We start from the raw sequence: 124,120 nt of genomic DNA on the forward strand, positions 1-124,120 counted from the left end.
TTGCTCTAGATCTCACCAGGACCGCTCGGGGAACATTAAACTTTAAATATATCCAAGACCTAGCTAAATTAATAGATAATATCACCGAGATGTATGATGACACTTTCAGGTATACTGGAAGGGAGCTACAAGCGTACAAGAAGGAGTTGGTGCAACATAGACTGGTACTAAATTATCTCACCTCTATTACTGGTGGGTACTGTGTGACACTGGCCACCCAGTTCGGTGTCAAATGTTGCACGTACATTACAAATAATACGGAAGACCCTAAAGAGGTTATAGACCGGAAGATGGATGAAATTTTGCAGCTGAAATGGGAATTTCGAAAGAGCCATAATTCTTCGTTATATGAGGTCGGGGAAAAGGTGGCGGGTTGGTTCTCATGGTTGAACCCAGCAAAATGGTTCTCCGGTCTGGGGGAGTGGGTACAGGAAATGATTGCGAGTGTAGGTAAGCTCCTTCTCCTTATACTGGGTGTCATCTTAGCAATTGGTTTAGTTGTCAAATGTGTTCCTACTGTGTTGAAGTGTGGAAAACGGTCTCATAAGAGTAACACTGAGAAAGAGACTGAAAGGGTGGTACCAGATACCGAGATCATGGTCTGTGGAGAAGTATTGTACAATCCTGAACTTGAAACGGTGATTGGGTGATAGTTTATTACACTATCAAAGGGTGGAACTGTCGAAGTCAGTAAATTGGATAAAGTCATTTCAATTAAAGTCTAGCAAACTTGATTGTCTTTGTTTGAAAAGATGCGTACGGTACGCATCGACGTACAAGGGCACGCTACGGCGTGAAAGGGCGTACGCATCCACTACACGTGGCAGCAACAGTAATTGGTCTTTTACCATACATTCGCACAAACACGCATACTTATAAAATAGTACACATTAATGGTAGTTGCAACACATAGTCAGTTATGTCGAAATATAGTAGTATTTATATGTTATATCAGAGTTACATGCATATTAGTGAAATACACGGAACGGCTTAAAGGAATAACCTCATGAGTGGTATCATAATGAACCTTGTTACATATCCTACTGTTTGGTTCACTCTGCGAGGGAATCGCAGAGTGCATACGCAAGTTATGAATGATAGGGAATTATGAACTACTTAAGACTAAGGAATCCTGGCGGGAAGAGCAGAGCATACCCCCTGCAGAGATGACCCCCTCCTTTGGATTCCTTAGGATGAACCAGCCAATGATTGACGACCCCTTGGACATTCCTGAGACCCGGACCAATAGATGCAAGCCATACCATCTTCATTGTATTACTGTATTTGATTGTGTATATAAGCAGCAGCTTGTGATCCAGAGTGCAGACATCTTGTCCCCAGACTTCAGGATTGAATGACTGCACTGGATCCAGAGCGCCTGCGATAAGTAACGGCTGTATTTACTATTACTTCGCTTGAGCATATTATTCCACTTATTGCGAATAAATCTTTGTGCTTTGGAAACACAAATCGAGGTTCGACAATCGTTATTGGTTAGCGACGATACGCACATTAACATTAGATACTACATTTCGTCACAAGCGGGTAACCATAATTCCAAAATATTTGAGTAATAGACCAAATAAGTGGATATTGTACAGGCATTTATTGATTGGGAGTGTATAAGGGATTTATCTCAATATAAATCTATAATATGTACTGAGGCATTTGAATAATTAAAGACATGGTGGGGGAGTTAATCTGCCAGCAAATACTCTAATAATACAGCATCTTAACTCCCATCAGGAAAAGCCCTATTTCACCATGACTTGCCCCAAATAGCTCTATTGAAATGATTTAAATGAATTTGCAGCATGTAATGAAAGGACAATATCTGTACCTATACAATCATGGGGAAACTGTAAATGTTATATTTTGATAAAAATAGATTTACCAGGCATAAAGCTGGTCTTGTGTCACGCACCGGACTCCCGCTGCCTCCTCGGGAGCCGGCGGGTGTACCCGCTAACTACAGAGGCCATCCCCACCAAGTCCCGCTATTTCTTTTTACTTACCTGGTCCACGCTGCTGCAACTCTCCAGCGCTGTCTCTCCCCTTCTTCCGTTCTGCGCTCAGTGGTTCTGCGCATGCGCAGAACCGTCTAACTGCTTTATGTGTTCTCACTGCCCTCTATTGGCTGGTCAATTGGAACTGCACTATATATACTTCCTCTGACCAGAACTCAATGCTGGTTCTTTCAGTCAATCCCTGACTTTAAGATTGGAAACAGCTCCTGTGTCTTTGCTATTCCCTCAAGCTTCCAAGCTACGTCTCTCCGGGGAACTCACCTCCAGCTGTCCACGCTGCTGCATTCCGGTAAAGCACTTCCAAGTGGCGACACTATCTTTTCCTGCTAACCAGCTCCCTAGTGACTACTCCGCTGAACGTCTCAGTTATATTCTCTCTCTCGAGTAACCACGCTGCCAACCTCCCGCCTAAACACCGCTATCAAGTGACAGCACAGCCTCTACCTGATTCTACGCTCCGTCTGCTGTGTTCGCTGAGAACTTCTCCAGGGGACCGCGACCTGCAAGTGGAAGCCGCAAAAGCCCATATTCCCTTGCGGGAATCTCTGGTGAACACCTTTCACTTGTTAGACTCCGCGCCCCTCGCTGAAGTAACGTCAATCTCAGCTGAACTATCAGGATCCAGTTGAAGTCTCTCTGGTAACGTGACACTAAGAACCAGCCATGTCAGATCCTGATAGAGAACCTTCCGCCAAGGACATGCTTCAACACCTGGTTGGAAGAGTGGAGCGTCAGGATGCAGTTCAGATGCAACTTCTGCAAGGTTTGCAAACTCTTGCATCCCGTTTAGACGCCTTACAGGAGACCCCGCCTCAGCCGGCTGCTCAACCACAAGCAGTCGAAGTCCCTGCTGCAGCCGCTTCCTCTCTGCGTTTGCCTACACCCTCCAAATTTGATGGTGATCCTACCTCTTGCCGAGGCTTTTTAAATCAGTGCTCCATTCAATTTGAGTTATTACCTCAGAATTTTCCTACTCCCAGGTCAAAAGTCGCTTATATGGTCTCCCTCCTATCCGGGAAAGCCCTGGCATGGGCCTCGCCTCTTTGGGAACGTAACGACAATCTTCTCAATGATGTTTCCGCCTTCACTTCGGCATTCAGGAGGATTTTTGATGAGCCGGGACGAGTGACGTCCGCTGCTACTAGCATCCTAAGACTACGTCAAAATTCCCGTTCTGTGGCTCAATACGTTATTGAGTTTCAGACCCTAGCTTCCGAGCTCCAGTGGAACGATGAGGCTCTTGTTGCTGCCTTCTGGCAAGGGCTGTCAGATAAAATCAAGGATGCCCTCTCTTCTCAAGAATTGCCACCCACCTTGGATGCCCTAATTTCTCTCTGCAACCGGGTAGATCTTCGGCTTCGGGAAAGATCGTCCGAGAAAGACCTTCCTAGACGGTCTACCTTTCGTCTAGCTCCTCGTTTTCAACCACCTACGTCTACGGATGAGCCTATGCAATTGGGGCGCTCCCGTTTATCTCCGGATGAAAGAGAGAGAAGAATGAAGAATAAACTATGCCTATATTGTGGAGATCCTGGTCACCTCCTGGCTTCATGTACCCGGCGTTCGGGAAACGACAAACCCTAGCCTGCACTGGAGAGGTCAGTCTAGGGACTCTTACTTCCTCTCCAACTTCTTTTCCAGACCTAACGTGTTCTTTCCCTGTCACCTTACATTTGCTTTCAGGGCCCCAGTCGTCCAAGGCCTTGTTGGATTCTGGAGCAGCCGGGAACTTTATGTCACAATCTCTGGTTACTAGGCTAGCGCTGCCCACTGTTCCGCTGAAAAAGCCCTTGGCTACTACGGGCATTGACGGTTCCCGTCTCCCTAATGGAAGTATTCTTAAACGAACTAGACCCATCTCCATGCAAGTTGGGGCTCTCCACTGGGAAAAGATTTCCTTTCTCGTTCTTCCACTAACCATCAGCCCAATCATCCTAGGTCTACCTTGGCTTCATCTACATTCACCCCATCTGGATTGGCCTTCATCACAAATCATTGCGTGGGGTCCTGCCTGCCCTCGCCAATGCCTAACACCAGTCAAACCTCTCGGCTTCACACAGATTCCTTCAGAACCCACCACAGTTATGTTACCGCACCAGTATTCTTCCTTTTCGGATGTCTTCTCTAAAGCCTCCTCTGAGCGTCTACCACCCCATCGAGCTTGGGATTGCCCCATCGATCTCATTCCAGGGAAAACTCCTCCACGAGGTCGAGTCTATCCGCTCTCACTGCCCGAGACAGAGGCTACTACACTCTACATCAAGGAAAATCTGCAACGGGGTTTCATCAGACCTTCCTCCTCACCCGCCGGGGCCGGGTTTTTCTTTGTGAAAAAAAAAGATGGAGCTCTCCGTCCGTGTATCGACTACAGAGGCCTGAACTCCATCACTATTAAAAACCGCTATCCCATTCCATTAATCACCGAACTCTTCGATCGCATTAAAGGTGCGAGAATCTTCACTAAACTCGATCTACGCGGAGCTTACAACCTGATCCGGATTCGCTCTGGGGATGAGTGGAAGACGGCTTTTAACACACGGGACGGCCATTACGAATATCTAGTGATGCCGTTTGGCTTATGTAACGCCCCAGCCGTCTTCCAGGGGTTTGTGAATGAAATCTTTCGCGATCTGCTATATTCCAATGTCGTAGTATATCTGGATGACATCTTAATCTTCTCCAAAGATCTTCCCAATCATCGTTTACATGTGGCTGAAGTTCTTTCCAGATTACGTACCAACCATTTGTTCTGCAAATTGGAGAAATGCATATTTGAGGTTCCTAAGTTGCCTTTCTTGGGCTATTTGGTTTCTGGCTCCGGTCTACAAATGGACCCGGGGAAAGTTCATGCTATAATCAACTGGCCCCAACCAACTACACTCAAATCCATTCAACGTTTTTTGGGTTTCTCCAATTATTACAGGCGCTTTATTGCTGGTTACTCATCTGTGGTGGCACCTCTGACAGCTCTCACCCGAAAAGGGGCAAACCCGCAAAATTGGACCGCAGAAGCATTGGAAGCGTTCCAATTTCTCAAAAGAGCTTTTTCATCGGCACCTATCCTCCAGCAACCCGATGTCTCTCTTCCTTTTTTCCTAGAGGTGGATGCATCTTCCACCGGTGTAGGAGCAGTTCTTTCGCAAAAAAATATTCAAGGCAAGTTCCATCCCTGCGCTTTCTTCTCCCGCAAGTTCCTGCCAGCAGAGAGTAATTACGCCATTGGGGATAAGGAACTCCTGGCCATGAAGTTGGCTCTAACTGAGTGGCGTTATCTTCTAGAGGGGGCTCGTCACCCAGTTACGATCTTCACGGATCATAAGAATCTACTCTATCTCCAGTCAGCCCAATGCCTGAATCCACGTCAGGCCCGCTGGTCCCTCTTTTTTACCCGCTTTGATCTGCGGGTCACCTTCAAACCCGGTATCAAAAATAGGAAAGCGGATGCATTATCCCGGGCTTTCCCAGAAAATTCGGGATCAGACACCTTGCTGGAACGTCCCATCCTGGACTCCAAATGCATTAAATTGTTCTCAACTTCCTCAAACCCCATTCCCCCCCAGGGAAAAACATTTGTTCCTCCTCATCTACGGAAGAGCCTTCTTCACTGGTGTCATTCTTCACGATTTTCAGGTCATCTTGGCTCTCGTAAAACATTCGAACTACTCTCTCGACAGTACTGGTGGCCCAAATTCCACTCCGAGGTTAAAGATTTCGTGGCTGCTTGCCCTATCTGTGCCCAAAACAAAATTCCTCGCCAGGTTCCACAAGGGTTACTTCAACCTCTTCCACTACCTACCAAGCCCTGGACCCATCTTAGCATGGACTTCATCACTGACCTACCTCCAGCTAATAAATTTAATACCATCTGGGTTATTGTGGACCGTTTCTCGAAAATGGCACACTTCGTTCCACTCATCGGCCTTCCATCCTCAGCATGTCTAGCTCAACATTTCATTAAGGAAATCTTCCGACTACATGGCTGCCCTGCTGAAATTGTCTCGGATCGTGGGGTACAATTTGTCTCAAAATTCTGGAGATCCCTTTGTCATCTTCTGGGTATCCGTTTGAAATTCTCCTCCGCATATCATCCCCAGACCAACGGCCAGACAGAAAGGGTCAATCAGGATCTGGAGACGTTTCTCAGGATATTTTCTTCAGCCAACCAGAGTAATTGGGTGGATTTGCTACCCTGGGCAGAGTTCGTACATAACAATTCCTTTCACGAATCCACATCAACCACTCCGTTCTCCGTGGTATTTGGAGGCCATCCGCGTATGCCAGAGTTTTCTGCCCTCCCTCCCACCCAAGTTCCAGCAGTTAACACTCTTCGACAGGATTTTCTATCCATCTGGTCTCGAGTTCGAAAGGCCCTTCAGAAATCCTCTACTCGCTACAAGCTGGCAGCAGATAAAAAACGCAGAGCTATTCCTCTTTTGAAGGTTGGCGACAAGGTGTGGTTATCTACAAAGAACATCCGTCTTAAAGTGCCCTGCATGAAACTTGCTCCTCGCTACATTGGTCCTTACAGGATCATTCAAGTAATCAGTCCCGTGTGTTTTAAGCTACGGCTACCACCCACTCTACGTATTGCCAATGCCTTTCATATCTCCTTATTGAGACCACTCATCATTAATCGGTTCTCGGTTCCTGTCACATCTACCACTCCCCTTTCTCTCCAACAAACTGATGAATTCGAGATCAGCCATATTCTGGATTCCAAAAATTCTAGAGGAACAATCAAGTATTTAGTGGATTGGAAGGGGTACGGTCCCGAAGAACGCTCCTGGGTACGGGCTGCAGACATCCATGCTCCTCTTCTGCTGAAAAAATTTCATTCCAAATTTCCGAAGAAACCAGGTCCTAGGTGTTCGGTGCCCACCTCTAAAGGGGGAGGTACTGTCACGCACCGGACTCCCGCTGCCTCCTCGGGAGCCGGCGGGTGTACCCGCTAACTACAGAGGCCATCCCCACCAAGTCCCGCTATTTCTTTTTACTTACCTGGTCCACGCTGCTGCAACTCTCCAGCGCTGTCTCTCCCCTTCTTCCGTTCTGCGCTCAGTGGTTCTGCGCATGCGCAGAACCGTCTAACTGCTTTATGTGTTCTCACTGCCCTCTATTGGCTGGTCAATTGGAACTGCACTATATATACTTCCTCTGACCAGAACTCAATGCTGGTTCTTTCAGTCAATCCCTGACTTTAAGATTGGAAACAGCTCCTGTGTCTTTGCTATTCCCTCAAGCTTCCAAGCTACGTCTCTCCGGGGAACTCACCTCCAGCTGTCCACGCTGCTGCATTCCGGTAAAGCACTTCCAAGTGGCGACACTATCTTTTCCTGCTAACCAGCTCCCTAGTGACTACTCCGCTGAACGTCTCAGTTATATTCTCTCTCTCGAGTAACCACGCTGCCAACCTCCCGCCTAAACACCGCTATCAAGTGACAGCGCAGCCTCTACCTGATTCTACGCTCCGTCTGCTGTGTTCGCTGAGAACTTCTCCAGGGGACCGCGACCTGCAAGTGGAAGCCGCAAAAGCCCATATTCCCTTGCGGGAATCTCTGGTGAACACCTTTCACTTGTTAGACTCCGCGCCCCTCGCTGAAGTAACGTCAATCTCAGCTGAACTATCAGGATCCAGTTGAAGTCTCTCTGGTAACGTGACATCTTGTTTATCTGCAATATAGTATTATGACATAATTCAATCTAGTAGGTAATATTTTGGCAACTATTTTCAATTGGAGACAAATGCATGTCATACGCGGGTACTTCAGTCTTACTAAACTGAGTCCCGGCTCACTTACCTGACCGCCAGCGTCCCCTCACTGCTCCGGCCGGGCGCCATCTTCATTGCAGGTCCAGTGCGTAGTCAGACATTTGCCAGTTTGGTATACAAGAGGGCAGTCAGACGTATGCCAGGTCGGTACACAAGCAGGTAGTCACGGATACAAGGAAGTGTAGCAGAAGCTGAGCAAGCACAATACTCAAGCACATGTCTGACCCAGGAAGTGCCTATGATAGGTCCAAACAGGAAGCAGGATCCAAGATGGTCGGAGGTGCAAATATCAGAGTAATTCCTTACAATATTCCCCCCCTTTCAATAACATCCTATGGACAGTGCTTTGCTAAGTTTCTCTGGGTATCTTTGATGAAATTCACGCAACAATTGAGGTGCATGGACATTCCCTTCTGATTCCCATTAATTGTGTTCTGGACCATATCCTTGCCATTGTATCAAATATTGAAGTTTATTTCTAAATATTTGTGAATCTAATATTTTCTCTACAAGAAATTGTTCATGTTCATCAAATTGAACAGGATTCAGAGGAGGCGAGGTGTGACTTGGAAAAGGTTTTTAAATGGTACTGGGGGGCAATGAATACGCAGGGTGCCCAGCTGCCATAATCGGCCAGGTTGCTGCAAAATCAATGATCCAATCAGCCATGGAAGGCTGAGCCTATATAGCCCTGCGCGCGTGCGCCCGGCTGTTTGACAGCTGGCCGGGTGTGGCAGCAGGCGGCACTAAGCGTCCGGTTGTTGCCTAGGCAACCGGGACAAGGAAGCCGGAAGGGACGATAAAGACTCGTGACAGTCCTTGAGTTAATGACTGGAATGCTCTTATCAGTTTGAATTTCCATAGTTTTCTCTCCCTGTCATTCTTAAAAAGACCTTTTCGTATTAACTTAAGACTTTTACATCTGTCATACTGTGTCCTGGCCTAGAGAAGTGTTTACCTATGGGGGTGTCCAGAAACTTCCTTATTGTGTGTCTGTGTAGATTCATCCTGGATTGCAGTTTCTGCTTGGTCTCTCCAGTGTACACTCCCTTAGGGCACCTTGTACACTGTATCATGTGGAGGATGTACATGAGAATGTGTTAGTTACTTTATAGTCCCTTTGTGTGTTGGGTATATGGACTGCGTTTGTTGGTAGGATTTGGGTGCACGTTTTGCATTTTTTGTTTTTGCAAGGGAGGGTGCCAGTCTCTGATGGTGATGAGAGAGCACTTCTAATGAGATTTCTTAAATTTGGAGGCTCTTTGTATGAGGTAAATCTGGGAATATTTCCTTCAGTCTATTGTCTTTCTGAAATATGGGTTGAAGGTCAGCAGCAATTTTCCCCAAGATGTTTATGTGGGGATTGTAAGTGACCACTAGGGGCACCCTGTTGTTAACCTCCTTCTGTTTGTAATACAGGAGGCTACTCCTTGGGATCCTTGTGGCTCTGTGGGCCTATTCATCTATAAGTAGTGCAGGCGCGGGCTGGGATGCTGCAGGCAGGGGGGCACACAGGCGGCCGCATCTCATTACAGGGGATGACATCAGATGCGGCCGCAGAAAAAAATCAGAAGAAATTGCATCGGGGGGCGGCCGGCCTACCCCCCCGGCCCTAAAAGCGCAAAATCTGAGTGGCCCGGGGGGCCGATGCCCCCCGGCCCAGCCCGCCCCTGAAGTAGTGGATTGTATCCTTGTTGTAGGAATGGCTGTAAATGATGGACTTCTTTATGTGTCCTGAGTTAAAGCTGTTCCATCTCAGATATGCTGGGTGGCCTGTAGGTTTATGTTAGACTGATGTTTGTATAGTATTATTTTTATGCTATAGGGTTATGTCCAGGCAATGTATTTGAGATCGTAATTAAGAGTGAGTCTAATGGTTGGGTGAAATTTGTTAACGTTTATATGGAAAGTCAGCAGCTCATCTTCAGAGCCTGTTGAGATTAGTAGCAAATCATCAATATAACAGAAGTATGCTAGAGGTTTCATTGTGCAAGTTGATAAGAATTCTTCCTCTAGTTTAGCCATGAAAAGGTTGGCATACTGAGGTGACATCTCACTAGCCATGGCACTTCCCATACGCTGCAGGTATATGTCTTTCCCAAAAGGAAAGTAATTATAAGTACGAACCTGATCAGCTGCAGGGACGACTCTGTTGCTAGACTGTTTCTTTGAAGGTAGTGTTGGCATGCGGCTATGCCATCCTTGTGGGGTATGTTAGAGTGCAGAGACTCCACATCCATAGTTACCATTATTGAGCCTTCTGGTAGTGGATCCAGGGCTGAAAGATGAGGAGAATGTCTGTGGTATCCTGGATATAGCTGGGTGTTCGTCTCACCAAGGGTTAGAACATTCTCTATCCAGCCAGAAAATATTTTCGGTTTAGGTCCCAATACCAGAAATTATTGGTCTCCCTGGATTGCCTTCTTTATGTATTTTAGGTAACCTGTAGAAGGTACCCATTTTGGGATTGTGCGGTATAAGTTTCAGTAGAGAGGATGATCCAGGGTTGAAACCATTTATGATCTTTATAAGTTCTTCTGTGTATTGTTTTGAGGGGTCTTCTATAATCAGAGTGTAGTATTTTTTTTATCCTAGAGCTGTCTGTATGCTTCCTGAATGTAATCTGATGTGTTCATAATTACTACAGCTCCTCCTTTATCTGCTGGTTTAATGATGATATTGTTAGATTTTAATGATTTTATAGCATTCCTCTCCTCCACATTGAGAATGTCTGTCACTTTGTGGTTTTTGTCCAAATTCTCAGATTTTACTTTTTTTCTGAAACAGTCTATATAGTTATCCATAGTTTGGTTGTGTCCCGGCTGTGGGGTCCAGTTTGACCTCTTTTTTTCTTTTTAGGATGTTCTTGCAGCATATCAGTTTGTGATGTGATATCTGTTTTGTCATAAAAGAATTCCTTTAGCCGCAATCTTTGGAAGAATTCTTCCACATCACTGCAAAACTGAGCCGTGTCGAGTGGTTTTGTGGGACAGAATGTAAGTCCTCTGGATAAAACACTATTTTCCACTGTGCTTGACTCGTATTGTGAGAGGTTTACAACAGATGACGATGTGTCCAAATTGTTATGTGCATTTTTCTTTTTGTCTGGCACATTGAGACCAGCTTTCATCCTTAGTCTGTTGAGTTTCTTTTCCTTATTGGTGATTAGGTGATGTTGTAGTTTATAAAAGAAATCACATAGTACTTTCCTGGTTGGATATGACATAGGTCATATGGTATTATGGTCTTTAGGGAATTAATCTTATCTTGCATAGTTCTCCTCTTGTTATAGAAAAGTCCAATAAGGTGATTTTGCAGAAGTTCAGATGATCTGTAGCAAAGTTTTTGTGAGAAGTGAGTATTGTAGGTGTGTTGAGTTGGATTCCTGATGAAAGCGCCGGAGGTTCTTACTTCAAACTGATGCTTCTGGTGTTGGCTTAGGTGCAGTCTTGTCACAGGAGAAGGATGGAGTAGAAAATCCAGTCCTGTACCTAACGATAAGACGGCCATTTTAGAGAAGGGAAAGAAGGTAATACCCTTCTAAGATAACATCAATCAATCAGACAATTTGTGCTTTTTGATATTGACAACAGTAAAAATATCATAATATAATTCTTCAAAATAATACTATATAATAATATATTACTAGCATGTTCAAATGGCCGTCTTACCGTTTGAATACTGTTTGTGCCCATTTTGCCCTTAAACAAGATGGCTGACAGACTATCTCCGAGATTATTATTATGTTGATCTACAGTGCTCTGGTGCCTATAACTTATTTATGCCTCCATTTACTGATATAGTGAAAGTATTGTGTAGCTACTATTCTCATTAACTCGCACGATCGCGAGATGGCCGCGCATGCGCAGCAGGTGCTGCACATCGCGCTTGCGCAAGATGGCCGCCGCACATTATATAAACCTCTCAATAGTATAGACATGTTTTGCTATCCTCCTGAAGAATTCCTATGGGTGAAACGCGTTGAGGCAGAGGGACATCCAGTACCTTATTACACTTGGTATCTGACCCTTGTGGTATTCTGTCTTCCTCTTATATGTATACAAGACTGGCGTAAATAAAAGTACATAGTGTTTGAAAACTACCCAGAAACTTGGAATATTATACAATTTGTAATAATTGGTATACCCACAAAGTTCGGACTATTTACTCTAAAAAAATACTACATCATTGTGCGCCTACTTCTTCTGTTGTATCTATCCTATGTTACTGTTACCTCGGACTTACCAACCGGATTTTCTGAAGGAAGGCTGCCTCTTTACGTGGAAGAGATGTAATAGCGGGATCGGATGGTTATTATTTATACAATACTGCTCTGAGTGCCATTGTTTATAGCTTTATAATTATATATATATATATATATATATATATATATAGCATCACCAATTCCGCAGTGCTGTACTGAAAATATTTGTCTTTCACATCAGTCAAGGAGATTCGAGAGCGAATTAAAGCTATACAAGGTGAATTGAAAACAGAATTATACACGCCTTTTCAAAGTGTGAAAATGAAGTAAGCCACACCCACAGGTTGTGGGCAACTTTGCATTAAAAAAATTCTCCATTGGCAAAAATAGGCACCTGGTAAAACAATCAGGTGGTTTTACTGGTTTACTCTAGGGTTCTGCTGGATTTTGCCTGGTTACATGTTAGGAGCGATGTATTCAATCAAGTTTACATTAGATCTAGCAATAGCGGAGACCTATTGGAATCTAATGATACTGTTCAAAGTACCTTCTGGTTAATAATAAATACAGTATTAGATGAAAAAGAAAGTAAGAGAACATTTTTTAAAAAAAAAAAACATTTCCTCTCCAATATGCTGCACTGACAGTACTGGGTTTGCAGAACTTTAGATTTTAACTTTGGATTTATTTGCAAATTTGCACTAAGGGAGGGGAAAAGTACAACGTGTCCTATTTTCCTCCTTTTTCTGTTTTGGCATCTGGACAGTTACGTGGCTGAGTGTATTGTCAGTCCATTCAGGGATTAGTGATCTCAGACTTAGCCGCCTCTCCTTCATTCTTTGTTTATTAACCAGAATGAGGGGGAGATGGATATAAAACAACCTTGTACATGAGTGGGCTAATGAAGAGTTGGCTATAAAATGATAACTTGAAATAAAATGAAATAAATGGGTATTTTCGCCCATATGCAGAGCCATAAACATCTCTAGATGAGTCTGCCTCCTCAGCAGAAGCCAGGAGTGGATCTAGAGAATACTGCTACCCGGGGCGATGTAGGGGAAGGCGATTTAGGCCCCGCCCCCTTTTTGACATCTGAGGCTGCCGGCGGCTGCATACTATGTGCAGGCCCGTTCAGCAGTGACAGTGTGCTGCCCGGATGCTCTGATTGAGTTTAAAACACAATCAGAGCGGCCGGGCAGCACGCTGGCCCTGCCTGTCACTGCTGAATGGACCTGCACATAATGTGCAGCCGCCGGCAGCAAGCCCCGATCGCCCCCCACCCTGGATCCGCCACTGGCAGAAGCACATGCGCCTGGTTTATGAAAAGTCATCATCATCAGAGTGTATTTGCACATGCGCTACAGCAGGTGCAATATATACGCCTCTTAACAGGTGTATATGCCTGTTTTGCAGGTCGGCATGAGACACATTTGCATAAACACACATTCAACGTCTTTGGCCCACGTTAGATCACCCCTTCCCTACTCTGTCCCGCCTCTTCAGGCATGCAAGTCGGCATAGGTGCAAATGTGTGTGCCCACTTTTTGGGCGTGCGCAAAACGAGTTCTCACACAATACTCTACGCAGACTGGCCTAAGTCCCACTTTGCTTTGGCCCCAAGGACTTTATCTGACTAGAGAAAGTTAAACAGTGCAAGCAAATGTCTGTACTATAGTTTACTGCACATTTACAAATACATGTAATATTAGGAAATAACCCCATCCCTTGACCGCTTTGCACTAATGCTGCATATTGATCAACAAGCCTTGTACTTTATCACAATTAACGAGTATAACACTTGAGTTATGTTTTATATTTTGAGCTCTCAGTATATACAGCAAAGCGCTGGCTTACATTCAGACATGACACTCATGGCATATACCACCCAGCAAAAGATGAAAATGTAGAAATGGTAAATATAGTTGTAAATCCATTATATGTGTATGGCTATAATATATTGTTTTTCTAAATGGACTGAGAATATAAAGGTATCATGCCTGATTAATATATCTACTGAACAGATGAGCTAATATGTAGGTTGCATATTATTTTTGTAACTGCTTTAATTGACAGTTCAGCATCATAAATTACTTAAATGTAACAGAATAAAATGATAGGTAGGTCGATAGACTCATCCACAACTTATCGTGTTAATAGACCTCAGTATTAGAATCCAACGAAGATAATTAATAGACCTATACAATCAGTACATTGAGCTACACCACAGCTTGCCAGGTGCTGCCACACACAGTATTATATAGATAATGATAACACGTATACGGAGAATGAATGCACATTGTTGTTATCTGCAGCTAAGTGATTTCTGCCCTGCAGTTTATACCACGATATTTCCACACTCGTTCAAAGGCTTCACATTCCGCAACACGCATGTCCGGATATGAGGCGTACAGAGGTAAGGTGCAAGATCGGCCATGTTTGATGTGGGCAGATGATATATTGATTAATGCAGTGTACTACAGGCAGCAGCACTGCTGATAGGTGATCTGGTTTACTGGATGCATCTAAATACTAAGCATCTGTAATCACCGATGTATTGTGGGTGTGCAGAGATTGCAAGGGCCGAGAAAACAGGTGATATCTAGTGATACTGCAGGACAGGAGGAACAGAACCCCATGGTCTATCTCAGCCAGTGTTCTGCACCCACACAGTAAGTGGACAAATATTCGCTATAAATATTTACATGCCTTCATCTTTTAAGTCACCACTCAATACCAGTGTAGTCAGGTGGGAGTGCAGGGAAGGAGTATTGGTGACAGTGCTGGGAGACCAAACAGAGGGGAGTCAGGTGAGAGTGCAGGGAAGGAGTAGTGGTGACAGTGCTGGGAGACCAGACAGAGGGGAGTCAGGTGAGGGTGCAGGGAAGGAGTAGTGGAGACAGTGCTGGGATACCAGGCAGAGGGGAGTCAGGTGAGAGTGCAGGGAAGGAGTAGTGGTGACAGTGCTGGGAGACCAGGCAGGGGGGAGTCAGGTGAGAGTGCAGGGAAGGAGTAGTGGAGACAGTGCTGGGAGACCAGGCAGAGGGGAGTCAGGTGAGGGTGCAGGGAAGGAGTAGTGGAGACAGTGCTGGGAGACCAGGTAGAGGGGAGTCAGGTGAGAGTGCAAGGAAGGAGTAGTGGTGACAGTGCTGGGAGACCAGGCAGAGGGGAGTCAGGTGAGAGTGCAGGGAAGGCGTAGTGGTGACAGTGCTGGGAGACCAGGCAGAGGGGAGTCAGGTGAGAGTGCAGGGAAGTAGTGGTGACAGTGCTGGGAGACCAGGCAGAGGGGAGTCAGGTGAGAGTGCAGGGAAGGAGTAGTGGTGACAGTGGAGGGAGACCAGGCAGAGGGGAGTCAGGTGAGGGTGCAGGGAAGTTGTACTATAACACACTGTACTTGTACACTGCAAAAGTCCAATCGTGTAATGTAGCTTAGTTTTGTAAGTCTTCATCTATAGACTAATATTACACTGATTTACAAAATTTGACTTTTCAAATGTTAAGTTGAGCTGATAGGGTGTTTCTTAAAGTATTTTTATGCTGATTTCAAATATGTTTGTCAAATGTACGTGGAGAGCTGGGTTTTTGAGTAACATGCTTTTAAAAATAATTTAAATTTGAATTTTCCTTTAATATTCACAATATAATAAATATGCTGTATTTAGCTTTAGGAACATCCCTTTTTAGTGTCCATCGGTCATCTGCAAGCAAATTTGCATTCCATTCTCCTTGGTAGCGAGTTTCCATCGTTGATATATCCTAGTGAATCATTCACCGTGTTCGTCACTTACATCTCAAAGAGTTTCTGGGAAAAGTTCAAATGCGAATCCAAAAAATATATCTTCATAGACATATTATATCCCAGGACTCTGTAGTTTTTAAGACGTTTACTAACCAGTAGTTCTCAGTCTTCTTGTTTCCTAGGAAGTTTTTCACAACTCTTTGGAATGATCCCCATGCAGCTGCCTCAGACTCGTTCAAGATTCTCTCAAAATCTTCATCCTTCATGAGCTCTCGTATTTGTGGTCCAACAAATATCCCCTCTTTGATTTTTGCTTCACTTATTCTAGGAATCTTGCTCTTTAGGAAATCTGCATCACCAACATCTTCTGAATCTAAGCTTCATGCTTCTGGTGACACTGGAGTTGGTAGCTCTGCACTGTGAGGAACAGGCCTGATGGCTGAAGGAATATCAGGATATTTAATTCTTAAACTTGCTTGTGATTCCCCTGATTTTTTGATGCAAAATAACAGTCTGTAGAATGGTCCTTTTGGTTCTCTCCATACCATGATAGGGGCAAATGCAGGATTTGTAGAGGGGGTTTTCACACCACCCCGCCAGTGGGCGTGACCAGCATACATGGGGGCGTGGCTATAATTTTAGAGAGTGCTTGGCTGCTCTCCAACTCTCCCTATCCCCATAATATACATGTGTGCACTACTGTTAGGTGCACGCAGTTCTCTCTTTTCCAGCAGAACCGTGTGAAGCGGGGGCAGGGTTCAGTCACCTCAATTATGCAGTCCCCCAGGCTTGGATGGGGGTTTCCAGGCACTAGGAACCCCCCCCCCCCCCTCGGTTTGCCTATGCATGAGAACTGCAAATGGCATGTGACGAGATTTACCATTCAGCCAACTATAAGGCAAAGTCACTCACAGTCATAACAGATATGAGGGGCCCAAGATTTCTCCTGATCTCCAGTATTACACCCAAAGTAGAACTACGATTTACTTGCCAAAGTAGTAATCTTTCTTCTTTGAGACCTGAAAGTTAATTCACCACACACGTAACAAAAATTGTTTTGATGATTTATATAACTACAGGGCATTTTATGGAAGTCTGCACACTGTATACTTATAAATTGAAATTGGAGGAGGGACTCATACAGTTTCATCAGATACGCAGCAGATTCATCTACTTTAATTTCTGCTTATACATAAATATATGGTTCATAAGGAATAGATAATGCGAATTAACATGATTGTTTGTTCATTATGAAAGTCATGAATCAAAAATTAATCATTTTAAAAGAAAAAAAATACCTGTACACCAGGTTGTTTTGAGCAAAATGTGTAATTTTAAGAACCAAATATGTTGGTTTAAAAAAAAAATTTGAACCCTTAGGAGAAATTCTGTCCATGAATATCAGTCAATATTATCCATTTAACAAAACCATTGTTGACCAGTGTTATCAGTGCATAAATTTAGACAGATGCTATCAGATGACATTTATATAGTAATATTAGCAGTACCTGGTTATAGACTACTGTTCCAGTTTGTTCAAAAGTTCTGTATTCTGAAGGTGCTCTGCTATGTGAATGTGATGGTATTTTCCTTTGAACCAACATGTATGGACTGTAGCGTGAGCTGATGGAATGATCTGCACATTCATACTGATGTTACTTTGTGGGTTGATTATATTGATGAGAAATGGATTTAATAGCCCTATAGTTTCTTCTATCTCAATACAGAATTCCATCCCACCAGGATATTTTAAACAAAGAGATGATATCTGTTTCTACCTACAGAGCTCACTGTCAAGGTCTGCCCATTCCCAGAGTCTTCATGATGGACAAGGACAGGAGTCACATGACTGAGAGGATATTTAATCTCACCCTGGAGATCATCTCTCTGCTGACTAGAGAGGTGAGGGGATCTGGGAATGTCACACTGAAATCTCTATTATCTCTTGAAATCTTCAGAGAATTAATATTGAGTATTTGTCTGGGGTAGATGATGTGGAGCTAACAAAGAAAGTAATAGCACCAGATGTACTGTTATTATTTATTATTATTATTATTATTTAGTTATATGGCGCCACAGATTCTGTAGCTCCAGACCATTGTACCATTATAGATAGCACTGAGAGCTTACATTCTAGAAGGAGCGGAGGTGAGAGACAGTAGGAGCAACTGGAATAAATTGGAGATTTTGGGCAAAGGAAGACCAGGTGGTGGACAACATGGTCAAGTGTGGGTTGGATAAGTGAGCATGAAGAGGTGAGTTTTAAAGCAGTGTTTAAAGGATTGTAGGTTAGGAGAGGTAAAGTGTTACACTGGTGGGGAGCAGTACTGGAGAAGTCTTGGAGGCGGGAGTGTGAGGAGAGGCATAGGTCCGGGGAGTGAAGTGGAGTGGAGTGGAATCAAAGCAAGGTCACAGATGTATGGGGAGATGTATTGGTGAGGGCTTTGTAAATGTGGGTGAGGAGCTGGAATTGAATTCTGGAATGGATAGGGAGCCGGTGAAGGGATTTACAGTGAGGAGCAGTGTAAGAGGAGCGGTTGGAGATGAAGATGAGCCTAGCAGCAGCATTCTGGGTGGATGGAAGGAGGGGGCGAAGGTGACAGTCATGAGGGCCAGTGAGACAGGGTTGCAGTACTCAAGACAAGATATGATGACTTAATGGATTAGGATTTGGTTACTTCCTGAGAGAGGAAAGGGCAGATTTTAGTAATGTTACGGATGAGGAGGTGGCAGGACTTGGTGAGGGACTGGATTTGAGGAGTTAAGCTGAGGGCAGGGTCTAGATTGACTCCAAGGCAGCGAAGTTTGACGTGAGAGGTGATGTAGAGACAGAAGAGCTCAGCCTTGAGGGACACCAATAGAGTGACAAGGGGAGGAAGAGTCAGAAGCAGAGACATTAAAAGGAGTGGCCAGAGAGGTAGGAAACAAACCAGGAGAGGGCAGTTTCACAAACACCACAGAAACCTAGGGAGTAGGTAATTTGTCATTTTAGCAAAGGACAGTTTCAGTTGCATGGGGATGGAAACCAAACTGGAAAGAGTCAAAGTGAGAATGGGAAGTGTGGGGTCAGAATTTAGAAGCAAAGGGGAGGAGAAAAATAGGGCGGTAGTTTGAGAGAGAGGTTTGGTCAATGAAGGGTTTATTGAAAATAGGGGCGATGAGAGCATATTTTAAGATGGAGGGGAAGACACCAGTGGTGAGAGAAAGGTTAAAGAGGTGAGCAAGGTGAAGACAGGCATTGGAGGAGAGGGAGCGGAGAAGTTTGGAAAGAACAAAGTCAAGGGGTCTACACCTACATACATGTTTCCTATAAATCATTTCTAGAAATACCCAGATCAAGGTGTCATATAAGTCTTCTACCAGTTTTGGACTTTCACTGAACATCAAGTATAGTGATACTTACTACTGTCTCTCTCACACAGGATTACATAGTAGTGAGGAAGGAGTCCAATAATCATGTGTCATCCAGCATCAGCTCCCATGTGTCAGGAGGATTGAGCAGGACCCAGAGCCCCATCATGGAACCTCCACCTCACTCGCTGATACATGAGAGAAACAATGACCAGAGGATTCTAGAACTCACCAACAAGATCATTCAGCTGCTGACTGGAGAGGTGACTGCTGGGAATGGGACATTATACAGTAACACCAGGGGATGTGTCTGGGTGATGACTGTATCATTGTGTGTGTCAGGTTCCTATAAGGTGTCAGGATGTCACTGTCTATTTCTCCATGGAGGAGTGGGAGTATTTAGAGGGACACAAGGATCTGTACAAGGACGTCATGATGGAGAATCACTGGCCCCTCACATCACTGGGTAAGAGACCTAACTAGATATACACATCCTCTGATATATCCTATATAAATCATGTGGTCAGTCACTGTGTGTTCATCTCCTACAGATGGATCCGATAATGGAAATGTATCAGAGAGATGTCCAAGTCCTCTTTATAGAGTGGAAGAGGGAAATATCCCACATGAATTTCAGGTACATATAATTTGCAGTTCTAATAATAAAACTGATGTCAGGTTCTTATGTTTATTTTGTTTTTGCATTTTATGTGTGTGCGAAAAAATGAGCAATGTATTTACATCATAACAACCATAACATTAGACACAGGTGACACTAATACAAACTTTCACACGTTAGTACATAGTACTATAGATCTATCAAAGGAAATTCAGGATTCTCTGACAACCAGAGTAAGTGTAAATAGAGGGAGAGAATAAACCAGTTTATGGGAGTTGAAGACATGGCTCCGATATAAGAAGAAATGGGCCGTCCTGACTCTGTCTAAATGGAACAAGTTTACTTGAGATTAATAAGATGCTGTATTGGTGTCACCCAGTCACATAAACTGTGTATGAGCCATTTCTCTCCAGCCCACTCCATCTGTTAGTGACTTTATATTGCTGGGGGACATCCATGTCACAGTGGTCATCAGTATCAGGCTTGTCTCTTGGATTTCCCAGTTTGCCCTAAATTTTATTACACATCATTAATTTTGTTTTCACATTAATTATCATTCTATATTTTAATATGTCACCATATCTTAGATGAAATTACACCCAAATAAAGTTTTTAATAAGAATAAATAAAATAATAAGTTTTAAATGTATGTGATCAATCACCATGACAATCCTTCATTATTTTAGAGGAGGGGGAGATGAGAGATACATTTTAATGTTATGTTTGTAAACCTATGCGGAAGGAACAAGACAATATTTACATAAATATAACCATGACATTGGCATATAAAGTCAGGGTACTGTTCTCCTTAGGGACATAAGTTCCAATCTATAAAGGAGTGAACAATGGGGCAGTCAGAAATGATATAATCCACAGCTGGTGAGAAGTATAAGGTAAACACAGCCCAAATGTTTCACTTTAGGAACATGGAAGTCCTATTGTTTAGATATAATGAGCTGAACAGGCAGATAACACAACTAGCTCACCGATCTGCTGTGCGGGTGTAACCCTCCGATCTCCAAGATGATCTTGTTCCTTAAATTATCACACTGCAAATGGTGAATGCTAAAGTGATCAGATATCCTAATGTCCTGAGTGTCTGTATAGGAGATGTAGCGGCGTCCTAATCAAAGAGTGTTTACCTGACGCGTTTCTTCACAATAGGTATTTCATCAGATATGAGTGTCCCCTAGTATTATTTATAGTCAGATATTATTATAATGTGATTTTATTGTGTGTGCTATTTAGGATGAAAACCTGATACATGTTAAGGATGAAGATAGAGAGGAGGGAGAGGGAATTCATGTAACCCACATTGATGGTGGAGAAAAGACGTATGTGAGGGGTGATGAGCTGGGTACAGAGGACATTCCTACAGGTACCAGCACAGGTGAGTAATAACTATTATATACAGAACAGACTCAGTTCTTCTCCATGTTCTGTCCATACAACAATCTCTTATTCTGCGCCCTCCTCTGTCACTACATACTAATTAGGACAAAGTATCTGCCCAGTGTGTGAGCTCCTTCATTCAGCTCCTCCACCTCATGTACTGTGATGTAGGTAGTAGGTCACCCAGCAGAGAGCTTAGATCAGTATGTGGACTGACTGTCATGTAGTCAGAGCAGTTACATACAGCATATGGCGTTTCTCTATGCTCTCTCCTGGGGAGCGAAACCCATAAAATATAGATTTTCCCCACACATAATGCAGAAGTCACAGTTGCACACTGTGCCCAGCACCAGCTCTCACAACAGTTGTTTACTAGGATGACACTGGTGGGCAGTCCATCCAGTTGTTCCATTTCAATGAAATTCGATTCCGTCCCCCAATCAACTTAAAATTTTAGCTTAAAACATTCCAAATAAAGGCTAAATTAATTTGAGAATTGTTAATGACTAAACTATTTCACAATTAATCTCTTAATTTATTCACTGTCAACTACCTCTATTGCCTCTGGGGTGGAGTTCTTCAGAGACATGGTGGAAGGGCCAGGCCTGGCTTCCTGGGCTAGCTGCTGGCACAGGAAGCACCTCCAATGATCAGAATGGTTGCTGGTCCTTATGGGGGGACCGTAGATGCTCTCCACCTTGGTCGATTGGCAACATATTTCAGCCAACCAAGCGACTTGCTGTAGGGTATTGGTGATCTGCTATCTACACTCATATCTCTGGGGCCAAATTCAGCAGGAATTGTTCTAGGATAATGAGGTCCTGGATACTTTCATCATGAAGGGTTCATTCTTTCCAGCCACAGGAAACAGGACTGCCTTGGCTGATTGGCATACTGAATGTGGGTATTTCTCCCAATCTTCACCAGGGTCCAAAACTTCACCCAATACGTCTCCATGGTTGTTATTATTTATTTTTATTTATAGGGCGCCAAGGGAGCGTACAATCTAAGGGGAGAGGTAGACAGAGAGAGAGACACAGGTGAGAGGGAGAGAAGGGGGAACAGAGGCAGAATCAGGGAAGTGGGAAGAAGGGGAGAGAGGCAGAAGATAAGGTAGGAAGTTAAGTGGGAGACTGGAAGGCTTTTAGAAAAAGGTGGGTTTTTAAAGCCCGTTTGAAACTGGACAGATTAGGGGATGTTCTCTTGGAGGGAGGGAGCTTGTTCCATTGGAGGGGGGCAGCGTGGAAGAAGTCTTGGATACATGCGTGGGAGGAGGTAATCAGAGGGGAAGAGAGGCAACGGTCGTTGCAGATCTGAGAGGTCGGAATGGAGCATGAATAGAGATGAGGTTGAAGATGTAGGGAGCAGTGGAGTTGGCGAGGGCCTTGTATGTGAGTGTGAGGAACTTGAACAGAATTCTGTAGGGGAAGGGGAACCAATGAAGTGCTTGGTAGAGAGGGGAGACAGAAGAGGAGCGACTAGAAAGGGAGATAAGCCTAGCGGCTGCATTAAGTACAGATCAAAGGGGAGCGAGATGACTGTGGGGGAGGCCAGTAAGGAGAAGGTTGCAGTAGTCCAAGCGGTAGATGATCAGAGAGTGAATAAGACATTTGGTGGCATCTTGGGAGAGGAAGATGTTACGCAGCTGAAAGCGGCAGGATTTAGCAAGCGAGAATGTGGGGGCCAAAGGAGAGAGAGGAGTCGAGGGTGACACCAAGGCAGCGAAGTTGGGGGACAGGGGAGATAGAGGTGTTGTCGACAGTGATAGAGAGATCAGAAGTGGAGCGGGTATGGGGGGGACGAAAGACAGACAATGAGTTCAGTTTTAGCAAGGTTGAGTTTAAGAAATCTAGAGGACATCCAGGATCCAGGAGGAGATGGCAGAGAGGCAGTCGAAAACCCTAGAGAGGAGGGAGGGAGAGAGATCAGGAGAGGAGAGGTAGAGTTGAGTGTCATCAGCATAAAGGTGGTACTTGAGGCCGTAGGAGCTGATGAGTTCACCCAGGGAAGAGAGAGGAGTAAGGGTCCAAGAACTGAGCCCTGAGGGACCCTGACTGGAAGGGTGGAAGGGGGGAAGAGAGACTCAGAGGTGGTAACAGAGAAAGATCAGTCTGCAAGGTAAGAGGTGAACCAGGACAGGACTGGGGTGGAGAGGCGAGAGGACTGGAGTGTGTGGAGCAGGAGGGGGTGGTCAAAGGTGTCAGACTGCTGAGAGATAAAGTAGGATGAGAAGGGAGAAGTGGCCCCTGGCTTTAGCAGAGAGGAGGACATTGGTAACTTTAGCCAGGGCAGTTTCAGTGGAGTGGAGGGGGCCGAAACCAGACTGGAGAGGATCAAGGAGGGAGTGTTCAGAAAGGTAGGAGGTGAGATGGTTGCAGATATGCCTCTCAAGTATTTTGGAGGCAAAGGGGAGAAGAGATATGGGGCGATAGTTAGAGAGAGAAGTGGGGTCAAGATTAGGTTTCTTTACAATGGGAGATACGAGAGCATGTTTAAAAGAAGAGGGGAAGATGCCGGTGGAGAGGGACAGATTAAAGAGGTGGGCGAGGTGGGAGCAGGTTGTGGGGGAAAGGGTGGGAAGAAGGTGGGAAGGGATAGGATCCAGGGGACAGGTAGAAGGGGGAGGGGATGAAATGAGAGAGTGGACTTCTTCACCTGTGGTGGGGCGGAAGGAGTGAAGGGGTAGGTGGCTAGGAGGAGAGGACGGAAGAGTGTGGGGGGGGGGTGGACGAGAGAGTGGAGGAGGAGATTTCAAAATGGTGACTGTAAACCTTGCCAGCTATTCCTTTCTGATGTCTCCACAGATTCTGTTGGCTGCCATGCTCAAGGCATGATACGCCCCGAGAGCTCAAGTACATGTCACATGTGCCACAGAGGTGTAACCTTTACGTGGCAAGAATCAAGTCTTACACTTTCTTTGAAGTAAGATGAAGCCATTATTCAGAACACTTGTCGGTATGGACCTATCTTCTGATAGAGAAGTGATTACAGTTAGATTTTCACACATACTGTATTTATAGACATTTTCTTTTCACATACAAATAGCTGATTCAGTTAGTCACAAGATTCAGGTCTTTTCATACATAGAATGTTCTTTCTTTGTGCAAACTAAAAGTTACAAATGTTACAGATAGTAAAACTTAGTACATTTCCTGGATGTGACCAAGCAGGAAACATTAGTCCAAGGGCTTTTATAAGATTAAACAAAATTATATTAAATAGCTTGGTTAGGACATAAGATGGTGGATATATTACAAAACAGAGACAGAGGCTTAATACTGATAACGACCAGGGTGACCTTTTCCTCATCCCCAGTATTGACCTCTCATGACATTGGGATAAATAAATAGTTATGATGTTAGAAGCCAGTGTCAAACCTCCCTGTCTACACATGGAAATTCTACCCTCTTAGGAGAATTGTCCAACAGCACTATGCAAGAAGTGGACACCACAATACATTCCTCACTGTAAACAAGTTGGATGTATGAAATGCTTTTCATGTAGAGGCAGGAGTTGGGGTTGGCTGTGGGTGAATGCTGAGTGCCAACCTCAAGGGTATGTAAGATCTGCTGACAGGAAGGCCATGCTTGTTACCACGTATACAGCACCATATATAGGAGGTTTGCTGCTATGGTCAGTAAGTAACTGTTGGACATAGGTACTGTGCAGAGGAGATATGAATACTACTTACAGAGCCTTGTGGACTAGCTTTAATTTCTAACATATAACAGTTGAGTGAAGGTTCTAATGCTCTAACTGGATACAAAAAAACCACAGTTGTCAGAGCCTGTCCTTACCAGTGTGACTCTGTATATAAAAAGAGCAATATATATATCAGGTGTCCATCCATATTTTGGCCAAAACATTGTCACAACCCAATATTCATGGTCTTCATGTTTTGCAAGTTACCACAATCCCATCTATGAGAGAGGGAGGTTAAAATGTAACAAAAAGGTATATTTTCTTCTAATTTTTCATACACTGAAAATGACTGTTTACAGGTTGACTATATAACAGATAATACAATATTAAGCAATACTTGTAAGCAAAGAGGACAACAGATAAGCTGGCACTTGGCCTCAACTGTATTGTTCAGCTTTACAGCTGCCTGGCACTATAGATGAGGCTGGTGTCACAGTCAACGAGTATCTGTAGGTTTCTGGAGCCAGCTAGGTTCAGCGCCACCTACTGGGAGGCGCGTAGTCTAACGGGACAGAAGGTTTTTGCCCCGCAGGTCGTGGCCCTCCAGGTAGGTTCTCAGCGAGGCCCAGTGGTGAGTTTTGAAAGGAAGGTCTGCGGGGGGTGTACAGGGAGGTCCAGGTAGCAGCAAGCGGGAGACTGGATCAGATGGGTAGATAATCTGCAGCAGGTAGACAGCAGAGTCCAGCTAGCAACAGTAGGAGACTGGATCAGAGGGTGTGATGTACTGTGAACAGGTAGCCACTAGGATAGCAGAGCAAAATGTACTGGTTATATGGCTGAATAACTCAGAGTCACAAATGGGAACACAGCTTGTAGAGGCAGAACAGTTAAGCTGGACAGCAGGCCTAACTCAGAGGCTGGAGGAGCAGAGAGGCCCGGCTTAGTCAGGAGGCAAGAGGTACAGGATAAACATAATAAGCAGGGCTCAAGATCTTGCCAAGAGGCACTAGGCACAAGATACAGCATAAACCACGATAAGCAGAGCTTGAGGTCTTGCCAGGAGGCGCTGGATCGACTCGTGAGAGGCAGAATAAAGGACAAGCTAAGGGGTCAAAGCCAGAAGAGCCACGGAGGTATTGGGGAGTTAGCTGGAGAGTAGTCAAGAATGATGCCAGAATCTGGGTCAGAAGATAAGCAGCGAAGCCAAGAAACAAGCTGAGGTCAGTACCAGGAAGTCAGACACAGGATACTCAGAAGAGTCAGCAGCAACAGCAAGACAACAAGGAATTGCCACAGATTACTGGGAGAGGCAGACTATAAAGGCACCGAACCGGTGTGGGTGATTGGGGAACTTCTGGCAGTGAGGTGGTGTGTGTGGTGGTGAGACAGCAGCACCTCTGGTGGTAGAGGGGTACTGCAGGCCAGATACACACAAAGGCAAAGTTCAAACACAGTTCTAAACAGATAGGAGCTGCAGGAGGCAAGCAGTATCTCAATGGAAGATGGAGGCAGATCGTGACAGCTGGGTGCTGACATATATCTTCCCCACGTTTAATGCTCTAACTTACTGCAGGCAGGTACTAACTAAAGTTATTTTACACACAGACATTCATGTGGAAGCTCACACCCCAAGAAACACACTTAGAAAACTTGTATATGACACCATTCATTGTATGTTTTACTTCCAACAGATGGACACAACAGCAGGAATACCTCAGCCGGACATCCCATTTTATCTCTAGACTGTGAAATGGAAGATGAGATTATACAAAATTCTCGAACAGCAAATACCATTACCCTACCAGTAACTGACAGTGCAGATATATCATCTGAACCTTCTGACTATGGAAGATGTTTTCCTGATAATTCAGATACTATTATACATAATGCAATACAAAGAGTTAATGAAAAGTTAGGTTGGAAATCTTTTACACAGACAGAAGCTCTCTTTTCTCATCAAAAGACTTGCGCAGGTGAAAAGCCATTTCCTTGTTCGGAGTGTGGCAAATGCTTTAAATATCAATCAGTTCTTGCGAGACATCATAACATTCACACAGGTCAGTTTTCATGTTCTGAATGTGGAAAATCGTTTTCAGATAAATCAGTTCTCATCAATCATCAGAAAATGCACACGGATCCAAAGACATTGCCATGTCCTGATTGTGAGAAATGTTTTACACAGAAACAATCTCTTGTTAATCATCGAAGGATTCACACTGGTGAAAAGCCATTTTCATGTCCTGAATGTGAAAAATGTTTTACACTGAAACACCATCTTGTTAATCATCAAAGGATTCACACTGGTGAAAAGCCATTTCCATGTCCTGAATGTGGGAAATGTTTTTCAAATAAATCTGTTCTCAACAATCATCAGAAAATGCACATCGATCCCCATCTATTTCTATGTCCTGATTGTGGTAAACATTTTACACAGAAACAACATCTTGTTCATCATCAAAGGATTCACACTGGTGAGAAGCCATTTCCATGTCCTGAATGTGGAAAATGTTTTACACAGAAACAACCTCTTGTTCATCATCAAAGGATTCACACTGGTGAAAAGCCATTTTCATGTCCTGAGTGTGAAAAATGTTTTACACTGAAACACCATCTTGTTCATCATCAGCGGATTCACAGTGATGAAAAGCCATTTTCATGTCCTGAATGTGGAAAATGTTTTTCAACTAAATCATTTCTCAAAAATCATCAGAAAATGCACACCGATCAAAAGCTATTTCCATGTCCCGAATGTGAAAAATGTTTTACACAGAAACAATCTCTTGTTAATCATCAAAGGATTCACACTGGTGAAAAGCCATTTTCATGTTCTGAGTGTGGGAAATTATTTAAAGATAAATCCGCTCTAATTAGACACTGTAAACTTCACACAGGTGAAAAGTCATTTACTTGTTCTGAATGTGGGAAATGTTTTAAACAGAAACAACTTCTTGTTCAACATCACAGCACTCACAGGTGAGAAACCATTTTCGTGTTCTGAATGGGGAAAATGTTTTTCATATAAATCATATCTCAACGATCATCAGAACATGCACACCGATCAAAAGCCATTTCCATGTTCTGTGTGTGGAAATGGTTTTACACGGAAACAAATAATTGTTTCACAACACAGAACTCACATAGGTGAAAAGTCATTTTTGTATTCTGAATGTGGGATACATTTTGCAGCAAAATCACATCTTGTTCAATATTACAGACGTCACACAGGTGAGAAACAATTTTCCTGTTCTGAAATTGGAAAATGTTTTTCAGATAAATCAGTTCTCAACAGCCATCAGAAAGTGCACCCTTATCAAAACCATTTTCACGTCCTGATTGTGGGAAATGTTGTACACAGAAACATGCTCTTGATAATCATCAAAGGATTCACACAGGTGAAATGACATTTCCATGCTGTTTATGTGGGAAATATTTTGCATAAAAATCAACGCTTGTTATGCACCATAAAACTTGCGCTGTTGAAAAGCAATTTTCATGTTCTGAATATGGGAAATATTTTGCATAAGAATCATAGCGAGTTGAACATCAGAGGATTCACAGAGTTGGGAACCCATTTTCATATTCTGATTGTGGGATTTGTTTTTCATATAAATCTGCATCTTAAACTTCATACCATGCACACCTATTCACAGAGTTAATAACTAGTTTTATTTTTAAGTACAAAGTTTTGTGTCCAACAATGGAATGTATTTCTCATTAAAGTATTTCTCCACCCATGAGGCAAGCATGGTATCAGTTTCTTTACATTAAAAATTAACTTTTCATAACCTGTTTATTATACAATACATGAAGCTTATGGTGCAGTTTTCTTTGAACATTTTTCAATTTGTGTTGCACATTTTGCTGGATTGCCAGCCATTCACCAACAGAAATGTAAATATATTCAGCAGCAGCTAAGAAGGCATGCTCTAAGCTTATATAGATTGTTTCTTAGAATGGCCCCATTCAATGCAGTAACCTGGGTACCTGTTCTTTCACTACTGGATGCAGAACAACATGAGCAAATTCAACTTGTAACCTCAATTGGAGTATAGAGACCCTTAGTCTAATTGTCCTTTGTAGGGAGTACAGGCTTTTTTTCTATATGTATGAGACAACATTGTTTGATATAGAGATATATATATATATATATATATATATATATATATATATTTATATTTATATGTTATATGTGGGAGAAGTTTTTCTCACTTCAGGCCACTGTCCGCAAAATTATACATGAGGTTTACAATGATTATTCAGTTTATTATAGATAGCTTTAGAATGCGGTGATCACCACAATGGAATTAATTACACTAGAAGGCAGTATCGTTCTCAGGTCAAGTTTCATTGTCTAAGAAAGGACAAGACTAGTTAAATATACTGGATTCAATTTGTATTAAAAGTCTACATATAGAGAAAAAAAGAGGATTTCTCAGATTAGAATGTTTGTGTAATAAACATATTAGAGAAAATAGACCAACAAAAGGAATGTCACTTCTGCAGAAAGAGTCTGTGATTCCGTGAACAACAAATGCTAGTGTCACAACTTGGGGAGCTCACCTTCAAGTAGTGCAAGGCAAATGGTCACGAAATGAGACAAGTCTTTGTGTAAACATTTTGGAAATGAGAGCAGCATAGAGATTGGTTCAACACTTCATCCTCATCTGAAAGGGAAGTATCTCAGATCTTTCGCACATAACAGAACATGGCAGCCTTCATAAATCAGGAAAGTGGTGTATAGTATTGGTTAAATCTGATGTTTCTGCCTGTGTGGCAATAGTTGCACAAAATGTTGTTAGCATCAATGCACACATAGTACTGGTGTCATTCAGTATAAACTATACACGTGCTGTTTATGTTCACAATGTATATCCAATGATCTTTTGTATTTGTATCACTACCATACTTTGTAGTATTGTCCTGGGAGCTTTGTCTCAGTAGTATAAGTAAGGGGGTGTCAGGATTTATAGTATGAACAACATGGAGAGTTGTGGTAGTGAAACAGAATGACTTTATTATGAACACAGAACACATAGATAATAAACAGATAGAAGCAGTCAATGGATAACAGTATGCATAATCCATAGAAACAGCAGGTACCAAGTATAGTTTGGAAACTGCAATGGGAAAGACTGGTGTCCAGGTGTACAGATGAAGTGCAGACACAAGGAGACTGAATACCAGGTTAGTCAGGAGGCACAATGCACTGGGTGGTTGAAATTCACGTGACAGGAGGAGACATTGGATATCAGGCACAAATGTTGCAGTGCAGATACAGGTTACCATGTTTAGCTGATGACAGGAGGCACCAGATGATCCACGGGAGAATCAGGCAAAGGTAAACCAGGGGGCAGAAGTCGGCAGATCCACAATAATACCAGGGAGTAAACAGGAGCAAGGTCAAACAAAACCCAGGTCTGGGTATAAAGAGGAGGTGCAAAACGTAGGTTGAAAGCAGGAGTCACATATCAGAGAGAAGTCAGGATCCAAACAGGGAGACCAGCAGCAGCAAAGACAATTGATGAACTGGCTCAGATTGCTGGGAAACACAGTCTCATAGGCCAGACACAGGTGATTAGGCTCCATGAGTAATGATTAAAATGTATCCCCTTGCAGGCAGTCCAGCCTCTAGAGAGGAGACTGGACTGGAGCCAGAGGCAGGGGGGTTGAGTTATTGGAGGCAGCCTCTTGACAAGACCAAAATCTGCAGTGGTGCCTGAAAATTCTCCCTACTGAATTATCCTGGCGTACTGACAACGGGGCTCCCAGGATAAACAATCTACCTTGACTACCACACAAAGTTAAGTATAATTGCATATTCAACTAATTACTGCAGTGGAAAGTCTTGTCGTGTCTTCCTTTCCTAGTTATCTCTTCCTCTCCTGTTCATGACCCCCCCCCCCGCACATATCAGCTCCATCTCCACTCCTCCCCCAGCTGTTGCTCCCCCCCATCCCCTTCATACGGACAGGTCCCCACCTTGTTCTCTATCTCATTAAATTCCGACCCTCCATCCCTTTCATGCCCCTCACTCAATATTACACACACACCCTTGCAGTCCAGCAACCTCAACAACCTTGTCCACATCTCTTCTCTCTCTTCCTTTATCCTGTGGTCTCTGGAATGCCAGGTCAGTCTATAACAAATTGACATCTATCCATGTTCTCTTTATCTCTAGATCTTTCAACCCACATGCCATCACTGACCAGGGGACGGGCAAGTGGTGTTGGCATACTTTTCCTCTGCTGCAATTTCTGGGTTCTTCCCCCTGCACCTTCCCTCTCTTTCTCCTCCTTTGAGGTACACTCTATCCACCTCTTCCTCTCAGCCCACCTCCGTGTTGCCGTTATCTACCATCATCCTGGTCTCTTCTCTCAATTCCTTGACTACTTCGCCACCTGGCAATATTCCGTGGTTGGAAGTGACAGGATTAGGCAAGAGATTGAATGTGGGGGGCAAAAGAGAGGGAGGAGTCGAGGACGACACCCAGGCAGCGGAGATGGTGGTGTTATTAACGGTGATGGATAGATCATGGGGAGGTGAAGATTTAGAAGGAGGGAAAACAATAAGTTCAGTTTTAGCAATGTTGATTTTGAGAAAACGTGAAGACATCCAGGAGGAGATGGCAGAAAGGCAGTCGGAAACACGAGAGGAGGGAGAGGAAAAGGAATGTAGAGTTGAATGTGATCGGCGTAAAGGTGGTACTGGAGACCAAAAGAAGAAATGAGATTGCCCAGAGAGGTAGGGTAGAGTGAGAAGACAAGAGGGCCAAGAACAGATCCCTGAGGGACTCCGATAGGGAGGGCAGAGGGGGGCGAGTATGAGTTGGGAGTGGAAACAGAGGAGTGGTTGGCAAGGTAAGAAGTGAACCAAGTGAGGACAGTTAAAGAAGTGGAAGTTGCTCAATCAATTTATAGGCTATAGCAGGTGCTTGAAAGGGTGGGGTTATCCTGAAAAGAACAAACAAATAGAAAGATCCACCAGCACACTGCTATAGCCAGCAACAGATCTACCATGATAAAAATTCAAAAGTCTTAGTTGCACACATTTGCAAATGTATGTTAAAGCCACCCGCCACTCCATAGCGCTTTTGCTAATAGGGTGGTCCTATTAGCACCCTATTAGCAAAAGCGCCGTGGAGTGGCGGGTGGCTTTAACATACATTTGCAAATGTGTGCAACTAAGACTTTTGCATTTTCATCTACAGTAGAAATGGAAAATCTGTTGCTGGCTATAGCAGTGTGCAAGTGAGGACAGTGCCAGAGAGACTGAGAGAAAGAAGGGCCTGCAGAAGGAGGGGGTGGTCCACAGTGTCGTAGGCCGCTGAGAGGTCCAAGAGAATGAACAAGGGAGAAGTCACCCTTGGAATTGGCAGAGAGGAGGTCATTAGTGACTTTGGCAGGGCCATTTCAGTGGAGTGGGTGGAAGCCAGATTGGAGGGGTCGAGGAGGGAGTTAGCAGAGAGGTGACTGGAGAGGCGGTTGAAGACAATCCGCTGAAGAAGTTTGGAGGCAAAGGAGAGAAGTGATATGGGGCGATAGTTAGCTAGAGAGGTGGGGTCAAGGTTGGGTTTCTTCAGAATAGGGGAGATAAGGGCATGTTTGAAGGAGGAGGGGACAATGTCAGGGGAGAGTGACATATTGAAAAGGTGTGCAAGGTGGGAGCAGCCAGTGGGGGAGAGGGGATCAGATTCACTTGATAGGTAGATGGGGGAGAGGAAAGAATGAGAGAGTGGACTTCGTCACCTGCTGGGTGGTGGAAGGAACACCAGAGTTGGTTATTGGAGGAGGTTGGAACGATGATGGTGGCTGGATTGTGAGACGAGGAGGAGATGTCTAGTCTGATAGCCACAATTTTAGAGGTGAAAAACGAGTCAAAGTCTTTGGCAGAGACAGAAAGCTGGATTGGGGGGGCGGGTAGAGAAATAGAGATAGCAAAGAGGCGGCGGGTATTGGATGACTGAGAGGAAATGAGGGATTCAAAGAAGGATTGTTTGGCAAGGGAGATGGCGGAACTGTAGGTGGAGAGAATAAACTTAAAGTAAAAGAAATCAGCCAGGGAGCGAGATTTCCTCCAGAGGCGTTCAGCAGTGCTCGTGCACTTCTGAAGAAACGGGTAAATTTAGAGTGCCATGGTTGGGATAGCAGATGGCGACGGTAGACAGAAGAAATGGGGGCAAAAGCATCCAGGGTAGTGGTGAGGGAGAGGTTGTAGAGAGAGGTCACCTAGTCAGGGAAGACCAGAGGAGAAAGAGGGAACAGAAGAGAGTCAAGTGAAAAGGAGAAAGAGATATGGTCCAGAGTGTCAAGGTTGCACCTAGCAAGGGTGGATTTAGGCGAGAGGGTCAGTGGAAGATAGACTAAAGTAGAGGAGATGGTGGTCAGAAAGAGGGAAAGGGAAATTGGAGTAGCCAGAGAGGGCACATTGATGAGAAAAAACAAGGTCGAGAGAGTGACCAAGACAGTGAGTGGGGGATGAGGTCCATTGAGTGAGGCTGAAGGAGGAGGTAAGGGCAAGAAGTTTGATGAAGGCGGGGTCAATGGGGTTGTCAATAGTGATGTTAAAGTTGCCAAGTATGATGGAGGGGAGGTAAGAGGAGACCTCCCTTCCCCACTAGGCCTATTCCCACACTCATGGGCAGTGGGTGTGGGCCAATAGGTAAAATGAAATATATAGGTTATCACTTTTCCTTTGTGCACTACCCAAGCATGCCCTGGCCACCGTAGACTGTATAGCTATGCTGGACTGTGTGGTACTGTAAGTGCCAGCTTACCCATGGTGGGCAGGGTATGCGATCACTTGTAGAACTTCAAGAGCCAGCATGCCCTGGCACCAAGGGCCCGCTGGGACCTGTAGTGCACTTTAAAAAAATGTTTAAAAAAAAACCAAAACACTGTACAAAAAAAATACATTAAACTAAAGACCTTCCCTCATATCCATCATTAACCACTTTCTTTCCTTCCTCACCTACATACAGGGATCAAGGCTGGAAACACTGGAATCTTCTGATGGTAATCCAGTTCAGACAAAATAAAACCCATCATTGAAAGTCACAATATTTGCTCACACTGGAGCCCTGGCACAAGTGACCTGCAGTCAATAAAAAAGACTCCGGTCACATTGCCTCTGAAGAAATTATCCGAGTGGTAAAGAAATGCGTTAGCCCTATATCTACAAATGTTTTGATAGATCCCAGTGAAATTAATCAAGAACACCATGTGTAACTAAAAAACTGAATCTATTTTGATTACACCACGCGTGACTACGGGCCTACGCAAACTATCCCAATGGTTGAACACAGACTGGAGGTTCTTCTGGTCAATTAGTGGAATCCGAGACGGATTACAGATTATGCGCGCAAAGATTCTTTTACTGCCAGTTCACAGACCTGCACATAGTGGGCCTGAGTCATTAAAGAGCGCAAAGCAAACCATGTTACAGTGCAAGGGTTGCAAATTAGTTTATTATTTTGCACATAAGGAAAGTACTGGCTACTTTTTCATGTAGCACACAAATACTTGATAGTTTTATTTTTACATTGAAATTTAAAGTTGATCTATCTAGGACATGCCCTATCCCAACTATAAATCTGCCCCAACATTTTAAATTTACCTCCCCCTCCAATGCACCATTGTTTTGCCAACATACAAATGTACTCCTTTTTTATGCTTTGCTTTCCTTAATGACTAAGATCAATGTGCGCCACAGGCAGCATGCCCCTACTATGGAGGGGGAGGGGGATTTCCACAAGGTGAAAGGATTAATTCCCTATACCGTAACACAGTACAAGGCATTTACAACCTTACTGGGAGGGGTGAGATGCCAGGAAGGCTTAATCTTTCTAGTCAATATGCCTAGCACTCTGCTCTTGCCACATGTATCAATAAAATTATTATTTTATATAAATTACCAGTTAAAAAAAGAATAAAGTAGGTAACACTGGAGAACGTTTGATAAGTAATACAGAAAACTTCCAATAGAACATATGACCTGTGTAATGAATAATAAAATACATATTCCACTTACACCCAGTGGCAGATGCAGCAGCCACTGACATATTTTGGATACATGAGTGTATCTGGGTTATCCCGTCCACGGGCTCCTTTGCTCCATGTTTTCCTCTCCCTGCAATCTCTGGCAGCGGAGTGCACAGACCCTGGTAAAACCAGCAGAGATACAACATCTGTGACTACTGCATTCTCCTCATTCCCATCATATAACCAGCTCTCTTCCAGATGAAGGGACTTCTCCTTACTATACATGGCCGCACAATGCACCAGTGATAACACAGACTAGAGATTAGGAGACTTTATTTATTGTAGGAATGTGCTAATGTTTACTGTACACACGTGCTGGTCTTCACAAACATGTCTGCCGCCATAGTGCAGTCTTATTACATTGTAATATCACTTACAGTTCTACATCTAGTGTTATCCTGGGGTAAGAGGTGAAGAGGAAACTAGAAAACGACATTACCCAGATCCCTCTGCACCTCCTGGTACCTGGTATTATCGTCATAATTCAGTTGTTGTTTAACACCAGGAGAGGTATGTTATGTCCATGTAGTGACTCAGTATATAGCTGTACTAATGTACTGAGGGAGTAGTGGTGACAGTGCTGGGAGACCAGGCAGAGGGGAGTCAGGTGAGAGTGCAGGGAAGGAGTAGTGGTGACAGTGCTGGGAGACCAGGCAGAGGGGAGTCAGGTGAGGGTGCAGGGAAGGAGTAGTGGTGACAGTGCTGGGAGACCAGGCAGAGGGGAGTCAGGTGAGAGTGCAGGGAAGGAGTAGTGGAGACAGTGCTGGGAGACCAGGCAGAGGGGAGTCAGGTGAGAGTGCAGGGAAGGAGTAGTGGTGACAGTGCTGGGAGACCAGGCAGAGGGGAGTCAGGTGAGGGTGCAGGGAAGGAGTAGTGGTGACAGTGCTGGGAGACCAGACAGAAGGGAGTCAGGTGAGAGTGCAGGGAAGGAGTAGTGGAGACAGTGCTGGAAGACCAGGCAGAGGGGAGTCAGGTGAGGATGCAGGGAAGGAGTAGTGGTGACAGTGCTGGGAGACCAGGCAGAGGGGAGTCAGGTGAGAGTGCAGGGAAGGAGTAGTGGAGATAGTGCTGGGAGACCAGGCAGAGGGGAGTCAGGGGAGAGTGCAGGGAAGGAGTAATTGTGACAGTGCTGGGAGACCAGGCAGAGGGGAGTCAGGTGGGAGTGCAGGGAAGGAGTAGTGGAGACAGTGCTGGGAGACCAGGCAGAGGGGAGTCAGGTGAGAGTGCAGGGAAGGAGTAGTGGAGACAGTACTGGGAGACCGGGCAGAGGGGAGTCAGGTGAGAGTGCAGGGAAGGAGTAGTGGAGACAGTGCTGGGAGACCAGGCAGAGGGGAGTCAGGTGAGGGTGCAGGGAAGGAGTAGTGGTGACAGTGCTGGGAGACCAGACAGAAGGGAGTCAGGTGAGAGTGCAGGGAAGGAGTAGTGGAGACAGTGCTGGAAGACCAGGCAGAGGGGAGTCAGGTGAGGATGCAGGGAAGGAGTAGTGGTGACAGTGCTGGGAGACCAGGCAGAGGGGAGTCAGGTGAGAGTGCAGGGAAGGAGTAGTGGAGACAGTGCTGGGAGACCAGGCAGAGGGGAGTCAGGAGACAGTGCTGGGAGACCAGGCAGAGGGGAGTCAGGTGAGAGTGCAGGGAAGGAGTAGTGGTGACAGTGCTGGGAGACCAGGCAGAGGGGAGTCAGGTGAGAGTGCAGGGAAGGAGTAGTGGTGACAGTGCTAGGAGACCAGGAAGAGGGGAGTCAGGTGAGAGTGCAGGGAAGGAGTAGTGGAGACAGTGCTGGGAGACCAGGCAGAGGGGAGTCAGGAGACAGTGCTGGGAGACCAGGCAGAGGAGAGTCAGGTGAGAGTGCAGGGAAGAAGTAGTGGTGACAGTGCTGGGAGACCAGGCAGAGAGGAGTCAGGTGAGAGTGCAGGGAAGGAGTAGTGGAGACAGTGCTGGGAGACCAGGCAGAGGGGAGTCAGGTGAGAGTGCAGGGAAGGAGTAGTGGAGACAGTGCTGGGAGACCAGGCAGAGGGGAGTCAGGTGAGAGTGCAGGGAAAGAGTAGTGGTGACAGTGCTGGGAGACCAGGCAGAGGGGAGTCAGGTGAGAGTGCAGGGAAGGAGTAGTGGAGACAGTGCTGGGAGACCTGGCAGAGGGGAGTCAGGTGAGAGAGCAGGGAAGGAGTAGTGGTGACAGTGTTGGGAGACCAGGCAGAGGGGAGTCAGGTGAGAGTGCAGGGAAGGAGTAGTGGAGACAGTGCTGGAAGACCAGGCAGAGGGGAGTCAGGTGAGGGTGCAGGGAAAGAGTAGTGGTGACAGTGCTGGGAGACCAGGCAGAGGGGGGAGTCAGGTGAGAGTGCAGGGAAGGAGTAGTGGAGACAGTGCTGGGAGACCAGGCAGAGGGGAGTCAGGTGAGAGTGCAGGGAAGGAGTAGTGGAGACAGTGCTGGGAGACCAGGCAGAGGGGAGTCAGGTGAGGGTGCAGGGAAGGAGTAGTGGAGACAGTGCTGGGAGACCAGGCAGAGGGGAGTCAGGTGAGGGTGCAGGGAAGGAGTAGTGGTGACAGTGCTGGGAGACCAGACAGAGGGGAGTCAGGTGAGAGTGCAGGGAAGGAGTAGTGGAGACAGTGCTGGGAGACCAGGCAGAGGGGAGTCAGGTGAGGGTACAGGAAAGGAGTAGTGGTAACAGTGCTGGGAGACCTGGCAGAGGGGAGTCAGGTGAGGGTGCAGGGAAGGAGTAGTGGTGACAGTGCTGGGAGACCAGGCTGAGGGGAGTCAGGTGAGGGTACAGGGAAGGAGTACTATAACACACTGTACATTGTACACTGCAGAAGTCTTATCATGTGTACTGTAGCTTAGTGTTGTCAGTCTTCATGTAATGACTACTGTTATCAGTGCACACATTTAGACAAATGCTATCAGATCACAGGTATATAGTAATATTATCAGTCCCTGGTTATAGACTAGTTTTACAGTTTTCGAAATCCCATTTATTTCCAATTGTTCAATACTTCTGTATTCTGCAGGTGCTCTGCTATGTGAATGTGATGATATTTTCCTTTGAACCGAAATGTATAAACTGCAGCGTGAGCTGATGGAATGATCTGAACATTCATTCTGATGTTACTTTGTGGGTTGATTATATTGATGGGAAATGGATTTAATAGCCCTAAAGTTTCTACTATCTCACTACAGAATTCCATCCCACCAGGATATTTAAAACAAAGAAATGATATCAGTTTCTACCTACAGAGCTCACTGCCAAGGTCTGCCCATTCCCAGAGTCTTCATGATGGACAAGGACAGGAGTCACATGACTGAGAGGATATTTAATCTCACCCTGGAGATCATCTCTCTGCTGACTGGAGAGGTGAGGGGATCTGGGAATGTCACACTGATATCTCTATTGTCTCTTGAACTCCTCAGAGAATTAATATTGAGTATTGTCCGGGGTAGATGATGTGGAGCTAACAAAGAAAGTGATAGAACCATATTTTTTATTATTATTATTATTATTATTATTATTTAGTTATATGGTGTCACAGATTCTGTAGCTCCAGACAATTCTACCAATATAGATAACACATAACTACAGTGAGCAGGATCACAGATACATGGAGACAGTTACACCAAAGGAGCATCAGTGAGTGCGAGTATAAAACTGTAGGGACAGTAAAAGACATGACAAGGACATATGAGGAAGATGGACAGTAGACAGACATGATACAATAGGGAGAGAGGATCCTCCCCATAAGAGCTTACATTCTAGAAAGAGCGGAGGTGAGAGACAGTAAGAGTAACTGGAATAAATTGGAGAGGGTGGGCAAAGGAAGACCAGGTGGTGGGCAAGATGGTCAAGTGGGGGTTGATAGGTGAGCATGAGTTTGGAAGGAGCGTTTAAAGGATTGTAGGTTCTGGGAGGAAAAGAGTTACAATGGTGGGGAGCAGCACAGGAGAAGTCTTTGAGGCAGGAGTGTGAGGAGAGGCATAGGACCGAGGCTGAGTTAAGTGTCCAGGTGGCGGTGTACCTGAAGACGAGGTCACAGATGTATGGGGAGATGTATTGGTGAGGGCTTTGTAAGTGTGGGTGAGAAGCTTGAATTAAATTCTGGAATGGATAGGGAGCCAGGTGAGAGGTAGGTATTTACAGAGAGGAGCAGTGTAAGAGTAGCGGTTGGAGATGAAGATGAGCCTAGCTGAAGGATTCTGGGTGGATTGAAGGGGGGGGGCGAAGGTGAGAGTCATGAAAGTCAGTGAGAAGGAGGTTGCAGTACTGAAGACAAGATATGATGAGATAATGGATTAGAATTTGGTTACTTACTGAGAGAGGAAAGGGCGGATTTTAGTAATGTTACGGATGAGGAGGCGGGAGGACTTGGTGAGGGACTGGATATGAGGAGTTAAGCTGAGATCAGGGTCAAGATTGTCTCCAAGGCAGCGAAGTTTGCCGAGAGAGGTGATGTAGAGAGAGAAGAACAGAGTCAAGGGATCAGGTTGAGGAAGAGAGTAGAGTGAGGATTTCAGACCGTTTCTATCAAACAAGTAATTTTATGATATTTTCTTTACTGGATATGATTTTCTTCACCTACATACATGTCTCCTATAAATCATTTCTAGAAATACCCAGATTAAGGTGTCATATAGGTCTTCTACCAGTTTCGGACTTTCACTGAAGTATAGTGATACTTACTACTGTCTCTCACATTACACAGGATTACACAGTAGTGAGGAAGGAGTCCAGTAATCATGTGTCATCCAGCATCAGCTCCCATGTGTCAGGAGGATGGAGCAGGACCCAAAGCCCCATCATGGAACCTCCACCTCACTCACTGATACTTGAGAGAAATAATGACCAGAGGATTCTAGAACTCACCAACAAGATCATTCAGCTGCTGACTGGAGAGGTGACTGCTGGGAATGGGACATTATACAGTAACACCAGGGGATGTGTCTGGGTGATGACTGTATCATTGTGTGTGTCAGGTTCCTATAAGGTGTCAGGATGTCACTGTCTATTTCTCCATGGAGGAGTGGGAGTATTTAGAGGGACACAAGGATCTGTACAAGGACGTCATGATGGAGAATCACCGGCCCCACACCTCAGTGGGTAAGAGACCTAACTAGATATACACATCCTCTGATATATCCTATATAAACCATGTGGTCAGTCCCTGTGTGTTCGTCTCCTACAGATGGATCCGATAATGGAAATGTATCAGAGAGCTGTCCAAGTCCTCTTTATAGAGCGGAAGAGGGAAATATCCCACATGAATTTCAGGTACATATAATTAGCAGTTATAATAATAATGAAATATAAGAAAAAGGAATTTTGTCGCACCAGTGAAAGAGAGTGATACCTCATTTATTACCTTGAAAAATAGTATATTATTTATATTGGTAAAGAGGGTGCACCAACCATCAATAGATAATGTAGACCGAAAAACAAAAAGAAATGGATCAGGTGCACAATACTCTCTGATTTTACAATTGGTTGAGACTGGAGAGAGATAGACATAAAACTTAACTTTTATTAATTCAAACAAAAAAGCGAAATGATTCCGACTATACTAATTTAAAAACAAGTGTGTGTGTGTTAAAATCCACCGATTGAGTGGTTAAACCTCTTGATAAATATAAGGGATTGTTGCTAGGTAGTGATCTTATACTATTATAATGCCATCATTTTGCATGGGAAATAATAAGTCTATACACTGTAGTAAATTATTGGTATAATAACCGCTTCCCATCTAGTAGTGTACAGCTAGAGGTAGGTTATATATGCAAGCTCAGCTGCAATAGATGCCTACTTATTGAATATAGTTTCTTGCTAACTACCTAGCTATTGCTCCTTCTGGCTTTGGATCTAATGGAGCGATGTAAGGAAAATTCCTATCAAATTGGCTGACTACCTAGTGCTTGCTCCTTCTTAACTAGAATCTATTGGAGCAATATGAAGGATCCCATTAATAACAGGAGGTAAGGCACTCAATCAGCGGAACGCCAACGCGCGTTTCGCTATGTGTGCCACGACTAAAACCTATTATTTTATTTATTTGTATTCAACACTTTATTTTCATTTAAAATATTTTGAAATATTAAAATATAGAATAAGAATTAATGTCAAAGGAAAATGAAAGGAATGTAACAATTCACAATCACTCATTATGACAAGGACTGTAGGGATGTGGGATGATTCAGACACTTTAAAGGATCAAGTTCTAATGAGAAATTTATTACAATATCCTAAAGTATTGATTAAAAAACTAGGAGTACAGAAGTTAATGTATATATGATCTGAATCAAATCAGGACATCCATATTATAATGAATAGGAAACAGAATACACTAGTTTGGAAATCTTTTGCAGAATTAAGTCAGGATTTACAACTTGGATAAATATCAGTGTAAGAGATACATACATATAACAAGGGACACTAACAAATTTATATATTATTATTTAAAAAAATATAATTGGAAAGAAACATCTGTACAATAGGATAAGAACAATATTTAATGTTGTATACTGTGATGAACTGTGGAAAGGAGACTGATACAATATGAGTTTATTCTACATTATTCACAGTATATTCTGTATTCACAGGAAATTAGGTGATACAATTAAATATCCATTTATAAAGTATTGAAGATAAAAACTATATCTGAGATCAGTGAATTGATCTGTTTATATGATTGTCGTATAGATTGATAGATATTGTTCTCTTTAATATGCTAAAAACCCTCTATATACAGATATCTGAAACTTCTCAGGAGAATTACTTACCACATTCTTGAAAGATACTATGGTGTTTTGATGTGGTTAAAAATATTTGTACATGATTTAAGACTCGATGAATTAGAGAAAGATTGTCACTCTAAAATGTAATATATTCATTTTCCTTTCACATTAATTCTCATTCTGTATTTTAATATTTTACCATATTTTAGATGAAATTACAACAAAATAATAAGTTTTAATTGTATGTGATCAGTGCACCATGTAATGGCAATCCTTCATTTTTGGGTGATTTTAAACGAATTACCTGCTAGTGGTAGCGCCCTGTAAATGTGATGGTATAAATATATTTGCCAGGACAAGATCTGTAAATTGAATGGCGTTTTGGTCAAATTAGAGGTGGGGGAGATGAGAGATACATTTTAATGTTATGTTTGTAAACCTATGCGGAAGGAACAAGACAATATTTACATAAATATAACCATGACATTGGCATATAAAGTCAGGGTACTGTTCTCCTTGGGGACATCAGTCCCAATTTATAAAGGAGTGAACAATGGGGCAGTCAGAAATGATATAATCCACAGCTGGTGAGAAGTATAAGGTAAACACAGCCAAAATGTTTCACTTTAGGAACATGGAAGTCCTATTGTTTAACCGGAGATATAATGAGCTGAACAGGCAGATAACACAACTAGCTCACCGATCCGCTGTGCGGGTGTAACCCTCCGATCTCCAAGATGATCTTGTTGTTCCTTAAAGCACCACACTGCAAATGGTGAATGCTAAAGTGATCAGATATCCTAATGTCCTGAGTGTCTGTATAGGAGATGTAGCGGGGTCCTAATCAAAGAGTGTTTAATCTGACGCGTTTCTTCACAATAGCTATTTCTTCAGATATGAGTGTTCCCTAGTATTATTTATATTATATTATAGTCAGATATTATAATGTGATTTTATTGTGTGTGCTATTTAGGATGAAAACCTGATACATGTTAAAGATGAAGATAGAGAGGAGGGAGAGGGGATTCATGTAACCCACATTGATGGTGGAGAAAAGACGTATGTGAGGGGTGATGAGCTGGGTACGGAGGAGGACATTCCTACAGATACCAGCACAGGTGAGTAATAACCATTATATACAGAACAGACTCCGTTCTTCTCCATGTTCTGTCCATACAACAATCTCTTATTCTGCGCCCTCCTCTGTCACTACATACTAATTAGGACAAAGTATCTGCCCAGTGTGTGAGCTCCTTCATTCAGCTCCTCCACCTCATGTACTGTGATGTAGGTAGTAGGTCACCCAGCAGAGAGCTTAGATCAGTATGTGGACTGACTGTCATGTAGTCAGAGCAGTTACATACAGCATATGGCGTTTCTCTATGCTCTCTCCTGGGGAGCGAAACCCATAAAATATAGATTTTCCCCACACATAGTGCAGAAGTCACAGTTGCACACTGTGCCCAGCACCAGCTCTCACAACAGTTGTTTACTAGGATGACACTGGTGGGCAGTCCATCCAGTTGTTCCATTTCCATGAACTTCGGTCCTGTCCCCCAATCAAGATTAACCTGAGCCATAGGAATGTCTTTAAGTTGAGCCCCAGACATGACGACTCTCACCAGTCAGTTTCTCAGCACTTAACTTAACACTTTAGCTTAAAACATTCCAAATAAAGGCTCAAATAATTTGAGATATTTTAATGATAAAACTATTTCATAAATAATCTTTTTTATTTATTTACCTTCAACTACCTCCATTGCCGCTGGGGTGGAGTTCTTCAGAAACAAATTGTCAGTCTTCATGGCAGCAAGCCATGGTGGAAGGACCAGGCCTGGCTCCCTGGGCTAGCTGCTGGCACGGGAAGCACCTCCAATGATCAGAATGGTTGCTGGTCCTTATGCCGGAGGGGGGACCGTAGATGCCCCCCACCTTGGTCGATTGGTAACATACTTGTCAGCCAACTAGGCAGCCAGCTCTTTGTAGCAGTCTCCATGCTGCTGCACGAGTGTGAGAAGCACAGATTTAGTGCACAGTGCAGCACTATAATCTATAACTACTGTAGGAGGGAAAATAGCCGCTTCCGGAAGAAAAGCCAGACAAATGTCACCGTGTCTACTTACAGTTTTGCGTTCTCACCTCTGCAATGCCCCCAGTCAGAGCAATGACCACTAGCGACGTTCTCTCCTCAGAGGAGACCTGTCGCACGGTGTTCCCTTCTGCCGAGCCACATCTTCATAAGAAGGAACTGCTCGTTGCAAGGGAGATGTCGCTCAGCTCACACCGTTGCACTGTTAACCAGAGCTGTACTCTCCATAGCGGAGAACTGCTGAGGCTGCGACCCCCAGCTGAGTCGTACTCTGCAGGGCAGAACTGCTCATTGGTAAAGGGGGTGGCACAGCTGTGACCTGCGTCCGCTGCTCACCATTCAGTGCTGTGACTGACATACTGTCGGAGGCATCTTCTGAGTGTGAGAAGGGAGAGGGCTGCAGCGCTGGCAGAGGTGAGTGAAGCCAGCAGGCTGCTCACCTCGGCTCAGGGACCCAGAGTGGAGGAAGTCCGCAGGCTATCCACTCCTTGGGAGACATCCGTGAGCAATGCCAACAAGGAAAATATTATTGAAAATAAAATGAAACTAACAATAAAAATCCAGGGCACAGAGCCCTAAAGAAAAGCAGCCTTCTCCATGAGGCACTTTGCTAAAACTGAAAGTATCTCCCTTGGGAGGGGCATAGTAGGGGCGGAGCTGTCCTTCAATTTAAGATTTAAAGTGCCCTTGTTCCAATTCCACCTAATATACCCCAATGTATCGCAGTGTCCCCCAATGGACGCAGAGAAACATATTTTACTGCGAGTTAAAAATCCTCTTTATCTGTCTGTTTTTTGCATACACTGAAATTTCTGTTTACAGGTTGACTACACACCAGATAATTCAATATTAAGCAATACTTGTAAGCAAAAAGGACAACAGATAAGCTGGCACTTGGCCTCAACTGTATTGTTCAGCTGTACAGCTGCCTGGCACTATAGATGATGCTGGGTGCTGACATATATCTTCCCCACATTTAATGCTCTAACTTACTGCAGGCAGGTACTAAACTTCAAGTTATTTTACACACAGACATTGATATGGAAGCTCACACCCCAAGAAACACACTTAGAAAACTTGTTTATGACAACATTCATTGTATGTTTTACTTCCAACAGATGGACACAACAGCAGGAATACCTCAGCCGCACATCCCATTTTATCTCTAGACTGTGAAATGGAAAATGAGGTTATACAAAATTCTAGAAGAGCAAATACCATTACCCTACCAGTAACTGACAGTGCAGATAAATCATCTGAACCTTCTGAAATGAATGAAAGATGTTTTCCTGGTAATGCAGATACTATTATACATAATGCACAGACAGAAGCTCTCTTATCTCATGAAAAGATTTGTGCAGGTGAAAAGCCATTTCCTTGTTCTGAGTGTGGCAAATGCTTTAAATATAAATCAGTTCTTGTGAGACATCATAACATTCACACAGGTCAGTTTTCATGTTCTGAATGTGGAAAATCTTTTTCAAATAAATCATTTCTCATCAATCATCAGAAAATGCACACCGATCCAAAGACATTTCCATGTTCTGAGTGTGGAAAATGTTTTACGCAGAAACAATCGCTTGTTACTCATCAAAGGATTCACACAGGTGAAAAGCCATTTCCATGTCCTGATTGTAGGAAATGTTTTACGCAGAAACAATCGCTTGTTAATCATCAAAGGACTCACACAGGTGAAAAGCCATTTTCATGTCCTGAGTGTGGGAAATGTTTTTCAAAGAAATGTGTTCTCATCGATCATCAGAAAACGCACACCGATCAAAATCCATTTTCATGTTCTGAATGTGGAAAATGTTTTACACAGAAACAAACCCTTGTTTGTCATCAAAGGATTCACACAGGTGAAAAACCTTATTCATGCCCTGATTGTGGGAAATGTTTTACATACAAACAACCTCTTGTTATTCATCGAAGGATTCACACAGGTGAAAAGCCGTTTTCATGTTCTGAGTGTGGGAAATTCTTTAAATATAGATCGGTTCTAATTAGACACCAAAAAAATCACACTGGTGAAAAGGCATTTATGTGTTCTGAATGTGGAAAACATTTTGCAGAAAAATCACAGCTTGTTCAACATCACAGACGTCATACAGGTGAGAAACCATTTTCATGTTCTGAATGTGGGAAATGTTTTTCAGTTAAATCAGGTCTCAGCAGGCACCAGAAAATGCAGAACGATCAAAAGAGATTCACATAAATGAAAAGCCATTTACATGTCCTGATTGTGGGAAATGTTGTACACAGAAACAGGTTCTTGATAATCATCAAAGAGTTTACACAGGTGAAAAGACATTCCATGTTGTTAATGTGGGAAAATCTTTGCATAAAAATCAGCTATTGCTATGCACAATAAATCTAAAAGACAGGTAATTTTCATGTTCTGAATATGGTAAATATTTTACACCAAAATTATATCCCGTTGAACATCAGAGAATTTACACAGATGGGAGCCCATTTTCATATTCTGATTGTGGGAATGTTTTTCATAGAAAACTGCATCTTAAATTTCATACAATTCACACCTATTCACAGAGTTATTAAGTTGTTTTATTTTTAAGTACAAATTTTTGTGTCCAACAATGAAATGTAATTCTAATTAAAGTATTTCTCCACCCATCAGGCAAGCATTGTATCAGTTTCTTTACATTAATAATTCACTTTTCATAACATGTTTATTATACAATACATGAACCTTGTGGTGCAATTTTTTTGGACATGTGTCAGTTTGTGTTGTACATTCACCAACCAGAGATTAAAATATATTCAGCAGCAGCTATGAAAGCACGCTCTTAGCCTAATGACATTGGCTGTATGTTTAAGGTCTTTGTCCTGCTGCAGAATAAATTTGTAGCCAAGCAGACACCTCCCTGATGGTTTTGCATGATGGATAAGTACCTGTCTGTATTTTTATTGAGGACACCATTAATCCTGACCAAATCACCAACTCCCATTTGCTGAAATGCAGCCCCAAACTTGCAAGGAACCTCCACCATGCTTCACTATTGCCTGCAGACACTCATTATTATACTGCTTTCCAGCCTTTCGGCGAACAACCTGCCTTCTGTTACAGACAGATATTTCAAATTTTGACTCATCAGTTAGACCTAGCCCCAGAGGTCCTCTGGGATTAGGTCTAACTGCTTGCCGCAAGATAGAAGGTCTAAATACTCTTCTTCATCAGTACTTCAGGAATGTGAGGAGTTATAATCCAGGGAGACAATATGGCAGACAGAATATGTTTGCCTGTTCGAAGCAAACCTTTTGTGTTTCAAAAATAAAGAAGTGAGGTCAAATCAGAGAACACGTGAACTCACTCCATCACAGGTCGGGGGGTTGAACATTGTATAAAATGGGTACGACATAGAGTCTCATCAATACCCCAATGCAGAGCTTTTTGTTCAGTCCAGATTTCCATCTGCCAAGGTGGAATTAGTAGATCTAAAAAACAGTCTGCAAACTCATGCAATCTCGTTTGTTCTGTCAGATGAAGAAGGCACAGTTTTTTTTACTGCATACTCTTTCGTTTTTTTTTATTTAACAATATTTTTATTAGAAGCAATTTGTACATACAAACATCATGGTAACAATCTTGTGATTTACAATGGTGTAAAGGTATGAAAAATATCAATTTAAGCACAGGCAATTATTAACATAGTTAATTCAATCCATCATGGAACATTGAAAATTAATGACACAATTGAGTCCAACATTCATGGAAAATTAAGTCCAGTAAACAACTTATCACAGATTTCAATGTGATTTGCAGACTCTTTATGTCAGAAAGGCATCAGGGACCTGTCACACAATCCTGGATTTGATAAGACTCAACAAGTTTGTATATATATACTAGACATTCCACATGGAGTCTGTGAATTCCATCCTCATGTCCGTAGGTGAAGGGGACTTTCTCACATCCATAGATCTTCAGGATGCCTGTTTTCATATCCCTGTGGTTGTTCATCACAGGAAGTTTCTCAGATTTTGTGTACTGTGCCAACACTTTCAGTTCACTTGTCTGCCCTTCAGACTGGCGACATCTCCAATTACATTCACCAAAGTGTTAGTCACACTTATAGAATTCTTGCCTACTCTCCTAGAATTCCCGGGAGGCTCCCAAATTTCAGGGAGTCCTCACGGACTCCCAAAAGAGTAGGCAAAGCTCCCGTATTTGCCGAAATTCAAGGCATGATTAAGCTCTGTTCCCTCCATTCAATGCCCTGAATTTCGGCTTTTTATAGTGGGGGCTATGGTGACTGGTGACGCGATAATGTCACCACGCCCCATCTTAAAAGTGGCATGTATGACTTCTAGCAGAACTGAGAAAGCGAAGGATTAAACAATGGCCTTCTCTGGAAGACATTCAGAACACAGTGTTATTTACATGACTGCTCAAGTAATACAGTTTCTGGATAAGTGTTGTTGGATTGTAAAGAAGGTGAGAAGTCATCTTATCCCATCACAACTGATTCAGTTATTGGGGGTCTAGATAGACACCATACAGAGTTTTTGTTATCACAGGAAAGGTGTATCTAGATCCAGTGCCCAGTACATCACCTGCAGACTCAGAGACAAGTCATAATAAAGGAAGATTTGAGATTGGTGGGGATTTTCTCATTCACCATATTGGTAATCTTGTTGGATAGATGGAAATACTGAGATCTCCAGTTGGAACTTATAAGGAAATGTCAAAAAAAATACACCAGACAATCACTCAGCTAAGCCCAACAAAAGGAACGTCACTGCTAGAGAAAGAGTCTGTGGTTCATGAACAACAAATGCTAGTGTCACAGGTTGGGGAGCTCACCTTCAAGGGCAAGTAGTGCAAGGCAAATGGTCACGAAATGAGACAAGTCTCCATGTAAACATTTTGGATATGAGAGCAGTATGGAAAACGGTTCATCACTTCATCCTCATCTGAAATGGAAGTATCTTAGATTTTTCTCACACAACAGAACAGTGGTAGCCTTCATAAATCAGGAAGGTGTATAGTATCCAGTGTTCTCCCCAGCACCTATTTCCCAGGTGCTCCACACAGGTATTTATACTTGTCACCTGGCTGTTGAAGTCTACAGAGTCCTATTATAATAGAATAAATCATTGTTTCTCCTATAAGAACAGACACTATTTGAGCACTACAGCCAACAGCGTGTGTTAGACCACTGACCCTCAGTTCTGGCAGGTGTGGGCAATAACCTCCAACTGGTTTCAATATTGTTGCAAACTATTACAGCTCCCCCACCCGGCTCCTTCTTAATGCCACCTGGCTGGCAAAATTTTCTGGAGAGAACACTGAATATTGGTCTCTCAATGCCTATGTGGAAATAGTTGCACAAAGTGTTAGCATCAGTGTGTGCATACCATAGTATGGATGTTGTTCAGTATAAACTATACATGTGCTACGTATTGTCCTGGGAGCTTTGTCTTAGTAGTATTAGTAAGGGGGGGGGGGGGGGGGAGTCAGGATTCATAGTATGAATACCATGGAGAGTTGTGGTAGTGAAACAGAGTGATTTTATTATGAACACAGATAATAAAGAGATGCAGTCAATGGCTAACAGTATGCATAGTCCATAGAAACAAAAGGTACCAGGTATAGCTTGGAAACTGCAACAGAAGAGACTGGTATCCAGGTATACAGAAGAAGTGCAGACACAAGGAGCCTGAATACCAGGTTAAGCAGGAGGCACTGAATGGAGGAACAAGGCACTGGATGGTTGAAATGCAAATACAGCATACTTGCCAACATTTGTATTTCTTTTTCCGGGAGATGCCGGCTGGGACGTGGGCGTGCAGGGGGCGTGGCGCTGAAATCGCGTCATTTTGGCCCCGCCCCCGTGACAGAATGACGCAAATCGCGTCATTTTACAGTGGGGGCGGGGCTAAACGCCGCGATTCCGGGTGAATCGCGGCGTTTAAACTGAATTCTGCCCACTTCCTATCAGGGAGATTGCCACACTCGTCCGGGAGACTCTCGCAAAATGCGGGAGTCTCCCGGACAGTCCGGGAGAGTTGGCAAGTATGAAATACAGGTGTCAGGATAACCAGATTTAGCTGGGAAGCCGGGGCAGGAAAGACTGGTGTCCAGGTATACTGACGAAGTGCAGACATAAATGATAAAGTAGAGAATCAGGCTACCAGGTTTAGCAGATAACAGGAGGCATCGGATGATCCACGGAAGAATCCGGCAAAGGAGGGTCAGGCAAGCCAGGGATCAGATGCCGAAAGATCCACAATAATACCAGGGAGTAAACAGGAGCAAGGTCAAACGAAGCAGGGGTCTGGGTCAAAACGGGAGTGAATACCAGGGAGAAGTCAGGATCCAAGCAGGAGTTTCAAAGGGAGCCCAGCAGCAGCAAAGACAATTGATGAACTGGCTCCAGGAGTAATGATGAAAACGGGTCATTCCACATCAAACAAACAGGGTTTCAAACTGACCGTTTCAGATTCTAATGAAATTCTAATGAAATTTGGTATATTAAATGCTGTCATGCGTGTAAAGAAATCTCCCAAATCTTAGACTGATATGTACACTGGTTTTGAAGTTCTGTGGCTTTAAAGTTGCACTTTTTTAATGAATAATTAGCATTTTTTTACATTGCATTTGTAGCTCATCTGATTGCGCTAAAGAGTTGGGCAAGGTCTCATTTTTATACCTCTTTTTTCTGGGTTTCCATATGATATATAGCAGTACGTTTCAATAAAAATGAAAAATATTGAATTTTCAAAATCAATCACTGATCCAGAATGAAGATGTATCTGTTTCTGAACAAGCAAATGTACCAGGTAGATGTGTCAATAATGAATCTTTCAAATAAATTGTTATTAAATAAATTGTTTTTGTATAAAAAATGTTAAGAAACTATTTTGCTACCATAAGCTGGTTTATATAACAATAGGAAAGGAACAAAGTAAACGCACCCGGATCCCAATTTTTAGAACGCAAAGGAAGTTGGAAGAGGAAGTTCAGTGACAGATATAATGACAAGACCTGATGATCTATTAATAAAAGTGACATTGGCACACAATCCTACACACCTTTTTCGCTTAGAAGGGACGTTTAAGTTGTAAAGGTTAAATGAACTGAAAAATAACTAAAAAAATAAAAAGAATAAACCTTTAGGCCAGAGCTTAGCGCTCCTCCAGAGCAGGCAGCACCCGGAACAGTCTTGGTGGGTCAGGGTCTCTCAGGACGGCTACAGTTTAAGCGACACATTACCTTGTACATAGAATCACAGTAGACATAATGATATATATATACAACATTTTTTCCCCCAGCACACTGCAATAACCAGCAACAGATCTTTATTGCAGTGTGCTGGGGGAAAAAATGTTGTGTGTAGTTTCCTTGCAGGATAACCCCACCCTTTCAAGCACCTGTTATGGCCTATAAATTGATTTGAGCAGCTTCCACTTTTGTATAATGATATATATACATACGGGAAAAACGTATTCGGCTACAGAGAGGTGAGGGGGTCTTACTGGGCTTAACCTTTATATGAAAATACCTGGTACCAGGGCCATCTTAACAACATTATGGTCCATATATATATATGTGTGTGTGTGTGTAAAAAAAAAAAAAAAGTGGTTATATATATATATATATATATATATATAGATATATGTAAAAAAAAAGTGATTATATATAAAATCACTTTTTTTTACACACATTATATATATATATATATATATATATATATATATATAGGGGGCCCCCTTAACTTACCTTTCAATCACCTTGTTCTCCGAGTTTCGATCCCCTTCTCTTCTTTTTTCTGAGTCCTCGCTGTATCTCCGTTCTGCGCTCCTCCGTGCTGTGCTTGCAGTGAATGTCGGTCGTGATGATGTCATCATGCCCGACATTCATTACGAGCATAGGACGGAGGAGGGAACCAGGGAGGGAGCCGGATTGCCACTTGACCTGATCTGAACGCACCCTGGCACAGTATGTTTAATATGGGAAAGGAGTTGCAGCAATGGTAAGGTAATTCTAAACCCTCATTCACCACAATGATGTCTGTCTGGTGGTTCTATTGCTGGTCCTGATTCAACACAGCTCTCCGCATCTATAGAGGTGTTGTCATCTGTACTGTAAGTGACTATGGCAGTGGTTCCCAAACTTTTGCAGTTTGCGGCACCCTTAGAGTCTCCAAATTTTTTCAAGGCACCCCTCCAAAATAATTATTGAGCAGTCCTGTTTTAGAAGTAGTTGGGTCAAAAAATTGTAATAAGTATTTAGGTCAGGACAGAAATACTTATTTAGTTGTATGCAAAAATGTCCCTCTACATCCAGACACACTGCCCCCGCTGCATCCAGACACACTGCCCTCAGGCACTCTGCCCCCTCTGCATCCAGACACACTGCCCTCAGGCACTCTGCCCCCTCTGCATCCAGACACTCTGCCCCCTCTGCATCCAGACACTCTGCCCTCTCTCACACTGCCCCCTCTGCCCTCTGTCACGCTGTCCCCCCTCCTCTGCTCTGTCATGCTGTCCCCCCTCCTCTGCCCTCTCTCACAATGTCCCCCTCCTCTGCCCTCTCACACGCTGTCCCCTCCTCTGCCCTCTCACACGCTGTGTCCCCCTCCACTGCCCCTCTCACGCTGTGTCCCCCTCCGCTGCCCCTCTCACGCTGTGTCCCCCTCCTCTGCCCCGCTGTGTCCCCCTCTTCTGCCCCTCTTCTGCTCTCTGTCCCCATCCTCTGCTCTCTGTCCCCATCCTCTGCTCTCTGTCCCCATCCTCTGCTCTCTGTCCCCATCCTCTGCTCTCTGTCCCCATCCTCTGCTCTTTCTCCCCATCCTCTGCCCCACTGTGCCCCTCCTCTGCTCTCTGTCCTCCTCCTCTGCTCTCTGTCCCCATCCTCTGCTCTCTGTCCCCATCCTCTGCCTTGCTGTCACCCTCCTCTGCCCCGCTGTCACCCTCCTCTGCCCCGCTGTCACTCTCCTCTGCTCTCTGTCCCCATCCTCTGCTCTCTGTCCCCATCCTCTGCCTTGCTGTCACCCTCCTCTGCCCCACTGTCACCCTCCTCTGCCCCGCTGTCACTCTCCTCTGCTCTCTGTCCCCATCCTCTGCTCTCTGTCCCCATCCTCTGCTCTTTCTCCCCATCCTCTGCCCCACTGTGCCCCTCCTCTGCTCTCTGTCCTCCTCCTCTGCTCTCTGTCCCCATCCTCTGCTCTCTGTCCCCATCCTCTGCTCTCTGTCCCCATCCTCTGCTCTCTGTCCCCATCCTCTGCTCTTTCTCCCCATCCTCTGCCCCACTGTGCCCCTCCTCTGCTCTCTGTCCTCCTCCTCTGCTCTCTGTCCCCATCCTCTGCTCTCTGTCCCCATCCTCTGCCTTGCTGTCACCCTCCTCTGCCCCGCTGTCACCCTCCTCTGCCCCGCTGTCACTCTCCTCTGCTCTCTGTCCCCATCCTCTGCTCTCTGTCCCCCTCCTCTGCTCTGTCACCATCCTCTGCTATCTGTCCCCATCCTTTGCTCTCTGTCACCATCCTCTGCCCCGCTGTCACCAGCCTCTGCTCTCTGTCCCCCTCCTCTACCCCGCTGTCACCATCCTCTGCCCCGCTGTCACCATCCTCTGCTCTCTGTCCCCCTCCTCTGCCCCGCTGTCACCATCCTCTGCCATCTGTCCCCCTCCTCTGCCCCGCTGTCACCATCATCTGCCATCTGTCCCCCTCCTCTGCCCCGCTGGCACCATCCTCTGCTCTCTGTCCCCCTCCTCTGCCCCGCTGTCGTGATCCCTCTCACTGTGCCCCGCGCCAGGCACTAGCCATAAAAAAAAAAAAGAACACAGAAACTTACCAATCCGTCGGGCGCCGGGACCCAGCAGCCTCTTCTCTCCCGCAGCTTGTTACTGACGTCGATATTCAGTGACAGCTGCGTGAGAGAGGAGGCTGCTGGGTCCCGGCGCCCGACGGATTGGTAAGTTTCTGTGTTCTTTTTTTTTATGGCTGGCCCGCGGCACCCCAGTGACAGCGTCGCGGCACCCCTGGGAGCCGCGGCCCACACTTTGGGAACTGCCGGACTACGGTGTTTCCTTCCATGTCCTGCATTAGCATTACACATCTCTTCCCATGCTAAGTTTTGGCATTTCAGACCTTGCCAATGATATCATCCTTGTGATATGGGAGACAGTGGTGGAGTAGCTGCATGTCATTTATATGTATAATATACCACCTCAGGAAATTGCATGTTTGATTCTACTACTTTTAGGGAAACAAACATGAAAACATTTTTGTTAACAAAGAATTTGGCTGAGTTGCTTGAAACTTGTTCTCCCTTTACTTCCCTGTAAACTGTGCATTTGATAGAGCCTCCTAAACCACCAAGAGCCCCATTTCCCATGTCCAGAAGCACAAAGTTCCAATCTATAGCTACACTGTGGTCCTGCTGCACAAAAAGTGGGATATTGTAAACTTACTTTGACCCTGGACTGTGCAGTTGTCAGAAAAGACAACTACACGGTCTAACACAGGTACTTTTTGTTTTCCTTCTTTAAAAATATATTTGAGAAAACCCAGAATATTTGGAATATTATAGAAACAAATATGATTTTAGCCCCACATGTAGAGTTGGACGTAAGTCCAACTTATAAGCGCAAATGTACTTTTCTTTTGAGTAAAACGGCTTATATCTATGTCTGTATTCAGATGTATCTGCCTGTTGTACCTCTCTACACTTAGAGAGCGGAACAGGGAAGGAAAGGAGCGGGCTTGTATAGCCTGAGTACAGTAAGGGCATTACATGTATCTTATGTGGTATGTAGAAGTGGAAGGAGGCGCATCTGTTGTGTCTGCTTCCCCCTGGTGCAAGATCCGTGCTGATGATGAGCACATACCTTGGGGTATATTCAGTGGTGGGATTCAGCCGGTTCGCACCGGTTCTATAGAACCGATTCCTAAACTAGTAAATAGAGATTTACTCACCTGATCTCAGCGCCGGCGTCCCTCCTTCCTCTGCTCTGTTAATGCTGAATGACAGGCGTGACGTCATCAAGTCACGCCTGTCATTCAGTGAGGAGCAGCGCGGAGAGGAAGCAAGAAGAGAGAAGACAGAAGAGAGGAGAAGAAAAGAAAAGCTAATAGAAAGGTAAGTGAAAAAAGGGAATTAAGCAGAAAGGCGAACTATGAGGAAAAAGGAGATGAGAGAGGCACAGTAAGGAATAAGGGGTGGAGAGAGGCACATTAAGGAATAATGGGAGAGAGGCACAGTAAGGAAAAAGGAGGTGAGAGAGGCACAGTAAGGACTAAGGGGTGGAGAGAGGCACATTAAGGAATAATGGGAGAGAGGCACAAGTAAGGAATAAGGGGAGCGGCACAGTAAGGAATACGGGGAGGAGAGAGGCACAGTAAGGTAAAAGGGGGGGATGGGAGAGGCACAGCATGAGAAAAAAGGGGGGAGATGCACAGATTGAGGGAAAAATGGGGAGACAGGCACAGTATGAGAAAAAAGTGCGGGGGAGAGGCACAGTATAAGGAAAAAGGTGGGGAGAGAGTCACAATAGTAGGGACTATTAATTTAAGATGGGGTGGTTTGGGGGTGAGTTTGGGGAGAATGAGGTCTTTATTAAATGTGCCTATGAATTATTTAATGGCAGTGACAGGTTCGGGAAATAGGTATATTTCTGAAATGCAAATACTATTCATTTATTGCTGGACCTGTTTGTAGGGAGGGAAATAGGTTTATTTATTAAATATGAATACTATTATTTTAATGTTGGGGCTGGAGGAAGGCCTAATTATTAATCATGGGTGGTATTGATTTAACCTCGGGGCTGGCTGTAATTTTCTAAATGTACCCATTTTTTTTCCAAATAGGTCCTCCAACATTCCAGGATCCAGACAAGCCGCAACTAAAAAAACCTGCAGCACAGGTGGTGAAAGTAAGAAGAACAGGTAGGAGAGAGCAGCAGAGTCTGTGAAACGTTGTGATTCTAGTGGGACAATCCTAATTTTTGGTGACCGTTCAATGGTGTACACAACAATGCAGGTTTTTTGGTCTGTAGAAGGGTGCATCAACACACCCATTAGCAATTTTGAATAAATATTGAATAAAATTTTAGTACATTTTATATATATATATATATATATATATATATATTATTTTTTATGTTAGTTATAATGTGCGGTATCATTGCTAGTTTTAATGTGCATTATCAATGGTATTTTTAATATGCGGTATCATTGCTAGTTTTAATGTGTGGTGTCAATACCAATTTTAATGTGGTGTTTTGATGATTGTTTTAATGTACAGTATTTTAGTTTGTGGAAACAATGATATTTCTTATGCAGACAACCTAGGCGAGCCCTCTGGGAGAGCTGTAAGTGTCATACTGTGGGCTGTAGGTGATGTAATGCAGCATCTGTCACTATTCCCTTAATTTTAGATTTTAGGGGCCCCCCTGTCTTAAGTGCCTCGGGCCCCCCAAAGCCTTAATCCAGCTCTGTGTGTGGCTGCTTTAAATTTTTACACCTTGTGCACTGCAGCTTGCCCTGCTGGCCTGGACAACGATCCCAAATCAGTTTAATAGCTCACACCGGCCTGGCTCTGCTGTTCTAAGCTGTGCAGGGCTGTTCAGGCTGTCAGTCATCATGTAAGCCCCACCCTGCCTCCCTTGTTCTTTGCAACGATTGGCTCCCCCTACACGTGTCCTGAACGCACAACAGACTGTGCAGAGGAGAGATGCGAGAAGAAGATCCAGCCCAGGGCGGAGGCCGCGGAGCCACCATCAGCCATCACGCGGCAGCGCAGAAGAGCAGAGCAGACAGGCAGCCCGGGCCGGGAGTACGGACATTACTGGGTCACTCACCGTCGCCGACCGTCAGCATCTGGGGTGAGTAACCGTGATGATGCTGATGTGCTGAGCCTGTCACTGCAGGTCTTACCGGCCTACCGCTGAAGGAATGGAATCCTACTCCTACAGTGCAAAGATGGTTAAGGGTAAATCACACAGCTGATGATGCTCGGATAAAAGCAAAGAAAATTGCAAGTGAGGACGCCAATCAAACAGCAATATGGAAATATCTTCACTAACTGTTTGTGAGGTATTTAATATTAAAAATCTTCCGTTACACATAATCTAGTTGTCTTTACCTCTTGTACTGTTCTTATTGCAGTATTTAATGCGTGAATTGTTAGACTACCTTTCGGTATATCTTTTGGTATAGTTAAAATGGTCATTAGGACATAGAACCTGTTGTTAATTTTTTTGAATCCCACCACTGGGTATATTTACTAAACTGCGGGTTTGCAAAAGTGGAGATGTTGCCTATAGCAACCAATCAGATTCTAGTTATAATTTATTTAGTACATTCTACAAAATGACAGCTTGAATCTGATTGGATGTTATCGGCAACATCTCCACTTTTTCAAACCCGCAGTTTAGTAAATATATCTCCTTGTCTAGCAGTCCAAGGCCATTGAGCACGGGGCTAAATCCCATAGGTGGATCGGGTGTACCCCCGTCCCTAGGACATACCAGCCCCATGCTGAAAGCAGTAAAGGTATTCCCACACTCATGGGCAGTGGGTGTGGATTAATGAGCAAAATTGAAGATTTATGTTATCATTTTTTCATTGTGCACTACTGATCCCAGCATGCCCTGGCCACCTTAGAGTGTATGGGTATATTGGAGTGTGTAGTACTATAAGTGCCAGCTTACCCATGGTCGGCAGTGTATACTGGCATTTGTAGAGCTACCCAGGGCCCGCTTTTTGTTTATTGTTGGCTGGACTCAGATCGATTACATTGCCTCTGTAGAAACTACCTGAGTGGTAAAGATAAGCGTCAAAAATATATCTACAAATGTTCTAAAGGTTCCCAGTGAAATTAATCAAGAACACCATGTGTAACTAAAAACTGAAGCTATTTTGATTACACCACAGTACAAGACATTTACAACCATACTGGACGAGAGGGGAGATCACATGAATCAATACAATTATTATTTTTTATAAAGTACCAGTTATAAAATAACTCAGTAGGTAACATTGGAGTGTGCAGGATAAGTAAGACAGAAGACTTCCAATAGAACAAGTGACCTGTGTAATGAATAATAAAATACATATTCCACTTACACCCAGTGGCAGATGCAGCAGCCACTGATATATATTGGATACATGAGTGTATCTGGGTTATCCCGTCCACGGGCTCCTTTGCTCCATGTTTTCCTCTCCCTGCAATCTCTGGCAGCGGAGTGCACAGACCCTGGTAAAACCAGCAGAGATACAACATCTGTGACTGCTGCATTCTCCTCATTCCCATCATATAACCAGCTCTCTTCCAGATGAAGGGACTTCTCCTTACTATACATGGCCGCACAATGCACCAGTGATAACACAGACTAGAGATTAGGAGACTTTATTTATTGTAGGAATGTGCTAATGTTTACTGTACACACGTGCTGGTCTTCACAAACATGTCTGCCGCCATAGTGCAGTCTTATTACATCGTAATATCACTTATAGTTCTACATCTAGTGTTATCCTGGGGTAAGAGGTGAGGAGGAAACTAGAAAACTACATTACCCAGATCCCTCTGCACCTCCTGGTACCTGGTATTATCGTCATAATTCAGTTGTTGTTTAACACCAGGAGAGGTATGTTATGTCCATGTAGTGACTCAGTATATAGCTGTACTAATGTACTAAGGGAGTAGTGGTGACAGTGCTGGGAGACCAGGCAGAGGGGAGTCAGTTGAGGGTGCAGGGAAGGAGTAGTGGTGACAGTGCTGGTAGACCAGGCAGAGGGGAGTCATGTGGGAGTGCAAGGAAGGAGTAGTGGTGACAGTGCTGGTAGACCAGGCAGAGGGGAGTCAGGTGAGAGTGCAGGGAAGGAGTAGTGGTGACTGTGCTGGGAGAGCAGGCAGAGGGGAGTCAGGTGAGAGTGCAGGGAAGGAGTAGTGGAGACAGTGCTGGGAGTCCAGGCAGAGGGGAGTCAGGTGAGGGTGCAGGGAAGGAGTAGTGGAGACAGTGCTGGGAGACCAGGCAGAGGGGAGTCATGTGGGAGTGCAAGGAAGGAGTAGTGGTGACAGTGCTGGGAGACCAGGCAGAGGGGAGTCAGGTGAGAGTGCAGGGAAGGAGCAGTGGTGACAGTGCTGGTAGACCAGGCAGAGGGGAGTCAGGTGAGAGTGCAGGGAAGGAGTAGTGGTGACTGTGCTGGGAGAGCAGGCAGAGGGGAGTCAGGTGAGAGTGCAGGGAAGGAGTAGTGGAGACAGTGCTGGGAGTCCAGGCAGAGGGGAGTCAGGTGAGGGTGCAGGGAAGGAGTAGTGGAGACAGTGCTGGGAGACCAGACAGAGGGGAGTCAGGTGAGAGTGCAGGGAAGGAGTAGTGGTGACAGTGCTAGGAGACCAGGCAGAGGGGAGTCAGGTGAGAGTGCAGGGAAGGAGTAGTGGTGACTGTGCTGGGAGAGCAGGCAGAGGGGAGTCAGGTGAGAGTGCAGGGAAGGAGTAGTGGAGACAGTGCTGGGAGTCCAGGCAGAGGGGAGTCAGGTGAGGGTGCAGGGAAGGAGTAGTGGAGACAGTGCTGGGAGACCAGGCAGAGGGGAGTCATGTGGGAGTGCAAGGAAGGAGTAGTGGTGACAGTGCTGGGAGACCAGGCAGAGGGGAGTCAGGTGAGAGTGCAGGGAAGGAGCAGTGGTGACAGTGCTGGTAGACCAGGCAGAGGGGAGTCAGGTGAGAGTGCAGGGAAGGAGTACTGGTGACTGTGCTGGGAGAGCAGGCAGAGGGGAGTCAGGTGAGAGTGCAGGGAAGGAGTAGTGGAGACAGTGCTGGGAGTCCAGGCAGAGGGGAGTCAGGTGAGGGTGCAGGGAAGGAGTAGTGGAGACAGTGCTGGGAGACCAGACAGAGGGGAGTCAGGTGAGAGTGCAGGGAAGGAGTAGTGGTGACAGTGCTAGGAGACCAGGCAGAGGGGAGTCAGGTGAGAGTGCAGGGAAGGAGTAGTGGAGACAGTGCTGGGAGACCAGACAGAGGGGAGTCAGGTGAGAGTGCAGGGAAGGAGTAGTGGTGACAGTGCTGGGAGACCAGGCAGAGGGGAGTCAGGTGAGGGTACAGGGAAGGAGTAGTGGTGACAGTGCTAGGAGACCAGGCAGAGGGGAGTCAGGTGAGAGTGCAGGGAAGGAGTAGTGGTGACAGTGCTGGGAGACCAGGCAGAGGGGAGTCAGGTGAGAGTGCAGGGAAGGAGTAGTGGTGACTGTGCTGGGAGAGCAGGCAGAGGGGAGTCAGGTGAGAGTGCAGGGAAGGAGTAGTGGAGACAGTGCTGGGACACCAGACAGAGGGGAGTCAGGTGAGGGTGCAGGGAAGGAGTACTGGTGACAGTGCTGGGAGACCAGGCAGAGGGGAGTCAGGTGAGAGTGCAGGGAAGGAATAGTGGTGACAGTGCTGGGAGACCAGGCAGAGGGGAGTCAGGTGAGAGTGCAGGGAAGGAGTAGTGGTGACAGTGCTGGGAGACCAGACAGAGGGGAGTCAGGTGAGAGTACAGGGAAGGAGTAGTGGTGACAGTGCTGGGAGACCAGGCAGAGGGGAGTCAGGTGAGGGTACAGGGAAGGAGTAGTGGTGACAGTGCTAGGAGACCAGGCAGAGGGGAGTCAGGTGAGAGTGCAGGGAAGGAGTAGTGGTGACAGTGCTGGGAGACCAGGCAGAGGGGAGTCAGGTGAGAGTGCAGGGAAGGAGTAGTGGTGACTGTGCTGGGAGAGCAGGCAGAGGGGAGTCAGGTGAGAGTGCAGGGAAGGAGTAGTGGAGACAGTGCTGGGACACCAGACAGAGGGGAGTCAGGTGAGGGTGCAGGGAAGGAGTACTGGTGACAGTGCTGGGAGACCAGGCAGAGGGGAGTCAGGTGAGAGTGCAGGGAAGGAGTAGTGGTGACAGTGCTGGGAGACCAGGCAGAGGGGAGTCAGGTGAGAGTGCAGGGAAGGAGTAGTGGTGACAGTGCTGGGAGACCAGACAGAGGGGAGTCAGGTGAGAGTACAGGGAAGGAGTAGTGGTGACAGTGCTGGGAGACCAGGCAGAGGGGACTCAGGTGAGTATGGAGGGAAGGAGTAGTGTAGACAGTGCAGGGAGACCAGGCAGAGGGGACTCAGGTGAGTGTGCAGGGAAGGAGTACTATAACACACTGTACATTTTACACTGCATTGCCAGTACCTGGTTATAGACTAGTTTTTCAGTTTTTTAAATCCCATTGATTTCCAATTGTTCAAAAGTTCTGTATTCTGCAGGTGCTCTGCTATGTGAATGTGATGGTATTTTCCTTTTAACAAAAATGTATGAACTGTAGCGTGAGCTGAAGGAATGATCTGAACATTCATGCTGATGTTACTTTGTGGGTTGATTATATTGATGGAAAATGGATTTAATAGCCCTATAGTTTCAACTATCTCAATACAGAATTCCATCCCACCAGGATATTTAAAACAAATAAATGATATCAGTTTCTACCTACAGAGCTCACTGCCAAGGTCTGCCCATTCCCAGAGTCTTCATGATGGACAAGGACAGGAGTCACATGACTGAGAGGATATTTAATCTCACCCTGGAGATCATCTCTCTGCTGACTGGAGAGGTGAGGTGATCTAGAAATGTCACACTGAAATCGCTATTATCTCTTGAAATCCTCAGAGAATTAATATTGAGTATTGTCCAGGGTTAGATTATTATTATTAACATTTTTTATATAGTGCCACTCACTCACATCAGTCCCTGCCCCATTGGAGCTTACAGCCTTAACACAGACAGACACAGACTAGGGTCAATTTGTTAGCAGCCAATTAACCTACCGATATGTTTTTGGAACGTGGGAGGAAACCGGAGCACCAGGAGGAAACCCACGCACGGGGAGAACATACAAACTCCTCACAGATAAGGCCATGGTCGGGAATTGAACTCATGACCCCAGTGCTGTGAGGCAGAAGTGCTAACCACTGAGCTTCCGTGCTGCCCTGTTGATGATGTGGAGCTAACAAAGAAAGTGATAGTACCAGATGTACTGTTATTTATCAATAATAATTATTATTATTATTATTATTTAGTTATAGGGTGCCACAGGTTCTGTAGCTCCAGACAATTGTACCAATATAGATAACACATAACTACAGTGAGCAGGATCACAGATACATGGAGACAGTTAAACCTAAGGAGCATCAGTGAGTGCAAGTATAAAACTGTGGGGACAGTAAAAGACATGACAAGGACATATGAGGAAGATGGACAGTAGACAGACATGAGACAATAGGGAGAGAGGATCCTGCCCCTCAGAGTTTACATTCTAGAAGGAGTGGAGGTTAGAGAGAGTAGGAGCAACTGGAATAAATTGGAGATAGTGGGCAAAGGAAGACCAGGTGGTGGACAAGATGGTGAAGTGGGGGTTGGATAGGTGAGCAGGAAGAGGTGAGTTTTGAAGGACCATTTAAAGGATTGTAGGTTCAGGGAGGTAAAGAGTAACAATGGTGGGGAGCAGCACAGGAGAAGTCTTGGAGGTGAGGAGAGGCATAGGTCCCAGGCAGAGCGGAGTGAACAGGTGACGGGAGTGGAGTCAAAATTTAGAAGCAAAGGGGAGCAAAGAAATGGGGAGGTAGTTTGAGAGAGGGGATTGGTATATGAAAGATTTTTTGAGAATAGGGGTGATGAGAACATGTTTGAAGGTGGAGGAGAAGACACCAGTGGGGAGAGAAAGGTTTAAGAGGTGAGCAAGGTGAAGACAATCATTGGAGGAGAGGGAGCAGAGAAGTTTGGAGAGAACAGAGTCAAGGGGTCAGGTTGAGGAAAAAGAGGAAGAGAGTAGAGTGAGGATTTCAGACAGTTTCAGTCAGACAAGTAATTTTATGGTATTTTCTTTACTGGATATTATTTTCTTCACCTACATACATGTCTCCTATGAATCATTTCTAGAAATACCCAGATCAAGGTGTCATATAGGTCTTCTACCAGTTTCGGAATTTCACTGAACCTCAAGTATAGCGATACTTACTACTGTCTCTCATTATACAGGATTACACAGTAGTGAGGAAGGAGTCCAGTAATCATGTATCATCCAGCATCAGCTCCCAGGTGTCAGGAGGATGGAGCAGGACCCAGAGCCCCATCATGGAACCTCCACCTCACTCACTGATACATGAGAGAAACAATGACCAGAGGATTCTAGAACTCACCAACAAGATCATTCAGCTGCTGACTGGAGAGGTGACTGCTGGGAATGGGACATTATACAGTAACACCAGGGGATGTGTCTGGGTGATGACTGTATCATTGTGTGTGTCAGGTTCCTATAAGGTGTCAGGATGTCACTGTCTATTTCTCCATGGAGGAGTGGGAGTATTTAGATGGACACAAGGATCTGTACACGGACCTCATGATGGAGAATCACCGGCCCCTCACATCACTGGGTAAGAGACCTAACTAGATATACACATCCTCTGATATATCCTATATAAATCATGTGGTCAGTCCCTGTGTGTGTTCATCTCCTACAGATGGATCCGATAATGGAAATGTATCAGAGAGATGTCCAAGTCCTATTTATAGAGCGGAAGAGGGAAATATCCCACATGAATTTCAGGTACATATAATTAGCAGTTCTAATAATAAAACTGATGTCAGGTTCTTATGTTTATTTTGATTTTGCATTTTATGTGTGCGAAAAAATGAGCAATGTATTTACACCATAACAACCATAACATTAGACACAGATGACACTAATACAAACTTTCACACATGTTAGTACATAGTACTATAGGTCTATCAAAGGGAATTCATTATTCTCTGACAACCAGAGTAAGTGTAAATAGAGGGAGAGAATAAACAAGTTTATGGGCGTTCAAGACATGGCTCCGATATAAGAAGAAATGGGCCGTCCTGACTCTGTCTAAATGGAACAAGTTTACTTGAGATTAATAGGACGCTGTATTGGTGTCACCCAGTCACATAAATTGTGTATGAGCCATTTCTCTCCAGCCCACTCCATCTGTTAGTGACTTTATATTGGTGGGGGACATCCATGTCACAGTGGTCATCAGTCATCTCTAAGAGACATATTTGTGGGATTCATGAATATGGAAACTGTAATATATTTCTGTAATGTAAAACAATATGATGACCGCTCAGTGTCATGTCAGACATTTTACTGGAGTCTGACTGACACTTCCAACAAAGATCTGTGGATAAGTGACCAAAGCAGATATATTATATGAGAGGAATAGTTACCCTGTACAGGTACAGTGTCCAAGTGGTATCATTGCTTTATTATATAACATTTTATTAATAAGTATTCAGAGAAGAATAACATTTGTAATTAACTATATTCACAGAAGTGGTTTAATGCAAATCATATCCAGACTTTTTCCTATGTGTCATATATCGTATATTTCATAAGTCTTGTATGTTTCTCATATACTCTACTTAGTTTATGATTCTCTCTACTTTGTTTCTCTTTAATATGTCACAGTAACGGTAAGTAAAGCATTAATGATTCATGTATTTGGTCTTTTAATGCAAAACCGCTGGGAATTTAACCATCATAAAAAAGAATGGCTGATATTTCATGGTGCACTGAAGAAATGATTGCACACATTTAAAACCTATTATTTTATTTATTCGTATTCAACACTTTATTTTCATTTAAAATATTTTAAAATATTAAAATATAGAATGAGAATTAATGTCAAAGGAAAATGAAAGGAATGTAACAATTCACAATCACTCATTATGACAATTACTGTAGGGATGTAGGATGATTCAGACACATTAAAGGATCAAGTTCTAATGAGAAATTTATTACAATATCCTAAAGTATTGATTAAAAAACTAGGAGTACAGAAGTTAATGTATATATGATGTGAATCAAATCGTGACATCCATATTATAATGAATAGGAAACAGAATACACTAGTTTGGAAATCTTTTGCAGAATTAAGTCAGGATTTACAACTTGGATAAATATCAGTGTAAGAGATATATACATATTATAACAAGGGACACTAACAAATTTATATATTATTATTTGAAAAAATAGAACTGGAAGGAAACATCTGTACAATAGGATAAGAACAATATTTCATGTTGTATACTGTGATGAACTGTGGAGACTGATACAATATGAGTTTATTCTACATTATTCACAGTATATTCTGTATTCACAGGAAATTAGGTGATACAATTAAATATCCATTTATAAAGTATTGAAGATAAAAATTATATCTGAGATCAGTGAATTGATCTGTTTATATAATTGTCGAATAGATCGATAGATATTGTTCTCTTTAATATGCTAAAAACCCTCTATATACAGAAATCTGAAACTTCTCAGGAGAATTACTTACCACATTCTTGAAAGATACTATGGTGTTTTGACATGGTTAAAAACATTTGTACATGATTTAAGACTCAATGAATTAGAGAAAGATTGTCACTCTAAAATGTAATACATTCATTTTCCTTTCACATTAATTCTCATTCTGTATTTTAATATTTTACCATATTTTAGATGAAATTACAACAAAATAATATGTTTTAATTGTATGTGATCAGTGCACCATGTAATGGCAATCCTTCATTTTTGGGTGATTTTAAACTAATTACCTGCTAGTGGAAGCGCCCTGTAAATGTGATGGTATAAATATATTTGCCAGGACAAGATCTGTAAATTGAATGGCGTTTTGGTCAAATTAGAGGTGGGGAAGATGAGAGATACATTTTAATGTTATGTTTGTAAACCTATGCGGAAGGAACAAGACATTATTTACATAAATATAACCATGACATTGGCATATAACATCAGGGTACTGTTCTCCTTGGGAACATCAGTCCCAATCTATAAAGGAGTGAACAATGGGGCAGTCAGAAATGATATAATCCACAGCTGGTGAGAAGTATAAGGTAAACACAGCCAAAATGTTTCACTTTAGGAACATGGAAGTCCTATTGCTTAACCGGAGATATAATGAGCTGAACAGGCAGATAACACAACTAGCTCACCGATCCGCTGTGCGGGTGTAACCCTCCGATCTCCAAGATGATCTTGTTGTTCCTTAAAGCACCACACTGCAAATGGTGAATGCTAAAGTGATCAGATATCCTAATGTCCTGAGTGTCTGTATAGGAGATGTAGCGGGGTCCTAATCAAAGAGTGTTTATCCTGACGCGTTTCTTCACAATAGCTATTTCATCAGATATGAGTGTTCCCTAGTATCATTTATATTATATTATAGTCCGATATTATAATGTGATTTTATTGTGTGTGCTATTTAGGATGAAAACCTGATACATGTTAAGGATGAAGATAGAGAGGAGGGAGAGGGGATTCATGTAACCCACATTGATGGTGGAGAAAAGACGTATGTGAGGGGTGATGAGCTGGGTACGGAGGACATTCCTACAGATACCAGCACAGGTGAGTAATAACCATTATATACAGAACAGACTCAGTTCTTCTCCATGTTCTGTCCATACAACAATCTCTTATTCTGCGCCCTCCTCTGTCACTACATACTAATTAGGACAAAGTATCTGCCCAGTGTGTGAGCTCCTTCATTCAGCTCCTCCACCTCATGTACTGTGATGTAGGTAGTAGGTCACCCAGCAGAGAGCTTAGATCAGTATGTGGACTGACTGTCATGTAGTCAGAGCAGTTACATACAGCATATGGCGTTTCTCTATGCTCTCTCCTGGGGAGCGAAACCAATAAAATATAGATTTTCCCCACACATAGTGCAGAAGTCACAGTTGCACACTGTGCCCAGCACCAGCTCTCACAGCAGTTGTTTACTAGGATGACACTGGTGGGCAGTGCATCCAGTTGTTCCATTTCCATGAACTTCGGTCCTGTCCCCCAATCAAGATTAACCTGAGCCATAGGAATGTCTTTAAGTTGAGCCCCAGCCATGACGACTCTCACCAGTCAGTTTCTCAGCACTTAACTTAAAACTTTAGCTTAAAACATTCCAAATAAAGGCTCAAATAATTTGAGAATTTTTAATGATAAAACTATTTCATAAATTATCTTTTTTATTTATTTACCTTCAACTACCTCCATTGCCTCTGGGGTGGAGTTCTTCAGAAACAAATTGTCAGTCTTCATGGCAGCAAGCCATGGTGGAAGGACCAGGCCTGGCTCCCTGGGCTAGCTGCTGGCACGGGAAGCACCTCCAATGATCAGAATGGTTGCTGGTCCTTATGCCGGAGGGGGGACCGTAGATGCCCCCCACTTTGGTCGATTGGTAACATACTCGTCAACCAACTAGGCGGCCAGCTCTTTGTAGCAGTCTCCATGCTGCTGCACGAATGTGAGAAGCACAGTTTTATTGCAGAGTGCAGCACTATAATCTATAACTACTGTAGGAGGGAAAATAGCCGCTTCCGGAAGAAAAGCCAGACAAATGTCACCGTGTCTACTTACAGTTTTGCGTTCTCACCTCTACAATGCCCCCAGTCAGAGCAATGACCGCTAGCGACGTTCTCTCCTCAGAGGAGACCTGTTGCACGGTGTTCCCTTCTGCCGAGCCACATCTTCATAAGAAGGAACTGCTTGTCGCTCAGCTCACACCGTCGCACTGTTAACCAGAGCTGTACTCTCCATAGCGGAGAACTGCTGAGGCTGCCGACCCCCAGCTGAGTCGTACTCTGCAGGGCAGAACTGCTCATTGGTAAAGGGGGTGGCACAGCTGTGACCTGCGTCCGCTGCTCACCATTCAGTGCTGTGACTGACATACTGTAGGAGGCATCTTCTGAGTGTGAGAAGGGAGAGGGCTGCAGCGCTGGCAGAGGTGAGTGAAGCCAGCAGGCTGCTCACCTCGGCTCAGGGACCCAGAGTGGAGGAAGTCCGCAGGCTATCCACTCCTTGGGAGACATCCGTGAGCAATGCCAACAAGGAAAATATTAATTGAAAATAAAATGAAACAGTAACAATAAAAATCCAGGGAACAGAGCCCTAAAGAAAAGCAGCCTTCTCCATGAGGCACTTTGCTAAAACTGAAAGTAGCTCCCTTGGGAGGGGCATAGTAGTGGCGGAGCTGTCCTTCAATTTAAGATTTAAAGTGCCCTTGTTCCAATTCCACCTAATATACCCCAATGTATCGCAGTGTCCCCCAATGGACGCAGAGAAACATAATTTACTGCGAGTTAAAAATCCTCTCTATCTTTCAGTTTTTTGCATACACTGAAATTTCTGTTTACAGGTTGACTACACACCAGATAATTCAATATTAAGCAATACTTGTAAGCAAAAAGGACAACAGATAAGCTGGCACTTGGCCTCAACTGTATTGTTCAGCTGTACAGCTGCCTGGCACTATAGATGATGCTGGGTGCTGACATATATCTTCCCCACGTTTAATGCTCTAACTTACTGCAAACAGGTACTAAACTTCAAGTTATTTTACACACAGACATTCATATGGAAGCTCACACCCCAAGATACACACTTGGAAAACTTGTTTATGACACCATTCATTGTATGTTTTACTTCCAACAGATGGACCCAACAGCAGGAATACCTCAGCCGGACATCCCATTTTATCTCTAGACTGTGAAATGGAAAATGAGGTTATACAAAATTCTAGAAGAGCAAATACCATTACCCTACCAGCAACTGACAGTGCAGATAAATCATCTGAACCTTCTGACTATGGAAGATGTTTTCCTGAAAATTCAGATACTGTTATAGATAATGCAATACAAAGAGTTAATGAAAAGTCAGGTTGGAAATGTTTTACACAGACAGAATCTCTCTTTTCTCATCAAAAGATTTGTGCAGGTGAAAAGCCATGTCCTTGCTCTGATTGTGGCAAATGCTTTAAATATAATTCAGTTCTTGTGAGACATCATAACATTCACACAGGTCAGTTTTCATGTTCTGAATGTGGAAAATCTTTTTCAAATAAATCATTTCTCATCAATCATCAGAAAGCGCACACAGATCAAAAGCTATTTCCATGTCCTGAGTGTGGAAAATGTTTTACGCAGAAACATCATATTGTTAGTCATCAAAGGATTCACACAGGTGAAAAGCCATTTTCATGTTCTGAGTGTGGGAAATGTTTTACGCAGAAACAACATCTTGTTAGTCATCAAAGGATTCACACAGGTGAAAAGACATTTTCATGTTCTGAGTGTGGAAAATGTTTTACGCAGAAACAACATCTTGTTAGTCATCGAAGGAGTCACACCGGTGAAAAGCCATTTTCATGTTCTGAGTGTGGGAAATGTTTTTCAAGGAAATGTGTTCTCATTGATCATCAGAAAATGCACACCGATCAAAATCCATTTTCATGTTCTGAATGTGGAAAATGTTTTGCAAAGAAACAAAACCTTGTTTCTCATCAAAGGATTCACACAGGTGAAAAACCTTATTCATGTCCTGATTGTGGGAAATGTTTTACACAGAAACAACCTCTTGTTAATCATCGAAGGATTCACACAGGTGAAAAGCTATTTCCTTGTTCTGAGTGTGGAAAATGTTTTACGCAGAAACAACATCTTGTTTATCATCAAAGGAGTCACACAGGTGAAAAGCCGTTTTCATGTTCTGAGTGTGGGAAATTCTTTAAATATAAATCAGCTCTAATTAGACACCATAAAACTCACACTGGTGAAAAGGCATTTTTGTGTTCTGAATGTGGAAAACATTTTGCAGAAAAAGCACAGCTTGTTCTACATCACAGACGTCACACAGGTGAGAAACCATTTTCATGTTCTGAATGTGGGAAATGTTTTTCAGTTAAATCAAATCTCAGCAAGCATCAGAAAATGCACAACGATCAAAGTGATTCAGATAAATGAAAAGCCATTTCCATGTCCTGATTGTGGGAAATGTTGTACACAGAAACATGTTCTTGATAATCATCAAAGGATTCACGCAGGTGAAAAGACATTTCCATGTTGTTGATGTGGGAAATGCTTTGCATAAAAATCAGCTATTGCTATGCACCATAAATCTAAAAGAAAGATCATTTTCATGTTCTGAATATGGGAAATATTTTGCACCAAAATTATATCTCATTTAACATTAGATAATTTACACATTTGGGAGCCCATTTTCATATTCTGATTGTGAGAATTGTTTTTCATAGAAATCTGCATCTTCAATATCATCCAATTCACACCTATTCACAGAGTTAATAAGTTGTTATTTTTTAGTAGAAATTTGTGTTCAACAATGTAATGTAATTCTAATTAAAGTATTTATCCACCCATGAGGCAAGCATTGTATCACTTTCTTTACATTAATAAATTAACTTTTCATAAGATGTTTATTATACTATACACGAAGCGTCTGGTGCAATTTTCTTTTTACATATGTCAATTTGTGTTGCACATTCACCAACCAAAAATTAAAATATATTCAGCAGCAGCTAAGAAGGCACGCTCTAAGCTTATATAGTTTTTCCGCCCCTTTAATGCAGTAACCTGGGTGTTAGTTCTTTCACAACCGGATGCAGAGCAACATGAGCAAATTCAACGTGACTCCTCATCCGGAGTATAAGAGACCCTTCGTTTAATTGTACTGTGTAGGGAGTAAAATATTTTTGTGCTCTTTCCTGTATGCGTGAGACAACATTGTTTGAAAAAAAAAAAAAATTATATATATATATATATATATATATATATATATATATATATTATATAATCTCACACACAGTACTGTGCAAACGTTTTAGGCAGGTGTGGAAAAATGCTGCAAAGTAAGAATGCTTTCAAAAATAGAAGTGTTAATAGTCTATTTTTATCAATTAACAAAATGCAAAGTGAATGAACAGAAGAGAAATCTAAATGAAAGCAATATTTGGTGTGACCACCCTTTGCCTTCAAAACAGTTTTAGTTCCAGGTACACTTGCACACAGTTTTTCAAGAAACTCAGCAAGGAGGTTGTTCCAAACATTTTGGAGAGCTAACCACAGATCTTCTGTGGATGTAGGCTTGCTCAAATCCTTCTGTCTCTTCATGTAATCTCAGACAGACTCGATGATGTTGAGATCAGGGCTCTGTGGGGACCATGGGCCTGATTCATTAAGGATCTTGACTTGAGAAACTTCTTATTTCAGTCTCCTGGACAAAACCATGTTACAATGCAAGGGGTGCAAATTAGTATTCTGTTTTGCACATAAGTTAAATACTGACTGTGTTTTCATGTAACACACAAATACTTGATAGATTATTTGTACACTGAAATTTAAAGTTGATATTTGTGTGCTACATCGCGTGTCATGTGATGCGGCCACCTGTGCGCCCCCCGGGCTGATACCTCCCGCGCCTGCCTGTGGTTGTTCATCACAGGAAGTTTCTCAGATTCTGTGTACTGTGCCAACACTTTCAGTTCACTTGTCTGCCCTTCAGGATGGTGACATCTCCGAGGACATTTACCAAAGTGTTAGTTACACTTAGAGCACAACTGAGAAAGCAAAGGGTTAAGGAATGGCCTTATCTGGAAGACATTCTAGTGGTGGGGAATTCAGAACGCAGTGTTATTTACAAGACTGCTCAACTAATACAGTTTCTGGATCAGTGTTGTTTGTAAACAAGGTGAAAAGTCATCTTATCCCATCACTATATATTCTGTTATTGGGGGTCCAGATAGACACCATACAACTGAGTTTTTGTTATCACAGGAAAGGTGTATCTAGATCCAGTCCCCAGCACATCACCTGCAGACTCAGAGAGAAGTCATAATAAAGGAAGGTTTGTGATTGGTGGGGATTTCTCATCCACCATATTGGTAATCTTGTTAGCAAGATGGAAATACTGAGATCTCCAGTCGGAACGTATAAGGAAATGTCTAAACAAAACACCGGTCACTCAGCTAAGCCCAACAAAAGGAACGTCACTGCTAGAGGCAGGGTCTGTGGTTCCATGAACAACAAATGCTAGTGTCACAGGTTGGGGAGCTCACCTTCAAGGGCAAGTAGTGCAAGGCAAATGGTCACGAAATGAGACAAGTCTCCATGTAAACATCTTGGATATGAGAACAGTATGGAAAACGGTTCATCACTTCATCCTCATCTGAAATGCAAGTATCTTAGATTTTTCTCACACAACAGAACAGTGGTAGCCTTCATAAATCAGGAAGGAGGTGTATAGTATCCAGTGTTCTCCCCAGTTCCTATTTCCCGGGTGCTACACCTGGGTGTTTGTACTTGTCACCTGGCTGTTGGAGTCTACAGAGTCCTATTATAATCGAATAAACCATTGTTTCTCCTATAAGAACAGACACTATTTGAGCACTACAGCCAACAGCGTGTGTTAGACCACTGACCCTCAGTTCTGGCAGGTGTGGGCAATAACCTCCAACTGGTTTCAATATTATTGCAAACTATTACAACTGCCCCCCATCCGGCTCCTTCTTAATGCCACCTGGCTGGCAAAATTTTCTGGATAGAACACGTAGTATTGGTTTCTTAATGCCTAATGTGGAAATAGTTGCACAACATGTGGTTAGCATCAGTGTGTACATACCATAGTATGGGTGTTGATCAGTATAAACTATGCACATGCCGCATATCATCCTGGGAGCTTTGCCTCGGCTGTATATGCAACAGGGGTCAGGATTCCTAGTATGAACACCATGAAGAGTGTTATGACTGCCTATGTTTTCTATCTGGCAGCAGTACCTATAATCCACCAGAGGTACTGCTGTTCCGCTCCTGGGCACTGCAACATGCCTGAAGGAGTTAATCTACTTGTCTGATGCTAATTTGAACTGCACCTGTCGCACTGCTTCAAATATCTGCCTCAAGCTGTGCTCTGTGCAGTTCATCCGTGTATACCTGGCTGCTGCTTGTGTTCCCCCTGTTCCAGTTGGTTCTGCTGATATTTGATCTCCCGTTGTGACCTTGGCCTGTTTACCGTTTATGCTTGTCTGCTCGTGACCCCGAACCTTGCCTGAATACTGGATACTGCTTGACCTCTCGTTACCCTAGACCTCGGCCTGATTACCGGACTATGCTAGTTTGCTTGTGACATTTACTTTGCCTGGACTCTGTTTGCTTCCTGGACAGACTTTTGCATCCTGGAATTGGGTAACTCACCATTCATATCCCTGCATTCAAACTATATTAGCATTCTGTGGAACCTGTTATTTCTGAGTACCTTCCTGCCACACCATGTTTATGTTGGGAGTTATACCGGTTTATGAAAACCTGCATGTTCCTGGAACTGAATACTTGCTTATATATTTTGCTGGAATAAAGCAACAAACTCCTCTAATGAAAGCATGCAGACCGCAGAGAATCCTCCCAGAACTTTTTCTGACATTGGAGCTGCATCCATGGTAATGCCAGCGGTCCCTACCATTAGGGATTCTAAACGACCAAGCTACCTGCGTCCCCATCTCACTGAGGAGGAACGATGGCGCAGAAGGATTGGTAAACTATGCCTCTACTGCGCCAGTGGCGAACATTTCTTACAAGGCTGTCCGCTCTGCAGACCACAACATCCTATGGAGCAGCCTTCAGTGTGCTCCTCTCCAGACCCTGGATTGTTTTGCACATCACCTCCTGTTGCTGTACTTCAACCTAATTCATTCCCTGGGATGGAGCCTAATCTGCCAGTTCCAGTTGCCGCCTGTCCTGCAGTGCCAGTTCCAGTTGCCGCCTGTCCTGCGGTGCCAGTCCCAGCTACCGCCAGCACTGAGTCTCCTGCCATTGCCTCCTGTTCCTAGGTGCCAGCCTCTGTCTCCTGTTCCGAGTTGCCAGCCTCTGTCTCCTGTTCCGAGGTGCCAGCCTCTGCCTTGAGCTCAGAGTCTCCAGCCGCTGTGTCCGATCCTGAGTCTCCAGGTTGTGTCCGGTCCTGAGTCTCCAGCCGCTGTCTCACCGTGGGGGCACTACATTCTGAAGCCTTGTCCTTTTACCTTATTAATTGTTCTTCCGTGTCGGTGATCCTGGGACACCCCTGGCTGCATCTCCACAGTCCAGTCATCGATTGGAACAAGGGAGACTTCATTCCCTGGAATTCTTCTTGTTCTTCATCCTGCCTATCTGTGCCTGTTCGTCTGCTCCAGGTCTCTCTGGATCAGCTGCTGCCTTTCCTACCATGAGTTTCGTGATGTATTCTCTAAACAGGCAGCAGACACGCTACCTCCTCATCGTGACTACGATTGTGCTATTGACCTAGTTCCTGGCTCTAAACTCCCTAAAGGGAGACTATACTCCCTCCCGATACCCGAAAAGCAGGCCATGGATGAGTATATTAAGGAGAATCTAAAAATAGGCTTTATTAGTCCGTCTAAATCCCCAGTTGGAGTTTGTCTCTAAAAAGGACGTTTCTCTTCGACCCTGTATTGATTTCCGTGGGTTAAATAAAATCGCCGTTTAAAACACCTACCCACTTCCGCTCATATTGGTTCTCTTCGATCAACTCAGAAGTGCTTCAGTGTTCACCAAAATGGATCTATGAGGAGCATTGTTCCTAACCGTGGGTCTCAGTTCATCGCTCAGTTTTGGAGGTCTTTCTGCACCCACCTTGGCATTAACAACAGTCTGTCATCTGCCTATCATCCTCAGTCAAACGGACAGACAGAAAGAGTCAATCAGTCATTGGAACAATTCCTCTGAGTATATATTTCCAAATTTCATAACAATTGGTCTTCTTTACTTCCGTGGGTCGAATTTGCCTATAATAACTTCTGCCATTTTTCCTCCCGCACATCGCCTTTCTTTTGCAACTGTGGCCTTCATCCCAGGTCTAATTCTATTTCCTCAATCAATCCTTCTGGTTCTCCTGAGATACGCCAAACAACTGCCTGTTTCAGACTTATTTGGAAGAAGGTCCATTCTGCCTTGCTTCAGGCTTCCTTTCGATCAAAATTTTTTGCAGATCGTCAGCGTAAGAACTGTTTTCTTAAAGTAGGAGAAATTGGGACTTAGGTTTATTGGACCTTTTTCTTTTGTTAAAAGAGTTAACCCTGTTGCCTTCGGGCTGAAGATTCCACCTTCTTTTAGAATTCCTAATACGTTTCACTGTTCCCTTTTGAAACCTGTTGTCTCATCCTCCAAGTTTGAGACTCCGGAACAATCCAAACCTCGACCAGTCAACTTGCATTAATGAATTTATTATAGAGAAGATTCTCGACTCCAAGGAGGTTCAGGAACAAACCCATTGGTGCATTGGAAGGGCTACGGCCCAGAAGAACGCTCGTGGGTCCCTTGGAGACGCCTGCACGCTGACAAACTCATCAAGGAATTCTTTAAACAGTTCCCTGGAAAACCTGGATGTCGGGGTTCCTTGACCCCTCCTCACCTGTGTCCCTGTCGTCCATATGACGGGTCTCGTCCCAGCCTAGGCAACGGTCAGGGCGCTGTATAGCTAGCGCCGCATCCTGGCATTAGGTGCAGCTGGGCGCCTGCGCAATTGGAGTAATTAAGCAACCCTGTGGCTATTACCTGGCTGCTTTTCCCTACTGTCATTGGGCAGTGCCTGTATATAAGGCAGGGAGAGCCTAGCCTCCCTGCCGGTTAGAGCTCCTGTTCTCAGTGCTGTGTACTTGCCTGCTCCTGTACCTTGAATCTATTTCTATTTTGGATTTCCTGTGTATGAGCTTTGGATTAGTTTATTGGATTGTTTGCCTGTTGCCCTGACCTTTTGCTTCGTTACTGGATTCTCCTTGTCTTCTGCCAGCCCTGACATCTCGCCTGACCCTGACCACGTTACCTGCTTCGGACCCAGACCACGGCTTGTTTCCTGATCACGCCAAACGCTTTTATTCTGCTACTCTGCGCTACGGTACGTTCATACACCTGTTGATAAAGTTCTGTATCGGAACGAAATGCGTTGAGGAATGTTTGCAGATTCAATGCATATTGATGTTCGAAGCTATTGGAGTACTTATGTGCTTTTTTATTTGCTCAATAAAGTTTTCAAATACTAATCACTTCCCTTGGCCTCATTTTGGGACAGCCCTGCTGACCGGAGGGATACCATCGGGGAACGGCTCTCTGATTGATATTGAACATCGGGCGGTAGAATTTACTTTTCCGGAAACCAGCTCAGCAATACAGCGCCACTTTGGGCGAACGTTATCTTAACAGGTTCAGAGAAACGAACTTTGTGATTGAGATTGAACATCGGGCGGTAACTGTATTCCTCCCGAGAACCAGTTTAGTAACACAGCGCTACATTTGGGTGAACAATATTGCAACAGGTAACAGCATATAACATCTCTTCTCATCTTGAGGAATACCTATTAAAGTCTATTTCATCCTTACTGTGAGTGCCTCCATTTGACACATGGGAATGGCAGTTTACCATTCATGATGCTCTGATTTGATATCTTGTAGCCATCAATATATATACAAATATAAATTGAGATTAAGCTTATCATCACTCACACCTTTCTAGACTGCGTGTGAATTGTTTATATTCAAGTGGATTGATCAGTTGACATTTGGCATGTTTTATATTTATTTTTATTTTTTTTCCTTGTCTTTATCCATTTTTATTTTACATAATTTTTTTTTTCTTATTTATTTATTTTCTTATTTATAATTACTTTTAGATGGTTATTTCTTTGTCTTATTTATGTCCTGATACTGAGCGCTGCAGGATTGGATAATATATATACAACATTGAGCTTTTGCGAGAATCTCCCTACATGCTGTTCGTCTCAGGTTGAGTGTGTTAAAGTGGATTGGAGCACTTATCTTTTATCTGTATACCTGTATTACCTTGAGTATAAGACCTGGGGGCATCCGAGTACCTGTGAGCATAACGAGCTCTATGGGAAAGGCGGCTGCTAAAGGTGAAGACCTCTCCGTCTGGTTTTACGGGTTTATGATTAGACCCTTAGCTGTAACAAAATGGTGCCGTTCATATTCATTTTCTAACTATTAGTTTTTTATATATCATCTTGCTTCAATCTACTGCTTTGGATGTAATATAATATGTTCTCCATTGTCTGCCGCATTCTCCTACTGGTCTCGCTTGGCACCTGCTCGGACAACAGCTGCAGGGCACAAGCTGCAGTTTGCAGATCCCAATTTGTGAAACGCAAAGGAAGTTGCAAGAGGAATATGAGTGACAGATATAATAACAAGACTTTATTATTTATGATTTATTAATAAAAGTGACATTGGCACACAATCCTACACACCTTTTTCACTTAGAAGGGACGCTTAATGTGGAAAAGTTAAATTAACTGAAAAAAATTGTTAAAAAAAATAAACCGTTACAGGCGCAAACGCAGGATTCTTAAGGGGGGGTTTCCAAACATAAATATATATATATATATATATATATATATATATATATATATATATATATATATATATATATATATATATATGTATATATATAGACAAGAAAACAGGGATACTATACAATGTGGGCAACCCCCTCTTGCACCCCAGTCTGTACATGGTGAGTGCAGAGGACCTATGTCTGTTTTTGTTTATATATATATATATATATATATACACACACACACACACACACACACACACACACACACACACACCAGGACATCTGCAATGGAGGTTCTCATAATATCCATGATCAGTAATACACTAAGTGCTGATGATGTGATATATCTGCAAACCAGTAAGGACAGTGCTGCTATTTACTTGACTATCTCTTATATATAATATCTAATGTGAGGTATGTGTCCTTTACATACTTCTTCATATGTATTATATGTATTATGTATTTAAGACTGTACAGAATACATATTGTACTATGGATATTTGTTTTGTGGCATTTGTAAAAACAACGATTCACAAGTAATAAATCCACCAATAAATTCCACAGGAGTGGAAGACAAACACGGCTGAGGTGCACAAGAGAGACATTTGAGCGTATTTAAGTACCTCGGACAGTGGAACCTTTAGAGACTTGCAGATGTATATTGTGGTCGAGTGGCTTCAAGGATTAAACCTCCATTTCAGCGATGCTGAATTGTACAGCAGCCGCGGCGCTGTCAAAGAAGCGTCCGCGGCAGTGCTGTATTGTACAATACAGCACCTCTGCGGACGCTTCCTTAACAGCGGCTGCTGTACAGTACAGTGCTGTGTAGGGGCAATGTTAAGCGCCCGTTCCTTCGTGGAGGGGGGGAGGGGTTCTGGTTCTTCCCCTGCGTTAGCAAATGAGATGAAATTTTAAATACATGTCACACTGGCCAATGGGCAGAGCCAGAGCTTAATGCTCCTTCGGAGCAGGCAGCACCTGGAACAGTCTCGGTGGGTCAAGGTCCCTCAGGACGGCTACAATTTAAGCGACACAGTAGACATAATGATATATACATACGTTTTGGGCTACAGAGAGGTGAGGGCTTCTTAGTGGGCTTAACCTTTATTTGAATATACCTGGTACCCACCTATCCTTAACCAGGAGAACGTAAAGGGGTAAAAAGTACCCTGGCCACAGTCTGTTTAATGTGGGAAATGAGGTGCAGCAATGGTAAGTTAATTCTAAACCCTCATTCACCACAAAGATGTCTGGTGGTACTCTTGCTAGCTCTGATTTAACAAACTTATCAGCATCTGAAAAGGTGTTGTCATCTGTACTGTAAGAGTTACAATCTTGAGGAAACCTGTGTCAATCCCAACGAGTTCCCTGATTTTCACCAAGAACCACGCAAGGCTGGTTGGGCTTCGCTGCCGAGAACTCGCAGGTCACGTTCCCCTGGACTGCCTTGGGATGTAACAACAGGGAAAATATAAGAGAGAAGTACCTTGCAGGTGCATCGTAAACAGGAACAAGCCAGGACTGTTTCACAGGAGGTCAGGCGGAGGATCGTCAGACAGGCTAGTTCGGTATACAGAAGGTCAGGCAGCTCTTGATCAGACAGTCATGGTTCGGTACACAGGAGATCAGGCAGCTCAGGGTCAGTGTGAGCCTTAAGTAGAGAGGCAAGTTTGAAAAACCCGCCTCTGGAAATGAGTCATGTGACCCGTCTCCTGGAAGTGCCGTGCGCGGCACAGAAAAGTCGGAGGTGGAGCGAGGAGAGATAAGTTCCTTTACTGTACCCCCTGCCATAAGGGTGGACTCCGAACACCCTAATAGGGTTTGTTAGGATACTTCTTGTGAAACTGCTTGAGTAAATGTGGTGCATGAATGTCAGAAGTTGTAACCCAGGAGCGCTTCTCAGGACCATAGCCATTTAAATCTACAAGAAACTGTACAGAACCTCTGGATCTGCGGGAGTCCAGTAATTGTTTAATCTCATACTCTGATCTTGAGAAGAAACCGGAAGTGGAGACCTCCTAAAAGTACAGAACTGATTCTGTACTACTGGCTTCAAAAGAGATATATGAATAAATTGGGAATTCGAAGAGAAGAAGCAAGTTACCGGATTGATGATGCCTGGAAATTGAAAACGGTCCATTGAATTTGGGTGCTAGTTTCATACTAGGAACTGTTAGACAGATATTCTTGGTTGACAACCATACTGTATCTCCTGGAACAAATTTAGGAACAGGACACCTTTTTTGGTCAAAGATTCCCTTGGATCGGGTAGAGAAGTTATTCAGGTTGGTCTTGGTCTGTGCCCAAATCTGAAAAAAAATTGGGTATAAGAGAATCAATCGCTGGAACTGAACATATCGGAGTTTGGGAAATGGTTGATGGTCCCAGATGACAACCGTACATTACAGAAAAGGGAGAATTTGCAATTGCCTCATGAAAATGATTATTATGGGTGAATTCTGCCCAAGGAAGAAGTTCAGCCCAATTCATCTAATGAGCAGACACATACATCCAAAGAAATTTTTCGAGTTCTCGGTTGGTCCGTTCAGTAAGTACATTGGACTAGGGATGATACGCTGAAGAAAAGTCAAGTTTAATACCTAATTTGGTGCAGAAGGCCCTCCAGAACTTAGAAATGAACCGTGAGCCACGGTCAGAGACAATGTGGAGTGGACAGCCAAGAAGACAAAACACCTCTTTGATAAAAAAAGATCTGCCAGAAGTGAGGAGGATGGAAGTTCCTTGAGTGGTACAAAGTGAGCCGCTCTTGAAAAGCAATCTGTAATGACCCATATGGCAGTGTACGACTTGAAGGGGGACAAATCGGTAATAAAATCAATGGAAAGCTGAGACCAAGGAATGGGTAAGAAATGAGTGGGCCGAAAGGATTGGCCCAAGGAACCTTATGCTGGGCACATATAGAACAAGCTGCCACAAAACTCTTAACCTCCTTTAACAAAAATGACCACCAGTAATAATGGGTGAAAAGTTCTCCGGTCTTTTTGACTCCAGCATGACCCGCAAAATGAGAGACATGATCCCAACGCAGTAATTTAAGACAAAGATGTGGTAATATGTAGGTTCTGCCAGGAGGGAAACTGAGACTTTCCAGAGGAGTGGAAAGCTAAAATACAGTTGGGGTCCAGAATAGGCTTGATCTCTTCAGGGGAGTCCTGATCATCCGAATTGAAAGATATGTAAAACGCATCAGTCTTCTTGTTCTTAGACCCAGGCCGAAAGATTAGAATAATATCGAATCTCAAAAAGAACAATGACCATCTGGCTTGATGAGGGTCCAGACACCGGGCAGAACACAGATAAAGAAGATTTTTGTGATCTGTATATATAGTCACAAGAAACAAAGCCCATTCTAAAAGATGACGCCATTCAGAAAGTGCTAACTTGATGCTAACTACTCTTGATCTCCAATACCATAATTTCTTTCCGTGGGAAGAAATTTGTGAGAGAAGAAACCACAAGGGTCCAATCTTCCTGAAGGGACTCGCTGAGATAAAACTGCACCAGTACCGTATGAAGTGGCATCCACCTTCAGGAAAAAAAAGAAGCTGGGAATCCGGTTGGCGAAGAATAGCCGACGAAAATGCTGTTTTTAGTAGATCAAAATCGTTGAGAGCCTCAGGGGACCAAACCTTAGGGTTAGCCGTTTTCTTAGCAAGAGCAGTAATTGGGGGAATGATGGTGGAATAGCTCTTGATGAATTGCCTATAGTAATTCGAAAATATAAGGAAACATTGAACGGCCTTTAAACCAATGGGAGGAGGCCAATCTACGATAGCTTTCAGTTTGACAGGGTTCATCTGTAGGCTAGTTCCTGAAAGAATATAACCAAAAAGGGTAATTGTTTTTGCTCAAAGAGACATTTCTGTAATTTACAAAAAAGATGGTGTTTCCTAAGAAGAGTAAGGACTACTTATATATATCTTTTCTTGGGATCTCTTCTCCCCTAGAAGATGAGGATATCGTCCAGATATATGATGACAAACTGATAAAGAAGATCTTGAAAAATTTAATTCATAACATTTTGGAACACAGCTGGAGCATTACATAGCCCAAAGGGCATTACCTAATATTTGAAATGGCCATCATGGTTATTAAATGTCATCTTCCACTTGTCCCCTTCTTTGATGCAGATAAGGTTGTAAGCTCCTCGTAAATCTAATTTGGAAAAGATGGTAGCCCCTTTCATACGGTTGAAAAATTCAGATATCAATGGTAGAGGATATCTGTTCTTAATAGTTATGGTGTTTAAGCCATGAAAATCAATGCAGGAATGAAGACTGCCATCTTTTTTCTTTACGAAAAAGAATCCGGCATCGGCAGGTGAGGTGGCTTTCCTGAAAAAGCCCCTCTTAACATTTTCTTGAATGTATTCGGACATGACCTGGGTGTCTGGAATAGAGAGAGGGTAGATGCGTCCACAGGGAATTGGTCTCTCAGGGAGATGCTAAATACCACAATCCCAGACTCGATGAGGTGGAAGTTTGGTTGCCTTCTGTTCACAAAAGACGTCCGAGAATTCCTAGTACTGAGGTGGTAAGAACAAGGACGAAGAAACTGAAGCTAGGCGGAGCGGAACTACCATCTTTAGACAACGAGAGTGGCACTGCGGTCCCCAGGAGAGAATTTGGGCAGATTACCAGTCCAACATAGGAGAGTGGAGATAAAGCCATGGAAGGACCCAGACCTGGGAGTTGATAGCCTTGGGAATTAAAAATAAAGAAATCTCCTCCTTATGAAGAAATCCAATTTGTAACATAAGAGGAACCGTCCGGAACTGAATTAGACCCCCAGATATCTTACGGTCATCGATGGCCGTGAGACGTACAGGATGTTTCAGGGGGGGTTGTGGGGATACTAAATTCCAAAACCACAGAAGAAGAAATAAAGTTACCTTCTGCTCCAGTGTCTAAAAGGGCAAACAAAGGGAAAGAACGTTTCCCGCAACAGAGGAAAACAGTAAAAAGAAGATTCTCTTTCTGAAAAGGGTTGAGGAGAGAGAGATCATCATCATCATCATCATTTATTTCTATAGCGCCACTAATTCCGCAGCGCTGTACAGAGAACTCACTCACATCAGTCCCTGCCCCATTGGGGCTTACAGTCTAAATTCCCTAACACACAGACAGACACACAGACTAGGGTCAATTTGTTAGTAGCCAATTAACCTACCAGTATGTTTTTGGAGTGTGGGAGAAAACCGGAGCACCCGGAGGAAGCCCACACAAACATAGGGAGAACATACAAACTCCTCACAGATAAGGCCATGGTCTCCCCATCATTTGCCTAGCTCCTCAGTTTCAAGCTCCTCCCGTACGCCCTGAGGAGCCAATGCAGCTAGTTGGGGCTCTTCTTTCTCCTGAAGAAAGGGAGAGAAGATTTAAAAACAAACTGTGTCTTTATTGTGGAGGAAATGGTCACCTTATTGGTTCTTGTCCTATCCATTTCGGAAACAACAGGGCCTAGCAGGGCAAGGGGGGTGTCTCATTGGGTTCACATGATCACTCATGTGGGGGAGCACGGTGGCTAAGTGGTTAGCACTTCTGCCTTACAGCACTGGGGTCATGAGCTCAATTCCCGACCATGGCCTTATCTGTGTGGAGTTTGTATGTTCTCCCCATGTTTGTGTGGGTTTCCTCCGGGTGCTCCGGTTTCCTCCCACACTCCAAAAACATACTGGTAGGTTAATTGGCTGCTATCAAAATTGACCCTAGTCTCTCTCTCTCTCTCTCTGTCTGTGTGTATGTTAGGGAATTTAGACTGTAAGCTCCAATGGGGCAGGGACTGATGTGAATGAGTTCTCTGTAAAGCACTGCGGAATCAGTGGCGCTATATAAATAAATGTTGATGGTGATGATACATATATATATATATACATACATATATACATTTATACTTAAATATACATATATATATATATATATATATATATATATATATATACATATATACATGTATATGTAAGTATAAATGTCTGGCAACCTGCTGCTCACGCCACATGTATTAATACAATTACCATTTTTTATAAAGTACCAGTTCTAAAACAATTCAGTAGCTAAAAAGTAGCTAAGACAGAAGACTTCCAATAGAACAAGTGACCTGTGTAATGACTAATAAAATACATATTCCACTTACACCCAGTGGCAGATGCAGCAGCCACTGACATATATTTGATACATGAGTGTATCTGGGTTATCCCGTCCACGGGCTCCTTTGCTCAATGTTTTCCTCTCCCTGCAATCTCTGGCAGCGGAGTGCACAGACCCTGGTAAAACCAGCAGAGATACAACATCTGTGACTGCTGCATTCTCCTCATTCCCATCATATAAGCAGCTCTCTTCCAGATGAAGGGACTTCTCCTTACTATACATGGCCGCACAATGCACCAGTGATAACACAGACTAGAGATTAGGAGACTTTATTTATTGTAGGAATGTGCTGTTTACTGTACACACGTGCTGGTCTTCACAAACATGTCTGCCGCCATAGTGCAGTCTTTTATTACATGTAATATCACTTACAGTTCTACATCTAGTGTTATCCTGGGGTAAGAGGTGAGGAGGAAACCAGAAAACTACATTACCCAGATCCCTCTGCACCTCCTGGTACCTGGTATTATCGTCATAATTCAGTTGTTGTTTAACGGTTGCGACTAAATCCCCTTCACCGTAGGTACGTTACCTACACTGCATGGGAAATAGCACACTCAGTGTGAGACAGCTAAATCCCCTTCACTGAAGGTACCTTTTGGCCCCCTGCTGGCCGGGTCATGAATTGGAAGGGGATTTAGCCTGCTCAGTGTGAGACAGCTAAATCCCCTTCACCGAAGGTACCTGGTACATATGTGGTGGCCGAGTACTGATGGAAATCCTTCCCTTACCTTGTCCTCCAGACACGAGTCAGGTTCTTTTTTTTGTTCGGACATCCGGTGGTCAGGAGATAAATACCTCAATGAAAGGGACAAGAATTGGTCAAATAACTTGGGTTATTAATAATGGGGTATAGATAATTTTGGCCACCGCGCCACTGACCCCTTCAACTCAATGGTAATGACAAAATATTAATTTGATCAACATAGAGCACAATAGCATCTAACATATAACATACACCTGGTGAGTATAAGGCACAATAGCGATAACATCTTCAATAACAATAAATCAATTTTTAGGTAAATCACTTAACATTAACATTCAACTAAAACATTTGGTACCAATATTATCCCTGGTAACGTTACCATATCTTACACTCAGTCCTGGGCTGACCTGTGCACAGGAAGTTTGTAGTACAGTAAATCTGTCAGCATGGAGGAAAGGAAGTGGAGGAATCTGTGACAAAGGGGATTTACAGACCTACTGTACTTTCAACTAGAGTTCCTTCATATGATGGACTTGCAGCAGTAATACCTCTTATCTCTCTCAGCCTGTTCCTGAGGTAGTGAGCAGCTACATGGGAAGATTCAACTCAGATTTCTTATCTCTCGGTCTGTCTTCTTGTCACTCATAAACCTCATCTCTCTCCCTCAGAAGTACAGAACTTTCCTCTCCCCACTGCCTTCTGGGAGTTCACAGTTATTACCAAACTCAGTGGACTTGTTGCTATGACACAAAACTCCTCCTTCCTGCACATCATCCTGGGTACGACCTTTTCAGTTCAACTGTCAACTGTTATTCCCACTGTGTCTCTCTCAGCCTCTATTAACCCCTTGTAGCCCTGCATTTCAAAAGCGTTTATGTACTTCCTCTGTGCTGTCCAATAGGGCTTTGGGGCACCACATTTACACTGCATGGGAAATAGCACACTCAGTGTGAGCCAGCTAAATCCCCTTCATTGTAGGTACCTGGTACATACACTGCATGGGAAATAGCACACTCAGTGTGAGCCAGCTAAATCCCCTTCACTGAAGGTACCTTTTGGCCCCCTGCTGGCCGGGTCATGAATTGGAAGGGGATTTAGCCTGTTTAGAGTGAGCCAGCTAAATCCCCTTCAGTGTAGGTACCTGGTACATTGACTGTATGGGAAATAGGATTTAGCCAGCTCTTAGCCAGACTTGTACTGTCTTATATTACTGAGGTTGTTTTGGTGATGGTAGTATCAGTACTAAATAACATGAAAATGGATAGTATAATATGGGAATTTTGTCTTGAATTTGTTTCCAGGTCACCTAAAAAAATAATATTTATTTAGCCATTTATTTTTTAAAGATAAAATGTACTTATCGGGACAACCTTTTAAGAGTTAATTTCTCTTGTGGTTACTCTTAAATGATCCATATGGATCTGTAGAGATCTAAAAACAAGATCATTTTAGAGTGAGAAATAGAGAAGCTGAAGATACAGGGTCATAAATTGGAATTAACAGCAAGAAATGCAAACTGAAAGGTCAACTCAAAGTAAAGGATAATGTGTAGATATCAGCCCATGAGAAAAGTTATTTGCCGTTATTATTTTATGCTTGAACCTTAATGCACATCACCATGCATTAGAGATATATGAAGAGCCCCCTCTCCCTCTCTATTCACAGAACTTGTTTTCACCAGCAGACAATTATAGTTGCCAACTGTATGGTGTTACTTAGTACTCTCTGGGGCATATTCAATTCAGTCTGGAGCATATAGATTTGCTTACAGAAGTTGACTATTATACTTGTATGCTTTGTAGTGGATAATTTAGGTTATATTTTAATCATACTTGCCAACTCTCCCGGAATGTCCGGGAGACTCCCGCATTTTGTGAGAGTCTCCCGGACTCCCGGGCGAGTGTGGCAATCTCCCGAATTCTGCCCACTTCACTAGGAAGTGCCCCACTTCCTAGTGAAGTGGGCAGAATTAGATCCCAAACGCCGCGATTCCCGGTGAATCGCGGCGTTTGGCCCCGCCCCCGCTGTCAAATGACGCAATTTGCGTCATGACGTCACAGGGGGCGGGGCCGAAATGACGCGATTTCGGCCACCCCGCCCCTTCACGCCCCCCTCCACTGGCTGGCTCCCGGAAGGGAGCTGAAGAAAGTAGGTAAGTATGATTTTAATCATACTTGCCCACTCCCCCGGATTGTCTGGGAGACTCCCTAATTCTGCACAGATCTCCCGCAGTACCTTGTTGGTTTTCTCGCATCCTTCCACATCTCAGTGAAGTGGTCAGGATGGGGTACTCCATGACGTGAGTCACAGCAAACCGCGTAATGTAGGCTTTGCCACCTGGGTCATATTAACACTGCTGCATAAATGTATAATTAAGGGTGGTACCAAAATGACACAATCCCCTGCCTCCCCCTCCAAGATATGTTCAGATTTTAGTGTTAACATTTTTAGTTAAAAAGTACTTGGATATACCCATGGTGTATAATTTACTCAAAGGGTACTTATGTGGCATTATTAACCACAATGGGTCTGGTGACTCCCCAGTCATTGGCTCCAGTCCATGTACTAGGATACCTCTTCCCTATCCTAATCCTACTGGAACCATACTCAAGAAGGGCACTGGGAGTAGGTAGGGCAATTATAACAAGAGCGCAGAATGGTGAACAATGTAAGTAAGGCAGACAAGAGGAGGAATGATTCTGAGAATGCCCTATCACAGTAAAATCTTTATATATATATATATATATATATATATATATATATATAAATCATTGGGCTGCTTGTCTGTCCAGTTATGCATTCAGACACCCCTGCACCGATTGGAATGAATCCAATGCGAGATGGTCCAGATGAATCCTGTCCAGGTTTTAGGGAGGTTAGGGTCCCAGTAGAACCTCCCGTTGGTGTACGCTGGGCAGAACTTTGACCTGGCGAGCCTGTCCTGGTCCTTCCACTAGATGGATTTCAATGACATTTAATATAAAAACAAAAACGACACTGGGCAGCCACCTAATGGGTGTGTTGGAAGACCTGCTAAGCTTCTAATTATTTTGAAAAGGTTGACAGTTACATCCAACTCATTGATAACTTAATAGCTTGAAGATTTAAACCCAGGCAACGGCAGGTACTTCAGCTAGTAATTAATAAAACAGAATGTTTATTCTTAAGATTATTCGCATAATTGTTTTTCTTTCAATGCCACAGCTTTTGTCTCTCAGCACTTATTGTGGAGGGCACAGCGTGCAATGAAAATTAGAGTGCACCACATTTGTGCACGGCAAATTTAGAATCAGACACACTTAACTTAAAATTAACTGGAGTGAATAAAGATGTAGTTAGTGGCACACTGTCCAATTAAACACCTGTGGGATTACGATGGATCAGTTGCAAATTGCATTACAAGTTACTTCTTGCTGATATAGGTGGAAAATTAAGTTTATTACGCGGGGATCCTTCTTATAATCAGATGTGGTGTAATAGACTTCGTGCTAGATGCATCTTTTTCCAAAAGTTGGACATATTTTAATCATAACAAGTGTGAATATGTAATGATTGGCAGGCTAAAAGTAATGTAGGCATTCAATAAAAAATTCTAATATGTGGCCGATGGTTCTCATAATATATTGGTAAATTATGTCATTACTTTTTTTCCAAAAGATAAGAGAATAGATAGAAGTATATTATTTGTTTTACAATCCTTGGTTCAGCAGGTATACTTTATGCATTTATCTAATATTTGGCATGCTTGTAGGACACAAGAGGAAAGTGTGAAGATCTCTTCCACACGGGTCACAAATAGACATGTAACAAATATCTAACATACAGGGAGAGGAGGGGTTGGGTTAAAATTTATCTTCCAGATCTGGTGGTTTGTAAACAAAAGAAAATGTGCTACATAAAAAGCAGTGTGTATGTCCAAGTTGTGGGTAGTGGTCCTACGTGTAACTTACTGTACATTGTGAATTATTGTGCACCATTTTCACAGAGAGGCTTATGGTGTGGTATCAGCACTAAATATGTTATTGAAATAATTAGATCACACACAGTGCAAGACAATGGGGTATATTTACTAAACTGCAGGTTTGAAAAGTGGAGGTGTTACCTATAGCAAACAATGATTTTGTAGCTGTCATTTTGTAGAATGCACTAAATAAATGATAACTAGAATCTGATTGGTTGCTATAGACAACATCTCCACTCTTACAAAGCCACAGTTTAATAAATATACCCCCATGAGTGTGCTGGTCCGGCCGGCTGCCTGGATCAGTCACCCCCTCCTGGGTCCCCCATTGCTGGGGGGAGAACCTTGGTCGGCATAGCAATTACAGGTAAAGTACAGACTTGATATACTAAACATTAAGATGTTTTTGAGAAAGTTTAGCAAGCAAAGAAAATAAAGATGTAGTCATTTTAATGGTGAAATAAATAACTAGTTTATTACAAATATACAAAAAAGCTGCTTTCAGTAGGTTTTGTTTACATCACATTATGTATTTCTTACAAAGTATTCAAATATACAGTATATTACAACGTTCAGCTGTCTGTAATATGTAACAGTGCACACAAATGTCTGATAACGTCCATTTACAATATTAGATAATATATTCCACTTGCTGGTCCTCATCATAACAAGCTACAACATAACTATCACTCTTCGCGGTAATTTCATCAGGCATTGGCAGGTGGATAATAACATGAAGTTCGAGAGTAGAAATAAAATAATAAACTGTCTCTATTGGGTTTCTTGCTTTCTCCTTCGTTAATATCGGTTGATGAACGGACACTTTAAAAAAGAAAACACATAACAGTCCGCTCCAGACCGTGTCCTTTTACCCTCTGGAGCGCAGCTCTGGGAGAAGTAAGTCACAAGCACTATTTGAACTCTTCCTTAAACCGGTGAGTTTTCAGCATGATTCTGCAGTTAGAGACGATTCTAGACAGACAGAGATTCTGTTGAAGATTTCCAGGGGCAGCATTCAAGAAGGGTCGTAGTCCTGAGAGCGGAGGTAACCTGGAAGAAGCAAATAAAAAAAAGCGTCAGCGTGAGCAGAGGGTTGGTATGTACATAGACTGTGATAATAGATGTAACAAGTGGAAATGGATATGACGGCACTAAATACTTTTGTAGTGAAAATATAACTAAAATGGAAGACAGGATGATTTCAGTAGGACGACAGTAATTAATGATGGAAAGTAGAGAGGTTATTCCTGCAGCAACCATTTGATTGCTGCAGGAATTAGTGGCGCTATATAAATAAATGATGATGATGATGATTGTAGGGGATCAAGATATCATTACAGCAACATGGAGGTTGCAGCAGTCTGGGGAGTATATAACAAACATTGCTTTGTAGTACCAGGAAAAATGTTTTATTTTTGCAATAGTAATCAGGGAAATAAAACATAGAAGAAATGATAGGATTTTTATACATAGTCCACTGGGAAACATTGGGATATAGTGTAGGGACCAGTCATACGGACACTATTTAAGCACCTCCCTCCAGAAATGCATTGGTAGCTGTTCAAAAGGATACACCCTCCACCAGTCCAGTGCCTAGTGGGGCTTACATATACCCAGTATCCCCCACCTGACCCAGACCCCTTAAGGAAACATGAAGCCTGCCCCAACATTAAGAGGTATCCATTCCTGTGGCCTACATCATCTTGCTAAACCTATCTTCCAGCACTGTGGTGGGAAAGGTTAACACTCACAGTCTTGCCGTCCTACAGAGCACTGTGAAGCAGTGACTGCCATTCCTGCAATCACTGCCTAGGAACCCCTGTAGCGACTATGGCCATGTCCTGCAGAGGAATCCAGCACTATGAGTGGGGGCATTAGCGTAAACACCACGTCGTTACCTCCGTTCTTCCGCTCAGAGCATTAAACAATCATCCGCGCTGTGACACTGAAGTCGCTGACTTTGGAGACCACCCCAATAATAAAAAATATGCCCTGCCACGCTGGGCAATTAATGCAAACTGAGGGCCTAACAGTAGAGGGGTATAGAGCAGGAGCACTGTCAGTGAACTTGTCTTATATTGCCCTTTCGCCTGGTCCCTACACTATTCTGCAATGGTTCCTGGTGTCCCACAATGAATGCCTGAAAAATAGCAAAATTTAAAAGTTTTGGATAAGTGAGAAGGCAGAAGTATGACACCTAATAAAGTGCTTAGAAAACTGGATGTATTGTTATTTATGTGAGATAATTGATAAGTCTTTTATGTACGGTGTTGTGAGAAAATCAATTATACTCATGGCCTGTAATGATATCATCTGAGCAAAATGTGACTAAATACAGTATTTTTTAAAAAACAAAACCACAACATCTATGGCAATAACGGTCTCTGTATTATTATCATTGCTGGTAAGGCTGTACTCCTCTTTCAAATAAAAGATGCCTCTTCTCATTTTGAAGTAAGAGAGGTGTCAGGATTGAGGCAGCGGGGCCTGTGAGGGAAAAGCTGGTGGGCGACAGTGAGACACGATTGTGGGCACAGGGCCTGTGAGGGAAAAGATAATGAGCACCATGGGGAATATCAGAGAAAAGATGGTGAGTGTTGTCATGTGTAACGTCACACATGTACCCATCTCTGCCCTGCAGCGTCACACATGTACCCATCTCTGCCCTGCAGCGTCACACATGTACCCATCTCTGCCCTGCAGCGTCACACATGTACCCATCTCTGCCCTACAGCGTCACACGTCACCTCTCTGCCCTGCAGCGTCACACGTCACCTCTCTGCCCTGCAGCGTCACACATGCCTCCCCCCTGTGCCAGAGCTGCTTCCATCACACATCCCCCCGTGCCAGCGCAGCTTCCATCACACATGCCCCCCTGTTCCAGCGCTACAACCATCACACATGCCCCCCTGTGCCAGCGCTACAACCATCACACATGCCCCCCTGTGCCAGCGCTACAACCATCACACATGTCCCCCTGTGCCAGCGCTACAACCATCACACATGTCCCCTGTGCCAGCGCTACAACCATCACACATGCCCCCCTGTGCCAGGGCTACAACCATCACACATGTCCCCTGTGCCAGCGCTACAACCACCACACATGTCCCCTGTGCCAGCGCTACAACCATCACACATGTCCCCTGTGCCAGCGTTACAACCATCACACATGCCCCCCTGTGCCAGCGCTACAACCATCACACATGTCCCCTGTGCCAGCGCTACAACCATCACACATGTCTCCTGTGCCAGCGCTACAACCATCACACATGTCCCCTGTGCCAGCGCTACAACCATCACACATGTCCCCTGTGCCAGCGCTACAACCATCACACATGTCCCCTGTGCCAGCGCTACAACCATCACACATGCCCCCCTGTGCCAGCGCTACAACCATCACACATGTCCCCTGTGCCAGCGCTACAACCACCACACATGTCCCCTGTGCCAGCGCTACAACCATCACACATGTCCCCTGTGCCAGCGTTACAACCATCACACATGCCCCCCTGTGCCAGCGCTACAACCATCACACATGTCCCCTGTGCCAGCGCTACAACCATCACACATGTCTCCTGTGCCAGCGCTACAACCATCACACATGTCCCCTGTGCCAGCGCTACAACCATCACACATGTCCCCTGTGCCAGCGCTACAACCACCACACACGTCCCCTGTGCCAGCGCTACAACCATCACACATGCCCCCCTGTGCCAGCGCTACAACCATCACACATGTCTCCTGTGCCAGCGCTACAACCATCACACATGTCCCCTGTGCCAGCGCTACAACCATCACACATGTCCCCTGTGCCAGCGCTACAACCATCACACATGTCCCCTGTGCCAGCGCTACAACCATCACACATGTCCCCTGTGCCAGCGCTACAACCATCACACATGCCCCCCTGTGCCAGCGCTACAACCATCACACATGTCTCCTGTGCCAGCGCTACAACCATCACACATGTCCCCTGTGCCAGCGCTACAACCATCACACATGTCCCCTGTGCCAGCGCTACAACCACCACACACGTCCCCTGTGCCAGCGCTACAACCATCACACATGCCCCCCTGTGCCAGCGCTACAACCATCACACATGTCTCCTGTGCCAGCGCTACAACCATCACACATGTCCCCTGTGCCAGCGCTACAACCATCACACATGTCCCCTGTGCCAGCGCTACAACCATCACACATGTCCCCTGTGCCAGCGCTACAACCATCACACATGTCCCCTGTGCCAGCGCTACAACCATCACACATGCCCCCCTGTGCCAGCGCTACAACCATCACACATGTCCCCTGTGCCAGCGCTACAACCACCACACATGTCCCCTGTGCCAGCGCTACAACCATCACACATGTCCCCTGTGCCAGCGTTACAACCATCACACATGCCCCCCTGTGCCAGCGCTACAACCATCACACATGTCCCCTGTGCCAGCGCTACAACCATCACACATGTCTCCTGTGCCAGCGCTACAACCATCACACATGTCCCCTGTGCCAGCGCTACAACCATCACACATGTCCCCTGTGCCAGCGTTACAACCATCACACATGCCCCCCTGTGCCAGCGCTACAACCATCACACATGTCCCCTGTGCCAGCGCTACAACCATCACACATGTCTCCTGTGCCAGCGCTACAACCATCACACATGTCCCCTGTGCCAGCGCTACAACCATCACACATCTCCCCTGTGCCAGCGCTACAACCATCACACATGTCCCCTGTGCCAGCGCTACAACCATCACACACTCACACACACACTTGCTCCCCTTCTTCCTCTTACCTTTTTCTACACGAATGCAGCCAGGAACTGAAAGAAATGATGGAGCTCCTGCACCGAGTACCATAGACTTTCAGCAGCCGCCTACACTGTGTACCATGTGACCGCTGCGATCACATGACCCTGTGACGTCATAATGACGTGCCGGGGTACCTACACTGAAGGGGATTTAGCCGCTACCGTTGTTTAACTCCGGGAGAGGTATGTTATGTCCATGTAGTGACTCAGCATATAGCTGTACTAATGTACTGAGGGAGTAGTGGTGACAGTGCTGGGAGACCAGGCAGAGGGGAGTCAGGTGGGAGTGCAGGGAAGGAGTAGTGGTGACAGTGCTGGGAGACCAGGCAGAGGGGAGTCAGGTGAGAGTGCAGGGAAGGAGTAGTGGTGACAGTGCTGGGAGACCAGGCAGAGGGGAGTCAGGTGAGAGTGCAGGGAAGGAGTAGTGGTGACAGTGCTGGGAGATCAGGCAGAGGGGAGTCAGGTGAGAGTGCAGGGAAGGAGTAGTGGTGCCAGTGCTGGGAGACCAGGCAGGGGGGAGTCAGTTGAGAGTGCAGGGAAGGAGTAGTGGTGACAGTGCTGGGAGACCAGGCAGAGGGGAGTCAGGTGAGGGTGCAGGGAAGGAGTAGTGGTGACAGTGCTGGGAGACCAGGCAGAGGGGAGTCAGGTGAGAGTGCAGGGAAGGAGTAGTGGTGACAGTGCTGGGAGACCAGGCAGAGGGGAGTCAGGTGAGAGTGCAGGGAAGGAGTAGTGGTGCCAGTGCTGGGAGACCAGGCAGAGGGGAGTCAGATGAGAGTGCAGGGAAGGAGTAGTGGTGCCAGTGCTGGGAGACCAGGCAGAGGGGAGTCAGGTGAGAGTGCAGGGAAGGAGTAGTGGTGACAGTGCTGGGAGATCAGGCAGAGGGGAGTCAGGTGAGGGTGCAGGGAAGGAGTAGTGGAGACAGTGCTGGGAGACCAGGCAGAGGGGAGTCAGGTGAGAGTGCAGGGAAGGAGTAGTGGTGACAGTGCTGGGAGACCAGGCAGAGGGGAGTCAGGTGAGGGTGCAGGGAAGGAGTAGTGGTGACAGTGCTGGGAGACCAGGGAGAGGGGAGTCAGGTGAGAGTGCAGGGAAGGAGTAGTGGTGCCAGTGCTGGGAGACCAGGCAGAGGGGAGTCAGGTGAGGGTGCAGGGAAGGAGTAGTGGAGCCAGTGCTGGGAGACCAGGCAGAGGGGAGTCAGGTGAGAGTGCAGGGAAGGAGTAGTGGTGCCAGTGCTGGGAGACCAGGCAGAGGGGAGTCAGGTGAGGGTGCAGGGAAGGAGTAGTGGAGACAGTGCTGGGAGACCAGGCAGAGGGGAGTCAGGTGAGAGTGCAGGGAAGGAGTAGTGGAGACAGTGCTGGGAGACCAGGCAGAGGGGAGTCAGGTGAGAGTGCAGGGAAGGAGTAGTGGAGACAGTGCTGGGAGACCAGGCAGAGGGGAGTCAGGTGGGAGCGCAGGGAAGGAGTAGTGGTGACAGTGCTGGGAGACCAGGCAGAGGGGAGTCAGGTGAGAGTGCAGGGAAGGAGTAGTGGTGCCAGTGCTGGGAGACCAGGCAGAGGGGAGTCAGGTGAGGGTGCAGGGAAGGAGTAGTGGAGACAGTGCTGGGAGACCAGGCAGAGGGGAGTCAGGTGAGGGTGCAGGGAAGGAGTAGTGGAGACAGTGCTGGGAGGCCAGGCAGAGGGGAGTCAGGTGAGGGTGCAGGGAAGGAGTAGTGGTGACAGTGCTGGGAGACCAGGCTGAGGGGAGTCAGGTGAGGGTACAGGGAAGGAGTACTATAACACACTGTACATTGTACACTGCAGAAGTCTTATCATGTGTACTGTAGCTTAGTGTTGTCACTGTTCATGTAATGACTACTGTTATCAGTGCACACATTTAGACATGCCATCAGATCACAGGTATATAGTAATATTACCAGTACCTGGTTATAGACTACTTTTACAGTTTTCTAAATCCCATTTATTTCCAATTGTTCAATACTTCTGTATTCTGCAGGTCCTCTGCTATGTGAATGTGATGGTATTTTCCTTTGAACCGAAATGTATAAACTGTAGCGTGATCTGATGGAGTGATCTGAACATTCATTCTGATGTTACTTTGTGGGTTGATTATATTGATGAGAAATGGATTTAATAGCCCTATAGTTTCTACTATCTCAATACAGAATTCCATCCCACCAGGATGTTTTAAACAAAGAATTGATATCTGTTTCTACCTACAGAGCTCATTGCCAAGGTCTACCCATTCCCAGTGTCTTCATGATGGACAAGGACAGGAGTCACATGACTGAGAGGATATTTAATCTCACCCTGGAGATCATCTCTCTGCTGACTGGAGAGGTGAGGGGATCTGGGAATGTCACACTGAAATCGCTATTATCTCTTGAAATCCTCAGAGAATTAATATTAAGTATTGTCCAGGGTTAGATTATTATTATTATTATTATTATTACCATTTAATTATGTAGCGCCACTCACTCACATCACTCCCTGCCTCATTGGGGCTTACAGTCTAAATTCCCTAACACAGACACACACAGACTAAGGTTAATTTGATAGCAGCCAATTAACCTACCAGTATGAATTTGGAATGTGGGTGGAAACTGGAGCACCCGGAGGAAACCAACGCAAACAAGGGGAGAACATACAAACTCCTCACAGATGAGCTGAATTGGTCGGGAATTGAACTCATGACCCCAGTGCTGTGAGGCAGAAGTGCTAACCACTGAGCCACCGTGCTGCCCTGTAGATGATGTGGTGCTAACAAAGAAAATGATAGCACCAGATGTACTGTTATGTATCTTTAATTCTTCTTATTATTATTTAGTTATATGTGCCACAGATTCCGTAGCTTCAGACAATTGTACCAATATAGATAACACATAACTACAGTGAGCAGGATCACAAATACATGGAGACAGTTACACCAAAGGAGCATCAGTGAGTGCGAGTATAAAACTGTAGGGACAGTAAAAGACATGACAGGGACATATGAGGAAGATGGACAGTAGACAGACATGAGACAATAGGAAGAGAGGATCCTGCTTACATTCTAGAAGGAGCGGAGATGAGAGAGTAGGAGCAACTGGAATAAATTGGAGATGGTGGGCAAAGGAAGATCAGGTGGTGGACAAGATGGTCGAGTGGGGGTTGAATAGCTGAGCATTAAAAGGTGAGTTTTGAAGGGTCGTTTAAAGGATTGTAGGTTCTGGGAGGTAAAGAGTTACAGTGGTGGGGAGCAGCACAGGAGAAGTCTTGGAGGTGAGTGTGTGAGGAGGTGAGCAAAGGCATAGGTCCGAGGCAGAGTGGAGTGGCCAGGTGGCAGGAGTGGGGTCAAAATTTAGAAGCAAAGGGGAGCAAAGAAATGGGGAGGTAGTTTGAGAGAGGGGATTGGTTAATGAAAGATTTATTGAGAATAGGGGTGATGAGAACATGTTTGATGGTGGAGGGGAAGACACCTGTGGGGAGAGAAAGGTTTAAGAGGTGAGCAAGGTGAAGACATTGGAGGAGAGGGAGCGGATTAGTTTGGAGGGAACAGAGTCAAGGGATCAGGTTGAGGAAGAGCGTAGAGAGTAGAGTGAGGATTTCAGACAGTTTCTATCAGACAAGTAATTTTATGGTATTTTCTTTACTGGATATTATTTTCTTCACCTACATAAATGTCTCCTATAAATCATTTCTAGAAATACCCAGATCAAGGTGTCATATAGGTCTTCTGCCAGTTTCAGACTTTCACTGAACCTCAAGTATAGTGATACTTACTACTGTCTCACATTACACAGGATTATACAGTAGTGCGGAAGGAGTCCAGTAATCATGTGTCATCCAGCATCAGCTCCCAGGTGTCAGGAGGATGGAGCAGGACTCGGAGCCCCATCATGAAACTTCCACCTCACTCACTGATATATAAGAGAAACAATGACCAGAGGATTCTAGAACTCACCAACAAGATCATTCAGCTGCTGACTGGAGAGGTGACTGCTGGGAATGGTACATTATACAGTAACACCAGGGGATGTGTCTGGGTGATGACTGTATCATTGTGTGTGTCAGGTTCCTATAAGGTGTCAGGATGTCACTGTCTATTTCTCCATGGAGGAGTGGGAGTATTTAGAGGGACACAAGGATCTGTACACGGACGTCATGATGGAGAATCACCGGCCCCTCACACCACTGGGTAAGAGACCTAACTAGATATACACATCCTCTGATATATCCTATATAAACCATGTGGTCACTCCCTGTGTGTTCGTCTTCTACAGATGGATCCGATAATGGAAATGTATCAGAGAGATGTCCAAGTCCTATTTATAGAGCGGAAGAGAGAAATATCCCACATGAATTTCAGGTACATATAATTAGCAGTTCTAATAATAAAACTGATGTCAGGTTCTTTTGTTTATTTTGTTTTTGCATTTTATGTGTGCGAAAAAATGAGCAATGTATTTACACCATAACAACTATAACATTAGACACAGATGACACTAATACAAACTCTCACACATGTTAGTACATAGTACTATAGGTCTATCAAAGGGAATTCATGATTCTCTGACAACCAGAGTAAGTGTAAATAGAGGGAGAGAATAAACCAGTTTATGGGCGTTCAAGACATGGCTCCGATATAAGAAGAAATGGGCCGTCCTGACTGTGTCTAAATGGAACAAGTTTACTTGAGATTAATAGGACGCTGTATTGGTGTCACCCAGTCACATAAATTGTGTATGAGCCATTTCTCTCCAACCCACTCCATCTGTTAGTGACTTTATATTGGTGGGGGACATCCATGTCACAGTGGTCATCAGTCATCTCTAAGAGACATATTTGTGGGATTCATGAATATGGAAACTAATATATCTCTGTAATGTAAAACAATATGATGACCGCTCAGTGTCTTGTGAGACATTTTACTGGAGTCTGACTGACACTTCCAACAAAGATCTGTGGATAAGTGACCAAAGCAGATATATTATATGAGAGGAATAGTTACCCTGTACAGGTACAGTGTCCAAGTGGTATTATTGATTTATTATATAACATTTAATTAATCAGTATTTAGAGAAGAATAACATTTGTAATTAAATATAGTAACAGAAGTGGTTTAATGCAAATCATATCCAGACTTTCTCCTATGTGTCATATATCGTATATTTCATAGGTCTTGTATGTTTCTCGTATACTCTACTTAATTTATGATTCTCCCTACTTGGCTCTTCTGTTTCTGTTTTATGTGTCACAGTCTCTCTGTATAAGTAATGGTGTTATATACCCATGTCCTCTGTCCACCGTCTCTTCAGCTGCAGGGCAGATAACTTGTATATACAGCGTCTGCTACTCAAATACACACAGATTACTCACTCAATAATATTCTCATTTTGAAACCTTACAAGAAATGAGTCAAATGTTGTAATCTCACAATTTACTGACAGCACCAATAATTTAGATTTCTTTTTCTTTAAAGTAATTAATGCATTAATAATTCATGTATTTGGTCTCTCAGTGCAAAACCTCTGGGAATATAACCCTCACGAAATAGAAGGGTTGATATTTCATGGTGCGCTGAAGAAATGATCGCACACATCTAAAACTTATTATTTTATTTATTCGTATTAAACACTTTTTATTTTCATCTAAAATATTTTGAAATATTAAAATATAAAATGAATGTTTATGAAAATGAAAGTAATGTAACCATTCACAATCACTCATTATGACAAGGACTGTAGGGATGAAAGATGATTCAGACACATTAAAGTGTCACGAGCCGCAGTTGTAGTCGTGACGACCCGGCTGGATCTGTCTGTGGCCGTGTCCCAGCTATTCCTGGGCGTCTCGTCCTGCTGCAGCGTCCGGACCATGGCCAGGACGACCAGGACGTTCTGATCACTGCTGCATCCCTGTTAGGAGTTTGACAGCCAGGAAACGTGCGCAATAGCTGGTGTTTAATTATCAGCCTGTTGTGGCTGATTTGGTGGGCTGGTGCTGTGCATTGTGATTGGCTCCTTACTGTATTTAAGGCAGGAAGGGATTAGTCAGTTATAGTGTCTGTGTCACACATTAGCCGACCTGCTCCTGTTTCCCTGCGGATACTCTGCCCTAATTCTGATTGATTGTGAGTGCGACTAACTACGCGATAGGCGGCTGCTATAGGTGAAGACCTCTTACCATCTGTTCTAAAAGTTGTCAATAGCCATTAGCAGTAATATAAAGGATAGACAAATTCAAATGAGAAATTTATTACAATATCCTAAAGTATTGATTAAAAAAACTAGAAGTAGAAAAGTTAATGTATATATGTCTGAATCAAATCCATATTATAATAAATAAGAAACAGAATACACTAAATTGGAAATCATTTGCAGAATTAAGGCAGGATTTACCATAACAATCAATGTAAGAGATATATACATATTATAACGAGGAACACAAACAAATGAATATATTCTTATTGAAAAATATATAACTGAAAGGAAACATCTGTACAATAGGATAAGAACAATGGGCCTGATTCATTAAGGATCTTAACTTAAGAAACTTCTTATTTAAGTCTCCTGCACAATACCATGTTACAATGCAAGGGGTGCAAACTAGTATTCTGTTTTGCACATAAGTTAAATACTGACTGTTTTTTCATGTAGCACACAAATACTTGATAGCTTATTTGTACACTGAAATTTAAAGTTGATATTTGTGTGTTACATGAAAAAACAGTCAGTATTTAACTTATGTGCAAAACAGAATACTAATTTGCACCCCTTGCATTGTAAAAAGAGTGTTTAACCTGACGCGTTTCTTCACAATAGGTATTTCATCAGACATAACTGTCCCCTAGTATTATTTATAGTCAGATATTATTATAATGTGATTTTATTGTGTGTGCTATTTAGGATGAAAACCTGATACATGTTAAGGATGAAGATAGAGAGGAGGGAGAGGGAATTCATGTAACCCACATTGATGGTGGAGAAAAGACGTATGTGAGGGGTGATCAGCTGGGTACGGAGGAGGACATTCCTACAGATACCAGCACAGGTGAGTAATAACCATTATATACAGAACAGACTCAATTCTTCTCCATGTTCTGTCCATACAACAATCTCTTATTCTGCGCCCTCCTCTGTCACTACATACTAATTAGGACAAAGTATCTGCCCAGTGTGTGAGCTCCTTCATTCAGCTCCTCCACCTCATGTACTGTGATGTAGGTAGTAGGTCACCCAGCAGAGAGCTTAGATCAGTATGTGGACTGACTGTCATGTAGTCAGAGCAGTTACATACAGCATATGGCGTTTCTCTATGCTCTCTCCTGGGGAGCGAAACCCATAAAATATAGATTTTCCCCACACATAGTGCAGAAGTCACAGTTGCACACTGTGCCCAGCACCAGCTCTCACAACAGTTGTTTACTAGGATGACACTGGTGGGCAGTCCATCCAGTTGTTTCATTTCCATGAACTACGGTCCTGTCCCCAATCAACTTAAAACATTTCAAATAAAGGCTCAATTAATTTGAGAATCGTTAATGACTAAACTGTTTTACAATTAATCTCTTAGGTCTCCAGTCTATAGGGACCCAAAACAGATCCGCTAAGGGATAATCTAAGTTGTAAGCTTTCTCCACATCCACCCAGGGCTTCTGACCCGACAAGAGACCAGTCACACATCTGAGACAATAATCATGGATCGTGGTATTTCAACATATCGGGCAAATTAAACCCCCCCTGCAATCTCCCTAAAGTCATACACACAGGGTAATTTCTTCTTCCACACATAGGTGTTCATGACAGCTGTAAATTTAGTCTGTAGCTTAGCTGCAAATCGCAACGGGAGCATATGAAACAAATACAGCAGTTTTGGGAGGAGCAAACATCCATGAAACAGTCAGAGCTGAGAGCTGTAGCAGGAGCAATGAAAAGTTTTTGTCAATAATGATATCCAAGTGTGAAGTTATTTGAATACCTCAGTGTTGGCTAAACTGTGACACTCCAGGTGTTGTGAAACTACAAGTCCCAGCATGCTTTGCCAATATATGGCAGCTTATTGGTGGAAGGTTATGCTGGGACTTGTAGTTTTACAACACCTGGAGTTTCACAAGTCCGCCAACGCTGGAATACTTAAATAGGGGAGATCTGTGGATTTCCACATTTAGGCAAACTTACCTTTAAGGCTCTGCAAGCTCTCCAAGGGTTTGTTATTTGGAAGAGCCTGTGTCTTGGATGTGTTAAACTTATAGAGAGAGGCTAAACTGAGATAAAATACTGTGGACGGCCGGCAACAAGGTCTCCGGGTCAGTGACAAACAACAGGATGTCATCGGTAAACAAACATAGTTTATGTGATATTCCTCCCATAACTATACACCCACATTCTTGGGAGAGCCTCACTCTAACAGTGAGTGGTTTGATCGCCAAAAGATATATAAGAGGGGACAGAGGGCATCCTTGAGGGGTTTATTTGAGATAGGGAAATTAGCATAGAGAAAGCCATCACTGATCACCCGGGCAGAGGGCCCCGTGTATGGTGCCAAAATATACTGACGAATCGCCCCACTAAACCCAAACCGTTCAATAATCCTCATCATGTAAGACCAGTGGAGTCTGTCGAACGCCTTTTCAGCATCTAATGAGAGAAGCAGCATTACACCGTTTGTGTTATGGATATGTTCTATCAGATTGAAAATGTGTCTTGAATTGTCAGTGGCCCGTCGTCACTTGACATACCCCACTTGGTCTAGGTGTATCAACACCAGAATAACAACAAATTAACATTCGCATATAATAAAGCAATTGACCTATAATTTAAGTCCTTGCTCGGTTTGGGAATAACTATTATGTCGGATTTCGGTCGGAAAACTCCCCCTTGTAGTACCCGCATTATACAACTGCTCCAGTATAGGCAGCATATCTTCTTTAAATGTAACAAAAAAGTTATTTATATAGCCGTCAGGACCTGGTGCTTTATCTTTAAGGAGATGACTAATGATTCACCGGATCTCCTCTTGAGACCAGGGGGCATCTAACTTCTTCCTTGTAGACAAATCAATGGAGGTGAGGGGAAGCCCTTCAAGGAAGGAGGAAACATCTGCCATACTTGGTTGGTGGGTAGTGGCGGCATTTTTCAATTTGTACAACCCAGTATAAAGAGAAGCTAAAATATCAACTATATCGTGGGGGTTAGAGCATTTAACACCATCTGGACCTATAATCGACTTGATCCCACCTAGGAAATTTCTGACTTAAGGGACTTGGAAGGGTGGGTCTTATTCTCCTAAAGCATGATTTTGGTCTCCAATTCCTGCTGGTGGTGCAAATTCGCCTTCTAGATCCATGAAGTAACCTGAATGGACACCACTCGGAATGACCACTTTAAGCGTGCACCAATAGCTGAAAATGAAGGTCTCTCTAGGGTCATTGGTTTGAATAAACAGAAGGAAGGCCTCCTTAATCGCTAGCTTAGCCTCCAGAGAGGATAATAGATAAGCTGGTAGATGCCACTGACGTGGAGGAGTGACCGGGCACACTGGCTTCCAGGTCCAAACCACCGGAACATGTTCAGACCAAGTCATGGGGAAGATCTGAGTCTTAAACATATTTTGCAATACCCATTTATCAGAGAGAATAAGATCAATCCTAGAACACGTGTTATGTTTAGAACAGAAATATGTGTAATGCCTCTCATCTGGGACAGCCAGGCGTCGTAGATACCATGCTCTGCTAGGAGTCTCCCGAAAGCCAGTGAGGGGCCCAGTGGGGTGCAGGTTGATGACTGGCGGTCCCTGGTAGACCTGTCTAGTCTCTGGTTCACCACCAGGTTAAACTCTGCCATGTCTATCAAACTACCCCCTTTATGCTTTTAATGCCAATGTAGATTTCAGGAATTGGATCTGCCTGGAGTTGGGTGCATACAGGGAAACTAGTCCGACCCACTTATCACCCAAAGTATCAATTACTATTAGAAACCTGCCTTTTTATCCTTGACTTTTGAGGAAAATTGAAAAGAACTACAGAAACTAACTAACAGGGCTACTCTATTGCGTTTCTGGAGACCATTGACGGTAAAACAAGTAGAGTAATGGTGGTCTTTAAAGACAGGAGGGGCCCGAGCCGCAAAGTGTGTCTCCTGAAAGGCAACAACATCCGCCCCAGCTTTATAAAAGAAAGTTAGAGCAATCCTGCGTTTATTCGGTGAGCTTTAACCCCGAGCAGTAATAGATAGAAAGTTAACCATACTCAGGATGGAAGAACAAATTGTCTGGGCCATGAAACGCCACCACCAACATACATATAAATAATTATACAGAAAAACATTGACCATACCCATAGAACAACAATGTTAGCAAAAATGTACTCCAATGTACTTAAAATGACCCGTCTAATCCGCCAAACAGAACATATAGTACAACCCCTGAGTCGGGCTACTCTAGAGCGTTTTGAGAATAGAAACCATACCCCCAACCTAATTATTAAGAAGCTCCCAAAGAAGCAGACTAGACACATAGTATATACATGGTAAGTAGTGAACTCCATACAACCTAAAAAGCATAGAAACAAAATAAACATTTAAAAAGAAATAGGAAGCAAAGGCTGCCTGCTGCAATCAGTCCCGGGAACCTGCAGGAGGGAAACAACAATAACAGAAACACAGCATTTATAGGAAACAGCCAATCAGGCAATGTCTAAACCAGCATAGAAAAATGTTCAATATAAAAATAAACATTATCTTATACTTACGTGTCAGAGACATAATGACATTGAGAACATTCTAACAGAACAGGTCCCTCATGTAAGATATCTGATGTGTAATGGGTCAGTTTCAAAGAAAATAATTGGGGAACTCAGGCTGTTCAGGGCACAGTGAAACAAAGCAGAAGGAAATTCCTGGCCCTGATTTAGGTTTTCCCCTGCCTCGTCCAGTCGCTCTCGATCTAAGCCCGAGACTTGGGATCCAGTGGATAAGACAGGAGATTCCAAGTTATCAGAATCTTGGTCCCCTTCTCCGCCGAATAGAAAACATGCATAGAATTGTTCCTATGAACCAGCAGTTTGACCGGAAATCCCCACCGATATGGGATGATGCTGTCTCGCAGAATCTTCTTGACCGGCTGGAAGGAGCGACGTTTAGCCACTGTGGCGAATGAGAAGTCTGGAAACAGTTGAAGGTCTTGAAGAATATCTCAACCTTCAGCCTCTCGTGTTGCTTGCAGGATATGCTCCTTTATATAAAATAAAGTGTAGTAAAATTAGAGTATCTCTAGGCAGTGTATCCAGACTAGCCCGTGCCCTAGGTAACCTGTACGTGCGTTCTACAAGCAGGTCTTGGTCAGAGGCTGCAGGTAGAATCTTGCAGAATAGATCCTTGACAAAAGGCAGAAGGACAACATTGGAGACTTGTTTCGGAATCCCCCGTATCTTAATATTGTTCCGGTGGGACCTATCCACCAGGTCTGCCCACATGTCTTTCAGCATACATACTTCGGACTCTAGTTGTTCTTGAGAAGTAAGGAGGTACTTGCAAGAGATCACCATCTCCTCAATTTTAGTCTATCAATGACATGTCCTTCCCTACCCAATTTTGCCACATCAGATTGATTGGCCTTGAGAGAGGATCGTATTTTAGAAAGTAGGTCAGACTTTAGGGTAGCAAGTAACTATTGCATAGATTTAAAGGTGATTGGAGCATCCGGATCAATCTGCGATAGTGTATTTGTAGGGGAAGAAGGCTCCGATTGAGCACCAGCAAACTCAGAATGTGTCGTGGGGCGGAGATACCATCCTTTGGGGCTTGAAGAAGGGGCGCTTGGGAGCCAGTTTAGATTATTTAATCTTCTTAGGGCCCATTGCGCCCACTACAAGCCATGTAGGCGAAAAAGCAACAAAGATCCACAGAAAAAACAGTTAATCTAAGTTAATATAGGTAGATCGTTATAGGCATTATGCCTAGACTAGAGTCTTGAACAGGTTCATGGAAGAGAATAAGTACATCACTTTATATCTGGGAATAGCATGTTTTAGCGGGTGGCAGTCAGCGTGGTAGCTCAAATCGGGTACATCCTCATAGGGAGGTCTAGAGTTTTCAATAAAGGGAGAAAACATTTTTTCTGTAAGTTATAATTATAAATATAGAAGGGGCACTGTATATGCAGAGTTGACCACTAGATGACAGGGTGATCACAGTAAAAGTGCACACTAAAATAAGATGACAAGGCAAAGTCCTAATATAGGTTCTACAGCTCTCTACATGTCTAATTGACAGTAAGCTCTCTAAAGTGACAGGGCACTGAGAGTAAGATAGCATATATTTGGACAGAGTGTGTGATCTTTAAAGGGGTTGGTAGATAAGCTCCCTAGTGGACTAGCTGTAATTTCTAACATCTAACAGTTGACTGAAGGTTCTAATGCTCTAACTGGATACAAAAAACACACAGTTATCTGAGCCTGTCCTTACCAGTGTGACTGTATATAACAAGAGCGTATCAGGTGTTCAACTAAATATTCATGATCTCCATATCTTGGAAGTTCTAAAGTCACATCTATAAGCTAAATAACGCTGGGATGTTAGAATCATCAGCTTTACAGAGATAGAGGCTAAAATGTAACAAAAAGGTATTTTTTCTTCTTTTTTTACATACACTGAAATGACTGTTTACAGGTTGACTACACTACAGATAATACAATTTTATACAATACTTGTAAGCAAACAGGACAAAAGATGGCACTTGGCCTCAACTGTATTGTTAAGCTTTACAGCTACCTGGCACTATAGATGAGGCTGGGTGCTGACATATATCTTCCCCACGTTTAATGCTTTAACTTACTGCAGGCAGGTACTAAACTTCAAGTTATTTTACACACAGACATTCATATGGAAGCTCACACCCCAAGATACACACTTAGAAAACTTGTTTATGACACCATTCATTGCATGTTTTACTTCCAATAGATGGACACAACAGCAGGAATACCTCAGCCGTACATCCCATTTTATCTCAAGACTGTGAAACGGAAGATAAGGTTATGGAAAATTCTCGAAGAGCAAATACCATTACCCTACCAGTAACTGACAGTGCAGATAAATCATCTGAACCTCCTGACTATGGAAGATGTTTTCCTGGTAATTCAGATACTATTATACATAATGCACAGACAGAAGCTCTCTTTTCTCATCAAAAGATTTGCACAGGTGAAAAGTCATTTCCATGTACTGAATGTGGGAAATATTTTGCACGAAAATCACATCTTGTTCAACATCACGGAACTCACACAGGTGAAAAACTATATCCATGCCCTGATTGTGGGAAATGTTTTACGCAGAAACAACATCTTGTTAGTCATCAAAGAATTCACACAGGTGAGAAACCATTTCCATGTTCTGAATGCGGCAAATGTTTTACACATAAACAACATCTTGTTAGTCATCAAAGGATTCACACAGGTGAGAAACCATTTCCATGTTCTGAATGCGGAAAATGTTTTACACATAAACAAAATCTTGTTTCTCATCAAATGAGTCACACAGGTGAGAGACCATTTTCGTGTTCTGATTGTGGGAAATGTTTTTCATATAAATCCGTTCTCCTCAATCATCAGAAAATTCACACTGATAAAAATCCATTTCCATGTTCTGAGTGTGGAAAATATTTTAGAAGGAAACGTGATCTTGTGTATCATCAAAGGACTCACACAGGTGAAAAACTATATCCATGTCCTGATTGTGGGAAATGTTTTACGCAGAAACAGCTTTTTGCTAATCATCAAAGGATTCATACAGGTGAAAAACCATTTTCATGTCCTGAATGTGGAAAATGTTTTACACGGAAACAAAGTCTTGTTAGTCATCAAAAGATTCACACAGGTGAGAGACAATTTTCGTGTCCGGATTGTGGGAAATGTTTTTCAAATAAATTTGTTCTCATCAGTCATCAGAAAATACACACCGAACGAAAGCCATTGCCATGTTCAGAGTGTGGAAAATGTTTTACACGGAAACGTTATCTTGTGTATCATCAAAGGATTCACACAGGTGAAAAACTATATCCATGTCCTGATTGTGGGAAATGTTTTACGCGGAAACAACCTCTTGTTAATCATCAAAGGATTCATACAGGTGAAAAGCCATTTCCATGTTCGGAATGTGGAAAATGCTTTGCAGAAAGATCAGCTCTTCGTAAACACCATAAAACTCACACAGGTGAAAAGTCATTTCTGTGTTCTGAATGTGGAAAATGCTTTGCAGAAAAATCACATCTTGTTAAACATCACAGAACTCACACAGGTGAGAAACCATTTTCATGTTCTGAATGTGGGAACTGTTTTTCAGATAAATCCATTCTCATCAAGCATCAGAAAATACACTCCAATCAAAAGTAATTCAAATAGGTGAAAATCCACTCTTATGTACTGAATATGGGAAATGGTGAACACAAAAACATGCTCTTGATAATCATCAAAGAATTCGCACAGGTAAAAAGACATTTTTATGTGGTTAATGTGGAAAATGCTTGCAGAAAAATCAACTCTTGCTATGCACCATAACACTCGCGCTGGTGAAAAGTAATTTTCCTGTTTTGAATATGGGAAATATTTTGCATGAAAATAACATCCGGTTGGACATCAGAGAATTGACACAAGTGGGAAGCCATTTTCATATTCTGATTATGGGAATTGTTTTCACAGAAATCTGCATCTTAAAACATCATACAATTGAACCGCCATACTGTGAAGTTGCATGTTGGAACAGGTCTCTTCTCCTCACTAAAATATCCTGGTTAATTCTGGGTCCCCAAGCTCTATTTGCTTTCTGCGGGCTTTTGAGTTAAAGGAGTCTATTGCCACCACAATGGGGTGCTTTAATATCGCTCACTGAATCGAGCTTCACAAGACCCTTATTGCTGACTCCCTCACGCTCGAAAACCCTCGATTCTGGGGCTACCGGTAAGGCAGACACTCTGGCACAGAATGAATCACGCTACTGCTGCCAATTTAAGACTGGCTTATCACACTCGCCACCTTCTTTGCTCGGCTCTGGGCGGCTGTGCGGGGGACGTGGCGGGACCTGAGTATCCCTGGAACAGTCTCGGATTTCCAGGCTGTTGGAGACACTTTCCTGTGGTTCCTGTGAGCGGCGCTCCGGAGAAGACTATGGGCACATCACCTTTGTCAGCTTTCTTACCCCAGCGATACCGGAAGTCTTGGTCATCATTACTCTGCTTCATTTCCGGCATCACCCGGCTGGTTAACCTCCTGGTGTTCCCTGCAGGTGGCGCCATTGCATTCGGATCCCCATATATTTGCTCCCACGTATGTAGGCAGCAGCAGAGATTGAGTGCCTGCTGAAAAGACAGTCAAGTTAAAATTTCCCTGAGAGCTGGGCGACCTATCGCACTGTAGGGTCTTCACCCGTTGGTTTGTGCGCCTTGGTGGTCAGCCTGCATTTACTTGTCATCATAGACACGTTGAGAAGTGTCTTTGTATAATCCAACCTGGGCCTGGCTACAAGAGAAGCTGCGGTCTGGAGTGTTTTGACAACCCGCATGGATCACTGATAAGTGGCCTCTTCTACATTTTACATCTGACAGCGCTGTTGCCACGCTTCTCTATTGCTGGCTTACCAACCATCTGTCACTGCTCCATTCACATAGTCGCCACCAATCACAGTGAGGAACGATTACAATAGGGTCAGAGGACCTACGTTCTACAGCCTGGTGGGATCCTTATTGTTGGCACTGACTCTCAATTACTTGCCGTTAAATTGACATCGAGTATGTGATCTCCACTCACACTGGACCGGAGAAGACCCTTCTCATTTTAACTGATGTAAGTGTCCATTTCCTCCCTTACTCTCCTCAGCCTTTTCCTGCCTTTCTCACCCTTCTCAACAGGCTGACGGTTCTCAGTCACTTCATTATGTCTAATAAACCAAAGAAAGTGACCTCTGGGTCTTCTGCAAATTTTTTGGGATCAAAGAATAAACCACCTTCTCCTCACTCAACTCGCATAGAAACGTCCAGCTCCCTGAAGTTGAGTTGGACCCTCAGATTCAAGGAGTGATGACCAATCTCTTGGAAGGGCTTAAACAAACATTCTATCAAGAACTTTCTAAAGTTGGCAACGATTTCAAAACTGACCTAACTTCACTGGGCAACAGAATGGAGACACTGGAGACAAAAACAGACGACCTTTGCTGCTCTCAAACTACAATCGACAACGAACTTGCCCGTCTGTAATGAAGTTGATCTCTTGAAGGAGAAGCAGGAGGATTCTGAGAACCGGTCCCACCTCAACAATATTCACATCCGCAATATTGCTGAAGACGTCTCCCCGGCGGACCTTCAGGCCTTTCTGAAAGGCCTTTTTCTATAGATTCTTCCGGATCTTACTGACACTGACTGTCTAATAGATCACGCCCACAGGGCCCTGAGGGCTCGTCCTGCCAATGGTCTACCGCATCGAGACATTATTGTCCGCTTGCATTATATTCGCACAAAGGACCGTATTCTGTCTGCTACTAGAGATCTACCTGTTATCTCCTTCCGGAATATGGATATTCAGCTATTTCAGGACCTCGCTCCCTCCACGATTCAGAAACTGAGGGATGTACAGCCTGTTACTAGGATCGTACGACAGCATAGTATTCGGTATCGTTGGTGCTTTCCGTTCCAACTTCAGGTGTTTGCAGCCAACTCCTCCCACTTCATCAAATTGCTGGATCAAGGACAGGACTTACTGGCTAAGTTGGACATTCTTCCCGTGACGTCTGCCTCGCAACCCAGCTCTGAAGGCCCAACGATCAGCACCCCTGCAGCCAGACTGGTACCGTTCCTCCCGTCGCAAAGCCTGAGACGTTACACCACCATGATGTGTCTGTTAATGTCACTTGGTATTTGCTTTGTATATGTTTTGTCTTCACAGGTGGACTACCTACACTGGTTGGAGCCCTGAGCTCCTTGTTGTTTTTGCCTATAGTTACATTAGTTTCTCCATATTACTAGTTCACTGGTATATTTATAATGGTATATATCTACTATTGTGTTTAAATTGGTTTAACTTGCTGCTGATATGATCTCCATCGATTTTTCCATGGAGAGGAGATCCCTGCTCCCCCCTTTCCTCCCAAACTACCCCCCCTCCTTCCTTTTTCCCCTAAATGTATAGATTTCTAAAGTTTTAGTGCTGATATGTTGATGATTACGCACGCTGTTTAATCGGTAAGCTAATATTGCTATAATTCTATTTTATGACTCTTTTTTGTGGGTCTACGGTCCTGATCTTATTCCATTCTTTACACAGGACCACCCACCACGCACCTTTCGATATTGTTTATTTCCATTTGTATTTGAACTTCGCTATGGTACTGAACCCCTTCTGGCTTCTTTTCGCACAGGGTTTGCGCCCATTTGGGCTTTTCTCTTCTTTTCCTTCCCCTTCTTTTGCTCATGACTTTCTTTCTTTGCCTCTTTTCTTATCTCTCTTTTTCTTTCAAGGACAGATTAATTACTTACCTTTTTTTACTCCATTACTAGTCAAGCTGCAGAGACTTAGCATCCTTCCAGAGCCATGGTCCTAAAAATCTTGTTGATCAATGTCAACGTGCTCAATACCCCTCGTAAAGGCACGATGCTACTGAGAGCCTCTCGTGCCTTTACGATAGAAAAAGCGGATATTGTTTTTCTTTAGGAGACGCACTTCACTGGAGTCCATTCACAGCTCCAGAGTAAGCAGTTTTTTCAGACTTTCTTTGCCTCGGCAGACTGCAAGAAGCGGGGAGTGGCTATTTTGATCCACAGCAAGGTCCCCTTCTTGCACTCCAATACCTACGTAGATCCGGAGGGCCGCTCCATATTGGTGGGAGGTACCCTCCGATCTGCCCCTGTAACTCTGGTTTCGGTCTATGCCCCTAACCAGAAGCAGAAGCTTTTTTATCAGATTTTTTAAATGCATTGAGCGGTTGGCACGGGGCCATGTGATAAAGGGTGGTGACTTTAATGTGACTCTTGACCCCACCCTGGACAGGTCTTCCCCTTCCTCCTCCCAGCAGGGCTCCCACATGTCTTCAGACTCGACCTCCCTAGTCACACTTTTCACTCACCACCGCATGTATGATTCCTAGCAACTCTGATGCTAGGGATTATACCCACTTATTTGCCTCTCACCAACATTACTCCTGTATAGACATGTTACATGTATCCCACACGCTTCCAACTTTTGTGACTAAGGCGGGCATTACCCCTTTCTCCTGGACTGATCATTCGGGGGTGTTCCTCATTTTAGACCTCCTTAAAACACCATCACATCGGGGTAAGTGGCGTCTAGATTACTCCCTCCTGCTCAACCAGTCAACTGTGTTAGACCTTTATAATTAAATCTCCAATTACTTCCAAGATAACTCTACTTCGGATGTTCCCCCAGGTATTATTTGGCAGGCCCATAAAGCCACTATCCGTGGTCAGTTGAGTAGCTTGACTGCGGCCTCTAGGAGAAAAGCTACGGAAGAGGTATCATCTCTATAATGTAAAATAGCTTCTCTTCTTTCCCAACACCAGTCCCTCCATGACCCTTCTCTACTCACTTAAATTACGTAATTGAAAGGCCAACTTAACACCCTCCTTTCTCGCAGGGCTGCTATTACGATGCAAAAACTCCAACAGAGGTATTATGATAAAGCGGATTCTGTGTTAGCTAGAAAGCATCGTAAGAAGATGGCCCTAGGTCACATTGATAAAATCTATAGTTCACAAACGGTCGCAGTCACATATGACCCAACGGTGATTGTTCAGACCTTTCGGGACATTTACTCCTCTCTTTAAAACCTACCCCCACCACCTCCCCCTCAGAGAGTCCACCCGGTGTCCACATTAGATGAGTATTTATCCTCCACCCCTCTCCCCATGATTACTCCGTCACACCAAGCCTCTTTGAATTCAGACATTACCTTGACTGAGGTCTTGACGGCCATTAAATCCCTAAAAGCCTCTTCAGCTCTAGGCCCTGATGATTTTACTCCACAATATTATAAAAAGTTTGCGTCGGTTTTGGGTCCCCACTTAACATCTTTCTTTAATGAAATTTTAGTCGGGGCCACATTCGACACTGCTACCACTAGAGCTAATATCATTCTTATTCTGAAACCAGAGAAGGATCCCTCCCTTTGCTCTAGTTATAGGCCAATATCCCTCCTTAATGTAGATCTTAAAATGTATGCTAAAATCCTGGCCCCCAGATTGAACCCCCTCCTTCCTTCCCTCGTTCATCCTGACCAGGTGGGTTTTATTCCAGGGCGTCAAGCCCCCGACAATACTAGGAGAGTAATTGATTTGATTCATTCAGTTCACAGTGGTAAGCTCCCCTCCCTGCCTATGTCGCTGGACGCCGAGAAAGCGTTTGATTGCATTTCCTGGTCATTTAGCGGGGTGTTGGGAGCGATGGGGTTCTCTGGTAAATTTTTAACTGGCATCTCAGCCCTGTACCACTCCCCATTGGCCACAATTTCAGCAAATGGTCTGACCTCGTCTCCTTTTAATATTGCCATTGATACACGGCAGGGCTACCCCCCTCCCCACTTATTTTCACCCTTATTATAGAGCCGCTAGCAGTCAGAATCTGGGCTAATCAACAGATAGCAGGTATTCCGGTGGGTAGTTCCTCTCGTAAGATAGCATTATACGCAGATGATGTTCTGTTGACTATTGCTAACCTGACTTCTTTTGTTCCCCTTTTCTTGGATGCACTTGAACTCTTTTCAGGCTAATTTTTCTTGTATTCTCATTCAAGTCAGATCTCACTACATGGTCACAATTATATATTTCTTGGATAGGTCATATTTATGTGGTCAAGATGAATATTCTTCCTAGACTCCTATATCTCTTTTAGACCCTCCCCATATGAGTTCCCCCATATGATTTCAAGTTCTTCCACTTTCACGTGTCCAAATTAAAGCGCCCCCGAGTCCGTTTTAAGCTACTACAGAGGTCCCCGCGGGGAGGGGGACTGGGAATCCCTGATTTCCAACGCTACTACCTCTCCACCCAACTTGCTCAATGTGTTTTATGGTGTAGTTCAGCACCCTCCAGAGTCTGGGTTGATGTTGAGGCTGAAAGTCTAGGTATGCTCTCCCCATCTACTCTCCTCTGGCTTCCACGGGCTCGTCGTCCAAAACGTGCTTTACTTCATCCGATCATTTCCTGGCGGTATGGGACTCATCTTCTCAGAAATTCCTCCCCCCCCCCCACCCCTCTCCATTGATACCTTTATTTAACTTTACTAAGTTTGCCCTGTGCGTTTCTCCCAAAGTGTTCTCTCCATGGATCTCGCAAGGATTCCGATTTTTTTTAAATGACCTCACCTCCACGGCAGCGTTCCCTTCATTCACTGACATTCAATCTCAAATTCATATTTCCTCTAACTTTTTTTTATCAATACCTGCAGCTCCGTCACTTTCATCACACAGCTATAACACGTCTTACCTCCCGTCCCCTTACCACGTTTGAAAATCTCTATTTTCACCAATCTTCTACAAAGAGTCTCATCTCTATGCTGTATTATGCACTTGCTCCACCTACTTCAGACCTTAGAGACTCACATGAACTGGCCTGGGAGGGTTACCTTGGTGAATCTCTTTTGAGGGAGGAATGGTCAGAGATCTATGAGAACGCTGCCTCCAGCTCAATCTGTGTTAAAATAAAAGAGAATGTTTACAAGGTGCTGTACCAGTCACCTGCCAAATCGCAGCGGACTAGCGACAGCAATCTCCACCATCGCTCCAGGCTATTATTAATAGAGTGTGGCAAGTCCAGCGTTTGGTATACATGACTATCATCCTCAAAAAGTCAGCTAAATCTTTCACCAAGGATTGGAACCCATGGCTCACGTTCTTTCAGGCTCTCTCTCCTTTCACTTGACTTGATTTCTTCTCTAGTCTGTCCTTTTCCCATTATCTTTTCCTCTATCTCCCTCCCTGTCTACTCTGTTATGAGCTAGCTTTTCTTTTTCGCTCCTTGCTTCATTTCTCTCTTTCCTGTCTCTTTTCTATTTTTTTTTTTAATTTTTGGGTCACATTCAATGTATGTAACTTGATGCTAGTTTCATATATGCATGTTTTCTTTGCTTGCTGGTTGTAACATTATCTGACCTTGCAAAAATAAATATTAAAAAAAAACATCATACAATTCACACCTATTCATAAATTGTTAATAAGTTGTTGTTTTATTTTCAAGTAGAAATTTGTGTGTTCAATAATGGAATGTAATTCTAATTAAAGTATTTCTCCACCCATGAGGCAAGCAGTTTTTTACATTATTAATTAACTTTTCATAACCTGTTTATTATACTATACATAAAGCTTGTGCTGCAATTTTCTTTGAACATGTGTCAATTTGTGCTGAACATTTGCTGAATTGCCAGCCATTCACCAACAGAATTGTAAATATATTCAGCAGCCCCTAAGAAGGTATGATCTAAGCTTATATAGATTGATTCTTAGAATGACCCCATTCAATGCAGTAAACTGGGTGTCTGTTCTTTCACTACCGGATGCAGAACAACATGAGCAAATTCAACCTGATTCCTCAATTGGATTATAGAGACCCTTAGTTTAATTGTCCTGTGTAGTGAGTATAGGACTTTTGTGCTCTTTCCTATTAACAAAATTGTTTGATATATATATCTATAAGTTATATGTGGGAGAATGATTAATGAATCTATGGAAGGCAATTTGAAGAAGCAAGTTTATCAAAACACACACATTGGCGGTTCTGGTTTCATGGCACTGTCCACAAAATGATACATGAGGTTTAAAATGATTATTGAGTTAAATAGAGATAGCTTTAGAATGTTGTGATCACCATGATGGAATTAGATACAGTAGAAAGCAGTATCGTTCACAGATCAAGTTTCATTGTCTAAGGAAGAAACTAGTTAAATATACTGGACTCAATTTGTTTTAAAAGTCTACATAAAAAGGGAAGAAAAGAGGATTTCTCAGAATAGAATACTCATTTAATAAACATATCAGAGAAGATATCTCTGAAAAAGGTATATAACAAGCCCATATGTATGCCAACATACACATAAGTAAACGCACGCAATTGATTACAACTGAAAAATACAGGAGTTATACTAATGTGACCATTTACAATATAAAAGGCTCAGACAAAGCAGCCTTCATATTCATATAAATAGAAAACCAGTAGCTACAAATGAGGAACATAGTAACCTTAAGAATGTGATTATTTGTAACACAAAAATAGGTAGAGATAAAGAAGTCTTCACAATCCTGTACACACAGCTGAACATCTGGATACGTAGCTACAAGTGAGGAATATAGTAGCTTTATGAATATGACTGTAATATAACAGGCTTAGGCAATGAAGCCTTTATATCCCTCTAAATATAAAGCATGAGCTTTTGCTTGTTTCATAAGAGTATCGATAAAGAGGTTTTATTTTGGATGAAGACAATTTATTAATATGAAAATATTTACATTGTTTTATCTTATTTTAGTATATCATTTATATTTGATGTGGTTTTATTATGTCACTTGGATCTTTGCGTGTGAGCTGATGAGAGGGATATGAACAGGAATGAAGGAGTTAATTCAAAGAACAGATGTTTCTAATCAGAGGTGATGAACAAAGACTTGCAAGATCCAGGGGAGCCAAAAGGATCAAGATACGCCTATATACCTTCTCAGCCAATTGTAATATGACATTTGTAAATTGTAGTACAACCTACTTTTGTTGGTACTAAAAGTAACTGTCTGGTCTGTGGAAGACCAGAGATTTCAGAGACTGAAATTGATAGTGATATTATCACAGCGCAAGCTGTTCTTTTGTAAACAAACAATGATATAATTTTATTCTTAAAGTTTCTTTTACTGAAGAAATTAAATTATTACTTTAACAGTATAATAACATATATATATATATATATTTATATATATATACAAGTTAACCCGTGCATGATACTCATGCATTCTAGTCAAATCAAGCTACTTAAGGTGTTAAGGTTCTTGTCATGCATTTGGGCCATAGCCCAGGCCTCAACCACCAACCACTCCCCACTGTCACCTCCGGCAACCACCAACCACTCCCCACTATCACCCCCGGCAACCACCAACCACTCCCAACTGTCACCCCCGGCAACCACCAACCACTCCCCACTGTCACTTCTCCTTTAAGAAATATATATATATATTTTTTAAATCTTTATAAACACTTTTAACAATTAACAAATTAAATTAACAAATTAAAAACATCTTAGTACACCAAATTTCAGCCCTTTCTGAATTTTTTTTTCCACACACACTAAGAATTTAGTAGGTCAGTGTATAACTCCGCCCAGCAGGTGGCGCTGCAGCTTGGTTTTATTTTTTCCACACACACACAGACAGACTAACACACGCCACTAGACATTTATATTATAGATATATATATATATATATATTGGGGATAAAGAAAAACAACAAACAGCAGGAGACATCTAGGTAATATAATTCATATTAAAAGAGATTCACAGTTAATAAGGATGCCTTTATACAAATATATTTCAGTAAGGACTATTATTATTATTATACAAATTCAATGTGACATGAAGATAGGTTTAACTCCCCATCTGGTATAAGCACATTACACAGAGCACAATATTGGTTTTAATATTTACTGTCTCCTTATTTTTAAGGATTTTCATTGATTAATAATAAAGTAGTTTTATTAGACTCATTCCCAGGAGAATAGTGACCAAGTAATAAAGTAGCACTTACAGGCTGTCAGTGCATCACCTGAAGGAAACTGCTCTTTCTAACTTTTATGACATATATAACAGTTTTTGGTTACACCTTTCCATAAGAACCATAGAAAAACAAAACTAATACTAACTTTGAAAGAAAAAAACTTATTGGAAAGCGATCAGCCTGAATTATAGTTTCTAGTGTGTTAGTTTTATATCCTCTTGTTGAAGTTAAAGAGTCAATCGGATTGTTTAGTCTGGACAAAGTGGAACGTTTACTGAAGCATATTTATAAATCTATGTGTATGGATCAAGAGCAGCCTCCCACAGAGATCCAAATATCCATCTGTCTTTCCAGTGCACCAGTTGGTAAAGGATATGAATGTAAAGGTTATGGCTTCAATGGTGAGAGCACTTAGATTATGGAGTGAGACACTTTATACAGATGTCCAAGAAAAAGCCAGTAGACAGCACATGGGTAAAAGCATTGAGATTATGCATAGAGTTGTTGTGTGAATCATCTCTGTTAGGAACCCCAACAGCCAGCACCACAAAACCTGGAGTCTGCTCTGAAGTCTGGTGTTCGCTGGAGCCCCTAGTGGTGGGGACAGACTTGGCCGCAGACAACAGTGGGTTGTGAGTTGTGCACTGACTGGGGAGAACCCAGTGATAGAGTATAGGAGCAAACAGCAGAGTGAAGTCCAGGCAAGGGTCGAGGGCCGGCAGCAGACAGCGTATCTAGTAGACAAACCGAGGTCAGAGGTCACAGGCAAAACAGCAGCGTAAGAGTCCAGGCAATAGATCAAGGGGCACAGGCAGTCAAACGTAGTCAGATATCCAGGCTGAGGTCAGCAACGGAGAGAAATAATAGATACAGCAATAATAGCAGCACAGCACAGCAGGAAGTATGCAGATGCAGGGACTATAACCGGCAGGGGAGGATTGCCCATCCATGCCTTATAAATGCAAGCTAGCCAATGAGGAAAGACTGGGGGCAGGACCTGAATTTAGCCATCTGGCTAGGGTATTGATTAGCGTGCGTGTCCAGCTCCCCTGAATGCCGGGACGCGGCGCTGCAGCTCACTAGCGTCCCGACCGTTGCCTTGGTAACGGCCGCAGTAGGCCGGAAGTGACGTCCCGGTCGTCATGACGACGGCCGGGACGCAGGAAGACAGAGGGGAGCGAGTTGCGGCGGTGCCCAGAGCCGCCGCGGCTCGTAACAAACTTAGACTCTTCCTGGTCAGAAAGGCACCAGGGACCTTTCACACAATCCTGAATTTGATAAGACTCAACAAGTTGGTCCATACCAGACATTTCCTCATGGAGTCTATGAATTCCATCGTCATGTCCGTAGGTGAAGGGGATTTTCTCACATCCATAGATCTTCAGGACGCCTGTTCTCATATCCCTGTGGATGTTCATCACAGGAAGTTTCTCAGATTCTGTGTACTGTGCCAACACTTTCAGTTCACTTGTCTGCCCTTCAGGCTGGTGACATCTCTGAGGACATTTACCAAGATGTTAGTTACAGTTATAGCAGAACTGAGAAAGCAAAGGGTTAAGGAATGGTCTTATCTGGAAGACATTCTAGTGGTGGGGAATTCAGAACGCAGTGTTATTTACAAGACTGCTCAAGTCATACAGTTTCTGGATCAGCGATGTTTGTAAACAAGGTGAAAAGTCATCTTATCCCATCACTATATATTCTGTTACTGGGGGTCTAGATAGACACCATACAAAACAGAGTTTTTGTTATCACAGGAAAGGTGTATCTAGATCCAGTCCCCAGCACATCACCTGCAGACTCAGAGACCAGTCATAATAAAGGAAGGTTTGTGATTGGTGGGGATTTCTCATCCACCATATTGGTAATCTTGTTAGCAAGATGGAAATACTGAGATCTCCAATTGGAACTTATAAGGAAATGGCAAAAAAATACACCAGACAGTCACTCACCTAAGCCCAACAAAAGGAACGTCACTGCTAGAGGCAGGTTCAGCGATGACGTTAACAACAAATGCTAGTGTCACAGGTTGGGGAGCTCACCTTCATGGGCAAGTAGTGCAAGGCAAATGGTCACGAAATGAGACAAGTCTCCATGTAAACATCTTGGATTCGAGAGCACTGTGAAAAGTGGGTCAACACTTCATCCTCAATAACCAGAAAACAGTGCAAATCTGCACTTGTGAAAAATGAAATACAATGGTCCTGATGCTAAAATCATATACAAATTACTATAAATACTAACACAATTATACCAAAGTGCACATACTGAACCCAACATATAAAATAGTCTCTTTTTTTAGAATTTTTTTATTTTCAATGGTCAGTAAAGAATATACAGAAAGCAGAACGATAACACTGTGTCACATACATAGTGAAACCAAAACAGCAATTGTGATATATTGTATTCGAGGGATTATTGGGGGGAGGATCACGAAGTTAAGCAGTGTGAATATTCAGAGGGCAATTAGGGTATAAAGAGCTAACAGCAATGGGAGGGGTGCAAGTCAGGAGAGGCTATGGTCATCACACATGGGTCAGGCTGGGGGAAGCGGTAGGTTGAGAGGGAAAGGCATGTTTCCCACTTAGCCATGGGGACCATACTTCATTGAAGACATGGCCTCTATAGTGGAGGTAGTATGTAATCTCCACCATGGTGGCCATGTGCCAAATCTGCTTTTTGAGGGCCGAGACAGGGGTGAGGTGTTTTTCCAATTGAGGGCTATGAGTGATGTAACAGCTGTCAGGATGTGGGAAGTTAATTTTTTGGGAGAATTTGTCCAAGTTTAGGGGATGGTAGCACAAAAGGAGGTGAAGGTGACTGTCGGGCAAGTGTACCAAATATGAAGCATAGTACCCCTGTGGTCACAGCCCCGCCAACAGTAGGGAGAGGAGGAGGGAAACATTCTGGTTGGGGTGTAATACCAACGGTAATGTAAAATAGTCTCTTTGAACTCATGAGTATTCTTCTCTTGATGAGAATGTGATATTTTTTATATTGTTCCCCTTTATATCCCTGATGTAAACGTGCAAAAAAAAATAGAAACCATGATAGTGTGCCCTGTTGGACCAGGTTCAAGTGTGTCTCACATATATATATATATATATATATATATATATATATAAACTAGGTATAAAGAAGTACTGACAAACGCAGTTAGGAATATATAATATATCCATATATCCTTTCGCTGATGGTGAGTAAAGGGTTAAAATTTGTGTTCAGTGAAGAGACATTAATTCCTCCTCACCTAAATAAATTCAAAGGGGAATAATACAACTAAACCGTACACAATTAAGGATATGTTATATTATATATGCTTTCACTAATAGTGAACATAGGGTTAACATTTCTCGGGGGTTCAATGAAGAATAATTAAATAGCCATCATATCACAACTTCAGTTCTTATAAAACATATTCTTTATTGCCATATCTCCACTGGATAAAAACATCTCATTGTTACAGACACTCCAAGTTTCCTGTGTGTCATCCGATTTCCTATGTAGATGTGACTTTACCCTGTTCAGATTAAATCTAAGCACGTAGACTGTGACAAGTTGTCAGCAGAGTATGATGTTGAAACGTTGACAGCTTCTTTCCACAGCTTGGCGGGCTCAGCTAGCGCACCAGGTTTAGGATCCCCATTTCTACTAACGCGTTTCGATTTAGATCTTTCTGAAGGCGCGGGGAACACAATGCTGATCCCAGTTTTTAAATTCCACAGGACCAATCATATGATTTTCTACACATATAGTTTAGATTACTACTCTGACTCTGCAGTTACCGACATGCCAAATATTACAACTAAAATAAAAAAACATCCATAAGGAAAGAAATCAATTGAAGTATATACATAAATGTTCATTATGACATAATCTGTAGCCATAGATGATGTACTTCAGAATATCGGGCTGCTGTCTCACAGCTGCAAAACACTTCATCCTCATCTGAAAGGGAAGTATCTCAGATTTTTCTCAGGCAATTTATTTTGACTACTACACAAAGTTAAGTATAACTGTATATTAAACTAATTATTGTAGTGGAAAGCTTATTGTGTTTTCTTTTCATACTTATAATTAACACTGTGTTTCCAAAAGAATATGGTTCCACCTGGAACAAGAGGCACCAGAATTCAAACCTTGGTCAAGGAAGTAGCAAAGATCAAGGGCTAGATTTACTAAACTGCGGGTTTGAAAAAGTGGAGGTGTTGCCTATAGCAACCAATCAGATTCTAGCTTTCATTTATTTTGTGCATTCTTTTGTGCAGCTAGAATCTGATTGGTTGCTATAGGCAACATCTTCACTTTTTCAAACCCACAGTTTAGTAAATATACCCCCATGTCTTGGACTAAAATGAATCTGAAGGCACTTTCAGCATTATATATAGCAGAAGAATGGAACGTGGTAGTAGACTACCTCAGCCATAAGCAGATTTGCCCAGGAGGCATGACCCAACACATTTCATCACCAAAATATGTGACCTCTTCAGGGGGGGTGTCTACTCTGATTTTGTTTAAAAAAATTGCCTTGTGTTGTCACAATAGCTGCCTATCAGACCTATATAAGGCCTTTTTTGGGTGTGGCTTATAACGTCAGCCCTTGCTAGATGTAAGTCCCTATACCTGGGAGGTGATATGATTTTAACTGCATTTTAATGTGTTTGAAGCTTATAGGTCAATGTAGGACCTATATTCATACTGACATGCAGCTGGTACCATGTATGATATTGGATTTACCAAATGCTGGCTTATTTCTTTTGTTGTGTCATCCAACTACCTGAGCCCAGTAGCCTGACCGAGGTCAGTCATGGTATGTGTCCTTATATCCTGTCCATGTGCTGCCAGGACGAGGTGAGGGTGACAGCACAAAGCAAGGTGGCTTAGTGGTCAGCACTTAGGTCATGAGTTCAATTCTCGACTATGGCCTTATCTGTGTGCAAAGACTTATTACACTACAGAGCCCAGACAGATCAGGGGGCCCAGACAGACCCCCTTCCGTCTGCCCGGGCCCCCCAGTCTGTCCAGGCCTCTTACAGCTGTACCGGCAGAACCCCCCTGATGTCGGCCCTGGCTGCTAGGCATGTTTTACTGAATGTCTGGTGTTGTAGCACAGAAAGGTTTAATAAGCTGTGCACCTACGGTATAAATGTATGAACATACTTTGTGTTTTTATTTAAAAATAATTTAATACTAAAATATTATATAGCTTCACTCTTCCTCATGGACTAGTTAGGATCAGGCCACCCTGATTCCCGAAACACTGTGATGTCAGGGGTACCCCATCCAGGGTGGTTCTGTGGAGGGGCCACAGCAGGGCCCCTGTACCCCCAGCCGGCAGCCACAGTAAAGAAGCACTGGAGGGACTAGTAATGGTGCTTCTGGTATTCAAATGGGAGGCTCAGAAGACAAAGCGCAATACTGGAGGCTTGAGAGAGTCTGCTGCACTGGGATCTGGACATTCCCCTTGAGCCGATTTCAGCTTAGAGGGGGAGCCAGACTCTGGAGCAGGTCTCCTGGAAGTGCTTTCTGTGAGAAATTTAAAAATGTAATTTCCCAGCCCAGACTTGGATCCTCCCTCATCATCATGATCAGCTATTTATATAGCACCACTAATTCTGCTGTGCTGTGCTCTCACTCACATCAGTCCCTGCCCCATTGGAGCTTACAGTCTAATTTTTCTAGCATACACGCACACAAGGGACAATTTGAAAGCAGCCAATTAACCTACCAGTATGTTTTTGGAGTGTGGGAGGAAACCGGAGCACCCAGAGGAAACCCACGCAAACATGGTCGGGAATTGAACTCATAACCCCAGTGCTGTGAGGCAAAAGTGCTAACCACTTAGCCACCGCGCTGCCCGTATATACTACCATCTATACTAAAGCAAATGCAGAGCCGTAACTTAGAATTCTAGCGCCTGGGGCGAGAAAGACAAATGCCGTCCCCCTAGCTCTCAATTTTAACCAAATGAACCTAAAACATTCCTAAACTGCGCCCCCCCTTCAGCGTTGCGCCCTGGGCGGTCGCCCCTATCGCGCAGCCTTAGTTACGGCCCTGAGCATATGCATTCATTAAGTCTATTTATTTCTCAGAATCCATTATGTACACGGAGATGGGAATTCATGATTGAGGTAAAGATGTCCAGACAACGTAACAAAGGTAATAACTATTCTCACCAAGCAGTAGCTTTTGCCTAAACTTAAAAGCTAAACTAAGGCCTTTGCTGTAAATCATCGCCGACCCAGAAGGAAGATGTATCTGTTCCTGAAGAAGCAAACATACCTGGTAGAGGTTGAAATAATGAATCTTTGAAACTCTGCACGGTTTTCTCCTGGTGCCAAATGTGTCATGTATATAGCTTTGTACATTTGTCTGAGGTACAGAGACTTTTATTTCTAACATTCGCTATTCACTCTAATTCTTTATCTGTGATAATAAAAAAGTCTTTGTATAAAAAAATGTAAAAACATATTTTGCTACCATAAGCTGTTTTTTATAACAATGGGAAAGGAATAAAATAAATGCACCCAGAGACTAAATTTGTGGAACGCCAAGAGTTAGTTGATTGACAGATATAATGACAAGACTTGATGATCTATTAATAAAAGTGACATTGGCACACAATCCTACAAATCATTTTCCCTTAGAAGGGACATTTGAGTTGTGCCCCTGTGAGGGTTTGCAAAATAAAAATGATATATCCATATAAGTAATCATTATGTTATAACTTTGAAAGAAATAAGCAGATATTTTAAAGACAAAGATTGAAGTTTTGAAAAATGTTGCAAAAGATGTTCTCAGAGAATATGGACAAGCCAAGGACGCACAGCTGAATGTTTTATGAAAAGTAACATTTAGACTGGTGAGAAAATGCATGAGAAGATAAAAATATAAGAAAGACTTGTTTAAAACTTACAAATTGCAGAATACGCATAATGTATCAATAGCTTATTGTATTCATAATTTACTGTTTTCTAATTGGTTGTTGCGCTGTTATACCTCTAAAACTTCTAATTGGTTGTTACACTACTATCAGGCCCGGCGCTCCCATTAGGCAACCTTAGGCAGTTGCCTAGGGCGCCGGGACCTGCAGGGCGCCGCTGACTAGATTTTCTAATCTAGTCAGCAGCTCAGGAGAGGGTTGCATTTTTCAGTGTCCGCGGGGCATCTGTTAGGTATCACACTGTCTGTCAGACAGACAGTGTGAATAAAGTTCTTTCCCGGCGCCCCCCTCCCCTCCCAGAATGCATCACTCCGCCTCTGCGTGAAGAAGGCGCGGATCAGCTAGAGAAAAGGTAAGTAAACTCTCCTTTTTTTTTTAGTGTGCTCCAATCGATCGTTACTATAGATATTTGATAAGCTGCTGACTGACTTATTCAATTACAGGTGGTTATTCTGTTAACATAGGTAAAGAACCCCAACACCCCCCTTACCCCAGGACAAATCAGCCCTGTGCTAAAAGCACTAGAGCTATTCCCACAATCATGCACAGTGGCTGTGGGTTAATAAATAAAATGAAAGATAAATGTTTTCATTTTTGTATTGTGCACTACTGATCCCAGCATGCTCTGGTCGCCTTAGAGTTTATGGGTACGGTGGAGTGTGTAGTACTATAACTGCCAGCTTACCCATGGCCGGGGCGGATCTAGAAAACTACTGTACCCGGGGCGATTTAGGCACCGCCCCTTTCTAACAGTTTAGGCTGCCGAGCTGCACAGTATGTGCAGGTCCGTCCAGCCGTGAAAGGCAGGGACAGTGTGCTAGCCGGCTGCTCTGATTGTGTTTTTAACACAATCAGAGCAGCCGGACAGCACACTGTCCCTGCCTGTCACGGCTTTAACACAATCAGAGCAGCCGGCCAGCACACTGTCCCTGCCTGTCACGGCTTTAACACAATCAGAGCAGCCGGCCAGCACACTGTCCCTGCCTGTCACGGCTTTAACACAATCAGAGCAGCCGGCCAGCACACTGTCCCTGCCTGTCACGGCTGGACGGACCTGCACAGTATGTGCAGCCGTCAGC

The 124,120-nt window shown here is 43.6% G+C and overlaps 3 protein-coding genes across 3 annotated transcripts; all 3 read left to right on the forward strand.

Moving 5' to 3' along the window:
• The first annotated feature begins 14,448 nt into the window (after nt 1–14,448).
• On the forward strand, nt 14,449–113,637 carry LOC142160023 (uncharacterized). The gene is made up of 8 exons (XM_075214943.1): nt 14,449–14,670; nt 38,007–38,124; nt 39,467–39,658; nt 39,738–39,861; nt 39,947–40,032; nt 42,463–42,607; nt 68,042–69,331; nt 105,641–113,637. Exons 1-8 carry the CDS (start codon nt 14,636–14,638, stop codon nt 106,741–106,743), a joined length of 3,093 nt encoding a protein of 1,030 aa, XP_075071044.1. The 5' UTR covers nt 14,449–14,635; the 3' UTR covers nt 106,744–113,637.
• Nucleotides 18,750–28,484, forward strand: LOC142160611 (uncharacterized). The gene is made up of 6 exons (XM_075215475.1): nt 18,750–18,782; nt 19,160–19,351; nt 19,431–19,554; nt 19,640–19,725; nt 20,956–21,097; nt 26,433–28,484. Exons 1-6 carry the CDS (start codon nt 18,750–18,752, stop codon nt 27,716–27,718), a joined length of 1,863 nt encoding a protein of 620 aa, XP_075071576.1. The 3' UTR covers nt 27,719–28,484.
• Nucleotides 58,080–63,128, forward strand: LOC142159985 (gastrula zinc finger protein XlCGF66.1-like). The gene is made up of 4 exons (XM_075214899.1): nt 58,080–58,186; nt 61,024–61,141; nt 62,566–62,757; nt 62,837–63,128. Exons 2-4 carry the CDS (start codon nt 61,061–61,063, stop codon nt 62,975–62,977), a joined length of 414 nt encoding a protein of 137 aa, XP_075071000.1. The 5' UTR covers nt 58,080–58,186; nt 61,024–61,060; the 3' UTR covers nt 62,978–63,128.
• Nucleotides 113,638–124,120: the final 10,483 nt, after the last annotated feature.

The sequence above is a fragment of the Mixophyes fleayi genome, chromosome 6, assembly GCF_038048845.1.
Source record: "Mixophyes fleayi isolate aMixFle1 chromosome 6, aMixFle1.hap1, whole genome shotgun sequence".
Taxonomy (NCBI): Eukaryota; Metazoa; Chordata; class Amphibia; order Anura; family Limnodynastidae; genus Mixophyes; species Mixophyes fleayi.

Excerpts from the sequence above, each read along its gene's own strand:
- LOC142160023 (XM_075214943.1), top strand. The coding sequence starts at position 14,636 with ATGGTCTATCTCAGCCAGTGTTCTGCACCCACACA. Across the intron at positions 14,671-38,006 it reads CAGTGTTCTGCACCCACACA|AGCTCACTGCCAAGGTCTGC; the intron begins GTAAGTGGACAA and ends TTCTACCTACAG. Across the intron at positions 42,608-68,041 it reads TCCTACAGATACCAGCACAG|ATGGACCCAACAGCAGGAAT; the intron begins GTGAGTAATAAC and ends TACTTCCAACAG.
- LOC142160611 (XM_075215475.1), top strand. The coding sequence starts at position 18,750 with ATGGGGATGGAAACCAAACTGGAAAGAGTCAAA. Across the intron at positions 18,783-19,159 it reads CCAAACTGGAAAGAGTCAAA|GATTACATAGTAGTGAGGAA; the intron begins GTGAGAATGGGA and ends TCTCTCACACAG. Across the intron at positions 21,098-26,432 it reads TCCTACAGGTACCAGCACAG|ATGGACACAACAGCAGGAAT; the intron begins GTGAGTAATAAC and ends TACTTCCAACAG.
- LOC142159985 (XM_075214899.1), top strand. The coding sequence starts at position 61,061 with ATGATGGACAAGGACAGGAGTCACATGACTGAGAGGATATTTAATCTC. Across the intron at positions 61,142-62,565 it reads TCTCTCTGCTGACTGGAGAG|GATTACACAGTAGTGAGGAA; the intron begins GTGAGGTGATCT and ends CTCATTATACAG. Across the intron at positions 62,758-62,836 it reads TTCAGCTGCTGACTGGAGAG|GTTCCTATAAGGTGTCAGGA; the intron begins GTGACTGCTGGG and ends TGTGTGTGTCAG.